Genomic DNA, 144,179 nt, shown 5'->3' on the forward strand with positions numbered 1-144,179 from the left:
TTCTAATCAACCTAATGGATGCAAGCTCAGCTGGTGGTAACAATCATGAAGGGGGAAAAATTGTCCTGGAGAGTAGAATGATCTGCTTAACCATTTCTTTCAAAAAGAAGGTGAGATCCTTGAACAACCAGAGTCTTTCCAGAGAACACAAGTTAAAGAGTAAAACACTAATTAGAACAGAGCAATATGAAAGCAAGAGAGAGAGACACACAGATCACCACTTCCCCAGACACTACAGAGGCATTAGAATGAAGAATTGGGAATATTCTCTGGACCCCTTCCAAGTAGTTTGTTTTATCCTGGGACACTTATGAGAAAGCAATAAGAAGGGACAAAAAGTTGGGATAGTCTTCTCAATGCCCAGGGTGTGTGACTAACAGTGATAACAACAACAGCAGTACAGAGCACTTTTCCTGAGACACAATGCAACCTCCCCTCACCATGACAGGTTGGTTTGTAGGGGGAATGGACATATGGAATGGACGGGGCAGCATTTTCATCCCTCAGCACCTGATCAGCTGTGCTGGTGAGTGGAAGGATGGTCTTGTAATTAAGGGCCCAAGTCCTGATCCTCAGGGATCAGATCCTGAATATTTAATGACTAAGGCTACTATTTAGTTATGGGTATCTTTAGTAAAATCATGGACAGGTCATGGGCAATAAACAAAAGTTCATGGCCCCTGACCTGTCCATGACTTATACTAAAAATACTTGTAATTAAATCTTGAGGGGAGGGAGTGCTGGAAGGCTGTGGGGGGCTGCTGCTGAGGATGGTGCTGGGGGAGGCGCTGGAGGTGGGGCCCGCTTGGGGCCAGTGGCACCAGCTGCTCGGGGCCATGGATCAGGACTGCTCCGGCTGGGGACTGCTGCCCAGGGCAATGTACTGCGGCTGCTCCAGGTGGCCGGCTGGCTGGCTGGGGACCAGGGTCACAGACCCTGGCTGCTCTGGCCAGCCGGCCAGCTGAGGACTGGGGCCATGGACCCCGGCTGCTCTGGACAGCTGGCCGGGGACTGGGGCCATGGACCCCAGCTGCTCTGGCCAGCTGGCCGGGGACCACTGCCCCGACCGTGGCTGCTCCGGCCAGGGACTGCTGCTCCAGACCGTGGCTGCTCCAGCTGGCTTCCCAGGAACCGCTGCCTGGGGCCATGGACTGCATCTGTTCTGGCTGCCCCGGGACTGCTGCTAGGGGCTGCTGGAGCAGCGGCTGGTGTTGCTGTCCCGGGGGCTGATCCAGCTGTGGCTGGTGGGGCTGTCCTGGGGGCCAGCTGCTTGGGCAGCTGTGGGGTCAGCCACCCTGGTCCCTGCAGAAGTCACAGAGGTCGCGGAAAGTCACAGAATCCGTGATTTACATCATCTCCATGACAGATATGGAGCCCTACTAATGACGCATTGTTAATCCACCTCTGGATAAAGACAAAGCATGCACTATTCATTAGAACACTAATTTATTTAACAGCTCAGTCCAAAAGCACTGGGCTACCATGCCCTACAGGTGAAAGAGATTAGGGCCATTACACTACACATTTTCACAAAATGCTGTATTACATGGCATTTCAGAAGAATAGCCAGAACAGTAAGAGGTGAACAAAGTAAAGTAAAGGCAAAGGCACAAAGAGGCTTATCCTCTCAGTCCTCAGTGTCCTCACCCTTTGAGTCCTTATCATCTTTCACCTTATCTTAGCTGCTTAGCTTTAAAGCAGAAAGCTGATCACCAAAATGCATTACATGCTTTTTATTGTGAAATACAACATGTGGTTTAGCACAGCTCATCCTGTCAGAAAAGGCTGCTTGAAGGACCACTGCCACATGAGCAAAAGTTAAACAAAGTAGTATTCTACCAAAACTTTAACAAGCCCTTGACTCTAATAGGATCATATGATGTGAATCGAAGAAATGCAGGGACACAAGGCCCCACCTGAAGGAAGTCATCATTTTATGGGTATCTTTGTGGATACACAGCAAATTTCTATAGGGCACCAAAGAAGCTAAGCTGCCGTGTTAATTTTTTTCTTCATTTACATTCATTGTTAATTAATTACAAAGACATTTGAGATCAAGCCTGCTTCTATGGAAGTCAGTGAGAGTTCTGGTATTCATTTTAATGACAGCAGGATTAGGCCTTATACTTCTATTTCTCATCTAAGCACCTGAAATAAAATCCCTTATCCTATTGTGATGCACCCATTTGTAGTATCACACTAATAGAGTTTGCATTCACAAGCACAGGATGGAAACTATTATTTAAGGAGCAAAGCAAAGCAGATAGATCAGGGCCCGATGTCTGCTCCTAACTGTGTTTGCCCTCTATTAGCAGATTGAAAATTTGGAAGAACATAAGGGTCCTTTATACCAAAGTAAATATCCTTAAATCAGACTATAATAAGCAGAGAACCTCCTGAAATCCAAGGGTATATCCACACAGCAAGGGGCATCGAATCCCAGAGTACAGATTGAAGGACTTGGGTTTGCAGAGTTCAGGCTACTGCCCTAAAAATAGCTGCCTAGGTAGGGGAGTGGGCTTCAGAGCCTGAGCTCCAGCCCTAGTCACAACATCTACACAGCTATTTTTAGTGCAAGAGCCTCAGACTGTTGACCCTGTCTCTGAGACTTACTGCTGCTTGCTGTGTAGACATACCCTAAGTGGTAAAGGCCTGTGTTTATGGCAGGGCCAGCTCCAGGCACCAGGCACCCAAGCACATGCTTGGGGCGGCACCTGGTAAGGGGCGGCAGCGTGGCATTCCGCGGGGGGCGCTCCGGCGGCGCGGCGCTCGGCGGGGGGGGGCAGTGCGGGGCTCAGTGCTGGGGGGGGGTTCCGGGGGCGCTCGGCGGGGGGGCTCGGGGGGCGGTGCTTTTTTTTTGCTGCTTGGGGCAGCAACAAAGCTAGAGCCGGCCCTGGTTTATGGAACTTTAGGTCAAGATTTTCAAATATGACTAGTGATTTTGGGAGCCTTAATTTTTAAGGGCCCAACTTAAGAAACATTAAAAGGGCCTGGTGTTCAGAAAGGGCTGAGCATCCACCCTTTGAAAATCTTCTGCAGTTGGGTACCCAAAATCATTAATCACATTTGAAAATCTTGGCATAAGACCTTTGGAATACTGTGCAGGTGTGTATTATTTACTATGAAGTTGTGGTAGCTTCTTTATAGATAAAATTGCAGATGTTGATCTACTGTAAGGTAGATTTTGATCCCACCTGAAATGCCAAAGAAAAAGAGAAATCCTCCAGCTTTCATAGAATCATAGATTATTAGGGTTGGGAGAGACCTCAGGAGGTCATCTAGTCCAATCCCCTGCTCAAAGCAGGACCAACACCAACTAAATCATCCCAGCAAGGGTTTTGTCAAGCTGGGCCTTAAAAACCTCTAAGGATGGAGATTCCACCACCTCCCTAGGTAACCCATTCCAGTGATTCACCACCCTCCTAGTGAAATAGTGTTCCCTAATATCCAACCTAGACCTCCCCCACTGCAACTTGAGACCATTGCTTCTTGTTCTGTCATCTGCCACCACTGAGAACAGCCTAGCTCCATCTTCTTTGGAACCCCTCTTCAGGTAGTTGAAGGCTGCTATCAAATCCCCCCTCACTCTTCTCTTCTGCAGATTAAATAACCCCAGTTCCCTCAGCCTCTCCTCGTAAATCATGTGCCCCAGCCTCCTAATAATTTTCGTTGCCTTCTGCTGGACTCTCTCCAATTTGTCCACATCCCTTCTGAAGTGGGGGGACCAAAACTGGACACTCCAGGTGTGGCTTCACCAGTGCTGAATAGAGGGGAATAATCACTTCCCTCAATCTGCTGGCAATGCTCCTACTAATACAGCCCAATATGCCATTGGCCCTCTTGGCAACAAGGGCACACTGCTGACTCATATCCAGCTTCTCATCCACTGTAATCCCCAGGTCCTTTTCTGCAGAACTGCTGCTTAGCCAGTTGGTCCCCAGCCTGTAGCGGTGCATGAGATTCTTCCTTCCTAAATGCAGGACTCTGCACTTGTCGTTGTTGAACCTCATCAGATTTCTTTTGGCCCAATCTTCCAATTTGTCTAGGTCCCTCTGGACCCTATCTCTACCCTCCAGCATATCTAACTTTCCCCCCATCGTAGTGTCATCTGCGAGCCTGCTGAGGGTGCAATTCATCCCATCATCTAGATTAATAAAGACTTTGGTTTGAATTTCCACTGACCAGTAGAACATATTATAAACTTGTTGATTGAACTCAGTACTTTTTAAATGTCTTTCTATGAGAAGCATATTATATAACAAAAACCTTAATTCTCATTTTATTGCCATGATGAATAATGCATTTCTTTTTACTTGATAAAAATAATATGCTTGTGTTTTACATGGGTAATGTAAGATTCCTAACTATGCTCATCCTTGCTTTTTCAAATGCTTGTTTTGGAAATGAAATGATAGGTAAATATATTAAAACTGACTTTTGGACCAATGTTTTTTGGTTATAGAATTGCAGTGGCATTTTGGTAGCATACTGCATTATGTATTTTGTCAGTGGGGCAGTGGTTGTTTAACTGTGGAATCTGGGCAGGAAAGAAGCTAAGATTCCTGAAGCAGAATCTCCCTACTTTATATGTCCTGCCATAAAAATTTTGACCCATCAAAAGAGAGAAAGAGACTAACAATGTTCGGCTATTGCCAATTCTGTATCATACTGTGGAGTTTCACACAGGATTACTATAGCAATGTTCAGTAGATCAAAATTCACATGAAAATAAATTAACTTCTTCACAGACACATGGAAATACTGGCTCTGATTTACTGACCTACCGAAAAATGTAGAAATGCTCACTGGAATATAGTTCTCTAGTAGGTTCTGAGTTGTCTGTCTGTCACAGAGTAAATCTCTCAGGTTTAATCATACCCCTGCCCTTAAAACCCTGGAAAACAGTTTTAGGAAACAACTGCCTCTCAAAGGTGTCCCTGCTGTGGATGATGTAAGAGGACAAAAGGCTTCAGCCTCATTGGTGAGTGATGGCTCAAGTATCAAAGGACCCATCACTGGTGTCCAAGTTGAGGGCACCTGGTGATCTGGGGAGTCCAGCTACTTACAGCAGTAGCCATGCCATCTGCCGCAGAAACATTTATAAAAACTATAAGACTGTTGTGGCAGCACAGATCGTTGTCTATCTCTGATTTATTTCAAGTTGAACAGATGATAGGCAGCACATTCTTGCATCTGAGGTTACATTGAATCAGATAATAAGTACAACTCTTCTTTTATTCCTTGACACCTTCACAACTGCCAACAAATCCGTATATGAATATTACTGAGGGTAGTGTTACAAAAATGTTACTAGGATAATTAAGTGAATTGAACCAGGTTTGATACAGAAAACACAGCTAAATAATACCTCTTGTGAGGTGCTCAAATGGGCTTGTTATCTTAACTCTTCATATAAAGCCTGATTTTCAGAGGTACTGAGCTTCTGCAGCTCTTATTGAGTTCAACTGGAATTGTGGGTACGCAACACTTCTACAAATCAGGGGCATTCTCAAATATGTTGGCAACTAGGAACTTCACAAGTGTCCTCATATGATATACCATGGGAACTCAGTCTTCATACTGGTAAGAGGGACCTATCTATCTATGCAGCAGCCTATCCAACTGTCTAAGCTTTTATTCTATGCCTCTCACCATAGTGTTTAGAGCCTCAGCTATAGGTTTGATTTGAACTCAGATTCTCCGCCTGTTAAAGCACAGGCCCCACTTGAGCTAATGAGGTTTCTTTTAACACTGCAGGAGTAAATTTTTAATTGGTAAATGTAGATTTCATCATACATTCATAATGCAACGAAAAATATTTCCATCAATAATAATAAAAAATTGCAGATAGGCAAAACAAGAAAAATGCTGCTTATAGTTTGATTTAAGGATATTTACTTTGTATATTTTGACATGTGATGTTGGCAATTTGTGTTTTAACAGTTATAGGGCATTAACTGTTTGAATCTCAATGGCTACTGTCATTAAACAATGAGTGTCTGTACCCCTATAATTTCCTGCAACTAAAAATTTAATTGATAAAAATGGGAAAAAAATGTTTAAAAATAAACATCAGTATTATCCATTGAAATGATAAAAAAATTGAATTCTGCCAAGTTTAAGACATGACACATAGTAGAGTGGTTCTAATTCCATCCAGTAGGCATCAGTAGTGCACTACCTAATTCATTGCACAATATATACATTTTTTCACATTTGCAGGAGAACTCTCATTTGCTTCCTAGAGTGCATTTATTCTCTGCTCCATACCCTTTGGAAATTCCAGCATATTTTATGTAGTATATAATGTAAACACACAATAGCGTTACATCATCCTTCTGCTATGAAAACTGAAGTTTCAATTTGGTACATTTCATGTGCTAGAAATGTCCAATGCATATAAAGTAACCTTTCATGCCTCCTCCTTTAGTGGATTTCAAACATAGAAATAGTAATTTGAGTCAATTCTTGCTGTGACTTCCTTTTGTCCTTTCTCTGGATCTTGTAGCTCTTAACTAAATCAGCTTTCCCTGATACTACTTCCAAATTCATAGCATGACAAACTTTGGATAAAAAATTTATAGATCTTATCACATCTTTAGTCTTGCAAAGTTCCATTAGTAAATACTTTATAGTACTCAAATCTTGATATCTGACGTTCTAGTTATACCAGTAAGCATAATTTCAAGAGTTTTCCATACATGGAAGTTGTAAATTCAGTGAAAACCACTATAATCCCAGATCATTTAATTTTTGGGCTCTGCAGTTCTTTTATGTACCAGGTTGTACTCACAATCTGATTTTGTAGAAATATTGACAAAGACCATAGGCCACTGCCTGTGTTTTACAGACTCTCCAAATGAAGAAATGTAAGTGAAGAAAAAGATGTTAAGTAAAAATAATTGAAACAAACAAACAAATACCCCCCCCCCCCCAAAAAAAACAAAACAAAACACTCAAATGCCTACAGCACTGTTAGGGGAAAAAAAGGTTTGAAATGCACCAAGGGCTTGATCTAACATCCACTGAAAGTCAGTGGAAGACTCTTATTGCCTTCAGGAGCATAGACCTTTGCAAAGCAATGAAGCCAATTATTATACATCAGTGTTTTATCTGAAGGGTCTTTCAAAATGAAACTCTTTAACAAGATAATTGTAGACAGCTGGTCCATGTGCTGTAATGATGACACAGCCAGCATTTTCTAAAATCTTCTACGTGTTTACAGCTTTAAGCAAAGGACACATCGGCAATTCAGTTTGTACATAATAGACAGACTATGCAAAATACAAAGCTGGAATTTTGCATTGTTGTAGAAATGCTCAATGTCACCAGAGCTAGTGACTTCTCCCACCTGGCTTGCAGACATTAGGAGAGGAATAACATATGTACCTTAATTGTAAAATGTGGGCTTAATGAACGCACAGGCATTATGTTACACCAAATGTAACAATAGACATGATGGCAAGCTACTTAAGAACATGTCACAATGTTTTGTTTGTAACAGATTTGCCTTTGGCAGTGTTAAGAGGAAGAATGTAGACATAAAGTTTCCAGTTCAAGACTAAATATAAAATATTGGGCATGTATACTTGTGTTTATTTTCCATAGCTGTGTCAATATTTTTGTTCAAAGTATGTGGGATTTTGTGCCTCAGAGAATTCTGAAAATTCTCTCAGAGAAAGCATTCTGTGGCTTATTTATTTGACTTTGATTTAACTTTTTTCGTATTTTTCAGAAGATTTCCACTGAAGCATTTCTTGTGGATCAAGACAATACAGTAGCTTCATGAGTTGTTGTGCTAAAAAATAATGAAATGAAGTAAGTCACTAAATAAATGTGCAAGTGAAACAAGCCTGTGGTTAGGCGTCCTCAGTTCAGTAACCTTGGAGTTTTGCAGAATTAGAGCCTAATCCTGCACACACTTGTGCATATGAATAAAGTTACTCATATACATAAGAACTGAAGGTTCCTTACTGTCCACCACAGATTCTGGAAATTTCTGAAAATACAGAGGACCTAATCCTGCTCCTATTGGTAAAACTTCCATTATCTTCTAGGGGAGCAGTATGATCCAAAGGACAGGCTCCTAGACTAGTAGACAAAAGAGCTGGGTTCTTTCCCCTGTTTCGAAGTCACTCTTTTTAGGGGTTGAACAAATCATTTTGGTTAAAAACTACAAGCGGCCACTGATTTTGGGTGGTTCAGGTTTTGGGTGCCCAATTTAAGACACTTGAGGCACATTTGAGGCATCCTGGTCAGCAGACACATTTGAAAATATTAACCCTAACTGCTCTCTCCTTCTGTTTCTCCATCTACAAAATGAGAATAGTAGTGCTATCTGCCTTGGTAAAGTGACTGGGATCCTGGAAGTGAGAACAGACCCCAGATCACCTCTTGTCAAATAAATAATCCCTTGGTGCGTCTTTCCTCTCATGTGTGCCCTGAAAGTAGGTCAGTCCTTAAAATAAATTGAAAATCCTAAACCACTGCTCCCATTAAGGCATGTTATAGAAAACTCCTAAATCATAATAGACTAGCTCATGCCTTTTAGCCTATGTGTGAAGCCTCACTGGCCAGTCATTGGAGTTATTGTGGATAGTTCTCTGAAAATATTCACTCAATGTGCCGCAGCAGTCAAAAAAGCTAATAGAATGTTGGGAATCATTAAGAAAGGGATAGGTAATAAGACAGAAAATATCATATTGCCTCTTTATAAATCCATGGTACACCCACATCTTGAATACTACATGCAGATCTGGTTGCCCTATCTCAAAAAAGATATATTACAATTGGAAAGGTACAGAGAAGGGCAACAAAAATGATTAGGTGTATGGAACAGCTTCCATATGAAGAGAGATTAATAAGATTGGGACTTTCAGCTTGGAAAAGAGACGACTAAGGGGGGGATATGATAGAGGTCTATAAAATCATGACTAGTGTGGAGAAAGTAAATAAGGAAGTGTTATTTACTTCTTCTCATAACACAAGAACTAGGGGGGGTCACCAAATGAAATTAATAGGCAGCAGGTTTAAAACAAACAAAAGAAGTATTTCTTCATACAATGCACAGTCAACTTGTGGAACTCTTTTCCAGAGGATGTTTTGAAGTCCAAGTCTATAACAGGGTTCAAAAAAGAACTAGATAAATTCATGGAGGATAGGTCCATCAATGGCTATTAGCCAGGATGGGCACGGATGGAGTCCCTAGCCTCTGTTTACCAGAAGCTGGGAATGGGTGACAGGGGATGGATCACTTGATGATTACGTGTTCCGTTCATTCCTTCTGGGGCATCTGGCATTGGCCACTGTTGGAAGACAGGGTACTGGGCTAGATGGACCTTTGGTCTGACCCAGTATGGCTGTTCTTACATTCTTATGTTATTGCTGTGAGCTCTTTCCCTCAGAGCAGAATAGCTGGGTGAGCTCCCTGGTAGGGATGGGGAGAGCTTATGCTACTACAGCCCTTTATGAAATGCAGCCTGCTGGTCCTATGCTGCAGATTGGTGTTGGCTGGTGTGGCTGGGCCAAGGAACCTCCCCACTCCATCCCCTTTGGGGTGCCATGTACCAACCCAGGGGGAAGGAACATACCACTCTCTGCAATTCTCCCTATTTCTTATGTGGGCTGTGTGAAGTGGGGCGGGAAGGGCTTCTTGAACCCTTCCCATCTAAATCCACTCAAGCCAAAAGGAGCCTTTTCATTAGCTTCAGTGGTCTTTGGCTTAGGACCCTACCATGTAACCGTATAAAGGCCAGAAAGAATCTGACCCAATGTGATGGGAACAAAAATTGTCCAATTACAGTGCCCTTTCCCCACAAAAGCCTGTTCCCCTGTACTATCTACAAACTGTTGGACAATTCTTAATCCCAAGAACATTTTCTGACATATAAATTAAAGCACCCTTTTTATAACAGTTGTATAACAGAGTATGTGTTATCCACAGGGATAGACTTAAACAATTATTGCATTCATAAATTAAATTGACATTTTGAAAGGTTAACAAAAAAAGCTGCTTTGCTGTCTGTAATCAATATAAAAAGGATTTCAAGTAATTAAAAACTCTGATGTGGGCATTTCTTCTTTGGTGCCTATTAGAAGGAATATGAGCAAGTAGCCATAAACACGAGATATAGATGAAACAGGTCTGGCTCTTATCTACAACAGGAGTTGCGGGAGTTTGTGGAAGGCTTCTCAGGATCAGGTTGCAAATGAGTTTGAAAAAATATTAATAAATATTGCAATGATTTTACACTTATTGGAGAAAAAAAAGAGAGAGAGAGACTAACACCACATCATGTGTTCAATGTCTGAAAGATATAATTAGACCTAAGTTATGCTATCATAGGTCATATATGGTCTCAACTATGTTTAGGATGCAATGGATTTAATTGCTTTAATAGATATTTAAACTATAGCTAGATTTCCATTTTGTATTGTTTATGATATGGGATCAAACCAAAACTTTATTTTATATAGTCATACAATAGAAAGCAGAAAAAGAGAGAGAGAGAGAAAAGGGGAAAAAAGTATATATAAGTATATTTAAATATAGCCTTTGGATTTTTGCAAATTTGTTTGCTATTAGTAATTATTTAACAATCATTTTATGCAAATAAATATCAGCCTATTGGTTACTGGTAAGCTATGTTTACAGAGCATTTTTGATATTCATATTACCACTATTATCACAAGCCAGAGACCTGGGTTCAATCCCCTGCTCCACTACAGACTTCTTCTGTGATCTTGAGCTCTCTCTCTCTATGCCGCAATTCCCTATCTGTCAAACAGTATTTCCCTATCTCAGAGCTGTGTTGTGAGGGCAAATACTGAGAGGTCCTGGTGACTGCTTTCATCACAAATCTCTGAGACTGGGTGTGAATGCACTCATTTAGGTGCTGACTTCCTCTGTTCCTGGGGGTGCTCAATCCCGGATCCATCCCAGGCTCCGCCCCCACTCCACCCCTTCCCCCAAGTCCCCACCCCTGCCCTGCCTCTTCCCTGCTCCTCCCCTTTACCCCCAGCGCCTCCTGCACACTGCTGCACAGCTGATTGCGGTGGGCAGGAGGTGCTGGAAGGGACGGGGAGGCGCTGATCGGTGTGGCCGCTGGCAGATGAGAGGCGCTGGGGAGGAGGGCCAGGTGCTGATCCGCGGTGCTGCCGGTGAGTGTTGAGCACCCACTATTTTTTTTCCATGGGTGCTCCTGCCCCAGAGCTGTTTCCTGCTGTTGGATTCCTTCTGAGTTCAGAGACATAGGACTTGGTGCATGTAAATATGCATGTAAATAAACAAATTAGCAAATAAATACTTGACTACCACTAGTTGCTACTCCCAACTGGAATATCCCCAGGGCCCCAAACTGTGACTAGCCGCTGGGGCTGAAAAGGAGGAAACAATACATTAAAAATTGTAAGTTGCTCAGATACTGCAGTACCATATATACATACCTAAGTGTATATCTACACTACGGGATTAATCTGAATTTATATAATTCGCATTTTGGAAACAGATTGTATAAAGTCGAATGTATGCGGCCACACTGAGCACATTAATTCAGTGGTGTGCATCCATGTACCGGGGCTAGCGTCGATTTCTGGAGCATTGCACTGTGGGTAGCTATCCCATAGCTATCCCATAGTTCCCGCAGTCTCCTCCGCCCATTGGAATTCTGGGTTGAGATCCCAATGCCTGATGGGGCCAAAAACATTGTCGCGGGTGGTTCTGGGTATATCCTCCCCCCTCTCCAAGGAAGCAATGGCAGACAACCGTTTCACGCCTTTTTTCCTGGGTGAACACAGCAGACGCCATACTACGGCAAGCATGGAGCCTGCTCAGCTCAAGACAGCAGTCATGAACATTGTAAACACCTCGCGCGTTATCGTGCAGTTTATGCTGAACCAGGCGGCGAGGAGTAGGCTACGGCAGTGCGGCAGCGAGAGTGATGAGGATATGGATATGGAATTCTATCAAACCGCGGGACCCAGCGCTTTGGAGATCATGCTGTTAATGGGCCAGGTTATAGCCGTGGAACGCCGATTCTGGGCCCGGGAAACAAGCACAGACTGGTGGGACTGCATAGTGTTGCAGGTGTGGGATGATTCCCAGTGGCTGCGAAACTTTCGCATGCGTAAGGGCACTTTCTTGGAACTTTGTGACTTGCTTTCCCCTGCCCTGAAGCACCAGAATACCAAGATGAGAGCAGCCCTCACAGTTGAGAAGCGAGTGGCGATAGCCCTGTGGAAGCTTGCAACGCCAGACAGCTACTGGTCAGTTGGGAATCAATTTGGAGTGGGCAAATCTACTGTGGGGGCTGCAGTGATGCAAGTAGCCAAAGCAATCACTGAGCTGCTGCTACGAATGGTAGTGACTCTGGGAAATGTGCAGGTCATAGTGGATGGCTTTGCTGCAATGGGATTCCCTACCTGTGGTGGGGCGATAGATGGAACCCATATCCCTATCTTGGCACCGGAGCACCAGGGTACCCAGTACATACACCGCAAGGGGTACTTTTCAATGGCGCTGCAAGCACTTGTGGATCACAACAGACGTTTCACCAACATCAATGTAGGCTGGCCGGGAAGGGTTCATGACGCTCGCATCTTCAGGAACACTAATCTGTTTAAACGACTGCAGCAAGGGACTTACTTCCCGGACCAGAAAATAACCATTGGGGATGTTGAAATGCCAATAGTTATTCTTGGGGACCCAGCCTACCCCTTAATGCCATGGCTCATGAAGCCATACACAGGCAGCCTGGACAGGAGTCAGGAGCTGTTCAATTACAGGCTGAGCAAGTGCAGAATGGTGGTAGAATGTGCATTTGGCCATTTAAAAGGTCGCTGGCGATCGTTACTGACTCGCTCAGACCTCAGCCAAACCAATATCCCCATTGTTATTGCTGCTTGCTGTGTGCTCCACAATCTCTGTGAAAATAAGGGGGAGACCTTTATGGCGGGGTGGGAGGCTGAGGCAAATCACCTGGCTGCTGATTACGTGCAGCCAGACACCAGGACGATTAGAAGAGCACACCAGGAAGCGCTGTGCATCAGAGAAGCTTTGAAAACCAGTTTCATGACTGGCCAGGCTACAGTGTGAAATTTCTGTTTGTTTCTCCTTCATGAAAACCTGCCCCCTTTATTGACTCATTCTCTGTAAGGAACCCACCCTCCCCGTTCCCCCAGCTTGCTTTCAAAGTAAATAAAGTCACTATCATTTAAAAATCATGTATTCTTTATTAATTGATTATAAACATAGGGAGAGAACCGACAAGGTAATCTGGGTGAGGTTTGGGAGGAGGATAGGAGAGTAGTAAAAGGCCACTGAAAAAATTCAATATAATGACAGCCTTTTGGTTGGGCTGTCCACTGGGGTGGAGTGGGAGGGTGCACGAGCCTCCCCCCCCCCACGTTCTTACATGTCTGGGTGAGGAGGATATGGAACATGGTGAGGGGGGAGGGAGGTTATACAGCGGCTGCAGCGGCAGTCTGTTATCCTGCTGCCGTTCCTGAAGCTCCACCAGACGCCGGAGCATGTCCGTTTGATCACGCAGCAGCCCCAGCGCTGCAGCCTACCACCTCTCATCTCGAGCGTCCCTCATGACCTCACGTTCACTGGCATCTTTCCTAAATTTAGATACCGTGTCCTTCCACTCATTCAAATGAGCTCTTTCATTGCGGGTGCATTCCATTATTTCCGTGAACATCTCGTCTCGCGTCCTCTTTCTCCGCCGCCTTATCTGCGATAGCCTTCGGGACGGAGGAGGGAGGCTTGAAAAATTTGCAGCTGCTGGAGGGAGGGTTGAAAAAAAGGAGAGAAGTTTTTAAAATGATACATTTTACAGAACAATGCTTATACTCTTTCATGGTGAACAACACTATTCACATTACATAGCACGTGTGATTTCAGTACAAGGTCGCATTTTCCATCTTAATATTGAGTGCCTGTGGCTTTGGTGTTCGAGATCACAGACGCAGGTCTGGGCAACAGAATTCAGCTTGCATGCGGCCATGGTAAGTCATTGTCTTTCGGCTTCTGCGCCCTCCTTTCCCACATACCAAGCAAAGCCCGTTGAGTGCTGCGGTTTTCCTGTTAACCTTCAGCAGCAGAAAACAAACTAACCCCCCACATCCAATTCTTTGGGATGATCGCTTTATCCCTCCCCCCACCGCGTGGCTGGTATCAGGGAAGATCCCTGCAGAAACCAAACTAACCCCCCCGCCCCTCCCTTCCGCCATGAATTATCTGGGATGATCGCTGTACCCCTCCCCCCGCCACGTGGCTGGTAACAGGGAAGATCCCTGCTAGCCAAACGCGAAAAGCTCAGGGCCAATTCCCTCCCCCGCCCCCCGCGCTTGGCTAACTGCAGGGAAGGATTTCTTTTCAGCCACAGGCAAACAGCCCAGTAGGAACGGCCACCTCTGTCCCCTTAATTAAATTCCCGTATTTCAACCAGGTTACCATAAGCGATATCACTCTCCTGAGGATTACACAGCGAGATAAAGAACGGATGTTGCTTGAATGCCAGCAAACACCGGGACCATACGCTGCCAGGCTTTGTCATGCAATGATACCAGATTACTTGCTGCAAGCATGGCATGGTCAAGTGTCCTACCATGGAGGACGGAATAAGGCTGCACTGCCAGAAACCTTGTGGCAAGGCTTTTGGAGTACCTCCAGGAGAGCTTCATGGAGATGTCCCTGGAGGATTTCCGCTCCATCCCCAGACACGTTAACAGACTTTTCCAGTAGCTGTACTGGCCGCGAATGCATCCCAAGTCCTCAGGGCAAATCATTAAAAAACGCTTGCTTTTAAAACAAGTTTTATATTTTAAAAGGTAAACTCACCTGAGGTCCCTTCCATGGGGTCATGGTCTTGGGTACTGGCTTGGGAGGGTTGGGAGGGTACTTCAGTCAGGCTGAGAAAAAGATCCTGGCTGTTGAGGAGAACGGAGTGCTGGGTGCTCTCCGCAAGCTCGTCCTCCTCCTCCTCCTCCTCCTCCTCTTCCCCGTCCGCAGAATTCTCAGGTGTAGCTGATGAGATTATCCCCGCCTCAGAATCCACGGTCAGAGATGGGGTAGTGGTGGCGGCCCCCCCTAGAACTGCATGCAGCTCGGCGTAGAAGCGGCATGTCCGCGGCTCTGACCCGGAGCGACCGTTTGCCTCCTTTGTTTTTTGATAGGCTTGTCTGAGCTCCTTGACTTTCACGTGGCACTGATCTGAGTCCCTATTGTGGCCTCTCTCCATCATGCCCTTGGAGATTTTTTCAAAAGTTTTGGCATTTCGTCTTTTCGAACGAAGTTCTGCTAGCACTGAATCCTCTCCCCATATAGCGATCAGATCCAGTACCTCCCGTACGGTCCATGCTGGTGCTCTTTTTCGATTATCGGCCTGCATGGTTACCTGTGCTGATGAGCTGAGCTATCTGTGGTCACCTGTGCTCTCCACGCTGGGCAAACAGGAAATGAAATTCAAATGTTCACGGGGCTTTTCCTGTCTACCTGGCCAGTGCATCCGAGTTCAGATTGCTGTCCAGAGCGGTCACAATGGTGCACTGTGGGACAGCTCCCGGAGGCTAATACCATCGAATTGCGGCCACACTAACCCTAATTTGAAATGACAATATCGATTTTGGCGCTACTCCGCTCGTCGGGGTGGAGTACGGAAATCGATTTTAAGAGCCCTTTATTTCGAAATAAATGGCTTCGTTGTGTGGACGGGTGCAGGGTTAATTCGATTTAACGCTGCTAAATCCGAATTAAAGTCATAGTGTAGACCAGGCCTAAGATAGATTGTGATTGATCACCTTAGTAACATGGCATTGATTTTGCTTCCTCAGTGGCTGAGTGCCACTGTCATAAACAGGGGAGGGTATGATCAATTTAAATTCTTTCAGAGAAAGGAAAGGCGTAATTTATGGAGTTAGGAAGATCTAGGCTGGCCAGGTTTGGAATGTTTACACATTGTAAAACTTTTGCTTTCTAGGCTACTCATGTCAAATCTTGTGTAAGACATCTCCCCTGGAAAAATTGTGCTATTGTAACACCATAGACTGGGGAAAGCTTTAAAATTAATTTTATCTCTTTACATTCACACCAAGCAATGATGTATGGTGTTTTCTCGCACAGTTCCAGCTTCAAAGGATGCCGCCAGATCCTTGTCTGGTTTCTTTAATTGCCTTTGTGCCAGGATTTTGGCCACAGACTTTGCACAAAGGGTATTATCTCATACACGTGACCATCTTGATTAACAATATAGGGCATTTATTGAATATACTGGTCTCCAGTTTTCTGGCATATGTTACTATTTCCTTTAGTCATTGTTACAAACAAGTTAGTAATTGTAGTAAGGGGATGTAGATGCACAGTCATAGATGGGTTGGGGTAAGGCCAGATCTCTATTCACCATGGAACAGTCCTGTGGAATCTGATAAAAGCTGATAACTTTGTTGTAGGGTTGTTGGGTTTTTTAAACTATTAAATTTAATATAAAATTATATTCCTGTAATAGAATTCTATAGGTGGGGGGAGGGATAGCTCAGTGATTTGAGCATTGGCCTGCTAAACCAAGGGTTGTGAGTTCAATCCCTGAGGGGGCCATTTAGGGATCTGGGGAAAAAATCTGTCTGGGGATTGGTCCTGCTTTAAGCAGGGGGTTGGACTAGATGACCTCCTGAGGTCCTTTCCAAACCTGATATTCTATGATGGTTTTATCACCAAAGAAAAGGATAACATCCTTTATTAAATGATATAGGTTTTAGAGTAATTTCAGTAGGAACCTATTCAATTTCTATAGAGATCAAGTCAAAAAAGTTCTATATAACAGACTTCTAGGGAATCTAGCATCTGACTGTCTTTGGGAAATACTGCAAAACTTTCCTCTTCAAAAAAACATTTACACCATAGCAAAAATGACACTCAAAATGCGTCCACTCCACCCATTAAAACACCCTCTCCAAATAACCTCCAAACTCCTGTGACATACCAGGGTACAATCCAGACTAACGAGTAGCTATGTCACCCATGCCCTCTAACCTGGGGTGCCCTTTACAATGCTTTGCTGCTGTAGCCTCCAGCCTGGACTGCTCACAAACAGCCTCCAGCATGCAAGTCACTCCCAGCTATGTCTGTATGTGTGCTGCAGAAGCCAGCCACACCTTGGCTCCTACCAGCCATTGTTATACTGCAGGGTGACCCCAACACACGTCCAGTCTTAGTTTTCCCCCAAGAAATGTATGCCCAGCCCTCTCCCGGATAATACAAGTTTATATAAAGTCTGTTATCTCTTTAATAGAAATAATATGTGCACAACTTGCCACCACAAATGGAGTTTCTCAAATACTACAATTTAAACACACTGGATTAGATAAAACAATAAAACCAGTTTATTAACTACAAAGAGAGAGATTTTAAGTGAATACAAGTAATGAGGCATAAAAGTCAGAAATGGTTACAAGAAAATACAGTTAAAACGCTACTGGTGCCTAACTTAATCAATAGCAGATTCAAGCAAAGTTTCTCACCATATGCTTTCAGCAGTTTTACTGACCAAACTCTCTAGGTCAGGACTCCTTCTCCCAGAATTCAATGAAGGCTTCCTTTGTTTCTTCAGGTGCAGAGAATTGGTGGACGGGGGGGCTCTTGGGGTATGTGTGCCTAACGTTTTTCTAGTTTCAGTTCCCCTTTTGAAAGAAGTTTGCAGCTGGGTACCAAGAGACAAGAGGTTTACATAAAAGGATGTTCCCTGCTGCTTTTTTCTCACCTGTTTGAGCTTTCTTTGTCTCCCCTTCCTGCTTGATGACTCTCAGGAGCGCCGCCAGCTTTTTTGCCGCCCTAGGCGGCGGAAGGTCCCGCCCCCGAAATGCCGCCCCTGACAGAGGCGGCGGAAGGTCCCGCCCCCGAAATACCACCGACAAACGGGGCGGCCGAAGATCCGGCCTCTGCGGTTGCAGCCCCCCAAATGTTAGCACCCTAGGCGACCGCCTAGGTCGCCTAATGGGTTGCGCCGGCCCTGATGACTCTGCTTACTACTTAAATGCAAATAAGCAAAGCACACATTCCTTTGTTTAGGACAGGCTTGTTTGCCAACTTCAGCTTGGATAGGGCTGGGATTTGGAACATGTGTTAATAATACCATAAAGTGGAATCTTATAACTTCACGTTCAATGTTGCCACACACATTTTATCAGAACATTAATAACCAGCAAATTGTGAGTTTTCAAATGATACCTCACAAGGCATACTTTGTACAACGATTATTACTATAGAGTTTAAAGTGTGGCCACGGGGTACACTCTGTCACAAGCTCCTAAACAAAAACCTGAAAGCAACCAACCAAGCAAAAAAACCCCAGTGCAACCAAACCTTACCACAAACAGCATTTTTACCATGAAAAGGAAGAAAATCCAAGCACTCCATTAAATCCACCAGGGACTTTGATATTGCAATTTACATGGAAGGTTCTCAGATACTGAGGCAGTGGGCACCAGTATATAATCCTAGAACAGACAGGCAGACTGAGAGATGACTATCGGTCAGCAGCACACATAACGAACAAGAGGTCTCTGTGGAGGGGGAAAAAGATGACTGGCAAAATGACACGTGGAGTACTGACTCACTAGACAATGCTAACATGGATACCAGCAGCATAGCTTTGTTCTCACTATCTGGCACTTCTGCTGATGGCACAGAAAAATCAGACTATTTTGTGCACTTTGGGAAAAAGCAGATAGTCACCATCTGGGGACATGGCACAAGCTGTTATCAAATCACAGGGTGATGTCAATTAGGTCAGTATTCTAGAGAGGAGCATTCATCTGTGGCTGACAATGAGTCATAACTTATATTTTCTTTTTTTGAGAGAGATGCTGATGATAGTGTCAGTTGCTCCTGAGGAAGGAGCAGGAGGAGCATGGACATGAAGCAAGGACATGAAGGGGGAAGATATCATTAGTGCTCAAAGAGTACCTCCACATTATGTACTCCATAATGTGCCTTGTGGAGAAGATCTACCAGTGATTATTTTAATTTATACAGAAAGCACAGGCTGCCTTTTTGTGGAGACTATTTGACTTAGGTTAATAGAGAGTGTGAATGAGGCCACAAATACTTGTTGCAGCACTTGGCAGGCAGACTAGCTAACACTAGTGCCAGTCTGCATGTCAGAATGGTCTCTCTGATGTCTGGCTGGTTTTGTTCAAATTGATTACATCGGATCTGTATGCATCTATGTATTCTCTGCTAAAGTTTGAGAGGTGGAGGCACCATTTTATAATGTATCTCTCACCCTTAGCTTGTGTTTTCTATATCTTGCAGGCTCAGCGCACATGACCTGCAGTGCATTCTCCTGAACATCTGCACTCTGCGGTGGAACAGGGCAACATATTTGCTCAGCTTAACAGGCCAGGCCACAGTGGATTGATGTTAAGGGGAAATAGGGAAGGATGATTCCTCCAGGAGCATGATTTCTGTGTTGCCTAGTAGTCGCAGCATTTGGGTAGCCAGATCTGCTCCTCTATGTGGGGAGAGCAGGAGGGCAGGATCCCTCCCTGACCCCTCTGGGGAAGCTAGTGCTTCTGCTGGTTAAAGCCTGGAGCAGTCCTTGAGCTCAGGAAAATGCAAGGAGGGCCACTGTACCCAACTCCTCTGCCAGGGCTCAAGGTGGAAAAGCTTCCTGCATCTATAATCTGAAGCGCACTTAAGACCTTAATTTCTCCCAACTTCCCTTCATGTTTTCTCTATTCTTCCCCCTTCCATCACTCTCTCACTCTTCCAAAAAACATTTCCCTTAATCTTTCCTTTCTCTTGCCCCCTTCTCTCCAGTACAGGCAGGCTGCACATTTTTCTCCTCCCTCTTCCACACAATATAACATATTTGCATTTTTTGTGCCTATCAGGGTACACACACTTTTGCAAAAATTAGCCTCTACAGAACAGGACTTTAAAATGTGGGATTTATTTTATTGATGTACCACCCCCTCCCATCCCTCCTTTTCAGCATCAGCACAAAGGGCAGCAGCAACAACAACAGTGAAGTAGCAGGGGCTGCATTGTTTGTGCTTTATGTTATTCATGATGCTGTTTGCCCAGAAGGGAGTAAAATGATAACATGGACTCTTTCAGCTATGCCTGGTCTCTGCATTAGCACTACAGGTGCTTTAAGGAGATGGGAAAAGAAGGGAGAGGAACAAAGACATAAAGCAGGTAATACGTTCTTGAACTCTGACTTCTAGCAGCTGCATTTTTAAAAACCTCCATTCCATTTTGCTGGTGTATCTGTGAGGCCTATCCATTATGCGTGCAAACACAATCTGATTAGTATTTTTTATAAGCTAGTCTTGTCTGCTTTTATTACAGACATCACCTTCAGACGTGGGGCCACTGCCACCATTAAATCAAGAATATTTAGCTATTATTTGTAATAAATGTCAGCAGAGCTGAACTGAAGCCAGCAGGAAATGTTCAGGGCAGAAAACACACTGACATTCATTCATGCAAATTTGTACCACCAGTAGAATTAATCATAAAGAGGGAGGGTACAATATATAATACATTTGTATTAATGGTGCGACCAGTTCTGATTCATCATGTAAATGAGAGGTAAAGTGGACAAACAGCAGTTTATGGACAACCAGCCATGTGTAAAGTACAGTAAGGCTAGGATAACTTTCAAGAGAGGACATTTAAGGGCTGATTTTAAATTGTGATGGGCAAATGTACAGACAAAATGAGAAATACAATCCCCCTGATTTTTTTAAGCCAACCCTGACACTAACCTTGAGCTATAAAAATTCAGACAACCTTTGTCACCATTATGTATTATGCACTTCCATGTTCCAGCACTAGAACTGTAAGCCCCAAAACATTGTGAGAAGGTCTGTTCTCACAGTATTTCTGGCCAGAGCTGGAAACAAAAGTGCCATAAATTTCGCAAAGTCTTGTTCTCATCAGATTTTCAGCCTCAAGTGACCCAATTCTGATCATACATATACTAGTTGTACAGCAGCATAGCAACACTGGGCCAGATTCTGGCAGTAGATGGCCAGCAGAGGATTCCCTATTGGTGTAAAATCAGGTTGGGAGCTTGGTAGGTCTCCACTTAGGGACCCTTATGCCAGTGAGGAAGTTAAAGCGCCATTAGGTTGTGCTAACTGGTACTGGGGCAGACCAGTATAAGGTCAGGTATCCCTCCATACCATGTGCTGAGCTCAAACAAAGGAGACAATTGAGCCCAATTACTTCAGTGAACATACTCTTGATTCACATAGCTGTGAGACCAGAATCAGGCCCAAGAGGTTTGGAAATATTACCTTAGATTCTCCGGTGCAGCTGAATTGCGCTCAGTGGGGGAAGGGGGGAGAAGGGAGGCATCTTTGCCCCAGTATTGGCTTCTCTAATTTAGGTCTGGCTACATATGGTGGAATGGGGCTGTTCCAGAAGCTGAAGACCAGCTGGATTCATGGACACCACAGCAACACCATCTTTTACCCAGCAACATCTCCTATGCCAGTGGTTGTTGTCGGGAGTGGGAGAGACTAGGAGCTGCTATGCTGGCTCCCAAAAGATTTCTCCTCCTGGGGGACATTCAAGTGGGTTTCAGGGTGCTTTGCACTGCTGGAGTGGGGCAAAGCATATGTCATTCTGGTGAATTCATCCCTAAAATGTTGAGATTTACCCATTGATCATTTAAACAAACTCCTCACTCCCCCAGCAGTATACTCTGTAGACTCCAACCCGAAGAAAGTAGACTTTAATATAACTGCATTAAACACCTCACATTCAGAAGACTTGAGGAGTTATGCTTTCATAAACACAGGCCTTTGTTGGATGTAGCTTATCCTATTTATAAAACAAGAACTAGCATTACATTTGGATGTCACTGTGTCACAACTGGTGGATTGCCTATTAGGAAATCATTGCCTGACAAAAAGAGGACATTTTTAAACTCATTTGAATTTATCTCAGTTCAATATCTGATGAAACCCACACAGCTGAATAATTTAGCCCATCTGAATGAAAACTATAATCACAATTTTCATACAGAAAGAGTGATCCTTTGCACTAAACACCAAGGAGGATCATTTAAATCCGTGAGTGATTAAAATTACACCAGAAAAGAATTAGAATAGTATTTTTTTTAAATGAGAAAAATATAGGATGGAAGCATATATTTTAATCTTTTCCCATTATCTTGATGCAAAAACAAGCTTCATACCTGTTCGTGAAAAGATTAAAAAAAAACCCCAATGAAAGGGGCTGACATAAAAATTATAGGTGAATTTAGAGACAATAATTATTCTTATGGTACTTCAGTTGTATAATTTAAATACAAAAACAGAGAACCAATGAGACTGAGATATGATTCATGAAGTTAAAATCAAAAACTTTTCATATCAGAGGCTGAAGAGTTCTCTGAGCCAAATATAATTCACAGAATATTTCTGACTTTCTCTAAGTATTGAGGAACTAAGTGCAAAACAAATATTCTGTTACTGTTTCATTGTTTCAATGTACTATTCTCACTGTTTATAATCAGTGCATTAAGCGTTATCGTGCAGACTTGGAGGGTATGTAAACAAAAACACCCTTCTAAGTGCCAGTAGCTTTCAATGTAAATTATGTTTCTTTAGTGCTTTTGTTTTTAATTGCTAAAGTCAAGGGAAAGAACATAATTTGGTGAAGGGGAAACAAGTGCTTCCTGTTAGTTTAACAGAGGCTGGATTCATGTAATGTATGACTTCGATGTTCCACAGTACTACTTAACCCATAGAGCTAAATCATAATTTCTGTATTACATTTTGTGGTGGAAATCATAGTTGGAAGCCTTTTTTTATTTTGGGCAAAATCCTGTTTCTGTCTCACATTGCACTGAGCTGTGGGTTAACTCTTACCATTGTATAAACAAGCCTCACACCAGGCCAGTCCTGAGGGCAGCTGTGCTTGGGGAGGTGGAAGGCTCTGGGCTAGGAACACAAGGAACTGAAGGTGGAGAATTCCTGATGAACTGGCCTCCACAGATTCTGCCTGCCCTGTCTTCCAGTAGACATAAGGCTGCAGTGACACCCTACTGAACTCCTGTAACAAGACATGAGAATCCGGCATAAGAGGATTTGTATAAGATAAAAAAAAGCAATCTGTTTCGGGATAACTATCTGGTCCCCTTTGTGCTCCTAACCAATGGCTATTGTGCGTGTCCTCCCATGACAATAAGCTGTTGATTCCATTACCTGGAAGATAGTTGCTTTTCAGGTAGGACAGACTTCTTCAGACACAGATCCTTTAATCTTCCTGGTAGACTGACAGTTGGAGAGAACCCCTTCTCTACTCTCCCCCACGCCCCAGTTGGCATGTTCTTCATATTAAGGCACGGAGAACTTGTATTTATAAGACTTTTTTTTAAAACATTACATAACACACCAACAAAACCTGGCTGTAAACTGCAGACAGCTTCATCCTTTTCTGCCACTGCAATGCTGAACACTGCCTTCCAAAATGGAGCCTGACTTTCTGCCGCACCCACTCCTTATACAACAGTGAAAACTGCTTCACACAGTCACACACACATTGCACATTCATTTATCTCCAGTACTGCCAAAACCAAGGGTGAAAAAATCATGAATCAGCCCCTGCTCCCCCTATCATGAGACTGGTTTAAGAAATCAGAAGATTTACAAAAATAATCGTTTTGGGGATTCTTTTGATTTGCCTTTTGTTGTCACTGTGTTTAGGATTCATTTTTACTCTGTAGCCATGAGGGCTAGAAACTTACTTGTTTTTAAAAATGAAAGCTGAGATTCTCATGTAATAACCTGATTCCAGCATCTGGAGCTTTAAGAAAAAACACCAAATATCACAAGAGTTGGCAATTGTGCATCTCTTCTGGTGTCTGGGTATGTTGGAGTCATGCACTCAAATGCATGTTTTGTGTTACGTGGTGTCCTCTTTACATCACTCCAGCAACATACAAGGGGGCTTAAACCACCTTTGTGGAATATTCCCATCATAGGCTGGCATAGAGCTAGTGTAATGACTCTATGTCAGCTTTTCTCCTGTTTTTTTGTGTAAGGGTATGTGCTGGAGTGGGGCACTGCCTGAGGTGAACCATACAGCAGTGCCCAGCTTGATGCTGCAGTTTCAAGAGAGATCAGAATTTTGCCCTGAATGAATTGTCCTTGTTTTCTTGCGACCCTTTGGTCAGAGAGGATATGAAATAAAAGCCCTCCCCCCTTTCTGGTTGCAAATTCTGTTTGTTTATTCATAAGTAAATTATTTTTAATTCTAGGTGATTATTATTTGTCTTAGAAAAAGGTTTAGTATCCACCTTGAGAATGACAATGGACATTGAGAGAGATTTTCAAAGCCACAAAGGTGAGTTAGGTGTCCAACTCCCATTGACTTTCAATAGAAGTGTGGTGCCAAATCTCCATTTTGGGAATATTTCACAGGGCTTGTGTCACATGGGAGTTTGCCTGTGCCAGACATATGGACTTAGGTGCCTAGGGTTCATTCATAGGATCCGGAGAATGGAGCTGAGTTGGGAATGAATTATCAGAAAAAGTTTACTTTATAGCATAGTATAAATAAAATTAGTACAGATTGTGAAATTTGTTTGCTGTGATTGTAATGGAAGTGTAAGCAAATAGGGATGGGGGATCAACTTATTACACAAGACTTTAGCCTTAAGATTCCCCTTTAGGCTATATCTACTCTAATGGCTTAACAGACATAACCTGACTTTTAAAAAATCCTTTGTTAATTCAGCTTAATTCTACATATCAGTCTTGTGTGCAGAGAAGGAATACATCTTAAGTGGCAGATGAGTTTCTTATTGCATATACATAGCAACCCAATGACAAACAGATGTAATTTCATTCTTTTTGGAAAGAAAATAAAACACAAAACAGTTTCTAAAACACTCGAGATGCTGAATGAGTTTAAAATAATATGGGCAGCAGTGAATTTGGAGTTTTTTGCCCATTTAGGGAGACTTTCATTATTCTCAGACTTAGATGTATCTGAATTTAATACTTCTAAACATTTAAAGATTATTCATGTAAATATTTGGAGTTTGCTACCAAAACCAGATTTGCTTAGAGATTGGTGTTCTTTTTCTAATCCAGATGTCCTACTCCTTACAGAGACGTAATTTGGAAGTAAACCTCTTTTTCTTAAAGCATCAACAAGATTAGTCTATTTTTAGAAGAGATAGAAACAGTAGGGGCAGAGATTTAATGTTTATTAAATCTAAGCTTAATGTTCCGACATTCCAGTTCCTGAGTTGAGGAATAAAAAGTAAAAGGTTTTGGTTTTTAAAATTGATTTTACAATTGGTAAAAGTTATTATTTTCCTTCTTGTTCTTTTCCACTTCTAATTTCCAGACCTGGGTGTGAATATGAAGTTTGTCATGTATAGTTAGAAGTTTTTTTGGCTGTGATTTTACTCAGAGTGAAATTCACTCCATCCATATTGGACCTTATTCAAAGCCCATATTAGTCAATGGAAGCCTCTTTAAATGACTTAAGTGGGCTTTGGACCAGGCCCATAAAGTCCAAGTATTTGGGCTTTATGTGGGTACAACATGAAGCGAATGGGGAGCTGAAGTCCACCCTTGCAAGCTAGGGTGAAGGTGCTGAGCTGCTGTCCACCGCTTTGTGGCTACTATTTCAGTGCTAGTTGCTCAGGCTTAGATTCAGATCCAGCAAAACACACAAGCACATTGTGATAGATAGGGCAACTTCCTGCAATATTTTTGGGAGACCACATAGTACTAAATGTATGAATGGTTTAGGTATAATTGTGGGCCAGGGTTTGTATGCATTCTACGGGATGCGGGATACCACAGCTCTTGCAGGAAGTGATATTGATAGGGGATGATTTAGGCAAAGCACTCAGCTTATAACACCTTCCAAGAAACACCACCTTCTTGCATATTCTAGTTCAAACTGAATTCTCCAGTGACCAACAGACAAAGAAAGGACTTTTGAAGAAATAGCCTGAGCATTACTAAATTGGGGGCCTTCACTTTGGTTCCTGGTCTAAAGACTGATATGAACTTGTAATCACAGGGGAAACTCAGTTGTATGGTTTGAAGGACTAACACCTACCACAGCCCTATGTTGGAGTTGAGAGTGACGTCTGCTAAACATTTTTGCATGTGTGTAGGTTCTTTTGTCTTGATATGCTTTCTCTGTAATGCATTTTGTGCTTGCTTAGGAGCTGTGTGCTAACTTGTAATTGCTAGCAATACACTATCATAACCCTCAGAGAGAAAGCAAAGCACAGGCACTGGCCTTTTAGGTTGGGGTTATCACATGTAGATCAGGAAGCTGTGCCACCTTAAAACCCTGGGAGTCTGCCCAAGAGAGGTGATGGGGAAACCTTTCAGTAGGTGACCTCACAGTCCCATGGTGAGGAAAACACATGTGCAGTTACCTTGAAGGTGTGACACACATTGAAATTCAATGTTGATAAATGCAAAATAATGTGCACTGGAAGACATAATCTGCCACAGGACCACTGGTGGCCTATCCCCAATGTGTCCTACCACAGTATCCTATGCAAGACTGACACAAAGACCTTTTCCAGACAGAAGACTATGCACGGAGGGCATAACATCAGATCACAACACCTGGGTGAATTTTACCCAGGGTGATGAGAATTTTGATTAAGTCCTCCTTTCTGACTGCAACTATAAATTCAAATTTGCAATGAGATCTTTAAATAATTGCAATTATTTGATATTTGGGAATGATTCATTGTGGCAGAGAACCCTGGACTGTACTGATTATAAATTGCTCTATGGAGTATGTTACACAGCTATGACTCACATAAACTTACCATTTACTGGGGCACAAATAATACATTTTGCCATAGGTTAACATCACTGCCACACTTATTTTTAATAGTCATGGTATTGTGGCTTTTTACAAGATATAAAAGCAGGTAGTGCTTAATCTGTGCCTCATGGTAGCTGGGGTTTGCCCAAGCTCTTTTAAATATCTTTGTTTTATCCTGTGCATCTGTAAAAGATGTATAGCTTTTAGTATCAAGGAGTGCAGAAATGTAAAAGGTTATGATTCTCATGCCTCTATATATTTTTTTCTTTGATTCCCCTGATCAAAGATAGAACTTATTCTTTCTAGTAAGGCTAGAAGGCAGTTTATAAACCATATTTTAAAAAAAAGTTTGTTAAAATAGTACTCTTTCTAGATGGCTGAAAATGAAGAGAAAATCATTTCCTTAAATGAAGAGATTTGACCTTTATTTTTCCCCAAGGTGTTAACCTAAATCTACAAATCTTAAAGCAGATTGGGGTATTTAAAGGAAGTTTAGGAATCAATTTAATTTAGGTGCCATCTATGCAAATACAAAGCCCCATAGTTACAGGATACTTCTTCCTGCTTTTAAAAGTATTTTTTTATGAGAACTGTAATCCTAAAAATGTGTGGGATACATTGTAAATGGTTTGACTAATCCTTCACAGTCTAAATTTCCAAGTAAAATTGTTGGATGAGAAACCTCCAAAGAAAACCACGGTGCTGCAGGAAGTTTGGTTTGTGATGCAGTGAAGGGCATACTTCCCACTATGTTAATACTGAACCAAATACTTCAGGTTGGTGTCAGGGGGACTGTGATTTTATACAAGACATAAACCTATGCTCATGACATCCTGCAGCCATCAAATATTTCATGGCACAGTTTGCAAGAATAGGGATATTAATTCTACTGGCCTGGGCCTGAATCCAATTGGGGGTAATTACATTCTGCCTTCCTAAACTTCCCTAGAAGTTCTGTTGGATGGTCTATTCCCTTCCTGTAGTAAACTGGAACCAAAAGACCTGGGTATTAGCTTGGGGTGCTAATTTGCCTTTTTAGCACTTTATATCAGTATTTGGAGTGAAGATAGGCTTTACTGCAGAGGCATGTGTGGCTAATTTAGTTGTGTAGTAAATCTACATATTGTGGGACATGGTGGTATGTGCCTCAGTTTTAAAAAAAACAACAAAGCACATACTTATTTTTAAGCACATGAATAAGTCCATCCCTATTTAGCAAAGCACTTAAACATTGGCTTAACTTTAAGCATGTGAATAAGTCCCACTGAGTAGTATCATAAATCTATGAAAATATTCAGTGGTTGCCAGATAGACTTGTCACTTTTCTTCACACAGATCTAGTGTTATTCCTTTCGAAGGCCTATAAAGTAATCCTGCAACCATGAGAGGTTCTTTTTGAGTTCTGTTTTCTGGTCACCCAGGAAGACTCATGATTGCACCCTGCAGTTTAGGTCCTGCCTGATGCTGGGCAATGACACCAATATTTGGGCTCACTCCCACCTTTTGGCAAAGGCCCTGATGTCCCTCATTTATCTTTTCCAATATGTCCTCTGTTGTGTCTTCTTTCTCTACACAACATTAAGAATATGAGGAAACCAGATGCACATGTGACAGTGTACCCCATAAGGCTTTATGGGGGTGTGTGCTTATAAATGTATGTATGACATAACTGGAATATGTTTTGTGCTGCCTGTGCCAAGTAACATATCTCCATAAAGGTTATGGTCTACTATATCTATTCATCCTATTTGTACACATATATCATTTTCTACTTGAGGTTAAGAATATGAGTCGTATACTTGCTTGGTTTCTAAGTAAGCTTTGTGAGGCATTTGGTCAGTTTCTTTAGGAAGGAATTTGCAAGGTTAAGAACCTAATCAGGAAGCACTTGGGGAACAATGCATCTTGGAATGCTCCAATCCAAATAAAAAGTCTTCCTGGAGACATACAAGATACCATGTGGGCAATGGCTTCTGCCTGTAAAGACTGAGTCATGTAGGGACATGTGACTTGCCCAGGTGACTCCAGAACTCCATCCTGGAGTTGGACTTTACATAGGAGTGAGGAGGGGGGTCTCCACCCACAAGAGAAAGTCTATTTAAACCCGTGGGAGACCCCTCCATTTTGTCTTCAGCTGGCTAAAGAAGGAGCCTCTCCACCCCCCAGAATACTGGAAGGAAACTGGAACAAAGGACAGTAACTACAGGGGGTGTGAGGGATTGCTGGACCCAGGCTAAAAGGAGATTAGCCTGTAAAAGGGAGCATTCTGGAATTGGTGAGGCTCTTATCTGTATTCAGTGTTTGATTAGACATAGATTTGCGCATTTTATTTTATTTTGCTTGGTGACTTATTTTGTTCTGTCTGTTACTACTTGGAACCACTTAAATCCTATTTTCTGTATTTAATAAAATCACTTTTTTCCTTATTAATTAACTCAGAGTATGTATTAATACCTGGGGGAGCAAACAACTGTGCAATCTATCAGTGTTATAGAGGGCGAACAATTTATGAGTTTACCCTGTATAAGCTTTATACAGGGTAAAATGGATTTATTTGGGTTTAGACCCCATTGGGAATTGGGCATCTGAGTGCTAAAGACAAGCACACTTTTGTGAGCTGTTTTCAGGTAAACCTGCAGCCTTGGGGCAAGTAATTCAGACCCTGGGTCTGTGTTGGAGCAGACGGGAGTGTCTGGCTCAGCAAGACAGGGTGCTGGAGTCCTGAGCTGGCAGGGAAAATAGGAGCAGCGGTAGTCTTGGCACATCAGTTGGCAGCTCCCAGGGGGGTTTCTGTGATCCAACCCATCACAGCACGCATCTGGGTTCCAAACAACCATGTTCACTAACTATATGCAAACATACAAAGCCTAGTTATATATACACTGCTGCTCTGTTGGCGTCTGCAATAGAAAACAAGGACAATCACTTCCAAATTATTTAAGGGAATATTACCCAGTTCTTATACACTATACCCAGTTCCTATACATCCTTCTGAAAGGACAGTAGGGCTCCACTGTATTTACTGTAGGCAAAGCTGATGCTAGGTATAAGCAGACTAAGCAATTGCTTAGGGCCTGAGCAGCTCCACAGGGCTCCCTATTAATTATTAGTATGTGTTGTGTGTGTGCAGAGCGGGGGTGGGGGTGGGGCAAAATATTCCTGCTTAGGGCCCCCAGTGGACTAGCACAGGCACTGATATAGATGAAAAACCTTCAGTTCTGAAGAGTTGCCCCCTTCTCTTATTGTACAGGAATCATTGACTGGATGTGGAACGTAATGGTCAGCAATGTCTTATTATAAAGTTGGATATAGTTTGCAGTTGTGCATCAGTATTACTAGCTATTTTAATTTCTATGGTGTGGCTGGCAGGCCACTCAAAATAGCGCCCACTTTTGCTTCTTTGTCATCCAGAGTTTCTGGAAAAGGGATATAGCAGATACTACCCTCTCCTGCAAAATTCCTGAAGTCTGCCAGAGAGGAGAGTCTCTGCTGTGGATTTCCTGATACTCCCTCTCCTGGAGAGCTCAGGAACTCTCCAGAAAAGGAGTAGCAATGACAGTTGGGGAGGGATCCCTTTGAAGCTTGGGGCTTGTCTACACAGTGCAGCAATGCACTATATAGGGATATGATTTCTAAAGTATATGTTAAAGTGAACTAGGGAACTTTTAGTGTGCACCAGCAGGTTCTTCATGGACCAATTAATGCACAACACATTAGTGCACTTTAGAAATCACATCTCTGTACAGCACATTACCCTGCCATGTAAACAATCCCATAGGACTTCTTCATAGCACTGGTTGCTGGGGGCAGTGTGAACCCTACTAGGCTGCTTAAAGTTTTATATGGTATTCATAGAGTTAAACTGGCTTAATCTTCTGTCATTTTAATGCTTCAGCAAATTTCATGCACATAAAACCTTAAGTGCTGAGTGCTTAACTAGCTGAGGTCTAAAATGGCTTGCATCTACAAGCATAAAAATTTAAGTAGCTCAATAGGTTCAAGGACTACCTCTAACGTCCAGTTCCCTGTAGAGCTGCTAAATTCCAGAAGTCCTCAGGCTATGTCATGGCTCCCCGAAGCTCTCACTAATTTGTGGAGCTTCTAAATTCTGCAGTGGCCCTCGCCAGCACTCAGCAACCTGTGCAGTGCTTCATGGTGAACATTTTAACCAGCAGCTTGGTTCACATTGAAAGATTTATACATGAGTTCAAATTTTCAATGGCAGCATTGCTGGTGGGAATCCAGTCCTAACTGATAAAGACTGCTAATAATATTTTGATTCACAACATATTTCCTTCAAAACTAATCTACACCCAAGCTCTTACAGACATCTAATTATGGCTGAATTCAGAAATGTGAAACATTTCCATTTCTGAGTGAGAGACAGCCAAAAATATGAGACACTTTCAAAATTTTCATTTGAAGTGTATTTCCTATATTAATGAAAGTATGGGCAGGGGAGAATAAACAAGTACTCCCATACATGGATGGCAAATAAGTTCAGATGAAAATCTCATTTCCATAAACAGTTTGCTGTGTACAAATTATAATAAGGTGCGAAATGGAGCTCTGATCACATCCTTACCTATGGACTTCATAACTGAAGTCCTCATAAATACAGCTGTAAACACTCTGGAATCCTTGGGGCTGAATGACCTTATAAAATGTAAGAAAATTAATAATGATATTCTAGCTAATGGGACTGGTTCTAAGAATAATTCATCTGCTTGTACTTTACATGCATGTAAATGTATGCACTTTTAGATTTTTTTTTAAAGTTTTCCTTTATTTTGACTGAAGATGTTCTTCACCACGTTTAACCTATTTGAATATGATTATTAATTGTATTATGTATTTTTTTTTACAGTAGAGGCTAAAGGCCCCAATCAGTAACAAGGCTATTTTGTGCTGGGCACAGCACAAACACATTGTAAGGGACAGACTCTGCCTCAAACAGCTTACAATATCAGGGCCTGTTTCTGCCAACACTTAGGGTACGTCTACACTTACCTCCGGGTCCGACGGCAGGCAATCGATGTTCTGGGATCGATCCCGGAAGTGCTCGCCGTCGACGCCGGTACTCCAGCTCGGCGAGAGGAGTACGCGGCATCGACGGGGGAGCCTGCCTGCAGCGTCTGGACCCGCGGTAAGTTTGGACTAAGGTACTTCGAATTCAGCTACGTTATTAACGTAGCTGAATTTGCGTACCTTAGTCCGAAGTGGGGGGGTAGTGTGGACCAGGCCTTACACACATGACAAAGTTTATTCCTTCCAATAGCCCCACTGAATACTTTGTCTTCCCTTCCCCCTTTTAATGATTAAATTCCCTTTAACTTCTTGATTTAAATTATACCTGGATTCTGCAAACATGCATGTGAATAGCTTAGTTAGAGCTGTGAACTAATTGATCAGTTCTAGTGATGAGGCCATTATTTAGAGCAGGGGTACTCAAACTTCATTGCACTGTGATCAGCTTCAAAACAAAAATGACTACATGACCCCAGGAGGGGGGACTGAAGCCTGAGCCCGCCTGAGTCCCACTGTCTCTGGTGGGGGGGGGGGGGGAAGCCCAAGCTCAAGGGCTTCAGCCCCAGGCGGGGGGGGGGGGGGGGCTGTGACCTGAGCCCCGCAACCCTTCAGCTTCAGTCCTGGGCCCCAGCAAATCTAACGTCAGACCCGGCAACCTCATTAAAACAGGGTCATGACCCACTTTGGGGTCACGATCCACAGTTTGAGAACCGCTGATTTAGAGTCTTGCGTTGAGAATGCTCTGCCTGTAGCATCCTAAAATGTCAGTGGGCATCGTTGGCTGCAAGGTTCATGGAAGGAGACACAATCCCTGAGATACACAGGCCTTACTCCCCTCATAGCATTAAAGATAGGGATGTGGACCTTGAATTTGACCTGGAATTGAATGGGGAGCCAATGGAGCATGCAGGGGTATCGGTGTACTACTTTTTCTCAACTCTGACTTGTTCAGAAGACAGGCTACTGCATGGAATGGAGTTAAGGTGTCTGTTTGTCCTTCAGTTTTCACCCCAGGTAGAGAGCACTGCAGACATCCAGTCTGCAGGTGACAAATCACTTTAGTGAAAAAGAATTAGGAGCCTAAGGGTGTCATGGTTTGGTCTTATCCTGTCTAATAGTTGTTTATAAAGAGCTGTTCTCAGATAATGCTTTTAGCTCTATCAGAGTCCTTCAAGGTTCAGTTCTTGTCTTGTTACCTTTATCATTATATATTAATGATATTGATCCAGGCTTTTGAAACTCAAAGTTTCATCTCTGTGGGGATGACACTATTATTTATAGGTCAGATAAATATTTACATGGTATTTAGTTTAGTCTCCAGTGTGAGTTTGATAAATTACAAGATTGTGATAAATTGGATAATGTTGTTTTAAATTCACAAATGCAAAGCTTGGGTAGCTGGTGCACGTCCCAGACTGAACTCTCTGAATTTTGCACTGTATAGTCCCAGAATGATGGTTCCTATTCCCTAAAGCCACACATTTTGAAATATCTTGGAATGTGGTTAGATTAGACTTTGAAATGCAATCATCATGTTGAACAAGGAATTACTAAACAGTGTTTGTGGCGGGGATTATTTTATGCAAATTGTCATTGCTTTAATTTTGCAGTCATGGCAAAACCTATACTATATACTTAGTCTTGGAAGAATTAAATTGATATTATCCATCAAAATTATTTTTTAAAATATCAATGTTTATTTTTAAGCATTTTTGATTTGTATCAGTTAAAATTTTTACAGTTGTACAAAATTATGGATTTTAAGTATTTTTTAAATTTTTATCTATTTGAATGTTCCCACTTGCAGGAAATCATGGAGGTGCCAGACACTAGTGGGGTGGGGCCACAAAATAATTGTTTAATGTCAGTAGACATTGAGATTCAAAAAGCTAACGCTTTATAACCTTAAAACACATATTGTCAACATCACATGTCAAAATATACTAAGTAAATATCTTTAAATCAAACTCCAATAAATTCTCAAGCAGCATTTTTTACTTTATGCCTCTACATTTTGATTATCATTGATGGAATTTTTTTTTCTTCTGTTTGTGTGTGGGTATGGTGAAATCGATGTTTACTGACAAAAATATAATACTTCCAAGGCCATATATATTAGACTTTATAGCCTATTTTAGATTGTGGTGACTTAAAAATAATATAATATTTTCCAACTTTATAACATGCATATGCTTTACGAGTCCCATAGCTATGGACTATCCTCAATCTCTGGTTCTCTTTCACCTTCAGACTTGATGCTGGGCAGATACAGCTGTTGGATCGTGGGCAGTTCCTGTGTGAGTGCACAAAGGGGCTCGGCAAAATTATTCTTTTCCATTTTGTTACTCTTAGATAGGCCCCACACACAATGCATCCTTTGCTCTACCCTGAGCATAAGGGCCATGTGAGACTAGTACTGCCAATACCATAAGTTCAGAAGAGTTGGAAGTGGGACTGGATGGCTTCACTCTGGCCCACAGACTTGTGCCTGTAAGACACAATCGTTATTATTTGTATTGCTGAAATGCCTAAGGGGCCTCAGTCATGGATCAGGGTCTCATTGTTGCAGGTGCTGTTCAGACAACTAAGGCTACATTATGAGTGTCTGTGTTTGCATTGTTTTGTTAAACAGTTAAATAAAAGTTAAAACACGCGTGGCAGAGGCGAACATGATGGCAAGAGGTTCAATAATTAGAAATATACAGTGCAATCCTGGCTTTATTGAAGTAAATGGCAGAATACCCATTGGCTTTAACAAAGCCAGTATTTTACCCAATGAGTAAGTAGCTATTTTTGTGAAGACGATGATAGCTCAGTGGTTTGAGAATTGGCCAGGGGTTGTGAGTTTAATCCTTGAGGGGGCCATTTAGGTATCTGGGGCAAAAATCTGTCTGGGGATTGGTCCTGCTTTGAGCAGGGGGTTGGACTAGATGACCTCCTGAGGTCCCTTCCAACCCTGATATTCTATGATTAATAAGTATTATTTTTGAATACACAGATATGTGCTAGGCATTCACACCAAGTAAAAATGAAATTCTGGCACCAAATAGTTTACAATCTAAATCTGCTTTTAGAGAACAAGTGAGGTTCATAGGTAGACAAAGAGAAATGGGAAGTGAAAATGTAAGTTCTATATGAGTAATGGGGTTCTTAGTTTTCTGTTGTCATTGACTCAGTTTGCCCACTTTTTCTTGCTAGATCACCATCTCCCTCAGTGATTGGATGACAATGGGATTTTAAATGACTCCCCACCTTTCAGGGATCAAAACAAAACAGTCCAAACAAAGACAGTCTCTCACTCTGCCTGTCCTCTTTGGGCTCTGTAGTCATGTAGCCCTGGTTGTGCTTAATCAACAAAATTAGGCCTGCTCCTGGGTTCTCCAGCCCAGTATTCTTTTCCTCTTCTAGCTTGCCTCTCTTCATGGCACTGCTGTGGTGTAGAGGAGACCCTCCTTAAACTGTGGGTTCCTGCCAAGAGACCCTAAAGAGTGAAGTGTTGTGTCCCCTTTGTTGACTGGTAGGCCAAGCTTATGTTAGGCCTAAGGCCTGCTGGAGAGCCAAACTCCCAAGATGCTTTGAGAATGCTGTTAAGTGATTGTAGGATGTGAAAAATACCAGTTTGCAAAATATGTTAAAAGTTATTTTATATTGTGTTCTGTTGTTTCTGTTGAATAGCGGATGTTAAGTTGACATGTTTAATGTATTTGTATACTCTATGTAAATGGCACAAACAATGAATATACAGCAGATGCTGATCTTGCAGTTGGACGTATATCGGATAGGAAGTTTGGAAATGTGTTAAAAATAAGGATAAGTATGTACATGAAAAGAGGAAAAGTGCAACTGTAAACAGAGTACCTATAATAAGGTCCGGTTATAGGCAATTAATCAGAGCCCAGACAGAATCAGAAGGCGATGTCATGCTGCCAGGACATGGCTCTCACAGAACTGCATGGTAACTATTGTACCTCTTTCTATTATGTGCTGTCTAATCTTCTAATAATTCAGTCACTCTGACTTGTCCAAGGTCTCTAATTGTTTGGTAAATGTAAACTGCTTAAACATCAGTTGGATAAATTAAAATATTAACTGAATAATTATTGGCTATTTATTAATGATCAATTATTGGAAACCCTGGTCTTCACCTTCATACCAAATCCCACTTCATTCTTCTGCGGGCCACCTCCTACTTGGCCTCACACTCCTAGGCCAGGTGCTATGGCTGGAGAACCTGCCTACTTCCTCCTGCTTTCTGTAGTTCCTCCTGGCTTTTCTGCATGGAATTTATCTGGCTCATCTGAGCTGGCTTTTCTACCAGCTCCACTCTGTTACTAATCTGAAGCAACTGTCATATGACCCTCAGACACATCTCCCACAATTCCTTTTCTTAGATGGCTGAACCTTAGGGTATGTCTACACTACGGGATTATTCCGATTTTACAGAAACCGATTTTTGGAAACAGATTGCATAAAGTCGAGTGCACGCGGCCACACTAAGCACATTAATTCAGCAGTGTGCGTCCATGTACCGAGGCTAGCGTCAACTTCTGGAGTGTTGCACTGTGGGTAGCTATCTCATAGCTATTCCATAGTTCCCACAGCCTCCCCCGCCCATTGGAATTCTGGGTTGAGATCCCAATGCCTGATGGGGCAAAAAACATTGTCGCTGGTGGTTCTGGGGACAGCCTCACCCCTCCCTCCATGAAAGCAACGGCAGACAACCGTTTCGCGCCTTTTTTCCTGGGTGAACACTGCACTGCGGACGCCATACCACGTCAAGCATGGAGCCCGCGCAGCTCAAGACAGCAGTCATGAACATTGTAAACACCTCGCGCATTCTCATGCAGTTTATGCTGAACCAGGACCAGAAAAACCAGGCGAGGAGGAGGTGGCGACTGCAGCGCGGCGACGAGAGTGATGAGGACATGCACATGGACACAGAATTCTCTCAAACCGCGGGCCCCGGCGCTTTGGAGATCATGTTGTTAATGGGGCAGGTTCTAGCCGTGGAATGCCGATTCTGGGCCTGGGAAACAAGCACAGACTGGTGGGAAAGCATAATGTTGCAGGTGTGGGATGATTCCCAGTGGCTGCGAAACTTTCGCATGCGTAAGGGCACTTTCATGGAACTTTGTGACTTGCTTTCCCCTGCCCTGACGCGCCAGAATACCAAGATGAGAGCAGTCCTCACAGTTCAGAAGCGAGTGGCAATAGCCCTGTGGAAGCTTGCAACGCCAGACAGCTACCGGTCAGTCGGGAATCAATTTGGAGTGGGCAAATCTACTGTGGGGGCTGCAGTGATGCAAGTAGCCAAAGCAATCACTGAGCTGCTGCTACGAATGGTAGTGACTCTGGGAAATGTGCAGGTCATAGTGGATGGCTTTGCTGCAATGGGATTCCCTAACTGTGGTGGGACGATAGATGGAACCCATATCCCTATCTTGGCACCGGAGCACCAGGGCAGCCAGTACATAAACCGCAAGGGGTACTTTTCAATGCTGCTGCAAGCACTGGTGGATCACAAGGGACGTTTCACCAACATCAACGTGGGCTGGCCGGGAAGGGTTCATGACGCTCGTGTCTTCAGGAACACTACTCTGTTTAAACGGCTGCAGCAAGGGATTTACTTCCCAGACCAGAAAATAACCGTTGGGGATGTTGAAATGCCTATAGTTATCCTTGGGGACCCAGCCTACCCCTTAACGCCATGGCTCATGAAGCCATACACAGGCAGCCTGGACAGTAGTCAGGAGCTTTTCAACTACAGGCTGAGCAAGTGCAGAATGGTGGTAGAATGTGCATTTGGATGTTTAAAGGGACGCTCAGACCTCAGCCAAACCTATATTCCCATTGTTATTGCTGCTTGCTGTGTGCTCCACAATCTCTGTGAGAGTAAGGGGGAGACCTTTATGGCGGGGTGGGAGACTGAGGCAAATCGCCTGGCCACTGACACCAGCCAGACACCAGGGCGATTAGAAGAGCACACCAGGAAGTGCTGCGCATCAGAGAAGCTTTGAAAACCAGTTTCATGACTGGCCAGGCTATGGTATGAAAATTCTGTTTGTTTCTCCTTGATGAAAACCCGCCCCCTTGACTCATTCTCTGTAAGCAACCCACCCTCCCTGCTAGCCAAACGCGAAAAGCTCAGCGCCAATGATCACCCTCCCCTCCCCCCCGCTTGGCTAACAGCAGGGAAGGATTTCTTTTCAGCCACAGGCAAACAGCCCAGTAGGAACGGTCACCTCTGTTCCCTTAATTAAATTCCCGTATTTCAACCAGGTTACCATGAACGATATCACTCTCCTGAGGATAACACAGCGAGATAAAGAACGGATGTTGCTTGAATGCCAGCAAACAGCGGGACCATACGCTGCCAGGCTTTGTCATGCAATGATACCAGATTACTTGCTACTAGCATGGTGTGGTCAAGTGTCCTACCATGGAGGATGGAATAAGGCTGCACTGCCCAGAAACCTTGTGAAAAGGCTTTTGGAGTACCTCCAGGAGAGCTTCATGGAGATGTTCCTGGAGGATTTCCACTCCATCCCCAGACATGTTAAGAGACTTTTCCAGTAGCTGTACTGGCCGCGAATGCATCCCAAGTCCTCAGGGCAAGTTAATCATTAAAAAACGCTTGCTTTTAAACCATGTTTTATATTTTTACAAAGGTACACTCACCGGAGGTCCCTTCCATGGCCTCAGTGTCTGGGGGTTGGGAGGGTACTTCTGTCAGGCTGAGAAAAAGATCCTGACTGTTGGGGAGAACGGAGTGCTGTGTGCTCTCCGTGAGCTCCTCCTCCTCCTCATCTTCCCCGTCCGCAGAATCCTCAGGCATGGCTGAGATTACCCCCATCTCGGAATTCACAGCCAGAGGTGGGGTAGTGGTGGTGGCCCCCCCGAGAATTGCATACAGCTCAGCGTAGAAGCGGCATGTCTGCGGCTCTGCCCCGGACCTTCCGTTTGCTTCTTTGGTTTTCTGGTAGGCTTGTCTGAGCTCCTTAACTTTCACGCGGCACTGTAGTGAGTCCCTATTGTGGCCTCTCTCCATCATGCCCTTGGAGATTTTTTCAAAAGTTTTGGCATTTCGTCTTTTGGAACGTAGTTCTGCTAGCACTGAATCCTCTCCCCATATAGCGATCAGATCCAGTACCTCCCGTACGGTCCATGCTGATGCTCTTTTTTGATTCTCGGACTGCATGGTTACCTGTGCTGATGAGCTCTGCGTGGTCACCTGTGCTCTCCACGCTGGGCAAACAGGAAATGAAATTCAAAAGTTCGCGGGGCTTTTCCTGTCTACCTGGCCAGTGCATCTGAGTTCAGATTGCTGTCCAGAGGGGTCACAATGGTGCACTGTGGGATAGCTCCCGGAGGCCAATACCTTCGAATTGTGGCCACACTAACCCTAATTCGAAATGGCAATACCGATTTCAGCGCTACTCCCCTCATCGGGGAGGAGTACAGATATCGATATTAAGAGCCCTTTATATAGATGTAAAGGGCTTCGTTGTGTGGACGGGTGCAGGGTTAATTCGGTTTAACGTTGCTAAATTCGAGATAAACTCCTAGTGTAGACCAGGCCTTAGTGATGCTATTGTCAGCAGCAACCCTTAAAGTTGCTTTATTACAATTAGATACAGACAGGGTTCTATGAATATTCACAGTTTTAGTTAAATGGAGCTAATGGCTAATAATATATTTGCCAAGTTCTTGAGGCCTTGTTCTCCCCTGACACTGCTGTAAATCTGGAATGACTGAGTTATACCACAGATTATAATCTGTGTAAAAGGAGAAGACAAAAGCCGTATTATGTTACTCATATTAACTCAAAACAAAAAAGGGTAAAATGGAAATGAAAATAACTGGTTTCGTAGGGGATGGTTCAATAAAAATCAATGGGATAGGACTATTTCTGACATGTTACACAGGAAGGACAGGCAAAGTAACAGGAAGGGGGAGGGATCATGTTATACATGATGAATGCCATTATTACTATAAACAGCTTATTCTAGGATAGGAATTGTCACAGGAGTAGAATCTGGTCCGTGCCTAACGTTTGTAAAAGTTCACTGGTCCTAAAGACATTTTGTATTGCCAGGGCATGAGATGTAGGACCTCCAAGCATAGGTGTCAGTTTATTCAATTATGTTCAATATTTCTTAGTGGCACCGTAAAACCTTTCAATAAATTTCAATAAAAGTTGATATTTGTGCCTACATTGTTGTTTCTGCCAATAAGTATGGCAGGCTATTTGAGGACCAAGCTATAGCTGATGTCACAAGCAGATCCCTTTTCCATATTCAAGAGAAGCTACAATTATTTAGTTAAGTCAGGTGGAGAAAAGATAGCTTGAGATCCTGTTTGACAAAGAATCATCTTGGAGGCTATTTAAAAATACCATATTAGAGTTCCATATGTTTTATGTATTTCTAAGCAAAATAAAACAAAAGGGTGTGAGAGCAGCAGCATGGAAATGTGTTGGGGCTTACAGCTGGACAAATACTACAAAATATTTTCTGCAAATGTTCACTCAGATTTTAAAAGAATTTACTTTGGTTGTGTGTACACACATGGGTGAAAGAACACTTGCCAAAGATAGTATCATCATGGCATTGCCCAAAAAGTTTGATCTTACTCAGTACACAAACTGAGAGATATTGTACTGCCATCAACCCGGGCAAAGTATGGGCTACTGTCATTCAGAATAGAATGAAGAAGGCAGTGGTTGAAATATTATGAGAACAGGCTGGGTTCCATTCTGGTAGGTTTTGTTGTGAACAGATATTCACTCTTCAACAGATCAACAAAAAAACTACTGCTTGGCAAAACCCCACCTTCAACAACTTGAAGAAAGTGTTTGATAGCATCCACAGATGGAATATTTCTAGAACTTGATCAACATGATGACTTTATATGATGGAAATAGATGGATCAGCATTCATGTTGCACTCCCCATCAGTACCTGGCTCAAGCCAGGGAAGATAATGATCCAACCAGCAGACCAAATTTGGTGATGAATCCTGGTCACGTGCCACTTGAGGCATGTTGCGCATATGCTAAGAAGATGTGCAGTAAGATCAGATATAGGGCCGAGTGAATGGTTCAATATTGTGACTGGTGTTAGAAATGCGTGTGTGTTATCACCAATCCTCTATGCGTTACCATCAGGCTGAGTGATAAAGCAAGAAACAAAAGGCATCATAGCCTGTGTAAAATGGGTTAGTATAGATGAGTTACACCTCAACTTTGCTGATTATACAGTATTGCTTTACTAAATATAATGTGGAAAGAAATGATTGCCCTACAACAGAGGTAGAACTGGAAGCAATAAAAATTGGATTGAAAGTAAATGCAGAAAAAAACAAGATTATGAAAGTGAGAAACTGGGCAACAGATGCAAAGGTTACATGGATGGAAGAGAAATCGAACAGGTAGAAGAGTTCTTCTATTTAGGAGTGATGACATTTGAAGGTGGTTGTAATAAAGATATTTATACAAGGTTAGGAAAAGCAATCATCAGTTTTGGAAGGACTAACATTGGTTCAAACAGATCTCCATACCAAACTAAAGGTCAGATTACACCATGTGATTGTACTGAACACATTATTGTACGGAGCAGAGATTTGGCTGATGACAGTGGCTAACAAAAAGAGATTGGAGGCTACCCATTACAGATGGCTGAGGAAGACACTACACCAGTGGTTCTCAACATGTTTATCATTGTGGGCTGCATATGCTGTTTCCCCCTCAGCCAACCCCACCCCATCAGACCAGAGCAGCAAAATTTGAATTTTTTTTAGCACATAGCTAACTTTACTTTACTTGAACTTTACTTGCATGAATGCTCCCAGAAAGCAAATTTTAAGCTTGCATACAAATGTCTCCATCCTCTGCTGCTATGAGTACTTCCCTACACTGTGTGCTGATGAGCAGTAGGGGTGGTTAGTGTATTTTATGTAGGATGCAGCTATCGAGAAATGAAGCCTCAGTAAGAACTTTGGGGCCTGGAAAGGAAATGTTTTAGGGCTATATTCTCTCTAGTGCCAGAACTCTGCTTGGTGCAGGAGAGAGTGGGGTGCACCAAATAATCAGTTATAGCTATCTGGTTTTCAGGACCAGCCTTATTCCTGATGATACTTAGAGCAGCAAATGGTTCAAAGTTGCACCACTGGAGTAGGGTCATTCATAGGCTACACCAGTGGTAGGCATAGCTCTGCTTTGCCATGCACACTCTCTGCCCGCTCAATAGCATGCTCCCTGTGACACCTGAGAAGGGCAGGAGGGTCGCTAGCCCAGGACTCAGCTGCAGTACACTTGTGCCAGCAGGATTTTCCCCTTTGACAAGGGAATTCTCTGCTGGGCAGCTGGTCCCAGCTTATGGCTCCCTTGCACCACCTGAGTTATACAAAGGGGATGTAAGTGTATAAAGAAACTGCCCCATAATAATTTCTAAAATTCCCTAATTTCCCTAATGCTGTTTATTTGCTGCTTCTCCCTAAACTGTTACTGCTCCCTGACTCAAATAAACAAAGCCAATTGGCTTTTTTAAACCTTCTACCTGATTACATATTATGCTTTTGCCAGTCCAATCAGGGAACAGAAGCAATATCATGTGACTTGTGTGGCTAATCATGACTAACTAGCAATGCCCATATTTTGAATATTGAGCATCAAACACTTCAGCAAACTGTTCACAATAAATCCATAAAGTTGTGGGCACAAAAGGAGCATTTGTGAATGAGATTGGTTGAAATAACTTGGCACACAACACCCTTCCACTTCCATAAAGTAAAAACTTACAAAAATATGTGATGGGTAAGTTAAAAATCTGCTCATGTATAGTATGTGAGCAGAATGAGAGGCTAGATATACTGAGTAAACTATTGTCTGCAAATTATTCTTTTAGCTCTATTTGGATTAACTAGAAAAAATCATTTAAAAGTGAAAAAAGTGGAAAGTGGAACAACATAAATAGAGTAGATCAAACCAGCAGCGGGGAACAGTGCTCCTCTACTTTGTTAGAATTTTTTGAAAAAAGTTAACAAAAATAGTAGATAAAGGTGACCCAATGGATATAATTTATTTGGATTTTCAAAAAAGCTTTTGATAGAATCTCTCAAAAGAGACTATAAAAGAAAATAAATAACCAGTAATAGGAAAAAAGGAGTCCTTGATTGGCTACTCCAGTTGTGAAAATGAGGTTGATAGCAGGATGCTCCATTGTTAGTTATTTGGACCAGTGTTATTTATGCATGGTTTGACGGAGGAATTGAGCAGTGAGTTAGTAAAGTTTGCTTATGACATTGAGCTGTTTCCACAGGTTAAGACTGTGGCAGATTGTAAAATATGACAGATTTCACTTGGATAAAGATTAAACAATACACATCTGCTAAAATTCAGACTTCTCTTGTGTGCTGTTGGGCTTTGAATTTGCAGAGAACTTTGAGGAAGACCTAGGAGTCATGGTGGATAGGTTAGTGAAAATGTCTTCCAAATGTGCAGTGGGAATATTCAATAAGAAAGAGGATACATGGTGACATTAATCTCTCTCCCCCCCGCCCCCCCCAAAAAATAGTATAGAGAGTATTGTAATAACTGCCTCATGTACAATGATAGTCTTTTCTTTATCTAAATTTTGGTCACATAACCTTAAAGATATTGTGGAAATTGAAGTAGTCTGTAAAAAGGCACCAAAGAAATGGTTAGAGGTGCAACAGGCCAAACATATAGTGAGAGATGGGAGCACTGGGATTAGTATTTCCTTCTTAGCTAAATAGAGCAGACGTGATTGATGTATTCAGAATTATGAGAGCACAATGAAAATCGATCAGTTTCTCCTTTTTAATTAGTCACATAATAGAAGACCACTGGGAAACCCAGTGAAATTAAAGGGCAGTACATTTAAACCAAATAAAAGAAAAAAAGGAAAACACAGCTTCACCTGAGCCTAAATTGTGCCACACTTACTCATGTTGGACAGCATCTACTCATATACATAGTATCACTGACATGAGAGAAGGCACTTCCTAATGTGAATACAGTTGGCTCATATTAGCCCAGAATGTATAATCCACCTGTAGAATTAAGATGCATTTCTGAAGAACTGTAGAAATGGCATGACATTAACAGACAGTTAGTCAAGCTGAGGTATTAAGCACTATCGATTCTCATACTTCAGGATACGTTAACGTCCTCCCCTTTACTCCTCTCCATTTGTCTGTGTTTTTCATCACTTTGCATCTTATCATAATCCTAGATTGTGAGCTCGCAGGGCCAAAGATTGCTTTATGTGGTGCCCATTTGTACAGCATTTAATACAATGAGGCCCTGATCCTTGACTGTGGTTTTTAGATGTTACTCTAATACAATAATATTAATAGTTATTAACAATAATGACACATTGATAAATGCAGCAGTCAGGGAAGATTTCCCCTCTATGTACAACGTTGCATAACTGGCCATGTGCGTTCTGGGCTTTTTTCACCAGTTTCTAAAGTATAAGTTACTGAGTGGTGTGGCAAATCCTATGTTTTGCAAAATCACAGATGTTAAAGATGGATAACTATTAAGTCATCTAGTCTATCACTCTGCCAGTGTAGATTGTTCCCTACAACACATTTTCTAATGTTTTGTTCAGTCTAGTTTCAAGTCTCCCTAGCAATGAAGATTCTACCACTTTTCTTGGGAGACTATTCCACAGTTTAATAGATTTCACTGTCAGGAAGAGTGAGATCTGTCCACAAGAGATTAGAATGACCACAAATCTTACTGCCTTCCAGATGAAATGTCAGACCCATAGGTCTGCTACATCTTTCCTGCAAATAACTACCACCTCTGACAAACTTTAACTAAATCAGCAGATGATAGTGGGAGAAAGAAGAAATCTACATACAAAAGACAGGGAGTGTAGAGAAACAAAACTTCAGCTGTATTCAGACTTTTGTGACTTGACCTATTTTTCCTCAAACCTTCAATTATTGTAGTTAAAATATCTAGATAGATTTGACATATAGACAGATAATGACTCTGGTTTCTATAACAACAGCTAGAGCATGAGCTATGAAAGGATCCAAGACAGGCCATCTGCAGAAAGAACCCTGCTTTTCTACTCTTTTTGAACTATCATTGCATTATACATCAGCAAGCACTAAGTGGAACACTTATAAAAGTAGTGGTAAAAACTAACTCATTTTAAAGCAGAATTTTTTAGGATTCTGTGTTTCAAAGCTTGCTTGATTATTGCTTTTTAAATTATTTTTATTGTGCTAGTGTACAGAGATCCCATTGTGGTAAGTCCTGTACAAACCTATAAAGGGGCTTAGAGACTAAAAAGAAAAGGAACAAAGAAACATGGAATGGAATGGAATATAAAAGGGCTGTCCATAAATTACATAACATCTTAGGGATTGGTTGGTAGCTGGGTCCTTAATTTTATGTGTTTGTTTCAGTGTTACAAAGTATTACAAGGATGGGTGGATCTTGGGAAAAAAATCACTACAGTGATATGGATGATAATAAGCATACATATTGTTGGTTCCAATTCTTTCCCTTTCTTGACCCCAAGACAAGCAACATATTTGGGTGAAGTAGAGGGGAATTATCAAAATATGTTCAGTTTTATGTACATTATGCATATATAACATATTTTATTACACTTGCTAATGATTATTTCTAATGAATACACATCAAGCATACATGAGAGACCTTCAAACTAATTACCATTAGTTGGTTTCTTATAGGTAACTCAGAAGAAATGAGTCTTGAGGAGGGATTTGAAAAAAGAGAAGGCAGAATTAAATTTCATATAGCCTATGGAGATCTGATTTCGCCCTTCAAGGTGAGCTTTGTAAACCTTTTACTGGAAATGAGAATATGCTTGGAATCAAGAGATGAGGAAGATAATGAGGTGACAAGGTGTAGGTGACATGGAGTTTGGAAACTGTCTATTCCTTCCTCTTCCTGTCACCCCTGAAATATATAATGGCCCAAATTTTTATAATTATATATGTTAAAATGCACCTGCAAAATATGTATCTACAGTTGACTAGGACAGAAGGGTTAGCACCTCTAACCATTGCTAAAATTGCTATAGAATCATTAATGACAAGTGTTCAGGGTCTTAGTTCTGTGACATCCTGCTGGGGTATTGGTTCAATACTGACTCTGAAGAAGGGTGCAGTCCATTCTATCACCAAGAGTTTTCCTTGGAGATCTCCCATCCAGGTATTGACCAGGCTTGACACTGCTTAGGTTTTGGGTTCCTATGACATCACAGCCTGAGCAGGCCTGGTTAACATTTCTGAATGTAATCATGGTATGAATAATGTAAAAATATTTACTCCACCATGACATTGTCAAGTAACTAAACTTATTGCTGTGATCCCTGACCTTCCTTCCCCAACACTTCCCCACTGTTTTATCACTTTTGTTGCATCAGATCATTAAATTAGACTGTAAGCTATTCAGAAACCGTGTGTCTTCTTACTTGTGCTGTGAGGCACTTAGAACATATTTCGGGGCCTGTAAAATAAATAATAATAGTTAACTATCATAATCATTTGAAACTTGGTAAAGGGCTTAAGAAGGATGCAGATGAAGCTATTCTGTGAGATCTCATATAGACAAAGGACAAGGTAAAAATCACTTTGCATGATAAAAATAGCTGATTCCTTTGGAGTATATTGCTTAGGTGCAATGAAGATGTGTCAATAATGCAGGAAGAAAATTTGGAGTTAAAATACTAATTTTGCTAACTACATTAAATGTAGTAAATGTTGTCTATAATTAACATAAATATTTGAAGTAATTGATCTGGGCCTGGTGGGTATTCTACACAGCCACCACTCAGCTGCAAATGATTTTATGCCCAGAAGTATCAGTACCATCTCTGGAAAGCAGAGGGATGACATTACAGTGACAGCAAATCAGTTTTTGGGTTCTATAACCATGAGATTCTGTTTTCTGGAGGTCATTACATTTAGGAATTATATAAGAAATCCTGATAATACCAGTGTGAGTATTTTTAATGAAATTTAATGTTGGGATATTTCAATACCCTTCCCACTTGAAGACTGGCTGTGCACTTACATTCCAATCCTTCCCTTAAAGTTGTCTTCAATACCTGTTAAAAATATAACAACTTTTAAAGAGGCTTGAGGACTGGCAAGTAAACTAGTGTGCAGACACATTCTACATGATGCTTTTTAAAGGTTTGAGTCTGTCAGCATAAAGAACAACTTTTCATTTCCAGGATTTCTCTCTCACCATATTATGTGTTTCTCTCTGTTACATTGATACTGAACAAACTGTAAATGGAATAGTGTGAAACAAGTGGGAGAAAAGCTGACAGTCTGGCCTCCTAATGACCTACTGAGTCTTCGCCTCTGCCAAGTCATCATTGGCATTGCTATAGATAGTCAAGGGTGCGCTCTTGGTAGTACTTTTGTCACAGCCATTGGTGCAATTAGTGCCATTCTAAAAAAATGCATGCTGTTAGCATTGCTACAACAATTTCCCAGCCTTAGGTAAACAAAGTACTTTCAACAGCTGTACAGGCCCATTTTTTTCTTCCTCTTGGAAGCAAATACTTTCCCTGCCAAATGAAAATGAAACAGTCCAGGCGTGCTATACAAGTAACAGATGAATCAAATAATTTGCTCATGTTACTCACATCAATATCAGATTTTTTGACACCTATTCTCCATTGGGAGGGGAAACGTAAGTATGATAAAATATGTACTAGAATAAGAAATAGGGTCAAATCCATTGAAGAGGGAAAATAATCAGTGATGGAGTTTAATGCAACTGAGAGTCCAATTTGGGGAAAACATGGGAAGACACAAATACAAGGGCCAAAGGTGTATGCAACAATACAAACAGAACTGCAAAATGATCTTTCTGACATATACATCAGCATAGCGACTCTCGACACTCAACATGCATCACACTGGCACTGTAACTGAAACGAGAATGCGAAGTGTCATTTTACATGCACAATTACTCATTTTGGTTTAACAGTTTGCACCTAGAAGTGGATGGTATACATACATTAAGAACAAAATTGCCCCTTTGAGTTTTGAAAATTTGGCCTGAAATGTCAACTTTCAATCTAAAATGTTAATTTATAATTGAGTGTTGCATTTTTTTTGTTTCAGTGATTCATGAAGATAGTCTGAATATTAGTTTTGATGAGCAGCTTTGATATATACACATGGAGCTTAGTATACAGTAAATGAAAGTCTTTTAAAAGAAGAACTAATAATAATTATCCACTAATAATTCATCATGATGACCTATAAGATTATGAATAAGAAGTTTTTTTGGTAGAGAGCTGCAAAAAGGCAAATTGAAGTTTGCAGTCTAAATTAAAGCTATGGTTGAAGAAATGCCCCGGATGGGTTGTCTGTGGAGACTGAACCTGGAGTCTCTGGGTCTAAAAGCATGAGCCTTTACCAGTTGACATAAGGGATCAAATCCTTTAACTTGGCAGCAGTCGCAGACTCAAACTTCCCTAAGCAATCAAGTGATTAGATGGGCAAAAAACCACATGATTTGTTAGCATATATTATTTTCAAAATGTGTTAGCTGATTGTATGGAGGATAGAATTTTAACTTTCCAAGTTTTAAAATATTTTATCTTGAAGGAACCCCCGCTAGATTTAATGAGATTCAATTGCAGTTTACACTTGAACTAATATCATCTTGTGTCCATTCTGGAGATGAGCCTGAACCAAAATCCTGGATTTGAACATTTGTGGGGGAGAGATGGGGGAATATGAGACAAGGGAGGGGGAGAGAGAGAGTGTTAAAAGGGGAATTAGGAATCTAAAATTGGATCTGGATGCATATGTGACAGTTGACCAATGCCAGTACGCCTAGCTAAGATCCAGGATCCAAACCTTCCCGAAATTTAAAGTGCTTGAAATTGCAATCAGGATCTGAATTATGAGGTTTGGTCCCATCGCTAGTATTTTTGTGACACACTGTATTGTGCTTGTGTAGATGTTGTATATTCATGAACTAGGTAATAAAGAATTATGATCTGTTTCTACAGTGATGGCCTGTCTATCTATTTTATTGATTCCATTTGTTTCATGCTTCTAGTAGTAACTCTATTTTGATGCAGTTCTTCTCCATACTTACTTTTGTCCTAGAACTATGTGCTACAGTTAGCTAAAACCTATTATGCATTAAAATAAAACAGTTCCTTTGCTAGTACTGAATGTGAAATATCTCCAGATATTTTAATTGCTTTGCAGTGTCAGAGAACGTAAACACTGTTCATGTCTCAGCAGAGACATGTATGTATGGACATATTTTAACATATAGTTAACCATTCCATGAAAACTATAAAGAACATTCTTATAGCTGTGTAGCTTCAGCTTTTTTGTTTGAAAATGTTTGTATGTGAATGTATTAGTTTTGGTAGCCAGAGACACATAGCCCTGGCTAAAGTGAAACAGATGTGTTTGGATACTGTGTAAACTTTCCAGCATAACTCTGCCATTATGAACCATAACCCTGATCTGCAAAATCCTGTGCTATTCAAGTCTCTTGGCTGGAGACTGGCAAAAAAGCTGAACTGAGGCAAACTGCAAATAGACAGATCAACCCTAAGGACTAGCATGAGATTCTCAAACTCATTAAAGCTTATGACTAGAGCTGGTTGGGAATTTTCTGACAAAACATTTTAACATTGGAATACGCTGATTCATTGAAACAAACTATTGGCGAGAAAAGTCAGTTTTGACAACTCTCCCAATTCAAAAAAATTGTGAAAAGAGTTTTGAAATTGTCAGATTGTTCTGTTTGGACATTTTTAAATCAAAAAGTGTCATTTTTTGGTTCAAGATAACTTTTCATTTTGAATTTTTAGTCAATTTATACTAAAAAAAAAATGAAAAAGAAGTCAAAATCAGAACACTTCAAAATAATTAGGATGAGGATTATTGGTTCACAAAAATGTTTGAGATTGACTATTCGTTCCGATTTGGGATGGGGACTTTTCCCCAAATTCTTAAAAATTCTCATGGGATGGGGAAATATTTTTCAAAACAGCTTTACTTATTTCTGAATTCAGGTTTTGGAGAAGCTATCGCCCTCAAACTGCACTCTCCCCTATTGGTAGCCTGGTAAACAGAGTTCTACAGCTGCTTCCCTTGCCCCTCACCATAGACCTTCACTGAGCCACCTGCAGACAGATCTTCAGCAGAAAGAAGCTGATGCTGATGGAACCAGATCTCAACATTCAGCACCCTTGCTAGCTTCCTTCTCATCCAATTTACCCCTGGTCCCTCACTATGCTCCCTTCTGTCATCCTCTATATTCCCATTGTGACTGGGTGCCTGGAATGGACCACACTGAAAATGCCACCTCAGGGCAGAGATACAAGAAACAGGGCAGACAATCCCCCAAAACTGGTGATTTATTCTATAATTAGATTTGCCAAAGCAGCAGCAAAAGAGCTTCTCTTGCACCACCCTGGTTAACCATAAACCTAACACAGTCCCCTTTAGGCATTCCAGCCCTTGGCTCCCATCCAGACAAACAGATCTAATATAGTGAGAAGTTACTGAAAACCCAATTCACCATATGTGAGGCTCTACAAATCTCAAAGGATCAGAGACCTACCACACGGTCAATATGTATCTCAGATCTTACCCAAATATCACTCTGTCAGCCAATTCTTAGTAAACTAACTAAAGATTTATTAATAAAAGAAAAGATTAGAGTTATAAATAGTTAAAAGATCATATGCATACAAATGTCTGCAAAGTCCTTAGAATCAGGTTTGTAGCAATGATGGAATAGACTGCTGGCTTGCAAAAGTCTCTGGTAACTTCCAAAAGATTGGAAGTTCCTCAATCCAATGTTCAAAGTACTCCTTTTAACTGTTAATCCACAGTCCAGAGAATTGAAGCAGGAATGAAGCAAAATGGAGATATCTTGGATGTCTTTTATATCCTCTGTCATGTGTACAGAACTTTACTGTCCCAAACAATGCCCATAGCACCTGTGTATGGAAAGTTACTGACAAAGGTGGAGTCCGAGGTCACATGTCCACATCACAGGGCTGGCCATTGACTCCTGTCTGTCTGAGGCATCCTCAGGAATTGCTATCTGGAGAGTTGAGTCTTCTTAATGGCCCATCAAGCTTGAATAGTCCATTCAGAATGGGCTGGCGAGACTGGATGTAAATTACCTTGTGGATGTCACCCCAAGAACAAACACATTTGAGATACAAATACATAGCCAATATTCATAACTTTAAATACAAAGATGATGCATGGATTTAACCAGGATATTCATACTTCATAGACTAACTTTTCCATTGACACCTTACATGATACACTTTGTAAAAGATTTGTTGTAATTGTACAACAGTGGTAGCAACAATGATATAAATGGTCATTTTCAATCATACAGCATCACACCCATACCCACCTCTCCATTCTCTCGCATTCCTTACAACCTCCTGTAAATTCCGTCACCCCAAAAACTCAAACAACAGAAAACTTGGAATCATAAAGTTTCAGACAGAATGTCTCAGTCGTCCTTCAGCATTGCCCTTGTTTAGTTTTGTCATTCAACATGCCATAAGTTATGTTTAAGCTTGTATCATAAGTTCTGCAGTGCATAGCCTGCATCTTTTATTTTTCTGCAAAATACCTGTCATGCTTTGGGTGCTGTATACACAATAATAATATAACTAATTGATTTTTCTTTAAGGACTGCAAATGTTGGAGCCTAAACAGGTTTACATTATCTCTTTAATTCCCAGTTTAATCAGTTCTATTATCTATAAATAAATGCTGTAAGTGCTGCTGTACAACCACAACAACTTAATAGACAAGTTTTCTCTCTTCCTAGACCATGGTGTGATTGCTGAAAAGGTTACACTTCCATACACTCTCCTGTGATTTTTAATTAAAGTATTTAATTGTTGGCAGGTGTGTAAGAGTATTGTTAAATGCGTTGCCTAATTGTTTATTCTTACCTCTTTGTTATAAATGAATGGATTTGAGAATGCATTAGTCTGAAAATGAGACTCAAGAGGTCTGTTTGGTAAATGTGCTCATAGGCAATACTATTTCCCTTCTAGAGGGCAAAGTAAAGTGTTATTTTAAAGGCCTATTTTTGCTAGTATGGTATGTTGTCTTTACTAGAATGTGACAAAACCAAATACCGTCCTGGAACTTTAAAATCTCACCTGTCCTGGAGTGGATTTCCTGCCCTATGGGGTGAAATCTTTTCAGTTCCCTTAAAAAAAAAAAAGGCAGGTAGAAATTTAACACTACAGGTCTGTACATAGCCAACCAAATAACTCCAACTAATATGAGAGCCTCATAAAATAACAACTATGAGTAATAAAATAGCTGGATAACATCAAATAGAGCAAGGTATTAGAAAAGGATTAGCCAGGTAAATAGCCAAGTTAAACACAACCCAGCTGGTTATGCAAATAACTGCTCTTTGTGGGTTTACAAACATTAGGATGAGGGCCAATTTTAGCTTAAAGTGAGTCTTGTTTAACTTGGCTATCTACACGGCTAACCTGTTCTACCTTGGCTGTTTTCACAGAATCATAGACATTATATATGGAAAAAACTATTAGGTCATTGGGCCTGCCCCCTGCCAATGCAGGATAATACTCCACAGAATACTCTCAAACACCTCAACCAGTTCAGTTTTATATGGCTCAAGCGCTGATGCTTGTGCCTTGCAAGACTATGCCATGCTTTAACAGAACTCAGTGTTAGGGGTTTTAAATAATTTTCAGCATAATTTTTTCTTTGCTGAATTCTGTCCCCTTATTCCCAGTTAGACTACGTAGAACCATATTTTTTCCGGTACTGATACCCTCCCAGTACCTGTAAACTCTACTTTTTCTAGATTCATAGATTCATAGATTCTAGGACTGGAAGGGACCTCGAGAGGTCATCGAGTCCAGTCCCCTGCCCGCATGGCAGGACCAAATACTGTCTAGACCATCCCTGATAGACATTTATCTAACCTACTCTTAAATATCTCCAGAGATGGAGATTCCACAACCTCCCTAGGCAATTTATTCCAGTGTTTAACCACCCTGACAGTTAGGAACTTTTTCCTAATGTCCAACCTAGACCTCCCTTGCTGCAGTTTAAGCCCATTGCTTCTTGTTCTATCCTCAGAGGCTAAGGTGAACAAGTTTTCTCCCTCCTCCTTATGACACCCTTTTAGATACCTGAAAACTGCTATCATGTCCCCTCTCAGTCTTCTCTTTTCCAAACTAAACAAACCCAATTCTTTCAGCCTTGCTTCATAGGTCATGTTCTCAAGACCTTTAATCATTCTTGTTGCTCTTCTCTGGACCCTTTCCAATTTCTCCACATCTTTCTTGAAATGCGGTGCCCAGAACTGGACACAATACTCCAGCTGAGGCCTAACCAGAGCAGAGTAGAGCGGAAGAATGACTTCTCGTGTCTTGCTCACAACACACCTGTTAATACATCCCAGAATCACGTTTGCTTTTTTTGCAACAGCATCACACTGTTGACTCATATTTAGCTTGTGGTCCACTATAACCCCTAGATCCCTTTCTGCCGTACTCCTTCCTAGACAGTCTCTTCCCATTCTGTATGTGTGAAACTGATTTTTTCTTCCTAAGTGGAGCACTTTGCATTTGTCTTTGTTAAACTTCATCCTGTTTAACTCAGACCATTTCTCCAATTTGTCCAGATCATTTTGAATTATGACCCTGTCCTCCAAAGCAGTTGCAATCCCTCCTAGTTTGGTATCATCTGCAAATGTAATAAGCATACTTTCTATGCCAATATCTAAGTCGTTAATGAAGATATTGAACAGAGCCGGTCCCAAAACAGACCCCTGCGGAACCCCACTCGTTATGCCTTTCCAGCAGGATTGGGAACCATTAATAACAACTCTCTGAGTACGGTTATCCAGCCAGTTATGCACCCACCTTATAGTAGCCCCATCTAAATTGTATTTGCCTAGTTTGTCGATAAGAATATCATGCGAGACCGTATCAAATGCCTTACTAAAGTCTAGGTATACCACATCCACAGCTTCTCCCTTATCCACAAGACTCGTTATCCTATCGAAGAAAGCTATCAGATTGGTTTGACATGATTTGTTCTTTACAAATATTTCACCGTTTGTTGTAATAGGGTCTTTTTTGTACATACTAATGTTGTCCTTTCCACACAATGCCTTTAATGGTTGTCCAGAGAGGTATGGCCTGAGCAAAAGATTGGGATCCAGTAACTCTTGAATTCAATCCTTGCTCTGACACGATTTTTTTTTATGGCTTTTACTGAGTTATTTAGAAGTCTATGCTTTCCTTCCCTCTATAGCAGGGGTGGGCACACGGCCCGTCAGAGTAATCCACTGGCGGGCCACCAGACAGTTTGTTTACATTTGCACAGCTGCCCACAGCTCCTGGTGGCTGCGGTTTGCCATTCCCAGCCAATAGGAGCTGCGGGAAGCAGCAGCCAGCATGTCCCTGCAGCCCACGCCCCTTCCTGCAGCTCCCATTGGCCGGGAACGGTGAACAGCGGCCACTGGGAGCTGTTGGTGGCCGTGCCAGCGGATTACTGTGACGGGCTGCATGCGGCCCGCGGGCCACAGGTTGTGCACCACTGCTCTATAGTCAGGAAATGAGTGAATAAAAAGAGAGTAATAAAACCCCTAAAACAATATGTGGGGGTGGGGGAGGTGCAAAGAGGGCAGTTGCTATAGCAACTTCTTTGGGACTTGTGGAAGCCCCTGTGTCTAAACTCTAGCATGACAAGACTTTGGAGTTTAGAGTGGGGAGCAGCTGAAAAGCAGTTGCTCTGTGTATCATGCCTCACTCTGAACCTGCAGAAATTCTGTCAAAGAGTTATTGCTACTAGAAGTAACATTAATTTTCATTCTGCAGTCTTCATTCTTTGTGGAGGTAAAATTGGATGGCAGGCTCAGGAAGGGGCAGCCAGTGACAGCACTTTAAAGCATTAAAAGAAATCAGCATTAAGGAGACCTTTATTAAGTTACTTTGATCCAGGGATTGATTATTAGAGGTGCCTTTTATTACATACTGAGCCAAATTCTCATAATGAGAGACCTGGGGTCCATATAGAGAAAATGCATTTTCAGTTACAGCAATATGCACAATGTGCAGTTAAAGCAGTCTGGATGATTACATGCAGAAATAGCTGTTTACATGTCTAAATCTTGATCTGTGTACTCAGTCACACATAACTGTGGTATGGCCTCTTTTATCTTCATATGCTGGTATGCAATTGCATATGCATTTTTTGCATATTCTATTCTATTTGATTCATGTTCTTTTACCACCCTCATTGCTACAGTCTCTGAGAACCTTCCAGGAGTGCATTAAGTGACATAACTAGCATCTGTCCCATGTGGTTCTCTTCCTCCAAGGGAGGAGAATTATTGGAGTGGTGTTTTTGTGCAGCTCAGGCCCTTGCTTTGAAAACTTGGCCTATAATGTGCTAATGGATATGTCGTATCCAAAATACTGTGGTGCTGGCTCCTCTTTATACACCATGGTGAAACACTAATTAGTACTTTCATTTTTATATGGCTGAACATTTTGTAAAATATGCCCTTGTAAATCAAGATGACAGTTTTACTATTTAGATTTCTCACCTTAAAATCAATCATTGAAAACGCCCTTTATGATCCCCCTTTGCTATTCAGACTGTTTTGTAATGTATCAGCTTGCAAACGTAATCAATTTTCAGTCTGAAATACTTCTTGTAGATGAATCCCTATCAGCTAAATGCAGGTTTTTGTTTTGGACATATTGCACTGTGTATGGCTTTGCATGGCATCATCAACACAAATATGCCAATTTGTTCTGGCATATGTTTGGAGATTTTCACACATGAGAGTAGGTGGGAAATTTTCATGTCATCACAGCTTATCCACCAAAGAATGACTGTAGCACTGCCATTAGCAAACACTTTTAAATGCATTTTTTAACATGAGCATAAGACATGCATAATATGAGCTGGGTGTTTTAAATGAAAAAAAATCGTGTTGGATAATTAATACACTGAATTCTTCATGGGCACCAGGTGTTGTTTTTTAAAACTCTGGTGATGATACTTTATCAGACTTCCAATTTCTCTTCATTACACTTGGTATTTTTTGTCACTTGTTATACAGGATCACATTAACTGATAATGTAGGATCATGTAATCTGTTCTAAGAGACATCACTGCTTTTCAGACTGACGATGGGTTATCAGTTTCACTAGCGATGATTATATCCCAGCTAAAGTCTAAGGACATGAGAAGAGCTGATGTCAAAACATCCTCTGTATTCATGAAGTAGCACACATCACATTACACAACATTCACATAGGAACAGCTTTATGCTTGAACAATACAATGCATAGTAAACGGAATCTTTTAAGATGCTTGTAACCCGTCCCCAGATAAATCAATAGCAAATAGGACTTTCAAAGTTTGGTCTTTTGGGGAATCTTTAACAACAATATATAAACCCAGGTTTTGCCCTTTTTTCATGGAACAGTCTCCCACTTCTACCTCTCAATGAACCTATCTTCATTCAAACCGCTCCTGGGGACACACTGTGTCTGAAGTTCATCAATAATAATCCATGAAAGAAATAGAAATTATTTATTAAAAGAACAGAGGAGCGTAACAGCCTAGAAATTTGTGAAACCAAGCAATTTATGTGATCTACGTTCTGCAGAAAACATACTTTCACTCTCCCCAGAGCAGCATTCCTGCCTCATTTTCAGTTATCTCTCCTCCCACACTTAAGTAATCCCCTATGCATGTTGATATTTTGCCATTTGTATTATTGGTCTAATTTAGATAGCTCCTTGAGGCCAGGACTTTGTAAACCCAATTCCTAGGTGCTTTCTGCCACCCTTCTGCTAATCCTGGAGACTGCCAGAGGCTAACCCACTCCCTGGGGCAAGTTAGAGAAGCCCAGGGGATACTCTAACTTGCTTTAATGGATAATGACTCCCAAAGCAGTTACTCTGCTTGCCAGGGTCACTGGAACACATTGTCATTCCCTCCCCTCTCCCCCACACACATTGTGCTCCAGTCATACCCCTTTCTTATTCTTATTCCTTTTCCCCACTCCCAGCCTATTCCAGCATGCTCCCTACTCTGGCGAGGGGGATTTCCAGGTGCCTTTATGTGCTAGGGGTACTTAGGAGGGGCTGCAGATCTTTCCCTTCTAATTTGGGGAATCTCTCTCTGTGTAAATCTTATGAATTCTGACTGATTTTGTGAACTCTCTATATAGCTCTAACCCTCAATTTGCTATCTGCTAGCAAAGACTGCTCTCCTATCTCACAAACACTGTCTGGAAACTGCTACAGGACAGTCAAAAAGGCGTTAACATTGAATGACTCTGCCCTGGTAGAACAATGGGAATGCTAAAGAGAGTGGCCAAGCTACAGGAAGCTGGTTCTCCCAGGTTGTCTGCAACGGAAAACCCTAGCAGAAAAGAAGGAACTAAGAAAGGGATATTAGCAGGGCCGGCTCCAGGCACCAGCCTGGCAAGCAGGTGCTTGGTGCGGCCGCTGCGGAGAGGGGCGGCACGTCCAGGTATTCGGCGGCAATTCGGCGGACGGTCCCTCACTCCCGCTGGGAGCAAAGGACCTCCCGCCGAATTGCCGCCGCAGATCACGATCGTGGCTTTTTTTTTTTTTTTGGCTGCTTGGGGCGGCCAAAACCCTGGAGCCGGCCCTGGATATTAGAACGTGCTCTCTGAGTTTGGGGAACGTTTTGACTGCCAGATCTGAACAAGCTAAGGGGAGCCTGTTGCAGGGGAGACCCTGATCAAAAAGTGAAGGCTGAGCAGGAGGAGAGGGGTACATGAAGGACCTGGGACTCCTGAAAGGACTGACCAAACCCCAAAAGACTCTCAAGAGAGGTAAGGGTCTTGTGTGCAGGTGTTTATTTTTCTAAAGAGTAGTGTAGTGGTTGTGCTTTCTCTACAATAAATTGTGTGTGTGTTTAGAAATTCCTTCACAGAGGCTCTATGTTACCTGCTTACTCTGTCACATAGTCCCTCTAGAGGGAAGGAGTAAACCAGAGGGCTCACAGCTTTGGTGGAACTCTGGGAGCATGTAATAGCTATTGGGGAGGCTTGGATGAGTCAGGACAAGTTTCAGGGCCTAGGCATCTGTATTGCAGGTTCCCCAACTGCCAAGAAGGATGTCAGATGTGTGCGTGTGCGCATTTGAAGTGTGTACCCAGAGGCCCAGAGCCAGAGACACAGTGTCTAAACTCTGCTCAGGCCCACCAAGGTAAGAGCATATGGGACCCAAGGTTTGGTACCAGTACAGTAGCCTGGTGAGTATCCAGCTGGGGGAGTTCATCAGAGTTGTAACCCTTTGTATTTGTATGTGCCTATAAAGCACCATATACCGTGGTAATAAAATAAATAAGTAAGCGGTATCCAATATTTGAATTTTTACATCTGTTTTATAGTGCACAACAACACTGCACAACAGAGTTCAGGACCGGAAGTGAAAAAAAATACCACATCCAACTGAAGCTGCAGGAGGAATGTGGTTACTCCAGGAATGTAGAATGTAGTTACCTGAATTGGAATTTGGCAGAGGTGTCAGGATTACACTTATAAAAACTGTCATATGAGTTTTAATAACCACAAATAGTCAGGAGTTATGTTTTACATCCAGTCCTAAAGATTGCACCCTCTGCATCCTAGTATTTGATCTAAGCACTGTGCTGGGGCATTTGTTTAGCAAGGAATCAAAGGGATGACTGAATAGATATCAATCACCCTCCTGCAGCTGGGTTGTCTTGGAGGTCTATAATGCTGTTGGGATCAGGCAAAGAACAAATAACAGAAGTTTTATTAGAACCTGATCTGGTAAGTTGAAATAGATGAGATTATTATTAAAAAAACCCAACCCTTCTGTAGGAGATACAGCTTGAAGCCGCCCTTTCCCCCCCACACTAAGAGTGACCTTTCAAGTAAATGTGCACATCTTAGAAATGTTAAAAAAAATATTAGAAGTATTGAAGTATTAAAAGGCTGAAATGTCATTTCATACTATATTGGGCTAAATTCAGAAGTGATGCGTAAGTTTTAACTTACACATCCAGATACTTACTTAGATTCACTCTGCTAGAGTCTATGTTGGGGAAATTTACACCCTGAGATGAAGGGTAAGGTACAAGTTAAAGCAGGGTGAGGAATTCTGTAATTTACATCTTCTTTTGGCTCCTTGGAGTGCCAGCTCTACTGTTTTACACTCCTAGATATCTGGGGAATAGGCTGAAATATGTTTAAGTAGGTCTAAGGCTGCTTCTGGGTCTGTGAGCATAGATCCTTGTGCCCACGCTGTGTTCCACTGAAGTCAATGGGTTCAAGCAGGCGCAGGGAGTCATTTTACAGGGTCAGGGCCTAAATTAGTAAAAGGGACCTATATTATATCACACTATACATCCCATCTGAATGTTGCTTGCTGTGTTTTCCCTTGATATCATGGCATATAGAGTGCATGTAAGATCATATAGTACTCTGAAACCTCTTAATAAAGGACCATATTATCTTTTCTAAACGCTGATTGTTGACCTGGCAGACCATAACATTTAGAGAATCATGGACTTATTTATGTTCTGTAGTAAGCAGTTAGGGACTCTAACCACTGAGGTTTTTTTTAGTAATTATGTGTGGCAGCTGAGTTCATGTGCTAAACATCCTTACGAAATTTTCATTGAAAGAAAGAACTGGGGTTATCTTTTCAGCATGGTGTGGGGGAATTTAGCTGCACGACTCCCATTAATGCTAATAGGAGTAGTGCATCTAAATCTCTGTGCACTGCACTGAAAACGTACGCCTTAGTGTGCTTAGGCTAGAACCGTATGCATTTAAAATCATCCATCCCTGAAATACCCTGGAAATCTAACAGATATATAAGAAAAGGAAAAATGGGGAGGAATTGAGAGCGACCAAAACAAAAAAGGACTAGAAGGAACCACAGGGAAAACAAAAAGAGAGACAAAATAGATCAAACAATTATAAAATCAAACAGGACACATACTGGAAACAAATGATGGTGTTCAAAGCTTAACTAGTCACACTACAGAGGGTATGTGGGCGGAAGCACAGTTGTACCCCCTAACCACAAAACTCTGTTTCATTCCGGTCATTGTCAAACAAAAGCAATATATACCAAAGCAACTAATCAGCTCCTGCTGATGCACGCTAGGATAAAACAGTTTTCCTATAGGTGTTGATAGCCATAAATTGTAACGTTCAAAGAGATACATTGAAGGTCCTATATCCTTTGATAAAATGGCAAGAGTGAAGGCATTGGGTTTGTTTTCTAACCTTTCACTACAGGAGATCTCTGTTCAAATCTTTTAAGATCACAAAGGAAAATGAATTTGGTTATCCGAGGGCTCGTCTACACAGGGACACTCAGGAAAGTTAATCCAAGTTAAGTAAAATTGTGAATTAAATTGGATAAAATGGCATTAAACACCTGTGTGGATGCTCTTATTCAGAATTAAAGTGGCCTTAGGCCTGGTCTACACTACAATTTTAGGTCAAATTTAGCAGCATTACCTCGATTTAACCCTGGACCCGTCCACACGATGAAGCCCTTTTTTTCGACTTAAAGGGCTCTTTAAATCGATTTCTTTACTCCACCTCTGACAAGGGGATTAGTGCTGAAATCGGCCTTGCCGGGTTGAATTTGGGGTAGTGTGGACGCAATTTGACGGTATTGGTCTCCGGGAGCTATCCCAGAATGCTCCATTGTGACCGCTCTGGACAGCACTCTCAACTAAGATGCACTGGCCAGGTAGACAGGAAAAAGCCCACAAACTTTTGAATCTCATTTCCTGTTTGGCCAGTGTGGCAAGGTGCAGGTGAGTGCAGATCTCATCAGCAGAGGTGACCATGATGGAGTCCCAGGATTGCAAAAGAGCTCCAGCATGGACCGAACGGGAGGTACGGGATCTGATCGCTGTATGGGGAGACGAATCTGTGCTAGCTGAACTCCGTTCCAGTAAACAAAATGCCAAAACATTAGAAAAAGTCTCAAAGGGCATGAAGGACAGAGGCCATAACAGGGACGCAAAGCAGTGCCGCGTGAAAATTAAGGAGCTAAGGCAAGCCTACCAAAAAACCAGAGAGGCAAATGGCCGCTCCGAGTAAGAGCCCCGAACATGCCGCTTCTATAATGAGCTGCATGCCATGCTAGGGGGTGCAGCCACCACTACCCCAACCCTGTGCTTTGACTCCGTCAATGGAGAAGCACGCAACACGGAAGCAGGTTTTGGGGACGAGGAAGATGATGACAAAGAGATTGAAGATAGCTCACAGCAAGGAAGCGGAGAAACTGGTTTCCCCAACAGCCAGGATATGTTTTTCACTCTGGACCTGGAGCCAGTAACCCCCGAACCCACCCAAGGTGTGCTCCCGGACCCTGAAGGCGGAGAAGGGACCTCTGGTGAGTGTACTTTTGTAAATATTATACATGGTTTAAAAGCAAGCGTGTTTAATGATTAATTTGCTCTGGCATTCGCGGCCAGCTACTGGAAAAGTCTGTTAATGTGTCTGGGGATGGAGCGGAAATCCTCCAGGGACATCTCCATGAAGCTCTCTTGGATGTACTCCCAAAGCCTTTGCAAAAGGTTTCTGGGGAGGGCGGCCTTATTCCGTCCGCCATAGTAGGACACTTTACCACGCCAGACCAGTAGCACATAGTCTGGAATCATTGCATAACAAAGCATGGCAGCGTATGGTCCCAGTGTTTGCTGGCATTCAAACAACTTCCGTTCCTTATCTCTCTGTTATCCTCAGGAGAGTGATATCATTCATGGTCATCTGGTTGAAATAGGGTGATTTTATTAAGGGGACATTCAGAGGTGCCCGTTCCTGCTTGGCTGTTTGGCTGTGGCTGAACAGAAATGTTCCCCGCTGTTAGCCACATAGTGGGGGGAGGGGTGAAGCGATTATCCCAGAGAATTGGGTGTGTGGGGGGGTGTTATTTGGGTTTGTGCTGCATGCTAACCCGCAAACCACAGCCCCTCCTTTTAAATTGCCAACCCATTTTAAATGGCCAACCCAATGGCCGCTTGGTATGGGAAATGAGGGTGCTGCTGTTTGAAACCATTCCCACATGTTATGAAGGTTAAAGAAGCCAAAAGACTGTGGCTTACCATGGCTGTCTGCAAGCCGAATTCTGTTGCCTGGCACTGCGTGAGTGATCTCTCACACCAAACCGGCAGGCCCTCAATATATAAGAGGCAAAATGCGACCTTGTAACGAAAGCACATGTGCTATGTAAAGTGAACAGCAAGGTTTAACATGAAAGAGTATACCCATTGTTCTCTAAAATGTGTCTTTTTAACTACCACTCTCCCTTTTCCTCCACCAGCTGCAAATGTTTCTCCTTTGAAGAGGCTAGCAAAGATTAGAAGGCAAAAAAAGTGCACTCAGGATGAAATGTTCTCTGAGCTCCTGCTGTCCTCCCACACTGACAGAGCACAGCAGAATGCGTGGAGGCAGACAATGTCAGAGTGCAGGAAAGCACAATATGAACGCGAGGAGAGGTGGCGGGCTGAAGAGAGTAAGTGGCGGGCTGAAGATGATAGGTGGCGTCAGCTTGCTGATGGAAGGCAGGAGTCAATCATCAGGCTGCTGGAGGACCAAACTCATATGCTCCAGAGTATGGTTGAGCTGCAGGAAAGGCAGCAGGAGCACAGACCGCCGCTACAGCCCCTGTGTAACCAACAGCCTTCCTCCCCAAGTTCCATAGCCTCCTCACCCAGACGCCCAAGAACGTGGTGGGGGAGCCTCCGGCCACCCAGCCACTCCACCCCAGAGGATTGCACAAGCAACAGAAGGCTGGACTTAAATACGTTTTAAAGTTTTTTAAGTTTTAAAGTTTTAAAGTGCATTGTGGCCTTGTCCTTCTCTCCGCCCCCACCCCACCTGGTGCTTCCCTCCTCCCCCACCCCTCCTGGGCTACCTTGGCAGTTATCCCCCTATTTGTGTGATGAATTAATAAAGAATGCATGAATATGAAGCAAAAATGACTTTATTGTCTCTGCAAGTGGTGATTGAAGGGGGGAGGGGAGGGCGGTTGGCTTACAGGGAAGTAGAGTGAACCAAGGGGGGGAGCGGTTCATCAAGGAGAAACAAACAGAACTTTCACACCGTAGCCTGGCCAGTCTTGAAACTGGTTTTCAAAGCTTCTCTGATGCGCACCGCGCCCTCCTGTACTCTTCTAACCGCCCTGGTGTCTGGCTGTGCGTAATCAGCGGCCAGGTGATTTGCCTCAACCTCCCACCCCACCATAAATGTCTCCCCCTTACTCTCTTAGATATTGTGGAGCACACAGCAAGCAGTAATAACAACGAGAATATTGGTTTCGCTGAGGTCTATCCGAGTCAGTAAACTGCGCCAGCGCGCTTTTAAACGTCCAAATGCACATTCTACCACCATTCTGCACTTGCTCAGCCTATAGTTGAACTGCTTCTGACTACTGTCCAGGCTGTCTGTGTATGGCTTCATGAGCCATGGCATTAAGGGGTAGGCTGGGTCCCCAAAGATAACTATAGGCATTTCAACATCCCCAACGGTTATTTTCTGGTCTGGGAAGAAAGTCCCTTCCTGCAGCTTTTGAAACAGACCAGAGTTCCTGAAGACGTGAGCATCATGTACCTTTCCCAGCCATCCCACGTTGATGTTGGTGAAACATCCCTTGTGATCCACCAGTGCTTGCAGCAGCATTGAAAAGTACCCCTTTTGGTTTATGTACTCGCTGGCTTGGAGCTCCGGTGCCAAGATAGGGATATGGGTTCCGTCTATCGCCCCACCACAGTTAGGGAATCCCATTGCAGCAAAGCCATCCACTATGACCTGCACATTTCCCAGAGTCACTACCTTTGGTAGCAGCAGCTCAGTGATTGCTTTGGCTACTTGCATCACTGCAGCCCCCACAGTAGATTTGCCCACTCCAAATTGATGCCCGACTGACCAGTAGCTGTCTGGCGTTGCAAGCTTCTACAGGGCTATTGCCACTCGCTTCTCAACTGTGAGGGCTGCTCTCATCTTGGTATTCTCGCCCTTCAGGGCAGGAGAAAGCAAGTCATAAAGTTCCATGAAAGTGCCCTTACTCATGTGAAAGTTTCGCAGCCACTGGGAATCGTCCCACACCTGCAACACTATGCTTTCCCACCAGTCTGTGCTTGTTTCCCAGGCCCAGAATCGGCGTTCCATGGCATGAACCTGCCTCATTAACACCATGATGTGCACATTGTCGGGGCCCGTACTTTGTGAGAAGTCTATGTCCATGTCTATGTCCTCATCACTCTTGTCACCGGGCTGCTGTTGCCTCCTCGCCTGGTTTTGCTTTGGCAGGTTCTGGTTCTGCATATACTCCAGGATAATGCGCGTGGTGTTTATAGTGCTCATAATTGCCGCGGTGATCTGAGCGGGCTCCATGATCCCAGTGCTATGGCGTCTGGGCTGAAAAAAGGCGTGAAACGATTGTCTGCCGTTGCTCTGATGGAGGGAGGGGCGACTGATGACATGGCTTATAGGGAATTAAAATCAACAAAGGAGGTGGCTTTGCATCAAGGAGAAACACAAACAACTGTCACACAGAATGGCCCCCTCAAGGATTGAACTCAAATCCTTGGGTTTAGCAGGCCGTTGATTTCACGGAGGGAGGGAGGAAGCAAATGAATACAAAACAAATCGGGTCTATTTCTTGTTTTGATCCACTCCATCTATCTTTTACATCTTAGGCTGGCAGCAGACAGTGCATTATGATTGCTTGCCATCGTCATCTCCTGGGTGCTCGGCAGAAGATGGGAATGACCTGGCTGAGTCACTCCCATGTCTGCCCAGGCGCCCCTGACTGACCTCACCAAGTTCGGCTAAAAGAGCACCCAGGAATACAACGACGATGGCTACCAGTCGTAATGCACCATCTGCTGCCAAAAGGCAATGAGCTGCTGCTGTGTAGCAATGCAGTCCCACGTCTGCCAGCACCCAAGAGACGTACAATGACGGTGAGCTGAGTGGGCTCCATGCTTGCCGTGGTATGGCGTCTGCACAAGCAACCCAGGAAAAAAGGCACGAAACGATTGTCTGCCGTTGCTTTCATGGAGGGAGCGGGGGAGGGAGGGTGGGGGCCTGATGACATGTACCCAGAATCACCCGTGACACTGTTTTTGCCCCATTTAGGCATTGGGATCTCAACCCAGAATTCCAATGGGCGGCGGAGACTGCGGGAACTGTGGGATAGCTACTCACAGCTACCCACAGTGCAACGCTCCGGAAGTCGACGCTAGCCTCGATACTGTGGACGCAGTCCGCCGACTTAATGCACTTAGAGCATTTTCTGTGGGGACACACACAATTGACTGTATAAAAACGATTTCTAAGAAACCGACTTCTATAAATTAGACCTAATTTCGTAGTGTAGACATATCCTTAGTTTGGTTTAGTTTAATTTGCTTTGGAAGAGACTAGAAATTAGTGAATTTTTCATCATATCATAAAACCATCTCACTTGATGCAATAACAGCTCAAGAGACATCCAAGTCCCTGATACTCAGATCTGTCTGAGCTCTGCTCAGCCTAGGTCCTGAAGGGAAAGTGGGGGAGAGGAGAAAGTGAATGTATGACATTTCACAGATTCCCAGAACAGCAGGGATCTTCTGGCTTAGCTCCTAAAGTAGATAAGAGCAGATTCATAGTTGCTCTAATTTATATCAGCGTGTAAATAGCTCCCAAGGAGCCATTGTGCCAATTTGGGATCATGGAGAGCAGTGCACTCTAGCCACATCCTTCCTTCTCCTGGGGTCCTGCCTCCACAGGAAGAGTTGGGACTAAAAGAGACTGGTGTGAAATCAGCTGGGAATTCCCCATGTCAGGGAAATCCTTAATTGTCTGTTTAGGGCAGTATTATCGCTCCTTTGTGAAGCTGGAGTTGTGAAAAAGGACTGTAGCATAGGGCAGGATTTGGCCTCAGGATTGGAAGAGTGGGAACAGCAAATCAGAAATGAAAAGTGAAATTTCTATGAGATTTGCATGGAAAATCTAGCTCAGTTTCTGCCAATACAATTGCTCAGTTCTAGCTAGTTTTGCACTTTTATGAGCTCCAAACATTTCACACACTTCCACTGAAAAAAGTTGGCATAGATTATAGTCAAGGGGAGCTTGGGAGAGCAAGACCTTCTGTTATTAATATCTGGTATGCAATATTTCATTCAGAAAATAATTACTTTAGTTCCTTGGACCCTCCACAAGTATCTAAAACAAATATAGCTGCATTTTATAATAAGTGACAAATCACTCTTTGCTCCTTTAACGATATCGCAATGAATATCAATCAATGCTGAACTCCTGATAATAAATCTTGATGTTCCTATGTGTGCACAAAATGCATTATTCCACTGCTGTCCAGAATTCCGTGTATGGCTTTCTTTATAGAAATCAACCATAAGGTTCCCGGGAAGCAGCTTGACTTTAAATTCATCTATTCAACTGTTTTGTTTTTGAGCTCAAGAAAACTACCTTGGGATCTCATTAAGAAGTGTGAAAATTGCATTGTCATTTGTCTATTGTTCCTGGCAGGCAAACAGTACTTCATTATGATATTGAATCTCTATTCTAGGTATACTCTCTCTCTTCCTTCCTCCCTTGTGTGTTTATATATCTGTATCTATATCTATCTATAGATAGACAAGCTCTCTCTCTCTAGTGGCACCTCATAACTGCAAAATAACTAAACAGCACTGCAGTCTGCTACAGAGAGTTAATACTTCAAAGTGCAGTATCTAAGACATATACATGCCTTCTGAAGATGTACCATATATGGATAGACTACACTGTGTATAGTTAGGAGAGGAAAGTTGGATTTCAGACTTATTCGATCTACTTTGTGATGTGGAGTACTCTTTATTAAGGGTTTAACTAACAGAAACAGACTTCATTAGTTTGTGACCAAATTTAAATAAAAAAGGGTAAACAAGAAAAAAGAGACAACAAATCTAGGATTCTACAGAGATTATTCCATTGCTATGTAGTTTATCCTGCCCTGGAAAGTCAAAGTCAGCTGATCAGACACTTCTTTTAAGATGTATAATCAGTCCTTAATTTGTAATGAAAGCAATTAGGTGCTAGGCTGCAGAAGGGGTAACACTTCCATAATGCCTTCTGTTGTTTGATACTTCTACCAGAGGGGTAAATTTCTCCCTGACACCAGCTGGTGATTATCTTATACCCTGAAACATGCAGATTGATGGCCTTTGTAATTTTATTCTTGCTAGCCTAGTGTAGCTGCAGATATTATTCTTATTTAAAAATGTCAACTCTTTTTTGTATCTTACTAACCTCACTAATATCCTGTGGCACTGAACTCCACAGATTAATTGTATATTGTAAGAAACATTCTTTTATCCATTTAAATACGCCTCCTTTTTATCAGAGTTGGTCAAATGTTTAAAAAAATCAGGAATATTTTTGTGAATTAAAGTGCCGAGTTTGGTTCACTGTGGTTCTTGGAACCATTTTGCTCTTGGCCATTTGGCTAACAATGAATACTCATAAGTGTCAAGAGTGTTAGCAGGATACCAGAAAGTGTGTTATTAATACCTATTCGCCGTTAAATATTCTGCTGCTGTAAAAGTTTCAGTCATCCAATCAGGGAACAGAAACATGACCACATGACTAATAATTCAACGTGAATAGTAAATAGTCAAAATGAACAGCTCACAGCCAACCTACCGGCTAAAAATTGTTCATCCCAACTATTCAGCCATTATCTCTGAATAACACATATATTTGAAGAAAAGCAGGATAAATTAATGAAATATGTCAATGAGAAATGGAGCTAAATTCATAGGTCTAAATTGTGGCTTGCGTAGGATGGCAACATAGAGACATAAGCAGGGGCAGGGTAATGGAGCTATGCTAATTTATATCAGCTGGTCCATTATCTGAGATGAACAGTTTGACAAGCTCTTCTTTCTGTCCTTGTGGTTTTTTATTATGCAAGAGGATAAATATGCCTTCATTTTTCCCCTTATGTCCCAGAGCTAGAATCCCATTTCCAGGCATTCCACTCATTTTTTTCAAATCTTTTAGTATAGCAGGAGTATTCATGAAAAATGGATTTTAAATTCTTAAATATGAATGTGCACTCCAGAAACATAGTTTTCAGAGTTATGCTTATCCAATCAGGAAGCAAAAACAAACCATCTGACCAATCAGAAGAGCACATGTTTAGAAAATCAAATACTTGCAGTGAACATCTGGCAAACAAGTTACCAGCCCTTCCCCCCACTGAAAACTGCTAGCAGAAATTCTTGTGCTAATAACAATTAAAATAACTCATTTACTTTGTCAGTCCAAAAAAATTCCAGTCTGCTTGCAGGCAATTCAAGAACAGAAAAGAGATGAATTTTTTCAAATGAATTATTATCAGTTCTCATTTTGAGTTTGAACTGGGATCAGTGAAACAGGTCATACAGGACAAATCACATAGTGGAAGACAGGGTAATTCTGTCGGGTCTCTTATTTAATGAGCCTATGTCATTAGATCAAGAAGGTCTATTCATCTTAGCTAAGGCCATTTCCACTTGGCTTCTCAGAGAAAGAAGAGAAAGGTTGCATTTTAATTGAACTTTTTGATTAGATGGAAAAATAAGAACAAAATTTCTCCTTTGCCCAGTGCCTGACTTTGATGCAATTATTAATTTCAATAACTCCCCGTGTTATTGAGAACTCTCATTATTAACTGAAATTTTATAATTATATCTCAATTTTAGAAAGGAAAATTCCCTGAGATCAGAGTTCTCTTGTTAGTCCTGGTGATTTATTGCCACTTAATTTCTTGAGCTGTTTTGAGATTTCTGTAGAAACTAATGAAAGATTGCCATGCTAATGACAAATGCAAATTAATATGAGTAAAATCAGCTACCGTACTGGAGTTCTGGAAGGTGACCATTGCTGTACCCATCTTAGAAAGATTTTAGGAGAGGCTCAGTCTAGGTGTATTCATGTAAAAGACCTGTAGAATCCTGGAATTCTCCCATTTGTGGGAACTGTCACATTATTAGTTAATATTCTGGATGATACTTCTAAAAGTATAGCCAATTGTTGACTACACTTGTGATTTGATATTTAAAATGTTTAAGAGACCAAATAACCAACCTTAGCCAACTTTCTATAATTAAAGACAAAGCAGTACAATACAGAAAGAAAAGAGTTAATACTTGACCAATCCTTCTGGGAAGCCTGTTCCTCATAGCGTGCAGTTCACCTTACACAGGTGTGCGCCGAAGTATGACCCCAAAACTACATATATTTATATCATAGTTGTTTATGAGCTAAAGCACTCTGGTAAATTTTAGTCTTGGGTGATGCTGTGACACTATGCCCCATATTCTTCATAGAGATATTGTTATGATATGATTATGGCATAACTATGATGTATTTTATGCAAGATAGGTCATGTAAGATATCATTGAAAATGTTATGATTCCATGAATATGACTGTCCTATTTGTATGCATATATCATTTTGGTATCTGAAGCTGGAATATTGTCTATGCCTCTATTACAAATGTGTTCACACCTGGGGAACACCCACTAGAATGCAATCAGTCTAGATGGCTGGCTGGAAAGGGCCATTAGGGAGAACAATAAGTCTTAGAAGAAGCTAATCTCCCACCGGGGAGCCTTCCTGAGGATGCTACAAACAGCCTCCGAGGCATAGCTGCTGTGGCTCTACAGGGACATGTGACCAAGTCACCTGATACTGGACTCCATCTTGGAATACTAGTATTTTTCCATTGAAAGGTGTGGGAACCAAGCTTGGAGACAAAGGGTTCCTGCCATATGCAAAAGCTATGTTAGGCAGGGGAGTGACATCATCATGATTCTTCATTGACTCCCCACCCAAAGAGACTCCTGGAAACACCTGAGTAACAAGGACAGAACTGGGGGCAAGGGCTGAACCCAGGCAAGAGGGATTTCTAGCCTGCAAAAGGAATACCTGGGGGTTTTAAGATGCAAGCAAGTGCAGTTGGCCCTCAAGAATCTCTGCAATCTGCCTAAATCAACAATTAGGGTGAGAATTTGCTACTTATATCCAGTCTCTTTAGTATATTAAGCTTAGATTGCATTTTTGTTTATTTACTAGCCCTTATAATCACTTAAAATCTATCTTTTGTAGTTAATAAACTTGTTTTTGTTTTGTCTAAAACCAGTGTGTGGAAATCATACTTGGGGCAGAAAGCTGTTGCATATCTCTCTCCACATTGAGGGAGAGGGTGAATTTTATGAGCGTACACTGTACAGTTCTCTGTGCAGCACAAGACGGTATAATTTTGGATTCTCCGTCCAGAGGGTATGTGCGCCTGAGAAGCTGGTAAGTGCCCTAGCTGTATAGCCTTCCCATGCAGGGGCTGGTCAGAAAGCCTGTCTGTATGTTTCTACAACTGGGTGTGTCCCTACCTGTATACTGGTGAAAGTGTCAGACCAGGAGTGTGTCTGCAACTTCTCACAGCATTACAGGGTGAGTGGGAGCCCAGGCTGATGGGTCGGAGGGCTCAGTGGTACCCAGTTCCAGGCAGCACCTCAGGGGAAACCGGTCACAGATGTACAATCAGCTTTTTACCTTGTTTTTTTGGTATCATGATGTACCTTTCCTTATCTCTGTTTTGGACACTACATTCCAAACCAGTTGTCCAAGATACCACCCAACTGGTATTGAGACTTACAATGATTGTGTCATGTCTTTGACTGGTTTTGTATTTCCCAAGGCCAAACATTGGTGGCACGTGAACCACCTGCCGGGGGAGGCTATGCCCCAACCCCGCCCCTTCTGAACCCTCTCCAAAGCCCAGAGCCTACCCCCGCCCCCCGGCTAGCTCCCCTCAGCCCCGGAGCACCGGGAGGGTGGATGCATGGCCGCAGACCCCCCAGCTCTGGAGCGACAGGAGGGTGGGCAGCATTGCTGCAGCTCCCCCAGCCCCGGGAGGGCGGGTGGCACAGCCTGAGCCAGGGCCACTCCACAGGGAGACTGGACTCCAACTGCATGGAGCGGGAAGCAGGAGGGGGAGCCTGGTGACAGAGTGTGGGAGGGGCCACGCCTGTCTGTTTGAGGAGGCACAGCCTCCCCCAGCCTATGATATCTGCTGCCCATGGGGCCAAAGCTGATTGCAGCTTTGTAGAATATTGTGGGATATATATCTTGACATGTGGAAAAGACATAATATAATTCGGTTAACATAACTGCCCACATGCAGGGTATAAAAAAATATTAATGTGGTGTGCACAAAGCCTAATATATACGTATTGGCTAACAAAGATGTAATAATGTGCATGGGGAAATTTGTTTCTACCACATCTGATTTCTATTGTTATATCAGAACTTGGCCTTACTGTGGGGCTTTGATTACCATGCTGGAGAAGACCAGTCATTCTTGTCTGCTGGGCTGTACCAGATGTTTCAGAGAAAAGCATCCGAGAACTGGCAGGTTGTGTTCACTAACATTTAATTCTCTGGGGAATAACTACCTTGATTGTTAATTAGTTTCATAGTATGCAAAGCAGTCAGAAGCTGCTGCTGAGATTGATTCAGTGCTGAAAGGAAGCAGGGACCTTTCTTGTGATATTTACACCTCTGGTGTGAGGCAAAACTAGGAAATACAAAGGCAAACAAAATTAGAACAATCCCACCCTCCCGCAGCGTGTATGCATGCCCCCTTTCTCCCAACACACACACAGAATTTACTGAAACTTTTCCAAACATCTAAAAAGATTCCCTTCGTGGGGAAATAATTTTGGGGCAGTTTTTGTTGTCTCTGATTCAGTTCATATATTTCTACAGTAAATAGCTTGTCATTCAAAACAGGAGTCAGTGAAACAGTGAGGAATGTATTCAGAGAGAAACAATTGCTCACAAACACCAATAATTAAATGTTTCATATTTTTACTTTGTGTTACTTCCTGAGTTTCCATCACTTTTGAAGTATTTAATCCTCCCTAGAGATTATATTTAAAACTCCTGTAGGCTGGAGAGTGGGGTAACCTTTCAGAATTCTTCCATTGTAGGAGCTAACCCCTTTCATGGCCAGGCTTCCCCTGTCCAACTGCACTGGGGCTCTGATCAGGTACTGGGGCAGAATTCTACTTCTCACCATCATCAAGAGCTGCAGTAACCACCTCAACAGCAACATGGGCAGGTGAAGGAGGGCTAGCAGGAGAAGCTGCAGCAGTATTCACCTCATCTGTCCAACCACCACACTGATGTTCTAGATGGGACTCTCCTGGGCTGTATGTTAAAATTCTTCCACCAAACAAAGGCAAGGTGGAGATGGTGGAGTGTCTCTAGGGAAGAAACATTCCTGCTGTTTGAGTATCCTCTTCTCCTTGTTGCTGCTCATGCAAAGTGATCACTCTGGTGTTTGTTTAAAAATCACTAGTCTTCTTGCCCTTCTATTCTGTTCCTGTCTTACTTCAAAACAGAAAAGCCAGTATGTACAGGGATGGATGGGCGAGCTCTTTTGTTGCAAATATTCTCTTTGAATACTCATATCTGGGTGAATAAAAGCTCCTTCCCAAATGTGCATGTGAACAAAAACTGCTTGCTCATGTGTTAATAGAAAAGCAAACAAAGGGTATGAACATTAGTCTGTGTTTATGGTTTGGTTTTCAATGGAGTTACAGTCCTGGAGCCATCCATTTCAGCTGTCCTGCAAGGTGAATTTTATTGAATGACAGAATTCACCACTTTCTGTTAAGGTTCCATGACACTGGCAGATCAAAATCGGTCTCATTGTTAGATTGAATCACAAATTAGATTTAGCAAATATTTGGTGAAATTCACCTCCAAACAGAGGAACAGCACAAGGTCTAGACATAATTTAAGTCCCACTTTAACCCGCAAAACTGGCCTCAAAGGTGCATATGACTTGTGCTTAAGGGTGAATTGCATACATTCCCATTAGTCATCCATTACTCTCCCAACACATTATGGGCAGGTTAGGAACCAAGTTTTGGACTATTGCACAGATCTTTAAGGCTCACTGTTTTCCAGATTTTCCAAAATATGTAGCACCCTACTAAGGGTTAAGGACCAAAATTTTGTAAACTTGATCATTTTGATGAATGGATTTGGACTCTCTGCCTGGTTAGAATGAGTTGAGTGTCTCTTTGGGGTATTACAGCAGAGACCTGACCTTTGCAAGCAGAGAAGTAACACTGACATTAGCTCTAAAAAGGAGCCAGTCTTCTATGCTGGAGTGAAGTCACCAACTAGTGTCTGTCCGGAAGGCAAATTACAATGAAAGATGATACACAGAAGAATTAAAGTAGCTGTTAATTTTAGATGTCTACAAGTTTTAGTTATGAGAAATAACTTAATTAACTTCAATAGGGTTACAAAATAGGAGAGAACAGCTGTTATCCTGGTCTGGAGGGATTCAAAACTATACTTCTATAATGCTAGAACAGAAGCTTTGGGAACTTTAGACAGGAGATACTATAATGACTATTACTTCTCAAGGTATATGGCACTCTGCTGGTTATTATTAATGTTATGTGAGAGGGAGATAGGAACCACAAAAAGGGGTGTGTTTTTAAATAGAGGCCCAAATCCTTGGTAGTGGCTGATATGTACTGTACTCCATTTTTGCATTCTCCCATTCCTGAGGGCTTTCAGGGCTGGTTCAGCCTCTGGCATAAACTAGAGCAGCTTTGGAGCTGTTCTAATTTACACTGATTGGTAACAGCTCCCTAGGATTGGTCTTTAGTGACCTGGGGGAGAACATATTGATGTCTTGGAGGTGACGCATATTCTACATGGGAAGAGGATCAACAGCATTTGGAGGCTTTCCTGCACATGCAAATCTAGGGTCCAGCAGTCACCCACACTGGCGACTCTGTTACCTGCAGTTCTGTGGTTTAGTTTCCATTTTCCAAACTGACTGCAGCAACAGTGATCTGAGAGAGAATGAGGTCAGAATAGCAATGAAAAACAGAAACATATTTGTCCTCAGTCTAAACACAGTACATATGAGATACCCCTGTGAAAGCCAGTTCAGAAAAAAGTAGTGTTTATGGCTCACTAAATGAATTATGGTTTTATAATACAGCAATAAAAACACCATTAGCACCTGGTAGTGGAGATGCTAAGATGGAGTGCATTGAGATGCCAGCTTAATATTTGTGATTTTGATACACAAGATTTAATCCTTTACAAACCCTTTCATGTTTCAACAATGAACACGAGAAACTCAGTGCATATAACTAAGGTCTCTGAAGTCACACATTAACATAAATACCATGTTGTATTTCCTAAAATTTCTGCCATAAAATATGTTGGAGTGTTATTGTAGCTGTGTGGGTCCCAGGATATTAGAGAGACAAGGTCCAACTTCTGTTGTTGAGCGAGACAAGCTTTTGAGCCACACAGAGCTCTTCTTCGGCTCTTTCTCTTCGGACCTGAAGAAGAGCTCTGTGTAAGCTCGAAAGCTCATCTCTTTCACCAACAGAAGTTGGTCCGATGTAGGGTGACCAGATAGCAAGTGTGAAAAATCGGGACAACGGGTGGGGGGTAACAGGTGCCTATATAAGACAAAGTCCCAAATATTGGGATTGTCCCTATAAAATTGGGACATCTTGTCACTCTAGTCCAATGAAGGATATTAACTCAACCACCTTGTCTTTGTCATAAAATATGTAAATTAGCAACTTGTAAGGAAGAGAACCAGGCATCTTAAAAATAAAGGGTCAAATTCTATGGTTTAGATCAGCTCTGCTTGTTGCAGGGTGGGGAGTACCATTGGCTTTGTGGTCCTGATAGCTGGTTATAAAGTAGTCCAGTCCCCAAGCAACCCCTGCTTGAGGGGATTAAATGAGTTGGTGGGGATTACTGCGTGCAGGAAAATCCTCCACTGACCAGTTTTCAGGGTGCCCTGCACACCTGAAGGGATGCAAAGTAGCCTTATCAGATGAGGGAATCAGGCCCAAAGAGTCTGAATGTATCAGGCCAGTGTCTCAGCTGATCTTCCATTTGCTTCAGTGGAACTATGTCACTTTACAGCAGCTGGGGCCCTCAATCTGTTATTTTAAAATAACTTTTTATGGAGCTTTGGTATGTTTATTGGTAGCTACTCATTTAATTTAATTTTGCCAGCCTTACTTGGATTTACTCATGGAGCAAGGTGTGCAACATAAAAACAAAGGCAGAATTGGGCCCTCAGACGTGAAAGATGCAACTGTATCCCGGACTGTGACAATTTAAAATGTCCTAATCCTTTTTAACAAACTAATACAAAAGTCAAATAAATTACGATGATGGATTTTTAAAAAGAGCCTTCAGTTCACCAATCTAGCTGTGAGACTACAGAGTCAAATTCTGCCCTCAGCTTTCTTTGAAATACACTTGGAATAACACTGTTTTCTTCAGTGGATTCAATCCAGATTTGCATCACTATAAATGAGAAGAGACTTTGATCCACAATCCCCATCTTCCTGCCTAGGATCTAATTCAGGATTCAGCTTCTAGTACTGAATAGGATGTTGTTGTGAGATGCTGCTAGTACTGCACAAAGATTTTTTTTTTTAAAAGAGAACCCATGAAAACTTTTAATAATTTGATAGCCTTGTAAAAGCTTTCTATAAAAATTAACTTTTAGGACTTTAGCATTTATTTTCTCATAACAAGGGTGAATCGATTATTGAATGGTCGAATGCACACAATGCATATTGATCTGTTCATGCGTAGCAGCTTCTCCCAGCAGGCACCTTGCTGCCTGTAACATATTTTAAATAGGATTACTACTCATTAAATTACAATGACCTGGAGCAATGGTCAACTAAAAGAAAATTGCCTCAGTTCATCATGGTTTGGATCACTGCCATTGAATTTCAGTGGCTGTGTTTCCCTAGAGTAAATAGACTTGAAGAACATATATGGTTGAATGCTTCAACTTCTTGGATTTAATCAAGTAAAACTAAACATTTCATACCTATATCTGAAAGTGAAAGAAGTGCAAAGTTTTTTTGTACTGTAGTTTTATGGCATTTTAAAACTTGGATGAAATTAAAAAACGGTTGATGCCATGTGTCAGGACAATACAACACACTAGGGTGTTGGCTCCTGCACTCAAGGGACCACACTTTGATTTCAGGCACTGCTGATTTGGTAGTTAGGCCAGGGCAGTAACCTTCAACTGTGCTGTTAAACTATATTTGTGTATCTGAAATACAGAAACAGGAAGAGGTTATGGGAACCTAATCAGTTATACTGGTATATGTCCTACTGGATCAAAAAATTGGCAATGGTATTGCTACTTGGGGATCAGAGATTGAAATACCAAGGATAAGCAAGATTGTTAGAAAAAACAATAGCATTTGTAAACTTCAAAATAAAGTTCAGGACAATTGCTTTGATTTAGAAGGTGTTAATTCATAGAATCATAGAATCATAGAATATCAGGGTTGGAAGGGACCTCAGAAGGTCATCTAGTCCAACCCCCTGCTCAAAGCAGGACCAATTCCCAACTAATCATCCCAGTCAGGGCTGTCAAGCTGGGCCTTAAAAACCTCCAAAGAAGGAGACTCCACCACCTCCCTAGGTAATGCATTCCAGTGCTTCACCACCCTCCTGTGAAAAAGTTTTTCCTAATATCCAACCTAGACCTCCCCCACTGCAACTTGAGACCATTGCTCCTTGTTCTGTCATCTGCCACCACTGAGAACAGCCGAGCTCCATCCTCTTTGGAACCCCCCCTCAGGTAGTTGAAAGCAGCTATCAAATCCCCCCTCATTCTTCTCTTCTGGAGACTAAACAATCCCAGTTCCCCAGCCTCTCCTCATAAGTCATGTGCTCCAGACCCCTAATCATTTTTGTTGCCCTCCGCTGGACTTTTTCCAATTTTTCCACATCCTTCTTGTAGTGTGGGGCCCAAAACTGGACACAGTATTCCAGATGAGGTCTCACCAATGTCGAATAAAGGGGAACGATCACGTTCCTCGATCTTCTGGCAATGCCCCTACTTATACAACCCAAAATGCCGTTAGCCTTCTTGGCAACAAGAGCACACTATTGACTCATATCCAGCTTCTCATCCACTGTGACCCCTAGGTCCTTTTCTGCAGAACTGCTACCCAGCCATTCGGTCCCTATTCTGTAGCAGTGCATGGGATTCTTCCGTCCTAAGTGCAGGACTCTGCAGTTGTCCTTGTTGAACCTCATCAGGTTTTTTTTGGCCCAATCCTCTAATTTGTCTAGGTCCCTCTGTATCCGATCCCTACCCTCTAGTGTATCTACCACACCTCCCAGTTTAGTGTCATCTGCAAACTTGCTGAGAGTGCAGTCCACACCATCCTCCAGATCATTAATAAAGATATTAAACAAAACCGGCCCCAGGACCGACCCTTGGGGCACTCCGCTTGAAACCGGCTGCCAACTAGACATGGAGCCATTGATCACTACCCGTTGAGCCCGACGATCTAGCCAGCTTTCTATCCACCTTACAGTCCATTCATCCAGCCCATACTTCTTTAACTTGGCGGCAAGAATACTGTGGGAGACCGTATCAAAAGCTTTGCTAAAGTCAAGGAATAACACATCCACTGCTTTCCCCTCATTCACAGAGCCAGTTATCTCATCATAGAAGGCAATTAGGTTAGTCAGGCATGACTTGCCCTTGGTGAATCCATGCTGACTGTTCCTGATCACTTTCCTCTCCTCTAAGTGTTTCATAATTGATTCCTTGAGGACCTGCTCCATGATTTTTCCAGGGACTGAGGTGAGGCTGACTGGCCTGTAGTTCCCCGGATCCTCCTTCTTCCCTTTTTTAAAGATGGGCACTACATTAGCCTTTTTCCAGTCATCCGGGACCTCCCCCGATCGCCATGAGTTTTCAAAAATAATGGCTAATGGCTCTGCAATCTCATCCGCCAACTCCTTTAGCATCCTCGGATGCAGCGCATCCGGTCCCATGGACTTGTGCACGTCCAGTTTTTCTAAATAGTCCCGAACCACTTCTTTCTCCACAGAGGGCTGGTCACCTTCTCCCCATACTCTGCTGCTCAGTGCAGTAGTCTGGGAGCTGACCTTGTTCGTGAAGACAGAGGCAAAAAAATCATTGAGTACATTAGCTTTTTCCACATCCTCGGTCACTAGGTTGCCTCCCTCATTCAGTAATTGCTGGAATACAAGGGCCAAATTCTACTCTCAGTTACACTGATACTGATGTAAGTCTGACTTCAATAGATTTAACATGGGTTTACATTGGGATAACAAAAGAATTTGGCCCCAAATGAAAAAGCCAACAGCAGGGCAATGACAGTATTGCTTTGGTTTGGCGCACTACTCTAGTTTTTGACATTCTATTACCAACAAGTATGACTATTTATTGGCTGGACGGAGTTCATGAATAACTTTCAACTGTATGAAGCTTTTGCTAATGCAGTGTTGAGAGGACTTAGTTTTTCATTTACCATAGATTATAGTTTATGTTTTGTAGAAACCCAGTGCAGGGTGTAGTGCCCCAAGGAGTCTGCTTTCTGTTGAGGAAATAAATAACATGGTCATTTAAGAGCAAGAGTAACATTGCATAGGGGAGAACATTCTGATTTGGATGGATTGAAGAATGTAATTCTGATACACAATAGATAGTGTCTGTGTTTGGAAATGGCTGGCAACATTTAATCTTTGCTGAACAATATTAGATTGTAAGTCATAATTTAATCTTAACAGAAGTCAGCATTTATTATCAGCTTCTGCAATTTGAAAAATGCCTGATGTATTGTATATTTTAGACAGGACACATAGGGGAAAACCACAGCTGAGCATGAAATAAGAATTATATTTTAGTAGTGGAAAATACACACAGATTTAAATAGCTATATATATATATATTGGGCTTTAATTAGCTATATGTCTACATGTAAATGTTTCACATACATAGTATTTTCAATTATTTTTGTCACAGCTTTTCAGTAACACTGTACCTGATCCATTGAACTGAAGTTAGTGTAAAGACTCCTCTTGATTTCAATGACAGCGGGTTAAGGCTCAGTCTGTCCTCTCACTTTACTTCACTTCCTGCTGCTTTCACTAAACTTTTCCCGCTTAAAACTAGTATTCTTCCCTCTAGGCTTTGCCACAGATATCTTTCAAAGTAATCATAGAATATCAGAGTTGGAAGGGACCTCAGGAGGTCATCTAGTCCAACTCCCTGCTCAAAGCAGGACCAATCCCCAGACAGATTTTTGCCCCAGATCCCTAAATGGCCCCCTCAAGGATTGAACTCACAACCCTGGGTTTAGCAGGCCAATGCTCAAACCACTGAGCTATCCCTCCCCCCTTCTGATGGATCAGTCTATCAGAAGGGGGTCATTATAGGGTTTCCTTTTTTATTGTGCTTCCCTCTCTATTCTGTTTATAACTTTTCAGGGCAGAGTGAGCTCCCTGATATCCTTATTGTGCCACTGTTTTAACTGACTGTGTCTAAAGATCAGACCAAAATAGAATTTGTATCCTCTTTCAGACTCTTTGGGTAGGTCTACACTGCAATGAGACACCTGCGGTTGGCCTGTGCAAGTTGACTCGTGCTCAGGGAGCTTGGGCTAAGTGGCTGTTTAATTGCAGTGTAAACATTTGGGCTCAGTCTGGAGCCAGAGCTTTGAGAGCTTCCCACCTCGCAGGGTCCTAGAGCCTTGGTTACAGCCCAAGTTCTAATGTTTACATTGCAGTTAAATAGCCCCTTAGTCCGAGCCCAAGTCAACTGTCACTGGCTAGCCACGGGTTTTTAATTGCAGTGTAGACATATCCTTTATCTACAAGCAACAAACACTCCAATTGGGTACTATTAAACAAAAGATGGATTTTTATGCACACACTATCCAAGGAACAAGAATAATAGAGAATGAAAACAAAATACAATATCAGATCAACCAAATATGCATACTTTATCCTATGACTTACTAAGGGTCTGACAGGTCCTGTGAACAGCAACAGAAGTTCTGGATGATCAATATCTCTAAAAAATTAAGACTAGGGTGTCTCAAATCAGGCATCCCAAAATGGACTCTCCTCATTTAGAGGGCACTTCTGAAATTTGGTCTAAATCTCTCTTTACCTTGGATTGAGTATAATTATAGTTGTGGTGTATGCTGATACTGAACTAGTATGATTTTATTGTATCTGTACTGCATTACATTTCTAAGAGTCTGCTGTTTGCAGCTGCTCTTTTGTGAGGCAGAATTGCTGCACTCTGTTACAGAGGAAACACTCACTGTGGTCTTCTGGAGACTTTAGTTTTGTACTTGAAGGCAATGTTCCCCTTAATCTAAACAGAAAGTCATTGAATCAAAGTAAATGACTGCATTTTATGCTGCAGCTGAAATAAACGTCCTTGCTCTGTACAAATTATCTCCCATCCTTATTCTAACGCATCCAATGGCTCCTAACTTTCTTTCACACTGTCTTCAAATTCCTTCTCCTTACCTCCAGGGCTTTCCATCCCGACACACACTTACAACTGTGCTTTTATACTCTATATCACTTTGCATACACTAAGCTCTGCCAACTCCCTTTTGTGTCCTCCCACTCATATCTCTGGGCCTTTTAACATGCTGATCCTCATGTCTGGAACAGCCCCCACGAATTAGTACATGTAGCCACCTCATTCTCCTTCAACTTCTATCTACAACTAATTTCACTTGGCTAATATAAGGGTATATCTACACTACAAACAGCACAGCTGCAGCACTGCAGCTATGCTGCTGTAGTGCAGACACTTACCAAAGCAAGGGAAGGGGTTTTTCCATCCCTGTAGTAAATCCACTTCCTCAAGAGGTGGTAGCTAGGTTGATGGTAGCTGTGTCTGTAGTAGGGGTTAGGTTAGATTGACTTAACTATGTCACTCAGGGCGTGAAAGTTTTCACAGCCCTGAACAATATAGCTAGGTTGATTCAAGTGTTAGGTGTAGACCAGGCCTAACATACAAAAAAAAAAAATAAAAAGTCCTGGAACTACAAACTTCAACGAGCCAATTCTCCATCTCCTTTGACTTTACATTTTCTAACGTTTGGCCTAATCTCTCAAACCTTTATTCATGCCAAGTTGAAATGCTTCACTCATTGAAGTCAATGGGACTATTTGCAGGATTAAGGATTTTGCAATATTGAAGCCTTAGACTGAAAGGTCTTTGGGACAGTGACTTCATCTTCCTGTATATACCTGTAAAGTGTCATGCACACCTGTGCCACTGCATAGCAATAATAACCACACTCTTTCTAACAGGTATGCTTTTTCTTTTATCTATTCTTAATACTGGATTTATTTTCATATGAGTATCAAACCTACAATGGTTTGTAGGTGAAAGAGAGGAAAAAACAGGCCTAGTGGCCAATACAGCTGTTTGATAAATGGGACACCTTTCTTATAATTATTTTTTCTTCCATATAAATATCATGCTTATTATTATGAAACACCACAGAAGTGGATGGTATTAACATATTGAATATGTTAATTTTGAATGTGTTTTCTAAAACAGGATTGAAAGTTCAAACTCAAACCAAAAAAACTTGTTCCCAGCTCCAGCTGAAATAATTTTGAATCTGGACCAATAGATATTCCAAGCCGGCTTTTTTCTGTGTGTGAGAGATGCAGTGACTTGCTTTGGAATGACTGTATTGTGAACAGAGAGCTAACATTACTCTCCTGCTCACAATCAGATTTTCACCTGCTCATATGGTGTACACCTGTGCCTTGATGGCAATACAGTTGGTTGTTTGCCACACTTCCAATTACCCCTGCACCTGATGAAGTATGTTTATTTTAGTTTTGCCTTTTCAGACTATGCTGGGTATTTCCTAATGGATTCTTTTAAAATTGGCACTTAAAAATTGCCCATGCTTTCACTGTCATAATATTTTGGCTTGACTAGTATACATTCTCATGACATGGGTGATGCCAACTTAAGTCGTTAGTAGAATCTCACAAAACTATTTATGGAAATTGAATAGTTTTACCAGGGGAGAATGAATTTAAACTAAATACATACAGGTACTCCACTCTAAACATGCAATCAGTAGCATAGTTTGGAGAAACAACAGGATGAAGCAGTACTATTATTTCCAATATGCATTGCTCTTATTCCACCATGATGGGTTCTTGCTAGCTCCCAGGCCATTACAGTGATACAGCAATTTTCTGAGGTAAGTGTGACAGTCTGTACCTCAAAGCAGGACCCTCGAACTCTCATATTCACCACTGTCATATAATTATGATATGTTTTGTACAACATGTTTTGTACAAAGTGGTGTAGAGAGGAGGGGTTTAGATTTATTAGGAACGGGGGAAACTTTTGAGATAGGGGGTGCCTATACAGGAAACCAAAGTGGATCCAGACTGCTGGCACTTAACATTAAAAAAGTTGCAGAGCAGTTTTTAAACTAAGAGATGGGGGAAAGCCGATTGCTGCAGAGGAGCACATGGATTGGACAGAGACTTCTCTGAGAGGAGAGTCTATTGATAGAGATTCTCTAGGTTCTAGTCAGGAGGAGAGGATGGAAGAGGATAAAGTATGGGCCAGATCAGATGAGAAACATTCACATAAAAAAGAATCTGACACATCCGAAAAGGGTAGACAAATAAACAGTGACAAGTTTTTACAAGTTTTTGTACACAAATGCTAGAAGTCTAAATAATAAGATGGGTGAACTAGAGTGCCTTGCCTCATGTTAAAGGAGGATATTGATATAATAGGCATAATAAAAACCTGGTGGACTGGGGACAATCAATGGGACACAATCATTCCGGGGTACAAAATATATCGGAAGGACAGAACAGGTCGTGCGGGGGGGAGGAGGGGTGGCACTATATGTGAAAGAAAATGTAGAATCAAATGAAGTAAAAATCTTAAATGAATCCACATGTTCCATAGAATCTCTATGGATAGTAATTCCATGCTCTAATAAGAATATAACAGTAGGGATATATTATCGACCACCTGATAGATATTATCAGGACAGTGATAGTAATGATGAAATGCTAAGGGAGATTAGAGAGGCTACCAAAATAAACTCGATAATAGTGGGGGATTTCAATTATCCCCATATTGTCTTGGTACATGTCACCTCAGGACGAAATGCAGAGACAAAATTCCTCGATACTTTAAATTACTGCTTCTTGGAGCAGGTGGTACAGGAACCCAGAAGGGGAGAGGCAATTCTCGATTTAGTCCTGAGTGGAGTGCAGGATCTGGTCCAAGAGGTAACTATAACAGGACAGCTTGGAAATAGTGACCATAATATAATAACATTTAACATTCCTGTGTTGGAAAGCCCAACTGGCATTTAATTTCAGAAAGGGGAACTATGCAAAAATGAGGAGGCTAGTTAAACAGAAATTAAAAGGTACAGTGATTAGAGTGAAATCCCTGCAAGCTGCATGGACACTTTTCAAAGACACCATAATAGAGTCCCAACTTAAATATATACCCCAAATTAAAAAACACAGTAAAAGAACTAAAAAAGAGCCACCCTGGCTTAACAACCATGTAAAAGAAGCAGTGAGAGATAAAAAGGCATCTTTTAAAAAGTGGAAGTCAAATCCTAGTGAGGTAAATAGAAAGGAGCATAAACACTGCCAAATTAAGTGTAAAAATGTAATAAGAAATGTCAAAAAGGAGTTTGAAGAACAGCTAGCCAGAAATTCAAAAGGTAATAACAAAATGTTTTTTAAGTACATCAGAAGCAGGAAGCTTGCTAAACAACCAGTGGGGCCCCTGGACGACCAAGATACAAAAGGAGCACTTAAAAGACGATAAAGTCATTGCGGAGAAACTACATGAATTCTTTGCTTCAGTCTTCACGGCTGAGGATGTTAGGGAGATTCCCAAACCTGAGCTGTCCTTTGTAGGTGACAAATCTGAGGAATTGTCACAGATTGAAGTGTCACCTGAGGAGGTTTTGGAATTAATTGAAAAACTTAACAGTAACAAGTCACCGGGACCAGATGGCATTCACCCAAGAGTTCTGAAAGAACTCAAATGTGAAATTGTGGAACTATGAACTATGGTTTGTAACCTGTCCTTTAAATCCACTTCTGTACCCAATGACCGGAAGAATAAAATTGTCAGACACATAGAAGAACATAACTTGTTTGGCAAAAATCAACATGGTTTCTGTAAAGGGAAATCATGTCTTGCTAATCTATTAGAGATCTTTGAAGGGGTCAACAAACATGTGGACAAGGGGGTTCCAGTGGACATAATGTACTTAGATTCCCATAAAGCCTTTAACAAGGTCCCTCACCAAAGGCTCTTACGTAAATTAAGTTGTCATGGGATAAGAGGGAAGATCCTTTCATGGATTGAGAACTGGTTAAAAGACAGGGAACAAAGGGTAGGAATAAATGGTAAATTTTCGGAATGGAGAGTGGTAACTAGTGGTGTTCCCCAAGGGTCAGTCCTACGAAACAATCCTATTCAACTTATTCATAAATGATCTGGAGAAAGGGATAAACAGTGAGGTGGCAAAGTTTGCAGATGATACTAAACTGGTCAAGATAGTTAAGACCAAAGCAGACTGTGAAGAACTTCAAAAAGATCTCACAAAACTAAGTGATTGGGCAACAAAATGGCAAATGAAATTTAATGTGGATAAATGTAAAGTAATGCATATTGGAAAAAATAACCCCAACTATACATACAATATGATGGGGGCTAATTTAGCTACAACTAATTGGGAAAGAGATCTTGGAGTCATCGTGGATAGTTCTCTGAAGATGTCCATGCAGTGTTCAGCGGCAGTCAAAAAAGCAAACAGGATGTTAGGAATCATTAAAAAAGGGATAGAGAATAAGATGGAGACTGTCTTATTGCCCTTATATAAATCCATGGTATGCTCACATCTTGAATACTGCGTACAGATGTGGTCTCCTCATCTCAAAAAAGATATACTGGCATTAGAAAAAGTTCAGAAAATGGCAACTAAAATGATTAGGGGTTTGGAATAGGTCCCATATAAGGAGAGATTAAAGAGGCTAGGACTTTTCAGCTTGGAAAAGAGGAGACTAAGGGGGGATATGATAGAGGTATATAAAATCATGAGTGGTGTGGAGAAAGTAAATAAGGAAAAGTTATTTACTTGTTCCCATAATATAAGAACTAGGGGGCACCAAATGAAATTAATGGGCAGCAGGTTTAAAACAAATAAAAGGAAGTTCTTCTTCACACAGCGCACAGTCAACTTGTGGAACTCCTTGCCTGATGAGGTTGTGAAGGCTAGGACAATAACAGGGTTTAAAAGAGAACTAGATAAATTCATGGAGGTTAAGACCATTAATGGCTATTAGCCAGGATGGGTAAGGAATGGTGTCCCTAGTCTCTGTTTGTCAGAGGATGGAGATGGATGGCAAGAGAGATCACTTGATCATTACCTGTTGGGTTCACTCCCTCTTGGGCACCTGGCATTGGCCACTGTCGGTAGACAGGATACTGAGCTGGATGGACCTTTGGTCTGACCCAGGATGGCCATTCTTATGTTCTTATGCCTTGTGAGGTATCATTTTAAAAATATGATCTGTTGAACATTAATATCCTGTTTGATTGTATGTGCTATCATTATATGTGAGATTATGAAGTATTGCTGTATATGTTACTGAAAGATATTGTGAGGTTGGGAACACACACAACCAGTCTTTCAGGTACAACAATGGAGTAGCCAGATGGCATTAATGGCTCAGCAACACTCATCAAGAAAAGAATCCACTATCCGAGATTTCTCGGAGGAGGCATGTATGCCATGGGGGTGGACTAACCCACTTCACAGCAAAGATCTTTCCAGCAAGCTGGAAGAAAGTATAAAAGAGGGGAAGTGACATCATCACTTGGCCTCTCTCTCCCCCCCACAACATCTGGAGGAGCATCTGGAGGACATCTGGATGGAAACTCAATATCTAGAGGAACATCTGGAGGACAAAGACTTTGAACTGGGGAGGGTGGCCCCAAGCTGAAAAAGAGTCCAGCCTGTGTATTGAGGATCTGTGACCTGTTTGTACCATCTGTCAAGGTGAGACAGTGTTTGATTCAAATCCTGTTTAGTTTGTAGAACTCAGACTGTGAAATTATTTTTATTTCTCAGGTAAGCAATTTTAATCTCTATGCCTGCTACTTAGATTTATTAACTACAGAAATATAGATTTTAAGTGATTATGTTTTATATTTTACCTAAATCAGTGTGTTTTGATTGAAGTGCTTGGGAAATCTCAGCTCAGTTTACAAAGGCTAGTGTGTGTCCTCTCCATTCTGAGGAAGCGGCAAACTTAATGAATGTCCACTGGCCAGGCTTCTGAACAGTGCAAGATGGTACAGTTCTGGGGTGCAAGGCTGAGCTGGAGGAACTGGCAGAAACCTCTTTATTGTTGGTTCATAAGTGGCTGGGAGATCATTCATGTAACACATTTCACTGTGTTCCTGCCTGTGGATGACTGTGTAAATGCAGAGCCTGCCAGAAGTTTGTATCTTGCCAACAGCATCAGTGTGAGAGGCAGCCAGGTTGATGGGACAGAGGGCTCAGTGGTCCCATGGTCCAGCTTTCACCCCGGGGACTCCATCACAGTAAGATATTGTCTTAAAAACATAAGAATAGCCATGCTGGATCAGACCAGTGGTCCATCTAGACCAGTGGTTCCCAAACTGGGGTTCGTGAACCCCTGGGGGTTCGCAGAACGTTACAGGGGGTTCACCAGAAAAATTTCACTAATGGCGGACAGAGGACCCCGGGCATTGGAGACAGCAGGTGGGACCCGGGTTGCAGGGCAGACACCCCGAGCCCCAGGGAGAGCAGGGACGGGCAGTTGGGGCTGGCAGCCCGAGTCCTGGCGGTCAGCGGGGGAGCCGGCAGCCCAAACCCCAGCGCTCTGCGCGGGGCTGGCAGCCCGAGCCCCAGGGAGAGCAGGGCTGGGCAGTTGGGGCTGGCAGCCCGAGCTCCGTCCCCATCAGTGGGGGAGCCGGCAGCCCGAGCCCCAGGAAGAGAGGGGTGGGCGGTTGGGGCATCCATCACACTGAAGAAATTTAAACTTAAATCCCTGAAAATATTCATTTTTAGGAGGGGGTTCACGAGATTTCATAATTTAGTGAAAGGGGTTCGCGGGCTGTTAAAGTTTGGGAACCACTGATCTAGACCAGTATCCTGTCTTCCGACAATGGCTGGTGCAAGATGCTTCAGAGGGAATGAACAGAACCAGGGTATTTTATCAAGTGATCCAGTTTCAGCTGGATCCAACAACCCCTGTTGTCCAGTTCCAGCTTGTGGCTGTCAGAGGTTTAGGGACACCCAGAGCATGGGGTTGCATCCCTGACCATCTTGGCTAATAGATGTTAGATTTTTTGACTGCACATTGAGCAGATGTTTTCAGAGCACTATCTGTGATGACTCCATGCTCTCTTTTTTGAGAGGTAACAGCTAACTTGGACCCCATTATTTTATATGTATAGCTGGGATTATGTTTTCCAATGTGCATTACTTTGCATATATCAACACTGAATTTCATTTGCCATTTTGTTGCCCAGTCACCCAGTTTTGTGAGATCCCTTTGTAACTCTTCATAGTCTGCTTGGACCTAACTATTTTGAGTAATTTAGTCTCATCTGCAAACTCTGCCAAATCACTGTTTACCCTTTCCCCCAGATCATTTATGAATGTGTTGAACAGCACTGGTTCCAGTATAGATTCTTGGGGGACCCCACTATTTACCTCTCTCTACTTTTGAAACTGACCATTTATTCCTATCCTTTGTTTCCTATCTTTTAACCAGTTTTAACCAGTCTTTTAACTGATCCATGATAGGACCTTCCCTCTTATCTCATGACTGCTTACTTTGCTTAAGAGCCTATGGTGAGGGACCTTGTCAAAGGCCTTCTGAAAGTCCAACTACACTATATCCACTGGATTACCCTTGTGCACATGTTGATGACATTTTTGTTGACCACTTAAAAGAATTCTAATCGATTGGTGAGGCATGATTTCCCTTTAAAAAAAATGTGTTGACTTTTCCCCAATGAATCGTGTTCATCTTTGTGTCTGATAATTCTATTCTTCACTATAATTTCAACCAATTTGCCTGGTACTGAAGTTAGGCTTACTGGTCTGTAATTACCAGAATCACCTCTGGAGCCTTTCTTAAAAATCAGTGTCACATTAGATATCCACCAGTCATCTGATACAGAGGCTGATTTAAGCAATAGGTTACATACCACAGTGAGTAGTTCTGTAATTTCATATTTGAGTTCCTTCAGAATTCTTGGGGAAAATTCATCTGGTCGTGGTGACTTATTACTCTTTACTCTATCATTTTGTTTCAAAGGCTCCTTTATTGACACTTCAGTCTGGGACAGTTCATCAGATTTGTCAGCTAAAGAGAATGGCTCAGGTGTGGAAATCTCCCTCACATCCTCTGCAGTGAAGATCAGTGCAAAGAATTCAGTTAGCTTGTCTGTAATGGCCTTGTCTTCTTTGAGTTCTTGTTTAGCATCTTGCTTATGCTGTGGCTCACTGATTGTTTGACAAGCTTCATGGTTCTGATGTGCTTAAAAAAATGTTGCTGTTAGTTATTGTGCCTTTTGCTAGTTGCTCTTCAAATTCTTTTTTGGCTAGCCTAATTATACTTTTACACTTGACTTGCCATAATTTATGTTCCTTTCTATTTTCCTTAGTAGGATTTGACTTCCAATTTTGAAAAGATTTCTTTTTGTCTCTAACCATCTCTTTTACTCTGTCTTGATTTATTTTAAAAATTCAGTTCTATTGCAGTTGCTAGAAGGCTTTGTTTTACATGGGCATTCTTTAACACAACAATTGTTTAATGTTTTGGTTTTAATAACTGCAATCAGTTAATCTAATTTCTATACTCAGTGGCTGCTTTCTGCTTTTGGAGTGCTTTTTCCTTAGGTTACAGTGAAGCCTGAGGTTTATTCTAAAAAGCAGGCTTTGAATGTGTTGCTCCCTGTGTCCTGTTATCTCCTAATTGTTCAACAACATTGCCTCAAGTACAAATTAGTAATTGGACCTTTATAAGGAGCTTTGAGATCTACAGATGAAAAGTGCTAAGTACAAAGCAAAGTATTATTCCATACTTTTAAATGTAAATGAATATAAAAAGGTAAAACAAAAGGTGACTGCTTTAATAGATAAGAATGTATTAGTTTTTTCAAAATATCATTTTTATGCCCTGTGAGTCTAATAATTTCCAGTTCCTTCCTGCTACTTATTTACATATTCATATGTATCACAGATAATTGGTAGCTAATTTTTTATAGTACTTAAGAGAACATGAAAGAAAATGTTTCAGATACTAAGTTACCTGTGCTCCTTAAGTTAAAAATAAAAATCCTAGCTGAGAACTTGGATATGGCTTGGACTGTGTGTGTCATTGGGGAAAACTATGGAACTCAGGAAATTCTAAATGGATCAACTGATCTGAATATACTTATATCCTTTCCTCTCTCCCCTCTCTACCCCAATCTGCCTTTAAAAAAAGTAAATACATGAAAAAGGCTGAGCATTGCAGCACCTAACATTTAGGTGCTCAGCCACCCAGTAGAATCCACAAACTCTGGGTCAGGTGCCTAGGCTCCCTGTAGAACACATGGGGAGACATAGGTTCCTAAGAATGGGATCCACAAAAGCCAGCAAGTTCTTAGCCCCACCCCTCTCTGGGAGTTGGCTGCACACACACAAAGAATTAAAGATAATCCAATGTAGTATTGATGACTGCTCCCAACTATGTAACCTTTCAGGTTTTGTGTCCAACATAAGAATTCTGGTAAGAATTTTGAAAAACCCTAATAATAAGGTTAGGCCAAGAGCATGTGCTGTCAGTTATCTCTGGAATGCCATTTATGACTTATCACCAGTGTCTTTTTTTTTTCTGTTTGCAAAATATTGCTAAGCTGAAGAGGCCTTTGTCACTTCCAATATTGATTACTGGGATTCTTTTTTGTTACTAGGCCAACAAACTGTTTCATAGGCTCCAATTAGTGTGAAACATTGCAAAGAGTACAAAAAATCAAATCTACACTTCCCTTTACCCCTCCATTTTGTGCAGTGGCTGACAGTTCAGCAACTCTTTGATTTCAAGGTTTTGTGCTTTATGTAAAACTTCACAGCCTGCTATAAATTGGTGCTTTTCTTCTGCCTGAGGATCAGGAGATGCTGCACAGCTTGTTGTTTTACCTAAACAGAATTCCTGGGACCCGCTGTATTCTTTGTCATCCTGGAAAAACTCTTTCTGATCAAGTTTTAAATTTAGAGTTCCTGTTTTCTTATTTAAACAGATTTTATAGTATTCAGATTGGATATTAACTTGTTACTAGGAAATGCTTTCCCGTTTCCTATTGTTGAAACATCATACAATATGACATGGAGTGTGTCTTACTATTGTAGCAATTACCAAATTGTTATACTTTCCTACATGCAGCTGATCTTTTTAGTAGAGGATGGTGGTAAGGTAGATATTCTGTTCTTTCTTCCTTTCAGTTTGAGATGATAGGGAATTTTTTGACAATTTTTTTGGTCAGAAAATGCTAATTTGTCAAAATGCAACATTTTGTGGGATAAAATTTGATGGATTTTCCATTTTGAATTTTTTTTGAAAAATAAAGTTCCAGAATTTTCAAAATGAAACAAAACAAAAAAATTGACATTTTCAAAACCACAAGTTCCATTTTTTGGTTCAAAGTGATTTTTTATATAGAAATTTAAGTTAATTTCTAGTAAAAATGTTTGAAAATCCAAAAAAACCCAAATCAGATCAGGTCAACTGAAATGTTGTTTTGATTATTTCAAAACATTTCATTTCAATTTTGACTATTTTTAGTTTGTGAACATTTTTGAGATTTTGACTTTTCATCCTGATTCGGGATAGGAAAATCTTTTAAATCTTGAAAATTGTCATGGGATGGGAAAGCCATTTCCTGCCCAGCTCTAATAGCCTCCAACTTAAAAATAATTTCCAATCTCCTCCTGTGGTATAGGGCATGGATGCTCCTTAGGCAGCAGAACTGGCATGTTTCTACTACACAAGGCAGTTGAGAGGCTGGGCACAAGGGGACTGTATTTTGGAAGTGAATTAAGCTAAATTGAATTAAGGCCATTTTAAAATTTAAGAACATCCACACAGGGGCTTAATGTGGTTTAACTAATCCACTTTTTATTCACAACTTTAGTTAATTCAAATTAATTTTTCTGAGTGTCCCCACAAAGACAAGCCCCAAGTACTGAGGAGCCAGAGAGTGTGTTTCTCCCATCTAGTCCATGTCATGTATGTGACTAAAACTGTGCAAGTTATACTAAGTTCTTGCAAAGAGAACATAAGTTATATTCCCAAAGATACTACCATATGCTCTGTCATGAATTAGGTGGGGGGTGGGAAGGGAGGTTGAGCAAAATATGGTACATGTGATTTGCCTACCTCTTGGGTACAAATTAAAAATTGGTATGACCAGGGATAAATCCCCTGCAAAGCAGCCTATAAAAAGGGATTAAGGTAAGGCTGTCCAAAGCAGAGACTAATGCTCCATCTGTGGGAGATAAAGATGAATAATCAACCAGTTGGAACACTGGTATTGTGATCTGTATTCCAAGTGTTTTTAATAATCAACCAATCTATTTATATCTAGATAGATAAATATAGTTATATACACATGATGAGTGCTTGAGTATAAATTGTTTCAGGGTTTACTAGCTATACAATAATCAATTACTTAAAAATAGCTGCTTTGTTAAAGTAATGTGAGGTGACAATCTGCATTATTTAACCCTGCATATGTTATTTCTATCCTTGTCCAATATCTTTAAGAAGCTCAGACACTGTTCTACTACTGCTTCCACAGTGTTATACAGTGGTAATTCCAAGTGATTTATACCTTAAGGGAAAAAACATTCCAAATAATTTATTTTAGTATAGGTCAGAAATTATATAAACAGAGCTTGACAGGAAAGGGTGAGGATTTTGGCTGCCACTTTGTTCTGTGCATAGCAGACAGGATGTGTGTATGTGGGTGTGGGTGTGTGAGAGAGAGAGAACATGCCAATTCCCTGTCTTTCAGTAAAGACATTTCAAATAAAAACAAACTCTTGATTTTTGTGAACTAGCTTACCAAACACTGCCATCTATAATGTCCACTAGGTTGTCCTTAGACTAGTAGCTTGAGGAAATACAGAAGTGGGAGCCAGGAGATTTGAATCAATTCCAGGCTCTCTCACAGACTTACTTTGTAACCTAGGGTAAAGTCACTTAACTGGTGCAGTGTCTCCCTGATCCCTCTGATGCTGTAATAGTATTTTTAAGGTTAGTTACACTAGACTGCTTCACCTCCCTATTTAAGGTATTAGTCCAAACTGAAAAACTTTGTAAAACAAAGAAAAACTAAAATATTGTACAAATGTCATTGTAAAGTCTATTATTCATCATGTCATATTGATTTGGATATCAAACTTTCTTAGTCTATTATTAAAGGATGGTTCATATACACTCACCCAGGACTCTGACAGTGAAGCTTACAAATCAGCACTTGTAACAGAAGTTCTTTGGCCAAATTATACCCCTGGATATATCTGTGCAACCTTATTGCCACCAGCAGATTTACACTGGTGTAAATGAAGACAATATGATTCACATTGTACAATGAATGACAATAACTAATCTTCCATGTCAGCTTTCAGCTCCAGTATGAACTGGGAACAGACAGACAGATAAATGAAATCTGCACCTGTGATCTGTGGCAGAGTTGGACATCTTTTCAGGTTCTACATGTGGCGACGACACAGGAAAGGAAATAGAACACCAGGTTTGTGGTAGCCAGAGAGCTTTAAAAGCCTCAAGCAAAAAGCCTCCCAGGAAAACTTTTCCTGGGGTTTTTATTTCCTGTGCTTACTCTGTTTACAACACTTCTCAGTGGTCAAATTCTTGCGCATAGAAAAGGCATGCAGTGTACATCAACATGAGATAACAAACCCATCTCTTGTGCACGTGAACACCAGCTGCGAGAGTGATGATCAAATCAGCCAAGAAGTTTTCCCAAACACAGACGTGGGGGTGTAAACAGCTCCGGCCTTGTAGTTCCAGGGCAGTGTGCCGCACCTGTGAGCTGACAATTTGGGAGCCATACATTCCTGCATCTACACTCCTGATTGGATAACTCTTATGTCAGGATCATGTTATTGCTAGGACACACTATCATATCTGGTGATGTCAAAGTTATATTTGTGATAAAAAGAGATTTGTACATATTTTTAAACTCTTTAATCAGGCAGCAACCAAATTGAGAAAGAATGCTGATAGAATTCTATTCATGCTAATTTAAATTGATCACTGATTGATTAACCTAGTTTCTGCATGAAACCTAGTCTCTCTATCGAAAACTGTTTAGTTTTAATTACTAAGTGGAAAAAATGTATTTGCATGTGGACTGAATGACCTTATACGACAAAACTGAATCTTTGTACACTTTTTGTCAAAGCAAGTAATGGAATTAGTTCACAGAATGAACTAATTAATGACTAGTCACATTTAGCTTTCATAAGGGAAATAGTTTTGAGTTTTAGAAACACAGAAAAATCTGCAATATATTTTAGAGGGCCCTCAATTAAAATAATCCACAAATTAGTTTTTCAAAATGCTAAAAAAACTCAAGGGCTTGTGACCTAGGGACTCTTAGTGCCAACTGGCAGAGGGCACATGAGTGCATAAGGGCTACAGGGTTCCCCTGGATCTGGGATCTACATACTAGTTCATCAAAGCATGTCATGTAAGGTCTCTAATGAAAGCTTGTGTAAGACTGGTCATCATAATCATGCAAGATTAATATATAGAAAATATGCAAGGAATTCTGTATATATATTGAAAATTATATTCTCTAGGTCTACGAGTTAAGGTGATCCACATACTCCTGTCAGTCAGGGGAGAATAGATGCTTTTCTCTCACTGGTTGTTCATGTGCAAATTTAATTTTGTATGAGTTCACAATAGACTCCCATTTATAGGCTGAGCCAAATGCTAATCAATAGATAGCAGGGGCTGCAAGGAGAATAAACAGCAGGGCTCTCCTGTTTAGAAGCAAAGACAATGAACTTTTGGGACTCTGTTTGGGGTGCACATGAATCCTTAGTTATGCATCATTGGGGTAGCAGGCTGCCAGCAGGAGTGGCCTTAGGAAAGAAGGCTTTCAGCCATCCTCATTGGAAAAATGCTGTGAGAAGGACTTTGGGGTAAGCAGGACCTTATTAGACAAGAAGGTAATTTGTTAGCTGAGGTTAGGCTCTAGAATGTGTCTTATAACTCTCTTTTATATGTGTTACTTTGCTTCCAATATTTCTGTTTGTTGTAATATGAGTCTCTATTCTTTGTTAAATAAAGTTTTTGGTTCTCCTGTAAACAAATGTAAGTGCTGGTGTGCTAAGTGGAAGCTGTGTTCCAAGGTGTATCTAGTAAGTTGTGGTGCACTATTCCTTTGGGAACAGCGGGCCTGGTTATTCTGTGAGTGTCCAGTGGAGCAGGCTCTGGGCACAACAGGGGACGCTTGGAGGACTCGGAGGTTGGAACATGCCTGTTGCTAGCCTGCATGAGGGACAGCAGAGCCTGTGTGGACTGAAAGGAGTTGTGTTGCTATGTGTTGCTATGGCCAGTGGAGTCATGGAGGTGATTCCTGGCAGGCACAGACAAGACTTCCTCATGCTAAGGGCAGGTTGTAGCAGGGTGCCTCACAACCTGGGGAGTGTCACATTCTTTTAACAAGATTTACACTGTATTGTCCCCCAAACTTGAGCTTTCTAAGTGATAGAATCTCAGCTATACTTGTCTGGAAGTGACCTATAGCAAAGGCCAGGAAAGCTTTTGAATATTCCCTGATGTTAGGCATAGTGTAAAGCAGCTTCTGCTCTAATAGAACAGTGAGGCTATTGCTACCGTGATGCAAACAGCATATTCTCAGGGGACTAAATAGCTCATCTCTGTGTCATTATTTCAAATCCAGCCCAGGTCAGCAGTGCCTGAAGATTTTTACCATAGGATGGCTGTTCAGCGACCTAAGTGATGTGAGTTGCCTGTGGATAGGTGACTCCATCACCTCTACAATTGGCACTAATAGGTCTCTTTGCTGACAATCTTAGCAGAGAATGGGCAATGGATAGTGATTTACCCACTCACCTCTGAGTAGGTCAGTAGGTTCAGTGTAGAGAAATGGTGGGGTAAGGAGAGGCAGTGGCCGTGCAAGCTTCTCATGCTGCACCTTTTCTGAAGAGACTTCAATCTCCAGGGCTTTCAATATGGCAACCTTCACAAGTGCCAAAATCACATGAATAAAAAGAAAATCCTTCCCCTTTATATTCCCTGATTACTTCCCATTATACAATGCTGATAAATTAATAATATTAACTGGCTGCCCCATCAGATACGATTACCTGTGTGAGAAACATATAGTTCTACTATTAGATTAGCTATCCAAGGCTGACATAACATCACCTACAACCTTTAGCCATGCTGCTGTGATAAAGCAGGGAATATAGATAAAACAGATTGGCAATTAATTACTCTATTGGAGATATTTACAGAGTAACTCTGTGCAATACTTTCAAGCAATTTTGATGCTATGGACAGTAAAGGTATCAACATTTATTTAAGGTATTAGAAATGTTTGCAGAGTAACTGTGCAATCCTTTCAAGCAATTTTGATGCTATGGACAGTAAAGATATTGGAAAGTAATTTGTAAGTGATGATTTGTCACCACTTTTGTGGAGAAGAGTAATATTAGCTGGTTCCCAGAACATAAGGTGCCATAGCCGAGGTGAATAATAAATCAAATTTGTATTTGTGAATCTACAGACTTCGGAGGATATTATAACTTACAAGTTAACATTTGTTTCTTCATTCTGCATTCCAGGGAGTTGAATTCCAAATGTAGAACTTCGCAAATTTTTCCAATCACTTTCTTTAGCACAACAATTACAAGACATTTATAATAAAGCTGTCAAACACAGTTCAATTCAAAGCATATCCAGGGTAAGTAAAACATTTTCTGAAGTGGGAAAAGTATGTAGTTCATGATGAAAAACTGGAAATAGGCTCACAGACTAGTTCAAAGCAAAGCTTTAATTTACTTGCAAACTACACATTTTGCCCTTGATTTCACAAAATTGAAGAGTAAGAGGGATATCATTTGTATCCTAATATCCCTTCCCTTTTGTCATGGCTTAGGATACATGACAAAATGTCACTGATATGATTTAGACACTTTTATTTCTCACAAGGCTACCTAGAAAAGTATGGAATCATTTCTAGTATAAGAGCAGTCTTTATCCAAATGAATCAACATGGACAAAGCTAATTCATTTACAAATCTGAATGAATATTCACAGAAAATCTTTTGTAGTATTTCCTCAGTTCTACAATTCATCCTATTAGATCCTCTGCAAAATATTCAGAGTTAAGCAAATGACACTATGCTTGTTGTGCAAACAATATAATTGCTCACAACATGTCAGCTTATATTTGCTAGTCTACTGGCAATCCCACAGCCATAAATATAGCTGTGGATGGGGAAAAGGTGTGAGAACTGGGGAAAGAGAAGGAGAGAAGAAAAAACCCAGTGGAATTAATGTTATTATCGTCACTGCCACCCCCATTAGGCCTAATTTTCTGAGCTATAAATTAGAAGAAGAAAGTAATATCTGGAAAGTTTTCCAGACTATCTTTAAAAGAAGTGAGGTACTTGATATCAGATGCATAAATAGAATTCCTATCTGAAATAATGGCACTGTGAACACTGAGAAAATAGTAATTTTTGCTGGTGCTGGCCTCAGTTGAATTCTCAGTTTCCAGTTCAGTAAGAGCATTTGCTACTTGTACACCTTTCATTAAGGAAATAGTGTCTAATTAATCTGGAGGAAAATTAAGCTATATCTTTAATTTACATTTAGGTGATCTACAAAGACCCAGTATCTGCATGCCATTCTCTACAGCCCTCAGAAATCCGTTTAACTCTGTATCCAAGTTGAGGTTCTATTTCCTGTTCTCTTAGCCTTTCCTCTGTGACTGAGTACACCTTGCTTTACAAGCATGCTCCAACTGGACTCAGTGGGGTAGAACACCTTTCCACAGGAAATCAAGATAACCCCACACCTGATTGCCCTCAGGATGCAATTCAAAATGCTCCCCCCCAAAAAAGTCTTAGCTTTGTGAGGATGCTGGGATAATGGAAGAATGGGCCACTGGCAATTCTCCTACAGATTGGAGGAAAAAACCTAACTCCTAAAAAGTTATAGGTAACAGAAGTAATACTGATTAGAGCTGATGTAGCTCAGGTCTCTTGTTTGGCAGTTTATCATTCCATTGCATCCTGTACTTGGCATTAAGTTACCATGGTGCTGGACAGTTTACAAATGAATAAGAACAGATAGAACAATGAAGGTGCCATGTAATCTGTTTGGTATTAATAATCAGATCATTTTTACCAGTCTCTTTTACATGCTTTGTATTTCTGGAGGGTATACCTATCTATCTCATAGAGCTGGAAGGGACCCCGAAAGATCATCGAGTCCAGCCTCCTGCCTTCACTATCAGGACCAAGTACTGATTTTTGCCCCACATCCCTAAGTGGCCCCCTCAAGGATTGAACTCACAACCCTGGGTTTAGCAGGCCAATGCTCAAACCACTGAGCTTGTCTGTTTCAGATGCACTTAGTTTGGAGGATGGGGAAAAGCAGAAGAGGACAATGCATTAGCCCCAAACAGTTTGCATACAAGAACATCCTTCCAGTACTCTATATTACTAAGGGGTGGAAATATGAGGTCAGATTTGCAGCTGATGTAATTTGATACTATTCCACAAAATACACCCATTTGCCCCCGCTGAGCATCTGGGCAATGGTATCAATTCTGAATCTGAGACATAAATCAAGAAATGTTACCAACACATGATCTGATCTGTGAAATAATTGTACGATTCTGGAACCTGAAAACGTCTGAAAACGAAGGCAGATGTAAAGCTGTACCAATACGAATATGTGAAGTTTTAAATATCTCATTCAAATACTCAGCAGAATTCTTCATCATAAGAATAAGATACTTTAAGAACAGATTTAACATTAATCCAAAATAACAGAGCCTCCCTCCAATTGACTTGGCAGATATGGGCAAGGTTTTTTTTTTAACCCTCCCTTGGTTTCAAATTTCCTAATTCCCTTTCTCTTTTCATCCCATTAATTATGCAGATGCCAGATTAGTAACAACACAGGGTTATATTCAAATTACTATTGCTGATTTCCCAAATGGATGGGAGGAATGTTAACAATATTGGCATCTAGTAGGTGGAGTTGAGTACAACCATGCCTTTCTGATCATGTGATTGCCAGCACAGGCATCTGTGATTTGTTTTGCTGTCCTTTAAATTCTCAAGCACTTCTTTCCCTTTTCTTTTCTCTCTGCTTTTTCCACACCACCCATTACCACAGTATCTAAGCCAGACCAGGAAAATTACATTGCAAAATCTCTAGCAGATGTCACAAAGTACTCTGCTTTTTCCTCTTTTTTAAATCTGAGTATCTTTTTGGGTGTTCCAATGAATTGTACTTTTTTTTCTGATACTTCAGCAGTTTGTTTTCAGGTTCTCTCTTTCAGGTCTTGACTGAGTGGGAGAAGTTGCTATTAAATCTATGCCACTCATAACAGACATGTTGCAGTTATCAGGCTTGAAGATTTTAGTGAGCAAAAAGCAAACATGCAACCCTTCTTTGAGGCAACAATTATCACCGCAACATGATCTGGTAAAGTGAACCTGGGGACTCTGAGATGTTGGAACTTCTAGAGCTGACTGACAACTCCATTAATTTTTTTTAATCTTTGATTCACAGTGCTCTATTTCTGCATTATTTGACTTTTATAAGGTCAGGGTAGGGAAAAGCTAATAGACTGAGGGATTGCCCATTGTACTAGGAATGACAGAAAACCACCATCTGACTGGTGCAAACATTGTTAGTGATGTGACGATGGCTCCACTTCAGCTTGCTTTAGACCAGACATTATTAATCAATGCAAGGCTTTGTAAATGTGTGGAAAGGGCTTTATTGACAAGGAGATTGAAAGCAGCAATGAAGGTCAATATGAGCTGTTGACTTTCTTTACTTGGGGATCGATTCTGGCCTTAGATATGCATGACTGAAATCTCTGACATTTGCAATACTGCATACAGTATACGTCTCTATGCTAAGCTTTTGATGCACCTATAGATGAACAAGCTCCAGAAAGGTCACATCAAAAGACTGAGATATCTGGTCACTTACTGATGGCAGAGTTCCTAAAAGTGACCTGGAAAGTGGATTTACCAAATGGTTATACTATTCATATGCTACCATCTGAAAGAGATGGATTGGGACAGATATAGTTAATTATATTTAAGCTGTTATATCAACGTTTAGCACAATTCATCATATCACCAGTGATTATAGCTAGCCCCTAGTATTAGCAATATTTTCTTCTGCTCAGTGCAGAAACAGATGAGCATGTCATGGAAACAGGTTCTATGACATGCTCATCAGTAGCAATGTGGGGAGAATAGCCTCTGTCTAGATCAATATCGGGAGGACCTCCTCCAAACACCTACCTCATTCTCATGCTCTCTTCACAGCTCTATCCTTCCCTGTCTTGGATACTTAAGAGCTTCTGAGTATGAGGTCTACATAAGTGGGGAGAAGAACAGGAAAAAGTGAGCTGGGGACAGGCTGGGGAATGCACATCTCTCCATACCAATCTCATGGAAAAGGCCCAGGAAAAGATGAGGAGTTCACACCTCTAAGAAGTGGGTCTCATAAGCACTCACTGGTTGAAGAATCCCTGACTAATATTAGTGCCTTAGAGAGTAAAGGGCCAGTTCAGAGGGTTTGTAAGGAAGACTATGCTGCTGGAGCCCCAGCATTTTGAGGCAGACACTTTGCTGTTTATATCCATCCATACAGGTTCTCCCAGCAGGACTGCTCAAGCATTTTTGCATTGTGGACCATGTCTGAATAGAAAATTAGCTCATGGACACCTCCTCTCTCATTTGAATTTGCATAACATCCTCGGGGCAGCTAGAACAATGAATGGCATGGAAAATTAATATTAGGAAAGGGCTGTACTTATTATGTATTTTAGCTGTCTTTAATATGATGGGTGTTTCAGCCTGCTTGAAAAAATATAATCATATTGCCTACCTTTGTGCTTCATTTCATCTGCCCCTCCCATCTGTTTGCTGTTACGCAGTTGGAACAAAGGGGAGAGCCTGTTGCATGTGAGCAGCCAGGCTTCCATGTATTCTGTGGGCTATCTGTAGGCTAAGGAGTACAGTCAGGCAACCTTGGTACTAGAAAAAAAAATACCTCTTAGGGCTAAATTTAACCTTGCTGTAGAGCAAGTGCAACTCCCATTGATTGCAGTGTGGGTTACTGAATTTGTCCTCAGCATTTTTATTCAGGAAGACCTTGGACAACTAAGAGACTTTTCTGTGTGTTCAACTAATTTATCTGCTATTTCTGCATATTTACAAAATGGCAGCGCTCTCTGCCTGTGTGGATCTCTTTCCTTCTAGGAACATCCAAGACACCAGTTCTTTAGGTTTATATGAATAATAGTTCTCCCTTTCTGCTCAAAGGGCAAGGGGAGTCATATTTCAGATGTTAATCCAATAGCAAAGACATTACTTCATATCCTTGGATATGAGCATGTTTCCCCATAGAGTCATCTTCTCTGAGGTGTGACAGAGAATGATTAGAAAATCTGGGATTTAGAATCAGTCATAGTGAGTTGATTCATGGCCTGTTCAAGCTATTTTTTAGATCTACTTCCTCCTCCAAAATAGTCAGGGGTTGCAGTAGATAACTACTATGGATCATTTCCAGCTCTTAATATTCAGTAAGGCTAATAATAAAAACATGACATTTAGGAAAATACAGATGGTAGGAAAATGGAGATGGAGATACAATTGATGCATAGCTAGTGTGTTGCAAAAATATATGTTATTAAAATAAAGAGTCGACTTGCACTAATATCACAAAGGCAAAATAATTTTCTATGATATCTATTTAGTTGGTATTCTTTTTCCCTTAAAAAGAATGTGATTCCTTGTCAGAGGATGCCAGGTAGATATTATGGCCTGTATAGTAATTTGTGCAACAGTCCCATTTATTATGCTGTCAACGAATTATGCAAGCACACATCAAAGTCCACAGGCAGTGTGTATAGTAGTTAAAAATATTTTTCTTGTTGGAAATCATATCTGCTTCATTATCTGATGTCTTTTGATCCAGCCAAAGTATTTAAAATAGTAGTTCCTTCATTAAAAAATAAAACAAAAATGAACACAATATTGTGGAAATGACAATAATTATGACCTGATACTGTAACGTGTCCCACTGAATTACAGCTATCATCTAGACTTCAGGCATTTATATCTGTACCATGTGATGCCTCTAAGCTACAATGCAAGCTACCAACATTCTGTTTTTTGTTTTTTTTTTAAAGGCTACTGCTCCTCAAAGGACTTAACTAGCTCCAGAACCCTGTCCTGCCACTACCTTTTGAATTTCATTCTATTGCTAATTGGGTCCCAAGACTGCATCAACCACTGAAAGTAACAGCATGTCTGGGAATCAGACTGCAGAAGTGGCTTGACCTTCACAAAGTAATATGGCAGTGGAGTTTTTCTGGAGAGCAAAGGAGGATACCAGGAGGTGGACTGAAAAATAGCCCTTAAGATGCCATGTGAATATCAGAGCCTCTTGATACATACAGGGTGGATTTGTTTTTGCCTTTGCACTATTTTTATTTACTTAAACTAAGTCATATTAAACAATGGTGAATTTTAATAAAAATAGCACTTTGTCAGCAAATGGTTTTTGGCATTTTTCTGTGATTCAGTGAGAACATATTGCATTTAACATTTTTGTAATAAAGCACCTAGGGTCAAATTTGTAAAGGTATTGACATGCCTAAACATGCAGAAAAGCGCATCGTGTGATTTTCAAAAGTACATATGCACCTAACTCCCATTGATTTCAATGGGAGATAGGCACTTAGGTGCTTCTGAATATCCCACTTGGCACTTCTCTGCATCTCTAGGAACATAAATATCTTTACAAATCTGGTCCCTAGAGCATAGGATTGACACTTTTATAAACTGAAATAAATAAATAAACTGGGGGAACAAATGGTAGGGTGGGGGAATTGCTCCTGAGAAATATGGCTGTATTACTGTATTTACATAGATCCACAAGTAAGCCCTTGTTCTGAACGGCATATATTATAAAGAAATCAGCCATCACAATACAGGACAGAAAAAAATGCCTTATGGCTAGAAAGCTTCATTGACTAGATGCACCTTCACAACTTTTTGAAGGAATAGCACTTGGTGAATGGTACTTGGGTGCCATTCAGTAGCAAACCAACTACATTCTCATGCTATTATAGAACACCAGGGGAGACCACAGCCTCCATGAGTAGGGACAGATGGTATTTAGAAACCTGTCAGCAGCTATTACAAAACTAATGGAAATGGAAAAAGAATCATCAGAGGATGATGATTTGGTAAATGAGCAAGACATTCAAGCAAGGATGACCTAAACAGCAATAAGAAATCCCAGCAGAAATCCAAGCATTCTAGAACCAGAAAAAATGAGCTCAGTGTAGACAGAGGAATTGTTCTCAGGGGAGAGAAAGTAATAATCCGCAAAAGCCAAAGATTGAATTTTGTACGGAAGATATATGAGGGCCATTTGTGTATGGTGTTGTATAAATGTCAAACTAGAGACACTATACAGCCTATCAGGAGCTGACATATTTATGAAATGATCCAGAACTGTACCACCTATGATGCACATCAGTGACAAAATTAAAAAAGCCATTGAGGAAAAGGCCTGGCATAAAATTAGCAATCAGAGATGGCCTGGATATTTTTTTGGGATTCACAGTGTATAGAAATATGGAATATTTTACCTTTTCAAGTTTCCCCTGTTCATTTACGACTAACCCTGAAAACATAATCTATTCTTTCCCTTTACATCTTGCGCTGTTTCTATGACTACCAGGAAAATGATTCCCAAATTAGTCCTGCTAAAATATATACACGAGCATATAGAAGCCTATGGTCAACATTTTAAAAATACATGCATAAACAGCAAATTGTGAAGGTACAACTTAAAATCAGTGATGTCGATCCAAATTTTCAGAGCTTGGGGTCGGATAAGCATTGAAGAGTTTTGCTCAATTGTCCCAGTGATTTTAGTTCATTTCCATTTTATATTTGGGTCCCACTTATTTAAATCAGCATTTTTTGGATTGTTTATGATGAATACTTCTGGTTCTGATCTACATTAGTAAGAGGTCATCCTCTGTCCTATCCATGACTCTTTCTCCTGGTTGCACATCAAGCAGATGAGAAGCACTCAGATACCATACAGACATTCAGATTAGGGCTGTCAAACGATTAAAAAAATTAATCGCGATTAATCGTGCGATTAATTGCACTGTTAAACAATAATAGAATAGCATTTATTTAAATATTTTTGATGTTTTCTACATTTTCAAATATATTGATTTCAATTACAACACAGAATACAAAGTGTACAACACTCACTTTATATTTATTTTTGATTACACATATTTGCACTGTAAAAACCAAAAGAAATAGTATTTTTCAGTTCACCTAATACAAGTACTATAGTCAGGGGCGGCTCTAGCTTTTTTGCCACCCCAAGCATGGCAGGCAGGCTGCCTTCTGCAGCATGCCTGTGGAAGGTCCCTGGTCCTGTGGATTCGGTGGCATGCCTGCAGGAGGTCCGCCATTCCCACGGCTTCGGCGTACCTGCCGTTGAATTGCCGCCAAATCTGCGGGACCGGTGGACCTTCTGCAGGCATGCCGCCAAAGGCTGCCTGACTGCCGCCCTCGCAGGGACTGGCAGGGCGCCCCCCCGCGGCTTTTCTCCCCAGGCACGCACTTGGAGCACTGGTGCCTGGAGCCGCCGCTGACTATAGTATAATCTCTTTATCATGGAAGTTGAACTTACACATGTAGAATTATGTACCAAAAAAACCCTGCATTCAAAAATAAAACAATGTAAAACTTTAGATCCTACAAGTCCACTCAGTCCTACTTCTTGTTCAGCCAATCGCTCAGACAAATAAGTTTGTTTACATTTTCAGGAGATAATGTTGGCGGCTTCTAGTTTACAATGTCACCTGAAAGTGAGAACAGGCGTTCGTTGTAGCTGGTGTCGCAAGATATTTAGGTGCCAGATGCGGTAAAGATTCATATGTCCCTTCATGCTTTGACCACCATTCCAGAGGACATGCATCCATGCTGATGACAGGTTCTGCTCAATAATGATCCAAAGCAGTGCAGACTGATGCATGTTCATTTTCATCATCAGAGTCAGATGCCACAAGCAGATGGTTGATTTTCTTTTTTGGTGGTTTGAGTTCTGTAGTTTCCGCATCGGAGTGTTGCTCTTTTAAGACTTCTGAAAGCATGCTCCACATCTCATCCCTCTCAGATTTTGGAAGGTACTTCAGTTTCTTAAACCTTGGGTCAAGTGCTGTAGCTATCTTTAGAAATCTTACATTGGTACTTTCTGTGCGTTTTGTTAAATCTGCAGTGAAAGTGTTCTTAAAACAAACAACGTGCTGGTTCATCATCAGAGTCTGCTATAACATGAAATATATGGCAGAATGCGGGTAAAACAGAGCAGGAGACATACAATTCTCCCCCAAGGAGTTCAGTCACAAATTTAATTGATGCAATTTTTTTTTTAACAAGCATCATCAGCATAGAAGCATGTCCTCTGGAATGATGGCCGAAGCACAAAGGAGCATACGAATGTTTAGCAGATCTGGCATGTAAATACCTTGCAATTCCGGCTACAAAAGTGCCATGCGGACACCTGTTCTCACTGTCACGTGACATTGTAAATAAGAAATGGGGAGCATTATCTCCCGTAAATGTAAATAAACTTTTTTGTCATAGTGATTAGCTGAACAAGAAGTAGGACTGAGTGGACTTGTAGGCTCTAAATTTTTATATTATTTTATTTTTCAGTATTTTTATGTAGCAAAAAAAATCTATATTTGTAAATTGCACTTTCATGATAGAGATTGCATTATTGTATTGTATGAGCTGAATTGAAAAAAAATATTTTTTATTTATCATTCTTATATTCCAAATATTTGTAATAAAAATGATAATATAAAGTGAGCACTGTATACTTTGTATCGTGTGTTAGTAATTGAAATAAACATATTTGAAAATGTAGACAAATATCCACAAATATTTAATACATTTCAATTGGCATTCTATTGTTTAGCACTGGGATTAAAACTGAGATTAATCGCAATTAATTTTTTTAATCACGATTAATTTTTCTGAGTTAATCGCATGAGTTAACTGTGATTAATCGACAGCCCTAATTCAGATACGACAATGACCTTGTCAAAAATAGAATGAGAATGGACTAGTCAGCAGTAGATAGCTTCCCCTTCCAGCAGTGGGACTGTGTATCTTCTGTTGTCATACCAAGACTAGTACACGCCCTCTTGTGGGACTTTGGAGACATCAATCATTAATAGCTGTGTTACATTTGTTTCAGAATGGAGATGTGTGCAAGTACAATTTAGAGATGAATTCACAACATCAGGGATGAGTGAAGGATGCTTTAAGAGAGAAACAGGAAGTTGTAACCTGAATCCTGCAGTGAGGCAGCAAATAAACATGTATTGTTGTAAATTACATAGGTGCCCAGACATTTAAATCATCCATTTGGTGATGGAGACTTGAAGTATTTGTTTTTGAAGTTTAACATTTTACAATGTACTTTGTCATTTTTAGTATTTAACATAATGGTAATCACATAATAATAAAATGGTATAAGATCTTCTCTACCATTAATGACTTATATTCCTATTTCCTATAAAGATAACATTACCATTTTCTAAAAACATTTTACAGTGAATGTTCTAGAAGTGTCAGTTTCTCATGTGAGTTCTCTATGCTCTTAATATTTCTTAGTACTGAAGTGACATAACAGATGTCACTTTCTGAGCCTGGGGGTGGGATCCAAATATACTTTATTCATTGTTTCAGGCTGATGGACAGAATCAGTTTCCTTGTTGTTTGGAAATATCTATCATAAAATATGAGCCTACTTTTTGAAGGATCAAAGTTAATGTATTCAATTCTCCAGTCAAATCAGATCTTATTATTTCATTCTGGCCACCCATGGTGTTTAGGTCTACTCTATAAAATGAGTGTTTCAAAAAGATCAACAACTAACATGAAAAACAACGAATGAAAAAGCAAAATTGAAGAGGCTTGGATCCAAATTGGAATATACTTCTTGGCATTATTTTCAAGGCATTTGGAAGAAGAAAATAAATACAAAGGTACCCAGTTTCATACCAGACACTGAATAGTACAGCAGTGTGAATGTAAAGAAATATACCTCCAATGGACCTATGGCAAAAGAGAACACAGAGTATGGTATCTCTCTCTCACACAGATATAGTGTTTTATGCGGGCAGGAGACATATGTAAATAGTTAGTTAATAGATAAGGTGCTAGTAGATGGCCTTGAAGTCCATGTAGGATAGTTCTTTGGTTTTGGAGGAAAAGTAAAATTGATGCGGTGCATCAAAAATGGCTTCCTCTGGCTGCTCTTTACATCAGCTCTGAACCAAAAGAAGGGTATGGATGGTGGAAGACAGAAGGAAAGAATATATAGAGTTTGGTGATATTTAATCTTTGATGAGAATGGGGCTTGTGGTGTTATTCTAGTAAATGCACAAAGTTAGCTGTAGTCCTGTGCCACACATAGGGAACACGGTGATGAGGAATCATTCACAAGGAGGTGTACTCAGATCTGCTCCTGAGAGCCCAACTCCATGTTACAGAAAAAAAGAGAGGTGGGCACCAATCCAGATGACAGAAAACTGCTCTGATAGAGGTGGCAGCAACAGCAGCATGGATAGAGTTTAAAGACCTTTTGATGTTGTCTCCAATCAGGATAATTTCCCATTATTCTTAATGTGTAACCAAAGTATTATGAATGTGACCTGTGCAGTTGGGGAGTGATCCAAAGACCACTGAAGTCAGTGGAAAAACTCCAGATGAGAATGGTAGGATTAAGGCTTAATTACACCATATTAGGCAAAAAGCATCTGCAGAAGACTTTGAGCACATGAGTTGGATCAGGCAACCAGGGAATCTGCGGAAAACATGTAACTTCAATAATGTGATGATACACAAACAGTCCAGCTTGTGTCTTGAAAAGCATGTAAAATTTTCACTGAAATCTAGATAGTGAAAAATATGTACCCATCTGTGATGACATTTGCAGATGTGAAAAATGTTCCTGGAAACACTTAATTGATGTAGACGAGGTGGTGAATAAGGAGAAATATAGGGATGCATTTTAAGGTGCTGGCTGCAGCTTTATTCAAATGTACTGGAAGGGCACTGCCTGCCTTGTTACCCAGACTCTCACTTACCAGGCATTTTAAGTAGTTCCAATGCATTGGTTACAGGACCTCTACCATAGAACCCATAATTCAAGGTAGACTCTCCTCAGCCTACTCCTAGAAATCAGTTTGTTCATCTGAGTTCAACAGTCCCCCACCCACAAGGGGTGGGGAGGGACAGAGGGAACTACAAGTGGGAATGTTGGCTTATGAAGACCAAAAGATCTATCCCATTAGCACAAGGCCCATCAGTAGAATCCCACATCTTTTACTTCTGGTAACCTTTCCTTGTAACCTTTCAACTGCACTGGAGACTGGCTGCAAGTAGTGTCGAACTAACTTCGCTACCAAGTACTATCACAAATTATTAAATCCGAATCCTATTTAACCTAACTGCACTTCCAAAATGCTATGAGGAAGGTGAAAAACTCCCCAGGCCTATGCCAGTTTGGCCCGGTGGGAAGAAATAATTCCTTTCAGATCCCAAAAGAGGTGATTGGTCAGATTCACAGCCTCTGCAAAATAGCTCTGAGGCTACTAGTACAGGGTGGGAAGGGTGGGGCTGCTGGAATGGAGCAAAAAGAGGATTCACATGGTCTGGGCTAGGGTTTAAATTAATGAACCGGGAGGGCAAGGGACCAAGCAACTCCCTTCTTTCCCAAGCTAGCTAATGAATGGCTAAAGACTCTGAAAAAGAGGGGCACACCTGCATCTCCTCAGCTGTTTTCTCCTCGTCTGTTCAACTGGTGATGCCCCAAATGCCGCTGGTCCCACCAGGCTTTCCACCTATTGAGACAGGTAGGTGGCATTTTCATAGAAGGGTGCAAATATAGAAGTGTTGCTTGCAGTTTTACAGTGAATATTTCCTTGACTAGGAAACACACTGTATTTCATAAGCGATAGACTGCAGCACAGTGTGCCTTAGAATGCTACTTTTGTTCTGTTGTTAAGAGTTGTGTCTTTGCTGGGCTGTTCCAAGAAATATTATTTTCCAGGGTTGCCTTTGTACAGCTGAACCTGTTAAATTAGCACATTTTCTTACTGCCATGCAGCTCATAGAATAAAATAGATTGTTCAGTACATATACTTAATGTCATACCTTTTCATGATTATTTATTTTTTTTCAAATACAGAAGCCAACATAATTGACACAAAATCCCAGCAATTAATATTTCCAGTATTTTCTCTTGTTTTGTCACATACAGTATGTCGTAAGTCAATCTCTATTGTATTTTGCCTTAGTTCTGATCCTCTGTCCCCTATGCATGAATGTCAAAAGTACCATTTTTTGTTACACAGCCTGTTCAGGAAAAAGCACACCTCCAAATTACTAATTAAAAACAGAAGCGAAAGGAGCTGTGCATATAAATAAATGCTTTCTCAAAGACATTAAAGAGGAGCCAGAAAAAATAAATGCTTTATAGCAGCAAGGCAAAACCTTCCAACAAAGCTGTAGTATTTAAGAAGCAAAAAAGCAAAATAACCTCAAGATACTGGCCACTGTCCCAAATTATGATTCAATCATTGAAAAGTAACAAGAACTCTGTGAATACCACCTTTATACGAGGTTGTTTTTAAATAGAACAGTGTGATCTTGGAAAATTCCCGGGTCAATATTGATGTCTGCATTTCAAATGTGAAGTCCTCATCTATTATTATCTAAGCCAACACATGCATTTGAAACCATTTTCTTCAAATTACATATTATGGTCCCTGCCATCTCAGAAACAATGGCATATAGAGCATGCCGTGAAAACATATATTATGTATACTTTCTTATGGTATATTTTTATATGTCATTACCTTCCCAAGGTAGCATGCATTTCTCAGGACAACAATATTCAGTGATATTGTCAGGAGTAGAATACAGGTGATGTTTTTAATTTAAACGTTACTTATTGGAGAGATGTGGGTTGGGAGATGGAAAAAGACAGTAAATTGAGCCTACTGTAATCTTTCTTGGAATTCTTTTTATAAACAGGAAAATGAATTAGTTATTTAGCTGGGACTGTATTAAAATGGAAGTTTGAAATTAGTTATGTAAAGATTCTTGGCAACCTAGGAGTCCTTGTGGGGTTTCCTGGGACGCGCTGAGCCTATTTCAAATCAAGACACGTTGTAGTTGAAGGACATCTTCCTGTGATGATTTCTTCTTTTCACATTAAGAATACTGTCCCATTTCACTCTGCTTTGAGATTGTGAAATTTTAAGACTTTCAAAAAGATTTCATTTAGCTTTGCAGAAAAAAAAAGTTTGACTGAACCTAAAATTTAATACAAAACAAGCTTTATAAAGCATACCTAGGAGTGCTTTGTGGTGTTGAACTTGCCTTTTAAAAAATACAAAATGAAAGCAATGGGAGAGAATCATTAAGGGGCATAGGCATGTGTTCTGATGGAGTGTTGATAAGATGGAATATGATAGAAAGGTATTCAGGATGGCAGGAGCCTACAGTGGAGACTCTCTCACCAGCAGTAGTCAGGCTGTGTAAAAGACCCGAGAGGAACAGAGGAAGTGGGAGGGAATTAGAGAGAAATAGAGAGGAAAATGGTGATCCCATTTCACAGAGGATTTTGAGATTTTGTTTCATTCTGATTAAGTACAAGAACAAAAAAACCCTGAAATTCTCTGCAAGAGAGAAAGCCAGCTGGCCCAGGAGTTGGGAGCCTGGGGTCACCAATTCTTTGGCATCTCACTTGGTGGGCTGCCCCAGAGTAGGGGACCCTGTTAGTTTGGAAAGCCTGGACTGGCAAGGAGCTATGGGTCTGGAAGCCCAGGTTCTCCAGCAGTCTGCCATGGGGGCTGCCAAGGAGCTGGGCCAGTGATCAATCAGGAAACCAGAGGTTCCATCAGAATTTTGTCAACATCAAACTGTCCCTGCAAACTGTTTTGATTTGATGAATCAGGAAATTCAGATGAAACATTTTTCAGTGAAATTTTGCTTTTCTCTTCCATTGAAACATTTTTTTCATTGGAATTTTCTGATTCTTTGTGCAAAAGAGGATAGGAAAAGATGTTAAAAGCTCTAAAATTTCTTAGGCCAGCTCATTTCTTGCTCTCCCTAAAGTGCTCCTCAACATCTTCCACAGATGTCTCAATGATTTCTTCAAGTATTGCTCTTGTTCATAAAGGTTAGGGTCATCCGGTGAAGGAATAGAAACCATACCATCCTGGCAGGCCCAAATATGTGTATTAAAATATTTGTAGAACATGAATAAAGAACTAATTAACAGAAAGCCATAAATGGTTGGTGGACAATTTGCAAAGAGAAAAAACCCGACCTCCCACAGGGTCCTAGAGCCTGGGTGCCCGCCTGAGCCCAGAAATCTACATAGCATTGAAACAGCCCTGCAGCTCGAGCCACACAAGGCTGAGTTGGCTGGCACGGGGCAGCCACAGGTTTTTCTTTGCTTAGACACACCCAAGGTGACTAACCAGGGTTTTGAGTACAGAATATATTCTACAGAGAGCCTATGGTATTTCTTTGCATAAAAAAACTAAGGACTTAATATTAATCTCAGTATTGCATCACAGTTTGTCTAATCCTCTTCTCCTGCACTTGTGTATTCTGCATGTTAGATGAGATTAGACGGTAAGTGGTGATGCAAGCCTGCTTTTTTGAAACAGGATCATTCGCTAATTACAGAAAGTCCCATAAAGCAGAAAGAACCTTTTCTAAGTGAGTCCTGATCTAGCCTCACTCCTCCATTTCTCTTAACAGTAACCGTTAAGTTTGAGTGCTTAAAAGAGAAATAATCCAAAAAAGAATGATTCCAGAATGAAACGTGATGTCATTTCACAAATATGTAGAATAGTGGTATAAAATATAAGGTCACATTCTGAAAAAGGGGAAAATGAGAAAATAATAACTCAAACTAATTTGCCAAAACCACAGTAATCCTTGAGCATCACATCCTTAAATACATATGACTACATCAACCTTAAAAGAACATCTTTCATCACTTCAGTGCTTTGCCCTGGGAACTTGACATGTCTTATATTAAAAGATCATCTTTTCTCATATGAATTTCACTTGCGACAAATACACTGTAGACAGTACATTGTTCACATAGAGTTGGTTAATGAAGCCTTATTATAGACATTGTTTTGATATTCTTTTTTCATGGCTTGAAATTCAAATTCTATTATCATCTACCTGTTGACAGGATTTAGTGCCTGCAGCAATGACAAAAGAAGAGCATGTCAAACGGCAATATTACATGGTATGCTGCTGTGTTTGTCTGTCTGATCACTGTGGCAGTACAGAACTCCTTAAGGTAATCAACAGACTCATAACAATAAGGTTCTGTGCTTTACATAAATATGACAGCTTAAAAATTGAGAGTGTAAAAATATGATTAAAATAGTATGTATTCCAGGCTTTGGGGCATTTTCACAGTCAATGGAAGGTGATTTTCTGATGTAAAAAAGACCAAATGATTCCATTATAGTCCAGTGGATATTCACTGTATGTTTCTGTAAAATGCTTTTTAAAATGATCATAAAGAATTTTTTTTACTGAGAATTTAAAAATAAAGCAAGTGAATGAACTTATTCTGTGCGTTCAAAAATATTGGCTTTCTTACCAGGAGTTAGTAAGCCTCTTTAATAGATACATGCTTATTTCCAAGTTGATCTATGTCAGCAGCGCTGGATTTACCATACCTGATCAATAGCTTATCAAATCTGGTATCCTGCCTCCCTCAGTGGTCTTCACCTCGTGTTTCAGAGAATGGCAAAACCTCACAAATAAACTAGTCAGTTGAGCACTATAGTGTATGTGAGGGAAAAATACTTCCTGATTCCTGGGATGATTTCCAGTTTAAACACTGGAGCATGAGATTTCAGTTTTCTCTTCTTGGCACGTATATGTACATGTGTTAATATTGGTCCATGTCTTTTGAAAATCTGACACAGTATTTGACTCTGTGACATTTAAACTATAGGCTAAATAGGCTTAAAGGAACATAAGAACTCAAAAAGTTAATTCTGATTGTTGCTCACAGCTTTCAGGCAAAAACGGATACATAAATTGGCAATTCTTATAGCTGTCAAATAGAATTCAGAATGCTCTTTGTAACAAAAGGGGGGGGGAGGCTGAGGGCTACTTAATGACAGTTAAATGGAACATGACTGACAGTCTGTATCTGCATGAATGAAAAATAAAAAATATAAAACAAAAAAAGGGGACTCCCCAATGCTAGGCCCTTTCCTACTCTACTCCAAACCCCGCCCCCCAAAAAATAAATGTACCCAGCTTGAGCAGCTGGATTGCTCATTCTGCCTGACCCATTCTTTGATGTCACAATTCAGAGTTTGCGCCCACTGCAAAATGTGGCTACAGGTGTAGAGAATTTCAACTCAGAAGTAAAATGTACAGTAACTCCTCACTTAACATTGTAGTTATGTTCCTGAAAAATGTGACTTTAAGTGAAATGATGTTAAGCGAATCCAATTTCCCCATAAGAATTAATGTAAATGGGGGGGGTTAGGTTCCAAGGCAGCTTCCTCTACTCTGCAAGCACCAGAGGTGGGGGGTTCAACCTTCAGCCCGCCCACTCCACTCCTTCCCCCAAGCCCTCACCCTTGACCCGCCTCTTCTCCCCACCACCTCCTCTCCCTTTACTTCTCTTGCTGCGTCCTGGTTCCTCCCCCCTCCCTCCCCTCCCTTCTAAATGCCACAAGCCAGCTGATTGCCGAGTAGGGGAGGGAGGGGGGAGGTGCGCCGAGTCCTCGCTCCTCCCCCCTCCCTTCTGCCCGAGGCAATCAGCTGGCTTGCCGCGTTCGGGAGGCAGGGGAGGGAGGGGGAGCCTGCACGCCCAGTCTTCGCTCCTCCCCCCTCCCTTCTGCTGGGGCAATCGGCTGGCTTGTCGCGTTCGGGAGGCAGGGGGAGCCTGCGTGCTGAGTCCTTGCTCCTCCCCCCTCCCTCCTGCCTCCAGAATGCCGCAAGCCAGCTGATTGCCGCCGGCAGGAGGCAGGGGAGGGAGTGGAGGTGCGCTGAGTCCTCGCTCCTCCCATCTCCCTGGCGAGCCGCGTACCAAAGGTTGCCGATCCCTGATCTAATGAATCCTGGGGCCTGCAATCTAGCTAGGCAAAATGGAAATAGATGAAAAGATGTACACCAGTTTAAAGATCAGTGTACTGAAAGAACAGTTACTACTGTTACAGTAAATCTGATCCAGAACATTTGAATTTGAACTTGGGGACTTCATTTATAACTTCTGTCCTAAAGAAATCGATATATAGTTTCCCTTACTGTTCTGGGAATAGATTTACAAATAGGTCTTTTCTGCTGATGGCCAAATTCAGCTGCCTTTCTTTTTAAGATACAACTTCCACTGACTTCAACAGCAAGCATATTTGTACTGAAATGTAGATGCTTTCACAGAAAACTGCCTTCCAATAACTTCATGCATCCTGAGTAATTAAGGGCACAGTCCTACCAATGTAGAAACTTCCCATTGGCTTCAATGAGAGGTTTCCCTGAGTAATAACTGCTGACTCTGGCCCACAGTTATTAAGAGATCTGGTTAATGATGGTTTCCTCTGCATCTGAAAAAAAAATCACTCATTACAGATACCCAGGGTGAATTTGAGTTTTATATTGTTATCATTATTTGTTTATTTCTGGTAGTATCCACAATGTAGTAGGTGCTGTACAAAACACAAAAGAATACCTGCCCTGAGGAACTGCCCCAACAAACTCAGACTTCCCAAAAGAAAGACAAACAGGAAGATAAATAAAGTGTGGAACCTTCAAACAAAGAGGACAAATAATGCTTGGCCGTGTCCTTATAATTTAAATAGAACGATATATAGACCATTCCCAAGAACCCACAATCTGGTTCCTTGCAGCATCATTGTAGAAAAGGGTCTTTGAAATGCAGAGAAGATAGTGGTCTTTCACACCACTATCACACCAGCTCAGGAAGGGTGCTCCATTTGTAGGCGGCACTATAAAAGAAAACATGGAAATGCTTGTTGAAGAAGCAGAGGAATGGGGCATTGCTGGTGGCACTGGTTTGAAACAGAGGAGAATGGGGAAAAGCAGAAAGTGACAAGAATGGATAACTAGGTTGGGTTAGTGATATAACCTTGAAAGCATGGACAAGAAGCCAGAACTTGATGCAGTGGAAGGGGGTGCCAAAGAGGAGGGAACATGGTAATATCAGTGTGCAATAAAGATTACCTTAGGCTGGGAGCCTCTGACTATCTAACTATTAGTAGGGGACTGGCCTTGCAAACAGTGGCCCCAGACCTGGTGGAGTGAAAAAGTAAGATTTATGCCATCTTTATGTCCCTTCAACTTTATTTGTAAAATTAATATCCTTAGGGATCATCAACCATACTTCCATTACCTCCAGCACACCTTCATAGATGAAGCCTTACAATTATTATATATTGGAAAAGCAAATAAAAGTAACTATGTCTCTCTGGACAGCTAATAATCTTGTGACTTCTGAAGGAACAGAACACACCAACAGACAAGCACAAAAGAAGGTGTTTTTCCCATTTAGCCAGAAAACGACATGATATTCCAAAAAGAAGATGTTTATCCTATTTTTGAAGCAGCAAAGCAATAAAAACCACTACAACCCAATGAGACAACTATAAGTGTCACAAGATAAATGAAAGCAGTCTCAGCTTGTATGCTGGTATACAAGATTACACATCCCAAAATTGCAGTAAATTGGCACTAATTTGGCAATCTAAGCTTTGATATGCTCCTAGTCTAAAGGGTCTAGAGAATAGAAACATAAAGGGGGATATTCACACCAGGTTTGAATGAAATGTATTTACAGCACAGTGGGAGAAATTTTTTATACTATTTTTGATGTCTTTTGGTTTCCTATAAGGTGCCTGGTTCAGAATGGAGGAAATAAAATAAATATTATTAATCTTTAGCAGCTTTTCTTCAATGTGATAAGATTAACAATGGCAATTCTATATTAATGAAAAATAACAATGGCCAGATCTTTCCAAGTCTGTTTTATGTGTTATTGGGGGAATAAAAAATAATATTCCTAAAAAAACCCATGATATGAATGTCAGGCAACTATTTTTCTTATAAGGCTTAGACTTTATAAATAATAACTAATACTGTGTTAGGGCAACAGAGGATTTGCTCAGACTCCTCTGGGTGCCAGGCAGAATGCTTGCTGTTATGTTGCATTTATGAAAAAGTATTACTTTCCTGCTAAAACAGATGGAATTTAAATTGACATTTTGACATCCCCAGAAAATTCATACTGTCCTTTCAAAAACTCTTCTAGAGTACACAGGGAAACTACAATTAAGAGAAATGCAAGACATCAAGATTTCTTTCTGTTTTTCTTATCTGGGTGTTTGTTTGAATTGGCCAGAGATAGATTTCCAAGAATTTGAACTGTGACAAACATGATTTGATACAATCATAGCTTGTCACAGCCCAAAGTCCTCTTGGTACTATGGATGAAATAAGAACCAAGCTGAACTCCCGTGCCGTCCTCACACCAAACCTTTCAAGGCTTGGAAAATTTTCCTTCTTTTATAGAACAATGATCTTTAAAAATCTACCTTTCCTAGTTTAAGCTATAATACCAGGAGAAATGCTGTTTTCATAGTATAACGCCGACAGGCACCAGCAGGCAGGATTGAACCTGGGACCTCTGGAGCTTAGTGCATGAGCTTCTACTGCATAAGCTAAAAGCCATATGCCTCATAGCTAAGGCTGTAGAGCAGACTCATTAATATCTCTCTCTCTTTCTCTAAGTGGTTTCAGTGCCATTAATCTCTCCCTCTAGGTGGTCTCAGTACTACATGGGACAGAACACCACATCCAGGAGGTGTGTAGGTTACATACTTCCCCTCACTGAGGAAGCATGTCCTGAGCTTCAGAGACTTCCCAGTTGGAATCCTGGACGAGCCCCCACTTGTAACACTGACAGACCTTGGTCGTCAGCGGACAAAATTGAACCTGGGACCTATGGAGCATAGTGCATGAGCCTCTACTGCATGAGTTAAAAGTCATGTGGCTTTTAGCTAAGGCCTGTAGAGCAGACTCATTAATCTCTCTCTCCTCTCCCCCCACCCCCAGTGCCACTACATGGCACAGAACACCACACCCAGGAGGTGTGTGAGTTACAATAGCAATTCCTAACCTGGCTGCAGTCAGGAACTCACAAGAAAGTCTATTCTCAAGACAGGATTGGACAGGATTTCTCAAACTATTGTGGTTCACCTGTACCTGATGCTAATAAAAATATGAAATTATTATAACAACATGTTTCCAATAGTTCCTATAAAATAGTACTTGCCATACAAACACAACGGAAAGTATGGACCTCTTCCTGAAGAGCTCACACTCTGAAAAGATGAGACAAGCTGACGGGGAAAGATGGGGAGGGGAAGAAGTGCAACATAGAAGTAGAGTGACCCGGGGTGAAACACATCCTGATAATAATGAGGATGTAACAATATAGGGCCAGATGTTCAAAAGATCTCGGGGACAGAGTTCCAAGGGCTCAACATCCACAATCAGGGCCTGATTTTTAACAAAGCTCATTGTCAATTTAATAAGGCATGTAAGGCTCAGCACCCAGCAATTTCTATTCTATATAGGTTTTTATTCTACCCGTAATGCTATATTGTATATGACAAGATTTTCAAAAGAACTCAGCACCCAAATCCAGACACTTATTTGGGTGTCTAAATGGGAGCTGACTGATTCTGAAAATCTGGGCTGAGTTATGAATACCGTACCTTCTGAAAATACTGGCCATATAAACAACCTTTACCCAACAATCTGGCCATATTTGGCCAGTTAGTTTTGGGTCAGTCTGGTTAATGGGAAACCTGGATTTCTTTGTTTCGTCCCCATTACACCCTTGTCAAGTGTAACAAAGTAAGTAAGTTACAGTAAGAGATTCCGTAAATTTAGCAGTGTGCTTGTGGAGACATCTCATTTGAGGCTGCTGTGAGAATAAATTAGATTATGTAAATTTTTTCTAGTTGAAAAGTGATAGACAGTTAATGGTGATTATTCTTTAAACATTTTTTGCCAAAATCAATTTCCAAGTTTGCTCTTGTAGAGGCTCTTTTGATATTATCTTTCAGAATGACATAAATTAGTTAAAAATATTTGCATTCTGAAGTGTTTATTTACTTCTAAAACATTAAGTATGCTACAAAGATACTTTGGTGAATGATGATTTATTTAACTACAGTCAATGATACTGAAGACAAAATTTGATTCACCTTTTGCTTGAACTTTGCAAAAAAGTAAATTAGAAAGCTACAGGGAAGCTTTTCAAAGGATTTTTATAATCAATTAAAAAGCCTTGTTTTGAAAGAAAATCTCATTTAGCTACCATATGAGTGGCATTTCCTCTTTTTCTTCATATTTTCCATAGCTTGCTCTTAATGGTCTTCTATTTTCCTCCCCTGCAGCTTCAATAATCACGTTGGTTCAATGGTCCTCACTTCTGCATAAAGCTGTTTAATCAGCAAGACAAAAATTATTAGTCATCCTTGACCTTTCCTTGATCTTTGTCCCATTTGTTGAACCCAGTTTCAGCCCTTCTTTCCTTGCAAACACTGCAAATGATTCAGAAAATTACTAGCACTGGCAGTGCAGCCATCTCAACATTTACAGGGCAAATCTGAAAAGTTTGGTTTCAGAGGCTTAGTTATTATCCAAATTATGCAAATGTCTTAGGCCTAAATGCATAAAGGACCATCTCCTCAATCCTGAGAAGAAATGCAATCAAACCTCAGTTATCTGAACCCCAGTTAAGTCAAACTCAATTTTTAGGAGAGGAATATGTCCCATGAGGTTTGATTCTAGGCCCAGCCCTGTGGAGGACAAGAGTTTAGGAACTTCACATCACTGGAGCTTGTGGACAACTCATTCCTGTAGCACTTATAATTTGAAACCTTGATTAGCAAAGGTTTCTGAGTGTCCCCTTAACTTCTTGTGTTAGTTGAGCTTCTGTTGTACTTCTATGTTAAAAAAGAAACAGCCTGGCACTGGACAATAGAAAGGGAAATGGTGAATGAATTATCAGCTTGGCATTTAATTAGAATAAATGAAAATGCCAGAACGACTGAAGTATTTGAATGGAAAAATCAAGGCGCAAGATTGATATAGGGTTTTTCAACTAGGACACCTTTTGTAGTATTTTAAAAGGAAAACTCCATTGTATAGGCAAATAAACATGTATTTTAAAAGAACATATTCTTAAACTTCAAATATTGCTTAAGAAATACCCATGAAAATGTCACCCTTTTCTATGGCTGTGGATAACTCTGATCCTGGCATTTTCCATTTGCAGGACAGAGGGCAAAGTTGGCTGTGGCTTATTGTCCCTCTACTCCCTTGTGTACCCCCTCATAGTGGGAGGGAAACATGGTTGGATGTGTAGAATATGAGTTGCTGAGGAGTTCTGGTGTGTGTGTGTGTGTGTGTGTGTGTGTAGCCAAAAACTGCAAACGGGCGGGGAGCAGAAACAATACAGCTCACTTTGTTTTCATTCCTACATGGTGTTAGCTGCAACCTAGTAGGACTACCCAGGCCCAATAAGCATTAGGAATTTGTGGATGGCATAGTAGGGTACAGCTGAGACAGGGACTCTCTCCTGATGAAGGTGGTAGTGATCTCACAGCCAATAAAAGGGCTGGTTTGATGGCTAACTCTAGTAACTCCCTCAGAAGTGGCCAAATCCAGCCTTTAGTTAGCAAAGCACAGGCCTTACAAGCTTCTCCTGCTCCTTCCACAAAGAAGCAGTTTTTTTTTTCCTTCTGAAAGTGTCACTAACTTGCATTCGGCTTGGGCACTGGTACTTTGTTGTTAATTTTTCTTGTTTGTTGTGATTAAAGAGGATCTGTCTCAAACAAACAAGAAATCCCTGGGGTGCTATGTTGCATGTGCATGTGTATTTCCTTTTTGGCCTCAGCTGTGGCCAGGTGACATTCTACTGACATGACACCCACAGAGGGATATTTCCAGCCAGAAAGGAAAGAAGCAATCCAAACTCAAATGAGTCAGCCTGTTTTTGGATACTTCCGGCTCACATTGGCAGTCCAAGATGGTTCAGATAGTTTAGCTGAAGTCCAAAAAAACTAAGGGTAACTATCTGTGCATGAACTATGCTCCTTTGGGGCTGAACATACCACATTTATCTGAGAGCAAAAGGGTATGATAGCAGAAATAGACACATTTTCACTGTCCTCTGTTTTTGTTGTTCTTGTCCATCCTCTGTCAGAGCTGATTGATGAGACTATATTCAGGCAAGCATATAGTCATTTTAAACTACTTACTGTATGTTCCAAACATCCACATTTGGGTAATCAGCCTTCCTGCTAGCAGTGATTATGGTACCCTGTACATGGGTATCCATGGCTATTGGATATTTAGATTCCATCCCATTCCTTACTTCGTTTCTAACACTGAAACTCACCACTTCACTGGAATAATTCATTTCAGAAAGATAGCTGGTTGAGTGATTTTTTTTTGGTCCTAAGTTATTTATTAATGATTTTTTTAAAAAAAGGAAACTATATTCCTAACTGCATCTAAAGATGTGCCTGTAGAAATTACAGGTCTAAGTTACTCTATTGTTCCTTGAAAACATTAGTGCATCTAGTTCAATACTGATTGAAAATGTATGCATGAAGCACTGCAAGAGATTACTTAATAGTTCTCTTGGGAGACTATACTCAGTGAAACATGGTGAGGCATGCATTTTTGCATTGATTTTAATACACATATATAACACAGATACCAACTTTGCTACTTAAACATGTAAAGAATAAGAATATAGAAAAGTGCAATTCATTGTTAAGTACTTGTTAAAGTGGGCTAAATTACCTTCAAGTAACTGGCTGTCAGTAATGCAGTGTGATTTAATGTTCTTCCTCCAGAACCATTCTTTTCTATGTGACAGAAATTTCCAAGGAAGGTCAATGATATCCCTAAGAGATTATGACAGCTGAATTATGGATTCAAACAGCTCTGGCTTTTACACTACCACAGAAAATGAAATAGCTTTTGATTTATAACCATTTTATTCTAATATATAGTTCATCTTAAATTAGGCAAGCCAGGTGTATACACTCCACATTACTTCTTGACTCATCCACTGAATTACATATTTTAAATGATATGGTGCTAGCACATAGAAAATATCAGCTGCACGGAAGAAGTAGGAGGACCTGGAATAGTAATTGCTAATTCAATAAAGTGGTGCCCACAAAAGAAGGGATGTGATTGAGGAGAGTGCCTTTCTGATTACAGCTGGAAGCTTGGATCCTCTTCTTTTTGAGATCTGCTTCATTTAGAGTTTAGGTCTTGTTTACAATGGAATTTTTGGACCTGTAATTTACAAGATATGCAGCTAGATTCTGTTGTGTACACAGGGCCTGATGGTTAGATGACTGCATGGTAAAAATGCTTGTGGCTTGTCCGCACTACAGCTTCCATTGATGCTACCAGCAGTGTAGACACAACCTGTGCTTGTTTTCAACAATTGGCCTCTGCTATTGAGAAGATATTGTTTTGTTATTTAACTTCTTTAGGTTGGGGGCCACAAAGAACATGGGTTTTTCCTTCCCATTCCTGGTCACAATCTAAAGATTCTTTTAGATGCAACCCTTCTGTATTTCTTCTGTTTATAATTTTAGGACCATCATTTATATTTAATTCTCTCTTCCCTGTCTCATACTATTTTTGTTTTCTTACCTCTGGCAAATATTGTAGACCAGGCTTGATAACTCCCTTTTGGATCACTGTCCTTCCAGTGCACTATATATCAGCTGTTAGAGGCTGCTGATTGACATCCTCGGCATGATATGTTCTACTCCTATGACAAGACTTGACTGTATCAGCTTGAGAGTGAGGGATTCTCAATATCACTCCCAATCTTAACTCTCCCAGATGGCAACCCAGTGCTTGGCTGTTATGCCATCGGGCTATTCTATGACTAAGGATGAGCAAAACAGCTGGGTAAAACAGGATGCCACCCTAAACCTTTTCACACATTTTTCTCAACCATACCTTTATTGTGATAGGCTGTGGGGAAAATTGTAGAATTTTATAGACATATTTGTATTTATATACCAAAATATTTAGCCCCTGTAGGGCTAAAATTTAGGCTGGGATTTTCAAGAGCCTAGGGATTTTAGGGACCCTAGGCTTCATCCTGCTCCATTGAGGTCAATGGGAGCTTTACCTTTGACTTCAATTCAATGGTAACAGGATCAAAGTCTTCTTGCCCTGTGTCTAGTGCTATAGGCAGTCACCATAGAATCATAGAACCGCAGGTCTGGAAGGGACCTTGAGAGGTCATCTAGTCCAGTCTCCTGAAAGGTGTCTGTCTAATCTGTTCTTTAAAATCTCCAGGGATGGGGATTCCACAACATCCATTGGAAGCTTATTCTAGAGTTTAACTACCCTCACAGTCAGACCATTTTTCCTATTGTATAACCTAAATCTTCAGATTAACTCCATTACTTCTTGTCCTACCTTCAGTGGACATGGAGAACAATCGATCATTGTCTTCTTTATAACAGGTCTTAATGGATTTGAAGGCTATCAGGTCCGTCCCCCCCACCCGTCTTCTTTTTGCAATACTAGACATGCCCAGGTTTTTTTTTTTTAGCCTTTCTTCATAAATCATGTTTTCTAAACCTTTTATTATTTCTGTAGTTCTTCTCTGGATTCTCCGATCCACATCTTGTGATGCCCAGAACTGGACACAGTAGTCTAGCTGAGGCATCAGCAGTGCCAAGTAGAGTGGGACAGTTACCATGGTCTATCTCTTCAGTAATGGCCTTTTTAAATTGACATGACCTCATAGAGATTAAAAAGAAAGGTTGTCTACAGACCCATACAAAACATTTTTGCACCTAAAATGAAACAATTACTTTTTGGCTTTGGGTTATTTTTTGGGGGGAAAGGACAAGGGCCAGATCCTCAGCTCTCATGAATTGATTTGCCCTATTGACTTCCATGGAGGTATGTCAATGTATATTAGCTGAGGATCTGGCACTTGTTTTTCTTGGTGACTTGTCAAAAACTACTGGCAATTTTTGAGATTGGAAATTTAAAAATGGGACACTTTATATTTAGAAAATGGCCTTAGAGAAAAATGATTATGAAATTTGTGAAATGAAGACAAATTCCTGATTTTTGACAATACATATCAAATTGCATGCAGTAAGAATGTTCACAATATATTCCACTGTTCCTGAAAAAAGATCAGTAAGCAAAATCCACAGCTTTCTCTTATTTCCAGTTTACAGCATTTTGTCTTATGTTAATACTGAGACTCAGATCCTTAAATGAGCCTTATCCTGGCCTCCAATATAACAGATCCAATTAACTGTGCCTGAAATTAGCCATTTTTAAATCAGTCTAACTACCAGATTTGTGGATGTAGATCTGTGAGTTCAGCTGTGGGCACAAGTAACTGCATTTCCATTTTTTCAGCTGCATTTTTTAGATGTTCCTGCAACGTGGGAGGCTTTTCTGATGCTATGGCCCTAAGATTTAGTCTTACAAATTCCCCAGATATGATACAAAAATTCGTAGTGGTCAGTAGGTGTGGAGACGAGCCACTAATGTACTGGCAAAGAGGCCAGTAAGCAGTTTATTTATGGCAAGATGGGTAGCCTGTGTGACCATATGTACTTCACAGGACTAAGAGCAGCTATTAGCAGTATTTTCTACCTGAACGATGACAATTAGCTCATTCCATAACTGGGTTGGTTTACAAACTCCTATCAATTAACGGACACGTTTCTTGTATCTTTGTAATCTTAAAAAAAACTTTTCTTTTACTACATTGACCTTCACAAATGAACAATTTAGAACAAATGCCAAAAGATATTGATCATGAAACTATCTCTTTTCATTTATTTTAGCTGAATCCAAAGAATATTTTTAAATAGTATTATTATTATTATTATTTGTAACCTGATATACTGATCTTTAAATTTGTGTGATTTTTATGCAGGAGCTGTCAGTGTGCATTAGAGACTACTCAGTAAATCTTTACAGAGAATAGAAATTGAAAGATATTCTTCTGATTATCCATTTCCCTCTGGAGCCCAGATGTGCACTACACATGACATACAATGTCTTAACTGAAACAGCGGAGGTTAGTTAATTCTATTTGCTGGACTTCAGTCCTTTATTTTATAGTTTCTTTTCATCAGTGTTAAAAAGAAACTCTAATAGTTAGATCCAAAAATGACTAGCAGTAATAGAGGGCAAAATTTTGTCCTGTTAACTGGAGTGGGTGCGGAAGGTCTGTGTTGTAGCTGAAGCTCTCAGGAAGAATACATGCTGTAGCTCCTGGGGTGCATACACCAAAACTGTAATTCTGCCATTCTTGGAGAGGGGGTGCAATCTTCTTTGTTCTATATTTCACCAGCTCTATTGACCAGGGGCAGGAGGGTTTGTCTCACCTTCCCTGGAATTTGTCATATGGTACCCCTTCAGAAACCTCTCTAACTTGGTTCTCCCATTACTCTCTCCCTACTTCCCAGACCTCCTCTTTCTGCTGGCTAGAGCAGCTTCCTCTAGTTACCTATGCTAACACTGTAGGCAGTTCAGTGTCTTCCCATGCTAACTGTCCATATAGGCTCCTAAGCATGGGAGGAGCCAGCCTTTTCTTCTCTTCTTGCTTGTGTCCATGTCTTGTGACTCCTACATGCCACTGTGATGGAATCCTGGACACAGGATCTTTCGGGTCAAACCTTTGGTTCCATCATCCCACTCTGCCTGTACGCAAGGATGGGATCCTGGAACTGGGAATGCCTGGACCCCCTTACTGCCCTTCTGAGTACACAAGAAATGGTGTTGAGCATGAGATTTTTTTACTCTCCACTACTTCCTTCTCCTCACTGCTGCCCATATGCTGGGATCAGATCTGAGATCTTTTCAGTTTTCAGTTAGGTCTCCTCTCCAGCTTCTTAGAGGGTGCTTATCTCTACTCTGTCACTGGCTGGGGCCCTCTAGGGCAGGGTTTCACAAACTTTTGAAAGCCGAGCTCTCTTTCAGGAAAAGGAAAGCAATCATGTTTCCCTACAGCCAATCAAGTGCTGTTAATGGTCTATGCATCTTAATGTATACATCTTCTGTGTATCTCTAGTTAATCCTTCATGTCCCTCTGCCCCATTTTGGGAAACACTGGCATAAATCTTCATAATCATACTTCTCTTCCTTAAGGAGCAGTTAAATAGTGACATCTAAAGTATCACAGTTGATATCTGAGTTACTACCCCTAGAAATGAATGGGGGCAATTAATGTCCCAGAGTTATTGTTTCAGGCTTTCTTCAAATTCAGGCAGATGTGTGTGCATTGTTACACTCATTTCACGATTGGAAGTTTTCTTTCACAATCTTAGCAGCTAAAAATCTATGTTTTGTTTTAAATAAATGAAACCTGAGGCTCTGGAGAATAATTGACAACGTATCCAGGACCCCCACATGTAGTTCCTAATCTCTCTCTCCCCCAGGAATGATGCACCCCACACTTTAGGAAACAGTGCCCTAGGAAATTAGAGCTAGAGAAGCCATTATTGCCAGTATTGACAAAAGTGCTGGTAGGTTATAACAGCACTACCAAATCAATTCAACCCCTGCCTGGCTGTATGCTCTTCTTCCCTGATTTGAACTGTCAAAACCTCTTCCAGCATTTTTAGCTCTGGGAAATCATAAAAACCTGATTCATATATCCTTAATCCTTCTCTTTGCTGGACAAAATGAAATGGGCTTACTCTGAAATCATGAATTGTTAATCCTGTTTCCTGTAGTTGTTAACAGTGACTCACTGTTTACAATTGGATTATCCCCTGGTGTAAGCACCACATGTCAGGTGTTATGAAAATCTAAGGTCTTGTGATCAGCTGTCACTGAGTTTTATGGTGCTGTACAATGTCTTAATGTAAAAAAATAATTTGTGTAGTACCCTAACACATGGATATCTCATGATACATTGCAATAAAACTAGCATCATCTTATGAAATTACATATGTCATGCTAGCAGAGCACCTCACCCTCCCTGATTGAACTAACCTCGTTATCTCCATACTGATTTATACCTGCCTCTGGAGATTTCCATTACTTGCATCTGAAGAAGTGAGGTTCTTACCCACGAAAGCTTATGCTCCCAATACTTCTGTTAGTCTTAAAGGTGCCACAGGACCCTCTATATGTCATGAAGTAAATTAAAAAGAAAATTTTTGACTCTGGTAAATAGATGACATAGCTGCCAGTAATAGCTTTTACTTTACAATATGTCTTATTTTTAACTGAGATAAAATACTGACAAGCAATCTGGCTTTCAGTCAGTGAGTTGCTAAGTGAATGAGGACTGAGCCAGATACATTAATGAAAGAATAGTCCAGACCTTTGCCCACATAAAGAAACCCCAAACCTTTTTAGAAGTTTGAGAAAATTCTGTTAATGGGGTTTATTTTAAAAAATATTCCCCAGCTCTGTGCTTTGTTGAAGTCATTAGGGCTGTGCAAGTATTACTGAAATCAGAAAATGAAGACACTGGGTTCACAAGAATGTAACTGAGGGCACAATAATAATTTAAAAAATAATAGCACAAAAAAGACAATGGAGTTGCACAAGTGTAACCAAGGGCAGAATGTGGCCTGCAGAATTCTTGTTCCTGGTGATAATGCATGGGTCAGAAAGGTTTGACTTTCAGGTCCTAGATTAAATATGGAGGTCTGGAGTTAGAAAAAACATCTTTTTTACTTCAAAAGTGAACAAGTGTGATAGATACTAAACCTGGAGGGTCATGGAGACATTTTCATCAAATCACTTCCCAGGGTAGGGCTACACATTAAATGCTATGCCAGCCCAGAAGGAGCCCAGGGAAGAAATTGACCATTAACAGTAGCAGACTTCTGCCTCCTGCCATGCTGGCTCAGCTCCATCCCTCCTAACCCACTTGCATCGGGGAAATGGCAGCTCCACAGTCTGAGTGGTTATCTAGGGAGGCCATGATGATAACAAGGGTGGTGTTGGGGCAGGATCTTATATTCCCCCTTGTGAACTAACTGCAGACATTTTTTGCCATAGCACTTTCTGAAAAAGAATGGTTAGCAAAATGTGGGTTTATTTCATTTTTGCTGAACTTCAAAATGGCTGAAAGGATTTGTGCTTAAACCTATTGCAAAAAATTGTCACAGAGGCAAGGGGTGAAATCCTGGCCCTCTTGTCTTCAGTGGGGTCAGGATTTCACTCCAAATAAGGAATATTTCTTCTCAGAAATGAATATTTTAGAACCCTGAAGCTGTGAAAATAGAAATGATTAGTGAAACTGTTTTGACAACTTAACTATAATGGGTAGGTACTCCCAAGCAGAGGGCTATCAAGATGTTACAATTTGAAAGAATGGGATAAAAAAATGTAACTTTAAATGTCTCACAGCAAACTATTTAAAATTTAATGTAAGGTAGTTTAATAAATGCTGTAAAACTAATCCAAATATGAGGATGCATCCTTCCAAATCAGCGAGTCTTGGCAAGTCTATGTTATTAGAACTATGCCTTTTGTTTTTTGTATTGTCCCATTCCTAAGAATTCTCCCTAGTATGCAGAGTTCAGCAGCCATTGGGTCTCAGAGTAGCTGCAGTCTCTAGTGCAAACACAAATACAAAAAACCCAAGAAATTGAAAAGTAGGAAATTCAAAACTAATAAGAGGAAATACTTTCCCACAGAATGTGTAATTAAGCTCTGGAACTCATTGCTACAGGAAGTTACTGAGGCCTAGAACTTAGCAGAATAAAAAAGGGATTGAATATGGACATCAAGAATATCCAGAGTTATCGTAATTAATGACAAACATTTTGGAAGGGATATTAACTCTTAGACTGAAGCAAATTTCTAACTGTCAGAGATCAGGATTAGTCCTATGTGTATGTGTTTGTAGTGGAGAGATTGCTCCACATTTGCCTACTGCTGGGTTTTTGCTCCATCCTCTGAGGTATCTGCTACTGATCACTATTGGACATAGGATACGGGACCTGATGGGCCTCTGTTCTGATTCAATACAGCAATACCAATGTTCCTTTAACAGTCTGCTCTCATGGATACCTTACTTTTGTTCTTTCTTCTTTCTGTTTTCCTTAATTTTAAAATAAGTCATTTTAGTCTGAAAGTATGTTTTGCTCTGTATATTGAAACAGAATTCACTTTCATTCAGTATAATAATAACTATGCTAATTTATGCAATGCTCTGGTTTACCTCTTCTAAATAACCTGCAGATCTGATAGTTATCTCAAATGCCCTGTCAAATTCATTAGTGTATGTAAAGGCAGAGGTGAAAAGTTACCATGAAACACTAAATCATTTATGTGTTTTCATTTAAGAAAATGAGTGAACACCTCACAAATTGCAAGATGATTGAAAGCATGGGAGAGAGCTAGAAGATGTGTGACTTATGGTCTCTGAGATTTGAGGATACCTAAAACATCTGAATAGATATCTCTAGGTTGGGATGTTTGAAATCAGAAATGCCAGTGTCTACAGCACTATGGACAAAAACACTTTGAGGATGATTTTGTGCCTTTCAGACCCTTCAGAAGACATCCAGAAATGAGAGAAAACAGATTCTCTTAGAAACCCATGTTAATCAGGAAAAAAAAAAAATAAAACCCACAGGCCAATTTCATGGCTTGGTCATGGTCAAAATGACAGATTTTATGGGTTAACGCATATTAAAAGAAAAACCATATTAAAATTGCAATTATGTGGATTGCTTAAACAAATGACTGTCAAAGATTATACATGTCTTCTGAAGGATACAAATGAATACAAATTAACAACTCATCAACTCTGTATCAATTCTTTTACAACATTGCAATTGCAAGTAGAGTGAAATTTCTCCTTGCCCAGCTGCACTGAACCCCACCTGTCCATGAATATAAAAATGGAACCAGATCCTCAGCTGGTATAAACTGGTGTAGATCCAGTTACTTCAATGGAGCTATGCTAATTTACATCATCTGAAGATATTACCTGGAATGTTTACATTTTGAATTGAAATTTCATTAATCTCACACACTTGTTACAGACAGAATGAAATAAATGCTAACATGAGTATTTCCTTTGTACTTAACTATTCAGCTGTTTGTTGTCTGGGATGAAAGCACTTGATCACATTAAGAGACATACCTCTTAGCATCATTTGAATTGGAGAATAATTGTACTTGCTTTGAAATACAAGAAAGGTCATTGCTAAGGTAGCTTGCTTCATCAACATAATTTTACATCTATTCAGGGCATTTTGCGTAATTCACATTTTCATGCTTAACAAATCTTTGGATGAGTTCATAGTAAGTGAAATGATTTTATGTAAAAATTCAGGCTTTACATGACTTTCTTAGTAACAATTCATAAAATAACAATGTGATATCTTTCCATTTGTAGAGGAGCTTTTGTCCTGGAGGATCTCAAATTGCTTTACTTTCTTGGTAATGGCCCATATGTCACAGTGAAGAAGATAGAAGATAGGTGTGTGTGTAAAGACAGGGTGGAGCTCTGGAAGGGGAAAGGTTGTTATATTGTATTATCCCTCCCCACCAGATAGCTGCTTGTATCCCAGCCACAAAGATCTGTGTATCTAGAAAATGGGAATGTGACCAGTAGGTAAGAGTAGCCAGGGAAACAGTCACACTAAGCAGCACATTGCCCTACTGAAACTGCTTATGTTCCCTAGTAAGATTTATGGAAAATTAATTCTGCTTAAAGCAACTCTAACTCCCATGTGTGTGCCTGGACCCCTCTTGAGGCAAAGAACACAGCCATTAGCTAGCCAATAATTGTACTTCCATGCTGCCAGAGGGGAGCACAGAGGGAGAGTCCTTTGTGTATTTGGCCAGGAACTATGAGGCTAAACTCTTGCTATCTCCTTGGTCCTTATTCCTATACACCTGGACCACCATCTTTCTCAGTCCTGCAGGCAAAGCTAGGAAGAAAGAATGCCACTAAACAGGACTGTTAGACAGCTGCATAGTTGTAACCAAGGACTGAAAGGCTGAAGTTGCTGATTCTGAAACTCTGGCCAGATGTCAAAACAACCAATATCTTTTGTTAAAGACCTAAAAGCTTGTCATAGCCTTATGTTTGAGGCTGTTTTAAACTCTGTCCTGAACTCTGGCTGTGTTCTGAAGACATTGCCATCATACTGTTCCTTGTCTAAGGATATTAATATCATTGATGATCTCGCTGTGCATACTGTACTGGAAAAGATAATGGCAGAGCATTTTTTCTGGGTAAGGTGAATGCCTCTGTGATGTATTACATCCTACTTCTAGTGCATTAGTGCCCATCTTCCCAAGCAAAGTTTTCACGGTTGTCCTTCTGTAAAATGGAGGTCACAATAGAGCTATTAGGGACACCTCTTCCGGCTATAAACTGGTGTTCTTTTAGACAGCACAGAGTGAAGCTTACTGTCCCCTTTAGAAATGTCTGCTTTGTTCAAGAGGAGTTATTTTTGTTCTGTACGTTGGGACTTTCTGCTCAGGTGATGAGTATGCATGTGTCTTCTCATTTCTTATGCCTGATCCTGAACTTTTCATGGCCCTTTAGTGACCTTTATTCTGTGGTGCACTTTCCCCCCATTCACATGAAGCTGTCTTTATGCTCTTTCCAGGTCAGCTGAGAACGTGAGACAGAATGAGCATGTATATGAGTGTGTGCGCATATGCATACACACACCTTGTACATAAACATGCATCTGTTCTGTAGAGAGCTCTTGGTCCAGCAGGAAGCAGAGTGTTAAAATAACCAGTAATGACTGGGGGATCTCAAAAGATGGAAATTTTCAGTCCAAGTACCTTCCTAAACTTTATCTGATCTAGTCTAACTTCAGCTTAATCTTTCTTTTACTTATAGCAGTTTTATACCAGTACAATATCAGAGACCTCCTTTGAGTTTCTTCTGATTTATGCTGATCATAATCAGGCCCACAGAGTGGAAAACTGGGCTGGAAATCTTGCAAGAACAGTTGTTCTCTTTAATTTATATTCTCTCTCAGCTCAGGGCAGAAAGGCTGCAAGAAGCAAGTATTTCAGCACTTCCATTTCTGATCCTGCATGGAGTCCGGAAGCTCAGAGCTACGTGAAAATGGAAAACAATTTTTAAAAAGTAAAGTGAAATTTTTGAGATTGAAAAAATAAATTGGTGGGTGAATTTTTGCTTTATTTGAACCAAATTTGCCCATCCCAATCCTTTGCACCTCCCTGCTCCTAAATTCAGATTTCTCACACTGCATTTTGTTACCTCATGCTCAAGCCCTGCAGGAGGCTCCAATTTCAGTTTATTTTTCCCTTTTAAATAGACAGCAACCAACCTATATATGTGTGTTTGCATCCACGACCTATTTTCATACCACAAAAGGTGCAGTATATTATTTCATGGAGCTTAAAACATGGCTATTCTATTGTTTTTCCTCCTATTTTGGCTCTGCTTGAGAACTCCCAATTTGATTCACTTTCTCTTGATCAGATCAAGAATTGCCAGAGCAATTATCAGTTAGTCTCTGGATCATTTTATTACTCCTTCTGGCTGTGCCTTAGTGAGCAGGGGAAAAAAAAGCATGAAGAGAAAGTTAAACATCCTGCACTACTGCAGAGATGAACAACATTGATATGGTCCCAGTGTGGCAGTTCTGGCACCGGTCAACAACCCAGAGAAACCAAACAAAGAGCAACATGGGACAAACAAGAAAAAAATGGGGGTGATGAGGAATGTTCCCATAAATTCAAATTTCCGTGAAATAAACTCCCTGTGGTGAACACCTGGCAGACCATTAACTTTTGTTACTTTCTTTCATTAAAAATCCTGAGGAGAGAGAAGTTTATACATTTAAGGGACTGACTCAAAGCCCTTGTATTTATTTATTTATTTAAAAATCAGATTCAGAATTAGAGTCTTCAGCACACTGAGTAAGCTGCAGCAGGGTAACTTGGTGGTTCAATATACTTTTGTTCATCATTGCTAGGCAGTGCAATCAAATACAGGAAAAGCAGCGTGTTGTCATTTCTCTAGTTCTCAGTACTCTTGCTTCTGTTTGATGTAAATCATTTGAAAGACTGTCTTTATCTGCTAGCAGAAAAGGAGCTGAGAGTTTCTTCCTACTCTGTAGCCTCCTATTTGGTTGTATTTTGCTTGACTGTATTATTTTCAACAGCAACTCAAACATCTTTACATGGAGTTATTTCAGTGATCTGTCGAAAGCATATGTACTCTTGAATTCACCATTTGCTTTATGTCCAGAGCTGCTGTAAGCTTCAGTATAAATCATTTCACTGTAATGTCTTCCCCTCCTCACTCCTTTGTGAGATGTAATGTACATTTTCTGAAGTAAACATTTCAAATTCTATCATCAAAGCTCTATTCTCCCATATTAGTCCAGGAGACACATGGTAGTTCATTGTTAAGATGATTATCTGGGAAATATAGAATTTGCTCCTGGGTGAAACCAATGGAAGGGGAATTTTACAGAATGTAGTTGCACAAGTCTTCATAGCCCATCCTGGAGGAAAATCAACCCTCTCTTCTGTGTGAAGAGCCTCCTGGCAGCAGAACCAATGGAGGTCAGCCACCTAAGAGGCTTTATGTTGGCGGTGGGGGGCATATAGGGTGTACACCCCCACCTAGCATGGGGTCCCTCTGTGTGCAAGCAACCTGCATGGCAGATTGCAAGTGGCAGATGGGACAGGTCAGGTCTGGAAGAACCACAGTTATGTGAATTTTCCCTTCTTGTCCTCAAGGAGGACTGGGTCCCATAATGACCTGAAGAGGTTACTGCCACCATAGACTGCAGTCATCTCCTCTGTGGAGTGGCTCCAATGCAGCTCTGTGACCTAGGGAGTGGTGGATTATTTCTTCCCCTTCCTTGTGCCTCTGCCTGTTGCCCGACCCAGCTACTCAGGCTAAGTTCTAGACTCTGGATTTGACCCTCTTCCCCTCCTCTCATCCTGTGTGTATTGAACTAATTACTTATTTTAACAATTGGGACAGTACTGTCCCCTGATTCCCTTCAGTATGACCTTTGTATGGCCTACAGGATTCCCAAAAGACTCTCACGTGACTAGAATAATTGGAGAAGCCCCAAACCTGCCAAATTTCTTTGCTGATATTCATAACCCCTTTTAATTGCTTATTGATGAACGTTAACTTGGGGATTATTCATCAGCATGACATCATCAAATCCAGTAGTTAGGACATGAGCCTGGATACAGGAGATCTGAACCCCATTTCCTGCTTTGCCACAGACGTCATGTGTTACTTTGGGCAAGTCACTTACTCTCTCTGTGCCTCAGTCCCCTCATCTGAAAAATGAACTCAGGTCACATTTTTCAAGCTTGTCTCTTCAAATATAGTTTAAAAAAACGTGAGATTCTAATGTAATCACTTGACTCCAGGAACTGAGCCTTTAAGAAAACACAAAATATCAGGAGAATTGTAATAGAATTGCGAGAGCAACACAGATAGTGTGGCAACAAAGATATTTTGCCCTACTTCTCTGTTTGCACGTATATTTACCCCCACAAAATTTGTGCCTGCAACTCACTGTTGGTGAAAAGCCGAGTAATTGTGACTCAATATAGCTATTGCAGTTGCAAATCTGCTGGTATAAGTAGTGTAACTTGCACCTACAGTTAATTAAATGATATGGACACAAAATTCAGCTGCAAGCAGGGAGGGTAGGCCTCATATTTCTTGTCTGGAATAGCGTGTGCAATTCTGGTCTCCCATGCCTAACCAAAAGAAGGCTGATGAGAGATATGATTGCTCTCTATAAATACATCAGAGAGATAAATATCAGGGCGGGAGAGGAGTTATTTAAGTGCCAATGTTGAAACAAGAACCATTAGAGGAGTGAAGTTCTGGAACAGCCTTCTAAGGGGAGCAGTGGGGACAAAAAAACCCTAACTGGCTTCAAGACTGAGCTCGATAAGTTAATGGAGGGAATGGTATGATGAGACTGATACAATGGCATGTAGCCGATCTGTGAGTGCTGGGAGCAAATATCCCCAACGGCTGGTGATGGGACACTCTTTTCCATGTGTCTGGCTGGTTGGTCTTACTGAAATGTTCAAAGTCCAACTGATCACCATATTTGGGATTGGGAAGGAATTTTCTCCTGGATCAGATTGACAGAGAACCTGTGTTTTTTTTTTGGCCTTTCTTTGCAGCATGCGGCACACGTCACTTGCAGGTTTAAACTATCGTAAATGATGGATTCTCTGTAACTTGAAGTCTTTAAATCATGATTTGAGGACTTCAGTAACTAAGCCAGAGTTTATGGGTCTATTACAGGAGTGTGTGGGTGAGGTTCTGTGGCCTGCAATGTGCAGGTCAGACTAGATGATCATGATGGTCCCTTCTGGCTTTACAGATTATGAGTCTAAGAGATTTATGAAAATCCTAGTTTGAAGTGACTGGCCCAAGCAAACATAGCAAATCTGTAGCAAAGCTGGGGAAAAGACCCACATCTCATGACTCCCAGTTTTGTACTTTAACCACAAACTTGTCCTTTGTCACTTCATACAGTGAAAGATTAAAGGAGAATGAGAGAGAAAGAAAGGTGTGAACTAAAGACAGTAACAAGCTCCGAGTATCTGAAGAAAAGTCAAAATAGGTTCAGAAGCTACAAATAATTTCTATCCAAAAATATGCAGTCTTCTGATACAATCCGTTTCTTTCATTCTCTGTCACTGATTCTTTTTACTCCATAAGATTCTTGACAGTCTCTCTTCTCTACTGCACACTTTCATCACCTCTCTATTTTAATCTCCTTTCAAGCTGTTTATATTATCACCCTTTTATTTTAAAACTTGCTTCTTAACCTTTTGGTCTTCTAATTGGTGTTTTACCTTCTGATCCCTTTTGTGCTTTCTTTTCTGTGCCACCTGACTCTATTTTCTTCTAACACACATCTTTTTTACACTCTCATTCTCACCCCTCCTTTCATCTTTCAATTTATATTGTGTCCCTGGTTCCTCTTTTCTTAGGCTGACCTTGTTTTTTTTTTTTTTTTTGGCACTGCCTGAAAATGCCCTCATGACCAGAAATGTCTCCTCTAATCTTATTTGCCATTTCTAGTGTGTATTTTATTAACCTCCTTTTTCTTTTTTCTTTTGTAGCTGATGCACTTACACAGTGCCAGCTTTATTTCAGGATTTTAACTCAGTCAACTCCAAGTGGCATGTGTTACTCAGAAAAAAAAATCAAACAGAATTAGAATTATAGGAAATCAAGTGCACTTTCTGGATGAGGAACTTCAGTAATTGAATTGTTACATGGCCACTAGGTGAAGGGAAAGGAATACAAAATGGCTAAAATAAAACTAAGTGGAGTTACAGAGTTTGTTAAATTGGATTTGAATACTTAGCTAGTGACTGAGATCTGGAACCTGTGGGAAGGTGTCCCATGGCAGTGTCTGAAACAAGTAATGTCATGTTTTAATGCTAACTCTTAACACATGAGAATTGCCAGCTGGGATAATATATTAAGTAGCATCCCTGTGAGCACTGTTCTGGATGACCATCTGCAGCAGAAGAGAAATACATTGTACATGTATTGTGTTTTAAGTTCGAATTCTCTTTCAACACTACTTTAAAAAATGAAGATAAGAGAACATGGAGAACCGTTGTCTTATAGGGCCATATGCTCCTCTCCTGCAGAAAACAGCAGGAGGGAGCAGAGATGCTCCAAAGACACACAAGAAAGAGTTAGAAGATGTGCAATATGATAGTCACATAACCCTTCCACAAAGATGTTCAACAGGGAATGTGGAGATGCACAACAGAGACCGTAGCTACAATACTTGAAGATACATAGATCACAGCACAAATGTGTGGAGCTGCTGCAGGACCATTGCACAGTTTTTGCCCCCCCCCCCTTTTTTTATTTTTTTATTTTTTTAAAGAGAGAGTTATCCAGAGCCCTCCACGGAACATTGTTGCTCATATCAACACACATGGATGGCTTCTGTATGATTCTAGAGATGGCGGAAAGTTGAAATGGACCATGATGTGGACAGTTTATTACTTTTCATACAGCACTACCTTGCAATCAGCTTTCTGCTGAAGCATCATGCACATCTATAGGGCTTTCTAAATAACTAGAGATGGCTGAAAGATGGGGGGAGAAACTAAAAAAAATGTTATTTTTCTCCTTTTTTCAACCGAATTTGAAATAATGACAACATTTGTTGCTGAAAAATCACAATTTGGAAAACTTTGACCAGTTTTATAAATAATAATAATTTCTGGGTTTAGCATATAATGTATCTGCATTTACCCCTAATTCCTATCACATGATTTCCACCCTCATTCCATATCATCTCTCTTTGTGAATCCTGTGGCTGGTTTGCTCTTTTACGTTACTTTGCTTTTGTGTAAGTTCAGAGGGGAGCATATCTCTCAGGCTGTTTTCAACTGCACAGTAAATCTGCAGCCTTTGTGCAGCATGGCCCCCATTCTGCGACCTGCTGCACCAGGACGGATCCTTTCACCCACATAATGGGGATTCATACAGACAGAAAGGTTTTACATGGCACCAGCTGTGAGATCTGTCCCATACAACAAAGGGGAACTTATGGCCCATAGTATTTTTCTGGACTGCAAGACTGTTAGTCACAGGTGACAATATTTATTTAGTTACATCAATTTTTTTTATTGAATCCACCAATAGTTGTATTTTATAAATACAATTATTGAAAAGAACCCATTCCCCTTCCCTGCCCAAACAAAAAGGTCAGTTGAAACTCATCTCTAAAGATGTCATTGAATCAAATAACAATGGGGAAAAATAGAAACCCCAAGGGAATTATGTCCTTAAATGACGGGGAAATATTCAGAGTGTTAGAGCAACAGTACACTCCACACATCATATCAATTCTAGTTACAGAGGTAATCTCTATAGAATCCCAACGGGACCAACAAATAATTTATAACACAGAAGCTTTCAAGATGAAAGATCCTTTCTTCATTTATTTAAAATCATTAAACACTTCACAGCACTTGGAGAACATTCACTCCCCATCATAGCCATGAATATCTACCCTTAGAGTCTCCAAAATGGTTAGGGCACTTGCTTGGACAGAGTCCTGCTTAAAGGCCTGCATTTTGTTAGTTGCCCCAGGTACTTTAAACATCTCTTGGGGTACAGACTCCAAGGGTAACACAGCAAAGGTGCTGACTTTCTGATTTTTCAGAGTAAGGGGCACATTTGCAAAACAGGTACCAACATGTTGCTTTCAATGTATAATTGCAGGATCAAGAACAGCCTAGAGACATGACAGTGGCCTAATATACAGAAGATCTGGGTTCAGTTCCTGGCTTGGGCATACATTTTCTATGTGCCCTGAGGCAACTCACATTATCTATATCTGTGTTTCAGGTATTGAGGATAATAATGTTGGAAGATAAAATCCATTAATGATTGTGAAGTGCTCAGACACTAGTGGGATGAGGGCCTTGTAAATACCTAGATAGGTGGATGCTTCTGGGGTTTTAGGCATTTTTGTGTTCAAAATATGGTTGCATGAGCAAAATGAATAATTTCACAGAGAGAGGGTATTGTTTACATGCACAACTATCTGTTTGCCCTCTCATGCTCATTTTTGTGTGTGTGTAACATAGGCACCTGTTTTTCAAAATGTGTGTCTTAAATGTCCAAAGCTGAAATAGGAGAGAGGGGTGGCTTTTTCTTTATTATCCTACACAGCAAATGAGACATTTCTCAATACCTTATTTTCCTACTAATAGCAGAATATTAAGGTGTTTCTAACATTCTTTGAATGGTACAGTAGGTTGCTGAGACTAGCATGCTAGGATGGTTCCATCTGTTCAATATAATGAGCAGAGTTAAACGAAGAAAAATGGGGTGGGGGGATGTTATTCACTAAGAAATGCAACATGGGGAACCAGAAGTCTCAGCACTAGTTTTCCACTTCCAGAGTTGGGTTCTAATCCTATATGTGAAAAGTGAAAATGAATTTGATGGTATGACTAGTTATTAGTGCATCCATATTAAAATGCCATGCAATGAAGAGAGGCTTAGATGTGGCACCGGGTGTGGCAAGTCCAGACTGAGGTGCATTAGCAAGGCTGTTGTGGGGAAATTTGCAAAGTATGTGCCCATTTTAGGCCCTCGTTACTGCTGTTAGCATTCATTTCCTTGATCATGAACTTATATGGCAATATGAATCTAGCTCTCAACCAGAATTTTGAGGTATCATTCAAATAAGAAAATGATTAGACAGAAAATATCATATTGCCCCTATATAAATCTATGGTGCACCCACATCTTGAATACTGCAGCATGCAGATCTGGTCACCCCATCTCAAAAAAGACATATTGGAATTGGAAAAGGTACAGAAAAGGGCAACAAAAATGATTTCGGGTATGGTTTTTGTATTTCCTGGACAACTACAGAACTCTGATATACATATACGTCATGGAACAATGTCCCTATTGATAGCCATACACAGATAGTTGAGATTATCAATCTCTACTCTGGCCTTTCCCTGCTGCCTCCCTCTGCCAGAGCCTTTCACTGACACATGAAGCTGCACACCGCAGTGTGGATGCAGCTTGCTTTTTCACTGCAGCATGTAGACCCAAGGGTCTGTTCTGGGACCAGTCCTATTCAACATATTCATAAATGATCTGGAAAAAGGGGTAAACAGTGAGCTGGCAAAATTTGCAGATAATACAAAACTACTCAAGATAGTTAAGTCCCAGGCAGACTGTGATGAGCTACGAAAGGATCTCTCAAAACTGGGTGACTGGGCAACAAAATAACAGATGAAATTTAATGTTGATACATGCAAAGTAATGCACATTGGAAAGCATAATCCCAATTATACATATAAAATGATGTGGTCTAAATTAGGTGTTACCACTCAAGAAAGAGATCTTGGAGTCATTGTGGATAGTTCTCTGAAAACCCACTCAATGTGTAGCAGCAGTCAAAAAAGCGAACAGAATGTTGGGAATCATTAAGAAAGGGATAGATAATAGGACAGAAAATACATGTTGCCTCTCTATAAATCCATGGTAGGCCCACATCTTGAATACTGTGTGCAGATGTGGTCGCCCCATCTCAAAAAAGATATATTGGAATTGGAAAAAGGTACAGAAAAGGGCAACAAAAATGATAGGGGTATGGAACAGCTTTCATATGAGGAGAGACTGGGACTTTTCAGCTTGGAAAAGAGATGACTAAGGGGGGATATGATAGAAGTCTATAAAATCATGACTGGTGTGGAGAAAGTAAATAAGGAAGTGTTATTTATTCCTTCTCATACCACAAGCACTAGGAATCACCAAATGAAATTAATAGGCAGCAGGTTTAAAACAAACAAAAGGAAGTATTTCAATCAACCTTTGCCAGAGGACATTGTGAAGGCCAAGACTATAGCAGGGTTCAAAAAAATAACTAGATAAGTTCATGGAGGATAGATCCATCAATGGCTAGTAGCCAGGATTGGCAGGGATGATGTCCCTAGCCTTTGTTTGCTAGAAGCTGGGAATGGGTGACAGGGAATGGATCACTTGATGATTACCTGTTCTGTTCATTCCCTTTGGAGCACCTGGCATTGGCCAATGTCAGAAGACAGGATACTGGGCTAGGTGGACCATTGTTTCTGGCCCAGTATGGCTGTTCTTATGATATACTTGAGGTCCTTTGCAGATTTTGTGAACATGAAATTTTGGAATGTTGAAAAGAGCAGTAGTTCTCAATTTGAGCCATGAGATGGGGTAGATGATTTAACAAGGAATCTGCTTCACATCACACATTTATTACATTTTTACACTGTCTCTTGACTTAAATTTCTTGGTGTTTGGTACTTGGTCTGAGCAAAATAAGCAAATGCTAGTCATGCCATAAGTGTATAAATTAATTGATTATGATCAAGACTTATTGGCATAGTGAAGACAGAATCCTAAATCATTCTGAACTGATTTAGAATAAATGCCATCATAGCATGATCCCACTCCTGACAGGCCTACCAGCTCATTGTGATAGATGAAAGGAGGAAAGTTCAGTGAGAAAGTAGAAAGCAACACCTCTTTTCCCAATTCCTTCTTCCCAAAACAAACAGGAAAACAAAACACAACAAAAAGTATAGACAAGACAAAAAGTATAGTGTGTTGAAAACCTATTCAAGTAGAGTGAGATTTTGCTCTAGGCTCAGAGCTACTGGGATATAAATGAATGCTTAATAGGACCCAGACAATAGATATTCGGAGAATTGCTGTGAGACAACACAATGAAAACGTTTGTCAGAATTGGGCTATTTTGCAAAGATTAATGTATGTTGTAAGTCATCTTTGAGAAAAAGAGCTGGCATTTCATAGGCATAACAAATCAGATGACTCCCTGAATTGAGCAATTGTGTAGAAACCTTACAATGAGCGAGTTTGGTCATTTACTCACGCAGCATTTGGAAACCTCTATTGTTTTTTCTGGAATGGCGAACGTCATCGAAGCAGTAAGTAATATCCAACTTAATGCCATTGCCAACGAAATTGAGGAGGCACTGTTTGCTGCTATTTTACCTGATGAAACCTCAGATATTGACAATAAATCTCAGCTTTCTACTGTACTGCGTTACATGACCAAGAAAGGTGATGTTGCAGAATGCTTGTTGGTTTTACTGATGTTAGTAACAACTGAACTGTAGTTGGCCTTTGCCAGCATGTTGAAATGGTGTCAACACTGCATACCACAGCATATTTTTGTAGGACATCTTTTTTTTTTTGTTTAGCATGGTTAGAGAATTGCATTTGACAATCTGACATGCTCATGAAGGATAAACTGACAATATTAACTTAGGCAGACAGACATGATGTAAGCTTTTAATACAGATCTACAAGGGTGAAAAGCTAATGAATTAAAAATGACTACAGTATCTCTCCTCCTATTATGACTCTTTTTAACTGCAGAGAGTTATGTTGATCCCTGCTTTAAGTCAAGTGGTGCATAAGGAAAATGACTTGGTAAAGTAGGCGACAACTGTTAAAATGATTCTATATAAAAAAAATCCTCTACTATATATCATTGTGAAGTGCCTTGGGACATTGTATTACATGAAAAGTGCTGTGCTAATAGAAATTGCTATCTTCTCTCTTAATAATGGATTTTAAGAGTCTCTCTTTTCCCAAGTGATAGAAGAGGATTAGGAGGAAAAGGAGGAAAAGAAGGCATAGCCTCCCACCTATTGCAGTTAAAAAAATAGCTACATAGTAGCATTCCCTGGGAAATAAGATGAGAAGACTAAACCCTAAAGAAACTGTAGGCCCCAAAACATACACATGATCTAAATTGCTTAGGTACTTTTGATTGGCAGGGGTCAAAAGAGTGAATAGTTGCTGAGTATTGGTCTTGTGGAGTTATAGACTGTGTGGTGGATGGCACTGAAAGCCTGAACAAGAAAGTACGACATGCTAAGCACTGGAGAGGAAATGTAAGTAATCAAAAAGGCATCCAGGAGTATCATAAACTACAATAGGCTGCTACCAAAAAACAATCAAAATGGAAAATTACTTGCCTTGTTTATCTTTCCCAAGCAGGCTGGTGACCCTTACAGAATTGATAAAGCACATCTAACACTTTAAACATACCGATGGGTTCAAATCTAGAAAATGGTAGAGGTGAAGAAGCTAATATATAGTATGTCCAAGAAAGCCAGATATAAAAATCTCATATATTATGAAACATGGAAGACAAGGATGATAATATTGGGGACATTTAAAGTACATCAACAGCTAGTTCATCTCTTTTCTCTTCCTCTTTCGCCCCTTCCCATCTTGTTTTTTTTGTTGAACTGAGCAAATAATAGAAATTTCCTAAAAACGTACTTCAAATATTGTCATGGTCAGAGCTCAATGCACAATTAATCTCGACATGAAGGCATTCCTAGGATAATGAAGCTGAAGAAGCAGCATTTGTCTGTAAGGCTTGGTCTACACTTACCCCCCAAGTCGAAGTAAGGTACGCAAATTCAGCTACGTGAATAACGTAGCTGAATTCGACATACCTAACTTCGAACTTACCGCGGTTCAGACGCGGTCCACACGTGGCAGGCAGGCTCCCCGTCGACTCCGCGGTACTCCTCTCATTGAGCTGGAGTACCGCAGTCGACGGCGAGCACTTCCTGGTTCGATTTATCGCGTCCAGACCAGACGCGATAAATCGAACCAGGAAGTTCGATTTCCAGCCGCCGAACTAGCGGCTAAGTATAGACCAGCCCTAAGACAATGACAAATGCCTAGAATGAGGAAAGGGCAGAGGATTTTGCTTGTCAGTGTGATTCTTAATTATGTAGTAGTGTTTATATGCTATTGTGATGGGTATCTGTAATAGGGTGTATAGACCCCATGAGGCCCTAGCAATCAAGGAGTTAATGCAGGAACAGACAGCCAACACTGATTGGCAGCCTCATAGCATGTGGAAGAATAAAAGAACTGAGAAGTAGAAGGGTAGGGCAGCTGCCAAACAAGAAGCAGGCCAGAGACAGAAGGTCCTGCTAGCAAGCTGGTAATAAGCTGCCCCAGAATGACAACAACCCAAAGAAGGGATGACCAGAGCCACAGCCTGCAGGAACCTATAGAACCAAGGGAGGGAGGAAGGACCTCAGGGTATAGTAGAATTGTTGAGGACTGATTCTGCCTGCCTGGGTTAAGTTCCCTGAGCTGGAACTAGTGGAGTGGGTGGGCCTAGGTCCCCCTGCCTAATCCTTAACAAAGACTTAAGAGCCAAAGGGGGTTCCAGCCCCCTTGAGTACAAGCACCTCATAAACCCTGTCAAACATATAGGGGAGTCTGTACACCCTAGTGGGATAGAAATTAACATCCTTGCCTCCAGAATAGGACCATAGAGATTCAGACAAGAAGGGCAGACAGACTGCTCTGCTGGTCTGAGCAGACTCTGTGCAATGCCTTGCCTGACCTAAGGGGGGTACTGATGCACTGGGGCACAAGCCCACAGTACCTTAGAACTGTAGAGAGATTAGACAGACAGAAATATTAGATAGGAGGTTAAGTGCTCATTTCACACACAATGGTATAGACTTCTCCTATGGTTATGAACACATCTGTCTGGATGAATGAATCTAGTCTCACCAAGGTTAGTAGCACGGCCACTGCATTCTGTTCTGATTTAATTTTTTTGCATTAGAGAACATTATGGACTGGGATGTAGGTGGTCCTGCCTAGTAGTCAGAGCAGGAGTCAGGTCTAGTGGGCAGAGCAAACATCCAAGTTGGGGAACGAAGCTAATGGTCAGCACCAGCATCAGCTGCAAATTACCAGAGCCAGGAGTCAAGCCAGAGTTAGAAATTGAAGCTGAGGATTGGAGCTGGGGTCATTTCCTTTGGTTAGGATTGGATGAATGCTATGGTCTTGGAAAAGAAGTATCTTTTGGTCTTCTTCAGGGCCATGACAAGATTGTCTGAGGTCCTTATGCTGCAGATGTTTAGATTGTGTGTGATCTTGCACCACTGGAATTCCAAATTTCTCCTCTTGCATTTCAGTTGCCTACATTCATCAGAGAACCTTGCGTGCCATTTAGGCGGTAATATATCTGTAGTTGTGTGGGATGATGTTTTTAACAATAATAACAATAATAGCAATAATGGATGGTTATAGTGTTTTATCAGACACAGCACACTGGTCTTGAGAAGAATGCTCTTCACTACGGAGTTTTCAAAGGGGGCAAATCCATGCAGCTGTTTCATGTCTCCAGTTGGAAAGGGAGAGAAGAATGCAATCATCAGCTCAGGATAAAAATAGAGTTAATACACTTCTGATGTCTGCCTCCAGGCTAAGGATCAGGTCCTATGTGTGACCGGCAGTCTGGATGTATTTAGAAACTGCCTATGTGAATTCTGTGGTTCTCATGATGTATATTGCATCCAAGATAAGAATGTTAGAGGAGTCAACAAAGAAGATGCTGATGTCATTAATTACAATCAGACTTTAAGAGGTCAATCACAGTAGCACCATCAGCTCTGATAGGAAGCCATTGGAATTATGTGGTGGTATGCAGACATACAGGATTCATGCTTTAGCTTTGCTGTGGGACTGGCACCAGTTAAGAGAATATGTAGGATTTGGTTTTTAAGGAACATGTGTTTATCTGAGACCAGATACAATTACTACACTCCCCTGATTGCTTTGCCTATGGGTATGGCAAGGCCAGTAGTCCAGTGGGACCAGAACATGGCTGATGGAGTTGTCTGGCCATGTCTTTGTGATAAATAAGAGGTCTGGTGCCTTGTCTGAGATCAGGTCATGTATGGTGCTGATTTTATTTACCACTGACCCATTAATGACAATAAAGTCAACTTTCATGTTGACTCCTGTATTTGTGGTTGTGAACATCTGCCTGTTGCAGGGATGTGGATTAGCTGCCTGGTTCTGGTTTCTTGCTCATGCCTGGTGCTTACTTCCTGTATACTCTTATAGTTGGAAAGATTAGGACTGGGAAGGTTGAGGAGAACTCCAGTCCTAATATTTATGTGAATTGACATCTTATGACAGTTACATTTAACTTTTTGGATATTCTGCTGGCATGATGGTTGGTGAAAAGGCACATATGATGCTATGTTGAATCCCTGAATAGTGTATAAGGGTGGTGATGGTCATGGGGAGGAAGAGTGTTAAGCAACATTTTTTAAATGTCTGAGGGCGAGGGGAAAGAAGATGGATATCCAGAGGTAGGATCCAAGGGGAACGG

Source organism: Terrapene carolina, unplaced genomic scaffold (assembly GCF_002925995.2).
Source record: "Terrapene carolina triunguis isolate 2854851 unplaced genomic scaffold, T_m_triunguis-2.0 Scaffold69, whole genome shotgun sequence".
In the NCBI taxonomy this organism is placed as follows: domain Eukaryota; kingdom Metazoa; phylum Chordata; order Testudines; family Emydidae; genus Terrapene; species Terrapene triunguis.